This window comes from Eupeodes corollae, chromosome 2 (genome assembly GCF_945859685.1).
Source record: "Eupeodes corollae chromosome 2, idEupCoro1.1, whole genome shotgun sequence".
NCBI lineage: Eukaryota > Metazoa > Arthropoda > Insecta > Diptera > Syrphidae > Eupeodes > Eupeodes corollae.
This window is the reverse complement of record NC_079148.1, coordinates 82,336,017-82,480,195: the sequence shown is the minus strand read 5'-3', so window position 1 is coordinate 82,480,195 and position 144,179 is coordinate 82,336,017. Positions and strand designations below refer to the sequence as shown.

At 35.9% G+C, this 144,179-nt stretch overlaps 1 protein-coding gene and 4 long non-coding RNA genes across 5 annotated transcripts; 1 reads left to right on the top strand and 4 right to left on the bottom strand.

The window, feature by feature from the left end:
• Positions 1 to 15,994: 15,994 nt before the first annotated feature.
• Positions 15,995 to 16,812, bottom strand: LOC129947324 (uncharacterized). The gene is made up of 4 exons (XR_008781702.1): positions 16,670 to 16,812; positions 16,463 to 16,609; positions 16,131 to 16,400; positions 15,995 to 16,070 (listed from the first exon to the last, which is right to left on the bottom strand). It is a non-coding gene; the product is annotated as an uncharacterized LOC129947324 (long non-coding RNA).
• A 471-nt stretch (positions 16,813 to 17,283) lies between these two features.
• Positions 17,284 to 18,191, bottom strand: LOC129948310 (uncharacterized). Its single transcript, XR_008781857.1, has 3 exons — positions 18,078 to 18,191; positions 17,861 to 18,022; positions 17,284 to 17,790 (listed from the first exon to the last, which is right to left on the bottom strand). It is a non-coding gene; the product is annotated as an uncharacterized LOC129948310 (long non-coding RNA).
• Positions 18,192 to 28,492: 10,301 nt separating this feature from the next.
• LOC129948309 (uncharacterized) lies at positions 28,493 to 31,833 on the bottom strand. Its single transcript, XR_008781856.1, has 3 exons — positions 31,345 to 31,833; positions 31,123 to 31,274; positions 28,493 to 28,888 (listed from the first exon to the last, which is right to left on the bottom strand). It is a non-coding gene; the product is annotated as an uncharacterized LOC129948309 (long non-coding RNA).
• A 3,398-nt stretch (positions 31,834 to 35,231) lies between these two features.
• On the bottom strand, positions 35,232 to 36,968 carry LOC129947803 (uncharacterized). The gene is made up of 3 exons (XR_008781766.1): positions 35,499 to 36,968; positions 35,367 to 35,443; positions 35,232 to 35,313 (listed from the first exon to the last, which is right to left on the bottom strand). It is a non-coding gene; the product is annotated as an uncharacterized LOC129947803 (long non-coding RNA).
• A 3,614-nt stretch (positions 36,969 to 40,582) lies between these two features.
• LOC129948186 (uncharacterized) lies at positions 40,583 to 96,736 on the top strand. The gene is made up of 4 exons (XM_056059065.1): positions 40,583 to 41,593; positions 93,030 to 93,308; positions 93,368 to 93,533; positions 93,591 to 96,736. Exons 1-4 carry the CDS (start codon positions 41,200 to 41,202, stop codon positions 95,695 to 95,697), a joined length of 2,946 nt encoding a protein of 981 aa, XP_055915040.1. The 5' UTR covers positions 40,583 to 41,199; the 3' UTR covers positions 95,698 to 96,736.
• Positions 96,737 to 144,179: the final 47,443 nt, after the last annotated feature.

Sequence of the window (144,179 nt, the reverse complement as noted above, 5' to 3'; positions counted from 1 at the left end):
TAAATAATTCTTAAATATTGGATTTAAATACCAATTCTGTAACTGACAAAATTTAATTTTTGAATTCAAATCTGTAACTTATATTAAATACCAATTCTGTAACTGACAAAATTTAATTTTTGAATTCAAATCTGTAACTTATATTATACCAATCGCCATCTTTTTTGATATTTATAAATTCGCCTTAAAAGTTTAACTGAAAATGTAACGTAATCTCTCTTTCGAAATTACATACATTTTTGTATGAATACTTTCTAACGAAATAAAATCTTTTGGACTATTATACAACCCTTAGGGGAAATCGCTGGTTTTTTTCTTTAACAGATCTCGTCGTTTATTTTCGCTCGCTTTGATGGTCTTTGTTCGAAAGCCATTCAAAGTCCTCGTTGTTTTTTTCGCTACCGTTGATAATTCGATCAACGCATCAACCAGGATCTACCTATCCTTTCGATAAAGGGTTTAATAGAGATCTCCGGGTTGACGGTCAAGTCTTTTGATCGTTCAATTTGTATGCAAAGAATTCGAATCGATGATAACTAACACCCTGTAACAAAAACCACAAGTACCTGAAAATGGTTAATAAACACGGATATTTTAAGTATATATGTATTTATTATATTCATTGCATGCTTTATGTTCTAAATGTTACTTAATGTTAAATATTCTTATTTATTTATGTATTTATTTATTAATATCTTAACTTATTTAATTAAACATCTGTGATAAAATGGTTTAACCATCCCATCTGTGATATTTGTACTTACTTTATTAATTTTACTAAGACTAATAGCTTTAAAAATTTTCTTTTTCTGTGATAAAATGGTTTAACCATTCCATCTGTGATACTTTTACTTACTTTATTAATCCTACTAAGACTGATAGCATTATTTTTTTATCTGTGATATTTATATGTATTTTCTTATAATATAGCTTAAGTTATTTATCTTTTAAAACTTAAAATACTTAGTTTACTAATTTTATTAACTTAGTTACTTCCACAATGATTAAAAACTACAATCGGTGATATTTACAAAATCCTTAATTTTATTAATTTATTTATTTTTTCATTTACTTATATAGTTATTAATTTATTAATATATACCTTTTAATTCGTATCTATAACCTAACCATTTAAAATAAAGGTGTAATTATTAGGTACTCCCAATTACATATAGTAAGTTTCTTTGTATACACTCCTGTGCTCCTGTGCATCACAGGAGCACTTCGCACAACACCAACCGCAGCACTGGAAGTGCTTTTAAACCTAACACCACTTGACATCTTCTCTAAAAAGGTGGCTGCCAACTCATGTGTAAGGCTTAGAGCCACCTCTCAATGGACCAGTAACAATACTGGACATACAACCATTCTAGACAATTTCAGATCTATCCCAGATCGCTTAGACTATACCACCCCAAAAATGGTATTTGGTAAAAGATTCCATGTGTCCATCCCTTCAAGATCCTCCTGGGAAGAAGAGGGACCCCTGGAAGACGATGCGGTACACTTCTACACTGACGGTTCAAAGACCGATCACGGAGTTGGAAGTGGTATCTTTTCAGAACAACTGAATCTCAGTCTATCCTATAGACTTCCCAATCAATGTAGTGTATTCCAGGCAGAAGTAATGGCGATTAAAGAAGCACTATCCTGGCTCAAAGAAAACGTTATATCTTGTAAGGATATACGAATCTTCTCGGACAGCCAAGCCGCTCTTAAATCTCTCGCGTCTGTCTCCACAAACTCTCGAACAGTCCACGATTGTCAATCATCTCTGAAGGAGATGACGGAACAGTTTAACATTCACCTCATTTGGGTGCCGGGCCACAGAGACATTCCGGGAAATTGCAAAGCCGATGAGCTCGCCAAAAACGGAACACTTCTGCCTTATGTTAGACAAAAACATAACATAGGAACACCACTTGCTACATGCAAATATCTTCTCAAGCAATATGCTTTAGAAACAACAAATACTAGATGGTCACAAAGTACCACCTGCCTTGCAACCAAGCAAATATGGCCAAGTATTGACTTAAAACGGTCAAAAGGCTTGATATCACTAAGCAGACAAAGTATAAGCTCTACAATTGGAGTAATAACGGGACACTGCCTCATAGGTAGACATGCTCTGAGGCTAGGGGTCTACACAAATGACTTTTGTAATAGCTGCATGGGCGAGGAGGAAGAGGAAACAGTCCAACACCTTCTATGTACTGAAATGAGAGGCAATAGGTAGATTAATAAGGAAGGGATTGAGGATAGGATAGGAGCGTGGAGTATTCAATGACCTGCCCATAAGGGTAGGCCAGAACTAGGATGGGATAAGGGGTATGGGAGTTTTGATAGAATGTCCACTACGAAGGCGATGGCATGCTCGCGATGCTCGGCTAAGCTCGCCGGATGAGGGGGGGATCTTACCTTCGTAGATGGACCTCACCTCTTTCCAAAACTAAAATTTCATGCCAATACTAAAACAACTTAAACGATCCCAAGACAAGACGATTACAATTCCACATAACTCTAAAGAAACAAAAACATATACCGACTTACACACTACAACCAAAACACGACTTCCAAACTAGCACTACAAGTAAAGAACACCAAACACAAGACAACCTACACACCGCCACCAGACACAGAACTATCGACTCACTACGACCGACACACCATCACCAGACACACCATCACCAAACAACACTACATTCACGCTCGACCTGACACACTATCACCGAATAACACGACATTCACGCCGGACCTGACACACCTCGGGAACGCTGCGGCTGTTGTTGCAGCATGGCCGTACCCACCCAACCTGGAGTTCGACTGGCCTTTACTTTCGAACTCCCCTTTTACTGTGAAGCTGAAGTTTAAGTCCACTAGTCCATGTTTCCTTCGCTAATGACTTTCATCCTGCCTTACCGCACCTCCCTGAAAATTTCAATCAGCACCTCATCTTGAGGTTCCAATTACACAAATAGTAAACGAAAGAAAAACGCAACGAGATTTTCGATTTTTCAACGGGATTTACATTTAGGTTTTAATTCATTTAATTTAGTTTTACATAAAAAAATCTATTTGAAAACATAACGATTCATTACAAAAAAATAGAGACAAGGAATAGAAAACCAGTTACATTAAAAGAAAATTTAAATTTGAAATAAAATAAAAAAAAAGTATCCTTTTAATTTATGTACCCAGCGTGCACTTATACTCCGATAAAAACAGGGTCTTTCTCCGTATGGAGGAGACCTAAGTCCCCGGGATCTCCCCAGAAATTTACTTCGTTTCCCTTTGTTCGGAATCGCTGGTTTTCTTCCGCTTATACCCTACCTATCAAGAGCTCTCTATAGGTAGCTAAAGGGATGCAAAAATTTGCCTCTAACTCAACAGGGAGGGGATTAGGGAACCTACGCCGCCCCGACGAACTCAGCCCGAATTTGAATTAAATTAAAAAAAATGCAAACAAAAAAAACACTTCCGACACATAAACTCAAGGACTTACAATAAAATATAAATACAAAAAATATAATTAAGAACGGAATTATAAGAGAAATTAAAAAGGATCTGTATTAACGTTATGCGGATGAATTTTAGATATAAATTATATGTACATATATACAGATAGACATATATGTATGTAAATATCTGTATAGGCATACGGTGCCTTGTACAGTATTTTCCTGCGGTTTTGGGTAGGTATACTAAATATGTTGGGAGGTTTAAACGATGTTTTATCCTGAGTCATTTAAATACATGAGGTGAGATTGATTTTTGTTTTATCTTGCACGGATATAAAATTACTTACAGATCCGGGAACGTCGACGGATCATCCCTCTATCGAGTATTTCCAGCCTCGCGACACCTTTTTATATTGAGTGGGTCTTCGTGACGTATGTATGAGTTGCTCATACGCCCGCAGCTGCGGCGGCCGCCAAAAAAATCAATCTCACTACAAAAGGTATTTGTATTTTCACCACTCATCCTAATAAAGTATTTAAAAAAAAATATAACTCACCCTTATTCCTTTTATTTAAGATTTATTTCTTTGTATCCTAGTTTTTCTTCTTTATCTTCCTTTTTTTTTTCCTCTTTTATCGAGTCCCACTTTTTTTTATATGTATGTCCTATAAACTACACAAAAATTTTAATTACAAAATTTATAAATCACAAAACACTTTTCCTTTCTTACACTTGCAAGATGCTTTCTTCGCGGTTGCAGAACTAACAATGACTTGACTCGACTAGTGGTCTTTTAGCGGTTCAGCTATAACCTAATCGCTTATTTTCATTGCCTACCGCAAGGTTTAACGAACTACCTCTTTCGTATTTTGTATACCTGAACCCTTGCTTTTAAGCTCAATCCTACTCCTATATAGTCCTATAAGCTTCCTTTCCCACCAGCCTATCTCTGAACCCTTTTTCCATTACTACTTTCCCTTGTCATTCCCATTTCGCCGAAACTTTAATTTAAATAAAGACATTCTCTATATGTTGTCGTCCTTCTCAAAATCCAAACAAATATATCGGTCGCGCTGCTAAACCTCGTCATCCTTTTCTACATTATCTATTATTCTTTTCTTTATTTGAGAGCACTTTCTCTTTCTAACTTACTCTCTAATTCAGTCGGTCGGTAGTCTGTTTCGTCATTTCATTTCATCGAAGTTGAAAGTCGTGCGCGCATGGAAAAATAAAACAATTTAAAAATGGACACAAAAACAAACAATGGACCTAAAACAGATAACAACAAAATTTTATTTAGGATTACAAATGCCTAAGGTAAGTCTTTACTTTTTCATATTCTGACCAGGGCACTAGACTGGAGTTTTACTTCGTCCATTTTCCTGTTCAGCCTTGTAAATATTTTGTTTTCAATTGTCTAATGTTATTCAATTTTCCTTGCAGGAATTGTGACTCCACCTAGGACAAATCTGGCTCATCGGTGGCGACAAATCTGGCTCATCGGTGGCGACAAATCTGGCTCATCGGTGGCCACAACAAAACTCCGGCATCAGAGGTGCTGATAAATTCCTAAGGATGACGGTGAGGGCCGACGACTGATCGTTTAGCATGCAGTTGTGAAAAAAAACCCATGCCAATCCCCAATACGAGCATCATTTCATTTAGTGAACAACTCGCAATGCTTAAGCCGGTCGGTGCAAATCCGATTTGTCCACCGTTTCTAGTGGGGAAGAACCCACAACGCATAATCCGGGCGATATGGATTGATTCCTCCAAGTGGGTTTGAAGTGGGGAAGAACTCACGCCTATACAGCCGGGCAATACAAGGCCAAATCTCGTCATTTGGAGAGGTTCGGTAGTACAATTACCATTGGTTAGAGTGAGTTCCATTCAAAATAATTTATTTTAAGTGCATGATATATAATCGGTAGCTAGTCTTTTTTTTTTATGTGTGTATCTACCTACCTTACGGATACGCGAAGTCACTTTATAAAAAAACAATAGTGTACATATGTACATACGAAACTACTAAGCTAGTTAAACTGTGGAGACATTTTCAAAAAAAAATTATATATGAATGTATATTGTTTTTGTGTACTATCTAGTATTGCTATCGGTAGTCCTCGGTCGAGCATGAAACTTGTCTTTATTAAAGAGATTGTTTTCTTACCGACGACCGACGTCCTGGTTGGGTTGTCATACCAATCCAACGACACTCGTGTCCTAGTATAAGGATTCCAATGATTTCAGGCACAGTCTCTGGATTATAAAAATTCTTTTGCTCAGTTTGATTAGAGTGCTAAAGTTATTGCACTAGTTGTCGATGTACTAACTTAAGCTATAATTAACATATCACAGATTGGAATTACTTATATCTAGGTTATCACAGTTGTCGAGTCAGTCGGGATGTTTTTTTTTTTTTTTCGTTTACTCGAAATGAAAATATCACAGAACTTAACGAATTACGAGGGCATTCAATACAATCTCTTTTTACGTTTTCATGCTTTGTACCTACTTTATATCACAGATTTTTTTATTGTTGTCATGTCTTGTCCACAACTCTATATCACAGGTATTGTTCTATCATATCACAGGTGTTCGTTCGTCTATCATGTGTAGGTTTTAAAAGGTTGGTCATGAGAATTTTTGTTTGTTTCGTTTCAATCGTCCGTAATTTGAATCTTTAATTTTATATTTTGTGTCCTAAAAGAAAGACTCAACGGTTATCTATTTTTTGAGATCTTTCGCATGAAAGATTCCAATCTTTTTCCCAACTAGGTTCTCTAGCTCGTACATGCTTTTACCTACGCGTTTGACAATTCGACATTTAACATATTTAGGACAAAGTTTAGACGATAAAAGTTTCGAGGAGTCACTAAGTATGAAGTTTCGTTTGAAAACCTCTTGACCTGGCAAATATCGGACATTTCGGGACCTGGTATTGTACGGTTTCTTACCCTTTTCGTTAGCGGTTGTTATATTTTCTTTTAGTTTAGCACGTATTAGGTGCAATCGCTCTTGCCGCGGTAAGGTCGCCAACTCGCCATCCTCAAGGACGTTTAACTTTTGTGCCAGTGCATATCCGCTCGCGTGTGTCATCATATTTGTTCCAAAAAGAGCAAAGTATGGTGAGACACCGATGGCTGAATGCACTGAACTCCTTAAGGCACATGCGATGTCGCTCAAGTGGCTATCCCAATCGCGCTGATCTTCTTTCAGATAGGAACGTATGGCGGCTAATAACGTACGGTTGACTCTCTCGGAAGCGTTAGATTGTGGCGAGTAGTTTGCTGTTTTGAAATGACGTATTCCATATTTTTCCAAAAAACTTTGAAATTCCTTTGACACAAACTGTTTTCCATTATCGGAATGTAAAATTTGTGGAACGCCATATGCATTAAATATGTCGTTTCGCAAGTAAGTTATTATGTTACTTGACGTTGCGGAACGAAGCGGCTTTAGGAATACGTATTTAGACATATGATCTAGTACAACAAAAACATACACATTTCCTGCTTTTGACCTAGGGTATGGACCAATAAAATCAACATATAACTTCTGAAACGGACGGTCAGTGACATAACAATTATCAATAGGCGGACGTTGGACTTGACTTGAACACTTTGACTTTTTACACGTTTCACAATTTCTTACAAATTGTCGAATTTGTACTGTCATGTTAGGCCAGTAGAAATACTGTCGTACACGGTACAATGTTTTAGCCATTCCACCATGAGCGGCTTGCGGTGGGTTATGTGCATTAGCTATCAAGTTTTCGGTTAAGGTTGACGGTACCCATAACCGCCAAGAGTTCTCTACTAATAGATTTGCGCTATTAATAGGGAAGGTTCGTTTGTATACAAATGAATCTACTATTTTAACGTCGGGTAATTCTTTTTCATGCTCTCCTACGGTATCTATGAGGTTTTTGTACTCCTCTGATTTAAATTCGTCGGATTCTAAATCTATCCAGGGAATTATTTCGCCCATGTCCAAGCTATCCAAGTGTGCTCGAGAAAGAGTGTCTGGCACGACATTCAGCGATCCTTTTCGGTGTTCTATGTCGAAGGTATATGATTGCAACTCTAAAGACCATCTGGCCAATCTACCACTGAGATCTTTCATGGTCATTAACCATTTTAAGCTAGAGTGATCAGTTATGATGGTGAAATCCATACCTTTAACATAAGGTCTGAACTTTTTCACTGCCATCACCGCGGCCATACATTCCTTCTCGGTCACACTATAGTTTCGCTGGCATGAGTTAAGTTTCTGGGAAAAATAAGAAATAGGACTTTCTTCATCAGCCTCTCCCTTCTGAAACAGAACGGCACCGATTCCGGAATCGGAAGCATCACACTGAACATAAAACCGTTTCGAAAAATCTGGGTGTGTCAGCACCGGAGCTGTCGTAAGAGCTCTCTTCAAATTTTCGAACGCGACTTTAGCTTCATCCGTCATGGCAAACTTCGCGTTCTTTTTCTTGAGAGTATCTGTCAAGGGAGCTGTTAAGTTTGAAAAGTCTTTAATAAAACGCCTATACCATCCGGCCAAACCAAGTAACCTCCTCACCTGCCTAGCGTTTTTCGGTACAGGAAAGTCAACCACGGCCTCTATTTTTGCGGGGTCTGTTTTTAATTTTCCACCACCAACAATGAAACCCAAGTACTTCAGTTCTTTGAAACAAAACTTGGACTTCTTGACATTGATAGTGAGATTATCCTTTTTGAGACATTCGGCAACTTCTCTTAACAGCTCAACATGTGTATCAAAGTCTGGGGCAATAATTAGTAGATCATCTAAATAGACAAACACGCGATCTCTAAGTCTGGACGGAATAACTTTATCCATCAGACGGCATAATCTTTGGGCTGCATTACACAACCCGAAAGGCATCACCGTAAACTGGTACAGGGGTCTCCCCGGTACCGCAAACGCTGTTTTCTCTCTGCTATCTTTCTCCAGTGGTATCTGCCAGAATGCTTCTTTGAGATCTACACTACTGATGTAGTAAGTATCTGGAAGACGACTAATCAGACCTTCGATACTGGGAAGAGGATTGGCGTCCTTTTTGCTCACCGAGTTGACCTTACGGGAATCCAGGCAACACCGGTATTTTACGGTACCATTTGGACCTGGTTTCTTTATAAGAACAACTGGTGAACACCATGGACTCTCACTCTCCTCAATAACTCCAATCTTAAGCATCCTGTCGATCTCCTGGTACAACACGGCTTGGACCACTGGAGAAACAGGATAGTGCCTCTGTTTAATCGGTACCGCATCCCCGGTATCAATAACGTGCTCCATGAGCGCCGTCTTCCCGAGACCGTGCCGATCGTAATCTAAAAATGTTTGCTTTACCGTTTCCAAAACCGATCGCTGTTCCAATGAAAGTTCATGAGCATTCATCAAATCAGCGTCTTGTTCTAGAACCGAAACAGAACTTAAAATGTTCGGCGCTATCTGGAATGCCTTCCAAAAGTCTACCCCTAAATACAGTTCTTGGTCTAGATTGGGGACTAAATATAACGTTACCATATGTTCAATATTTCTATACTGTATTAAAACATTGATTTTTCCTATTATCTTCTGGTTTTGACCATCAGCTGTTTTAACACCTGAATGGTACGGTTGGTGTTGTATTTCCAAATCTTTTATAAATTTAAGGCAATTTTTCCCTAAGATACTTATACTGGCCCCGCTATCTAACAGTCCGTTAATCTCTTGACTACCTATTTTTACCTTCGCGTAAGGCCTAGGGTCAGTTTGAGTATCTATGACAGTAGAAGCGATTTTATGCCGAATTTGTTTTCTTAATTCATATCTCGCTCTCGCTTTCTTAACCCTAATCCATATCTCGTTAACTCTTCCTTGAAATATCTTATCTCTTGTCTCGTAGTATTCTTTTAATCTTACGTGTAATGGTTTTATTTCTTTCTTGTTCTCTAAACTATTTTTTATTACACCTTCTTTATTATTTTCTCTAGTTAATATTTTCATCCTTCTCTCATCGATACCGGATTTGGAATCGTTACTATCTATGAGTTTGTCTGGGGTTTTTGAGTCGAACGCGACTCCCCCGGAGTTGTCGCGTTCCGATTTCGGTTTTCCAGATTACAACGAGGACATTTGGGAGTGATAACACCATCCAGCCCACACCGGTAACAAAAAATGTTTCTTTTATTGGACGGACAATCCACGAATGAATGACCTTGGATCCGGCAGTTCCAACACTCTCCGGACCTGCCTTCACCTTGGCTTATTGATGTTTTCGGCCTTGCTCCCGAATGCTGAAAAGCATCTACATGCTCACTTACCGACGTAGCCACTTCAGGATTCGTAACAACATCTAATTCATTTGCTACGAAACGATGTGGGACTCGATTCGGCTTTGGACCTTCTCGGTCCTTTTTCGGGAAAGCGTATTCCGCCTCCTTACAAGCCATCCTCAGTTGGTCCATTGAGAAAATCGTTTGAGGATATACCAACGGCTCCAATCGTTCGTTAAGGTTTCTTTTAATCATTCGTACGAGTTGATTTTCTGGTATTTGAACTTTTAATTGAGACCGTAAACGAGTTATCGCCGCGAAATAGTCGTCGCTTGACTCCCAGTTACCTTGCTTACGATCCCTTATTTCACCAGTTATCTCTATATCCGATTTGGAACTCTCAAACTGGCGTATTAAAGCATCACGTAGCATCGGCCAATCTGGTTGTCCATTTGAGCGAAGATACCACCAGTACCATTCACTCGCGGCTCCCGAGAGTAAGAGATGGAAGTCTCTCAGGATCTCAGCCCATGCACACCTATACTTGTCTTGCAACATCTCGACTCTAAACACAAATTCTTCCACTCTTGGGTCAGCGGACTTCCCGTCAAATTGTAGTTTCCACTTGTCCAACCGGATGGGCGTTTTCATAACCGGTGGTGGATATACCGGAGGAGGGTTAGAGGAGGGAGGCTGAGGGTATCTCGGAGTGAAACCATTTTGTTCCTGATATGGGTTTGGATGAAACATCCCGTTTGCCTCAAATCCGATAACAGGAGCTTGGTGCGCATTCCGATCCCTCGTAGTCGTAGTGTACGACAACCTCGCATACTGATCAGCATTATAATTATTATGCTGAGCGTTAAACTGACGCGGTTGTCCACCAGATTCCCTTTCTAAAGGCTGAGACCTTTCCCCTCCGGTCGGAGGAACCGATTGAGTTGGGTTCGCTTCCTTCAAAAGTTCTAAAAATTGGTTCCTTATCTCATCTTTTAAGGATTCGGCCAGTTGCCTACTTAGAGTTTTGTTGTAAGCCTCACATGCATTACCTACAGCCTGATTTATCGCTGCCCTAACTTCCTCGGTGATTCCGGAGTTGATGGCTACTTGAGCCCCAGAAAGCATGATTGTTCGATCTGGCCCCGCTATCGGACGACCTCGCTCTGCCGTTGACCCAATTTGAGGGCTCCGGAGATAATCCACCAGGAGGAGTTAAATTGCTATATGAAGGTGCAGATAAGGTATCGATCACACTTCTCACCTCACCTGAATCCTCCAAACCTACCAAACCTTCCTGAATTTGATTTGTAGCTTCGGTTAGCAATAAACCTGATGACCGACGTTGTATTCCTTCAGTATGATGGTCTTTATTCCTGCCGATTTTATCCATCAGTCCTACTCCACTAGGTTTAGCTGAAGGTACCTCTTTATCCGGAGAGTTTTCCAACCGAGGACCAGACTTGTCCTTTGGAGAATGCTGAACTCGAGACATCTCGGATGGAACTAGTAAGATCTTTTCACGTAATGCGCGGGTAAGTCTTTGATTTGGTAGTAAGTTCTGTACTTTCGTTATTTTCTTTTCTAATTCTTCTTCTTCTTGTCTTTTCATAGGTCTTGCTCAACAAAAACAAATTACATCTATACTATAAACGCTATACAACAAACCTTAACCTAAGATACACTTATTCCTATACTCTATAAAGAAAAAAAATTACCCAAGACTATAATTGTGTACAATAAACTGAATTTGCTATAACTATTCTATAAAAAATAAAATTCTAAGCTAAATTATTCAAAAAAAAAGGAAAAATATACTTATGTAAATCCCTTAAAATCTACAACCCTATTCTAATACTCTAAGCCTAACTAATCTAAATAAACCTTACAAATATCTATAAACTAAAAGTGATACTTAACCTACTACTTATTTATATATATCCTTTTCAAAATTACTATTACCTAAATCTTAGAAAAAAAACTACGCCTATGTATTTTTTTGTTTTGGGTTTTTTTTTTGTATATATATATATATTTTTTTTTGATTTTTTTTGTATGTATTTTACTATATTATCTAAACCTAAAATATCGTTCTTAAGAGCTTTTTAAAATTAAACTGACTAACTTAAAAAACTTATTGCTAAAAACGTAAATAAAATTGAAATTGGACAAAAAAAAAATATATTTATGTATGTATCGAATTTAGACTGAAAGAAAATTTGTAAACACTAGAAACTTTAACCTATGGTAATTAAAAAAAAACTCGACAACACATTTATAACTATATGACACCTAGAATGTTGAAAACTCTTATGACTAAACGAAAGATTTTGACAATTTGGTAATACGTACTAATTATTTTTTTTGTTACTTCTAATTTTCCTTCCTTTTTTTTTTTATTTAAAATTTGGTCATAAAACACTTCGGAGGTGTTTCAGTCGGATTCTTCAGTTACTTTTCTTTGTTTCGTACATGGGACACTAACGAACCTCGCTTCACTTAACAATCTTACTTTATATTCCCGAGGTATATCCAACATACAACATACACTCACTCAAGCCGCTCAATCACTTCATGAACATACATTACACATTATTTAATTATAAAAATACTGTTTTATTTTTGGCTTTTTGGTGTTCTTATCTCCTCGTCGCAATTGGGTGGGCTTTCTATAAAGCTATCCCATCCAAGACTTACGATTCGACTAGAACCTTACCAAAACTTCATCTTCAAAATCGATTCTGGAATTGCAGTCGCGATTCATTCGGTACGAAAAAACCCTTCCGAATGAAGACATACTGAAGTTCCTTAATCGAGAGCAAAAACCACTTTTCTTACCAGTTCCGACTGTCCTCTCGTACCAATCTCCAACGCATCGTCGCAAGTATGCAAGCATTCTTAAAGCTATCTTGCATACGACATACGCTGCATTTGAAAACTGATTCAAAAAACACAGTCGGATACTGCACAAGACATGTTGCATAATCTTTAAACAAATTATATGTACCGTTTTCGTTCCAACTCTTAGTCTTTGCATCGCAAATAAACGAGTTTTCTTACGAGCTATCTCGTTTAGGACTTATGCTCCCACTAAGATCTGGTCCAAAAATTGCTAAACAAGTTAAATAAAAAAAAACATTCTATCACATTCATACACACAAATACGTTACAAACACGTTACAAACGTTGCAAATACGTTAGGCGCCATTTGAAATGAGAGGCAATAGGTAGATTAATAAGGAAGGGATTGAGGATAGGATAGGAGCGTGGAGGATTCAATGACCTGCCCATAAGGGTAGGCCAGAACTAGGATGGGATAAGGGGTATGGGAGTTTTGATAGAATGTCCACTACGAAGGCGATGGCATGCTCGCGATGCTCAACTAAGCTCGCCGGATGAGGGGGGGATCTTACCTTCGTAGATGGACCTCACCTCTTTCCAAAACTAAAATTTCATGCCAATACTAAAACAACTTAAACGATCCCAAGACAAGACGATTACAATTCCACATAACTCTAAAGAAACAAAAACATATACCGACTTACACACTACAACCAAAACACGACTTCCAAACTAGCACTACAAGTAAAGAACACCAAACACAAGACAACCTACACACCGCCACCAGACACAGAACTATCGACTCACTACGACCGACACACCATCACCAGACACACCATCACCAAACAACACTACATTCACGCTCGACCTGACACACTATCACCGAATAACACGACATTCACGCCGGACCTGACACACCTCGGGAACGCTGCGGCTGTTGTTGCAGCATGGCCGTACCCACCCAACCTGGAGTTCGACTGGCCTTTACTTTCGAACTCCCCTTTTACTGTGAAGCTGAAGTTTAAGTCCACTAGTCCATGTTTCCTTCGCTAAAGACTTTCATCCTGCCTTACCGCACCTCCCTGAAAATTTCAATCAGCACCTCATCTTGAGGTTCCAATTACACAAATAGTAAACGAAAGAAAAACGCAACGAGATTTTCGATTTTTCAACGGGATTTACATTTAGGTTTTAATTCATTTAATTTAGTTTTACATAAAAAAATCTATTTGAAAACATAACGATTCATTACAAAAAAATAGAGACAAGGAATAGAAAACCAGTTACATTAAAAGAAAATTTAAATTTGAAATAAAATAAAAAAAAAGTATCGTGCACTTATACTCCGATAAAAACAGGGTCTTTCTCCGTATGGAGGAGACCTAAGTCCCCGGGATCTCCCCAGAAATTTACTTCGTTTCCCTTTGTTCGGAATCGCTGGTTTTCTTTCGCATATACCCTACCTATCAAGAGCTCTCTATAGGTAGCTAAAGGGATGCAAAAATTTGCCTCTAACTCAACAGGGAGGGGATTAGGGAACCTACGCCGCCCCGACGAACTCAGCCCGAATTTGAATTAAATTAAAAAAAATGCAAACAAAAAAAACACTTCCGACACATAAACTCAAGGACTTACAATAAAATATAAATACAAAAAATATAATTAAGAACGGAATTATAAGAGAAATTAAAAAGGATCTGTATTAACGTTATGCGGATGAATTTTAGATATAAATTATATGTACATATATACAGATAGACATATATGTATGTAAATATCTGTATAGGCATACGGTGCCTTGTACAGTATTTTCCTGCGGTTTTGGGTAGGTATACTAAATATGTTGGGAGGTTTAAACGATGTTTTATCCTGAGTCATTTAAATACATGAGGTGAGATTGATTTTTGTTTTATCTTGCACGGATATAAAATTACTTACAGATCCGGGAACGTCGACGGATCATCCCTCTATCGAGTATTTCCAGCCTCGCGACACCTTTTTATATTGAGTGGGTCTTCGTGACGTATGTATGAGTTGCTCATACGCCCGCAGCTGCGGCGGCCGCCAAAAAAATCAATCTCACTACAAAAGGTATTTGTATTTTCACCACTCATCCTAATAAAGTATTTAAAAAAAAATATAACTCACCCTTATTCCTTTTATTTAAGATTTATTTCTTTGTATCCTAGTTTTTATCCTTTATCTTCCTTTTTTTTTTCCTCTTTTATCGAGTCCCACTTTTTTTTATATGTATGTCCTATAACCACTTAACTACACAAAAATTTTAATTACAAAATTTATAAATCACAAAACACTTTTCCTTTCTTACACTTGCAAGATGCTTTCTTCGCGGTTGCAGAACTAACAATGACTTGACTCGACTAGTGGTCTTTAAGCGGTTCAGCTATAACCTAACCGCTTATTTTCATTGCCTACCGCAAGGTTTAACGAACTACCTCTTTCGTATTTTGTATACCTGAACCCTTGCTTTTAAGCTCAATCCTACTCCTATATAGTCCTATAAGCTTCCTTTCCCACCAGCCTATCTCTGAACCCTTTTTCCATTACTACTTTCCCTTGTCATTCCCATTTCGCCGAAACTTTAATTTAAATAAAGACATTCTCTATATGTTGTCGTCCTTCTCAAAATCCAAACAAATATATCGGTCGCGCTGCTAAACCTCGTCATCCTTTTCTACATTATCTATTATTCTTTTCTTTATTTGAGAGCACTTTCTCTTTCTAACTTACTCTCTAATTCAGTCGGTCGGTAGTCTGTTTCGTCATTTCATTTCATCGAAGTTGAAAGTCGTGCGCGCATGGAAAAATAAAACAATTTAAAAATGGACACCAAAACAAACAATGGACCTAAAACAGATAACAACAAAATTTTATTTAGGATTACAAATGCCTAAGGTAAGTTTTTACTTTTTCATATTCTGACCAGGGCACTAGACTGGAGTTTTACTTCGTCCATTTTCCTGTTCAGCCTTGTAAATATTTTGTTTTCAATTGTCTAATGTTATTCAATTTTCCTTGCAGGAATGGTGACTCCACCTAGGACAAATCTGGCTCATCGGTGGCGACAAATCTGGCTCATCGGTGGCCACAACAGTACATGTCCAGCACTCTCCATTAGAAGGAATAACTTTCTCGGTAATCAATTCTTCGATAATGCCAGTGAACTGGTAACGATTGACACAAAACGTCTCTCTAACTTTATTAAAAGTACGAAATTGTTTGTTTAAGTTCATTACTCTCCCATAAATAAACTCATTAGTGGTATCACAATGGACCCTTGAGGTCTACGTGTGTCAATGATATCTAGACAGCCACTCTAACCTAACCTAACCTATGGTCAACAGATGATATCCTAGCTCGGTTTTTGCTCGCCAATCTCTGGCGGACACCTCCGATGCACATCTCTAAAAGTGGTCACTCCTGGCATCCCACACTTCGATACCCATGTCACTCCAACAGGTGGGGGTTTGGGCAAAAATCCTGAAAAATTAATGCTAATTTTTAAATGTGTAGTTAGCTATGTATATACGTGTTAATTACCTGTGTCTAGCTGATTAAATAATGTGAATAATTAAAAGTAAATCGCTTCTCATATTGAAACGTTGAGGTAGGACGGCAACCAACGCTGATTATTGTTGGGTTCATTGACCTTCCTAATGAACAAGTGTGAAGAAAGCAATAGGAGTAAAAACAAAATGGAAGCCGACTTAGTTTAAGGTGAAACCCTTACTTTGACCGAACTGTAGGACAATATTTTTCCCGGCATGAATCTTGGCTTTTTCCCCACAGTTTTCAACGCCCTCTAGTTATCTAGAAAAGGAAAAAAAAAACAAATAAAAAAAGTTACTATTGAAAAAAAAATGAAAACTCACTCATCCCTTGTACCTCCCGTCCCTTGTCTTCATCCAAATCCATTTCAAAGGCATTCAGAATTTTTGTTTTTGTTATTTATTGAGAATATATCTCAATAAAAAGCAAATTTTGTTGTGGACGCCTGGTCAGGAACCATATCTGTAATCCTAAATAGGAATGAAAATAAAAGATTAATCAAAATAAGAGAAACTAAATTTCCTATTTACCCAAATATAGTTGTATGTTATGTTGTTTGTTTTGCAATTCCGAGTGACAGTTGTCAATTACCTCGTTGTTGGTCTCCATGGAAATTCTCAATACCGCAGTGGAGAGAAATTCCATGGGAAAGCAATGAGTTCGTTCCGGAGGAGAGTTTTGTGTATTGTCGTTTAACTTGGTTGAATTGTTAGGTTGCACTTGAATGAAACTTTGTTTTATGTCCGTGTTTAGTTTTCAGTACGGTCTGTTGATACATGTCATTGCGGTGAGTAGGTGATTTTTCTTTATAGGTTTTGGTAATTATTTGTATGGATTTTTGTAGTGTTTTCGTCCTGTGTTGTTTTCTTTGTTGTTTATTCCACTCGCAATTTTGGAACGCACCCTTGGTTCTTGGGACGCTGATACCTACGTGGTTTCCCACTATTTGAGTGTGAGGATGTTGGTTGGGCTATACACTGTGTGGATAGGTTAATCGGATGATGTGTTCCTGTTAGAGATAGAATACATCATCCGAATATTTGTTTTGCCGGTGTGGGTGAGATGATAATTTCAGCACTCCCTCATTTGAACAGGTACCACACAGTGGAGTAGAGTAGAATGATATAAATTCAAACACAAGAAACAGTTGGACCAGCAAACTTATATTTCTGATAAAGTTAGTTTTTTAATTAATTGGTTTTAAACACAAATATAAGAATTAATTCCTTATAGGAAAAAAAAGGTGTTTAAGTAAGTGAAAACTAAGTGGAATTTCAATTGGTGCCAACTATTCGGGATAAAACCAAGCAAATAACAAGAACAGGTGGTGAGTCTGTTAAATTATCGAAGTATAGGGATTTACTCAGTGGTATTTTTTTAATAGCTTGATTCCCGGCGGCCCGAATTAAATTATGGAAATTAAATAAAATTTGAAAATTGAAAGAAAAAAAACTAAAGAACAAACAATTTTAATTTAAGAGAATTTAAAAATTGACATTAAAGGAAATTAAAAAAAAAATAAAAATCGAAATTGAACTTAAAATTGAAAACTGAAAAAAAAACTAAAGAAGACAAATTTGAAATTAAAAGAGATTTAAAAAACTTGAAAGAAAAGGAATGTTCCGGATGCCTGGTGAACTGCCTCCCATACCTAGAAAAAACAAAAATTATTATTAGGTTTTAAGATCCGATAAAACTAATTGTGATTTTCAAAAACTCACCCATCTCAGCATCCCTTGTACCTCTCGTTCCTTGTCCTCGTCCGAATTCCTTTCCATTTCCCAGTCATCCGGAATCTTTGTTTTTTGCTATTTATTGAGAGTATATCTCAATAAACAGCAAATTTTATTGTGGACGCCTTTTCAGGAACCGCATCCTCAATCCTAAAATAATAAAAAAAAATTAGTTAAATAATAACCAAATAAATTTCTTAGTTACCCAAATGTAGTTCAATGTTGTTTATGTTTTGTAAGTGATGCAGCTGTCACTTGCCTCTTTGTTGGTCTCCATGGAAACTCTCCATAACTCAGTGGAGAGAAATTCCATGGGAAAGCAATGAGTGCGTTCCGGAGGAGATCTGGGTTTGGTGTATTGTCGTTTAAGTTGGTTGAATTGTTAAGTTGCATGAGAATGAAACTTTGTTTTATGTCCGTGTTTAGTTTTCAGTACTGACGGTTAATGCATGTAATTGCGGTGGTAAGGTGATTTGTATTTATACGTTTTGTTATTACTTTGTCATTATGTGTATGGATTTTTTTTGTGTTCTGGTTTCATGTAGTTCTGTGTTACAGGTCTCTCCAATTTCGACCGTGAAACACGCCTTTGGTTCTTGGGACACTGATACCCCTATTCCGTTGGAAGTGATTTCCCACTATTTGAGTGTGATAATGTTGGTAGAGGTATACACTGTGTGTATAGGTGGATCGGATGATGTGTTCCTGTTAGAGGTACAATACATCATCCGAATCCGAAAAAATAGTTGTATTAAGAAAGCGTTAAGAAAATAGGATTTCGGGTAAAATTAATTTTTTTAATGTTAAATGTTTGATATAAAAAGGAAAATATTTTAATCTAATTCTTTATAGAAAAAAAAGGTGACTGCAAAAATTAAATAAAAAAAAATGTAAAGTGAAGATCGAGTACTGGGCAAAATCTAAAACGTCGAAAAACGATCAAATAAATTAAAAACAGGAAAAGGTGGTGAGTGTCTTAAAATGTTTTAAATCTAGGAAGTTATTTATTGTTTCTTTTTTTTTTTGTATGCCAGTTTAATTCTCGGCGGCCCGAATTAATTCGGAGAACGGGGCCGCCGCCCAAAAAATAAAAAAAAGGAACAACAAAATTGAAGAAAATTTAAAATTTGAAAAAGGCCAATAAATTAAAGATTACAAGAAGGTAAATTTTAAAAGGAACAGGAAGAACTACTTGAATTTAAATAAAAGTTAAAAAATTATAAATTCCGCGAAGTGGAAAAGAAAACGGTCACCCATAATACCTTAATCTTATCCGTTCTGCAAAGAATTCGAATCGATGATAACTAACACCCTGTAACAAAAACCACAAGTACCTGAAAATGGTTAATAAACACGGATATTTTAAGTATATATGTATTTATTATATTCATTGCATGCTTTATGTTCTAAATGTTACTTAGTGTTAAATATTCTTATTTATTTATTAATATCTTAACTTATTTAATTAAACATCTGTGATAAAATGGTTTAACCATCCCATCTGTGATATTTGTACTTACTTTATTAATTTTACTAAGACTAATAGCTTTAAAAATTTTCTTTTTCTGTGATAAAATGGTTTAACCATTCCATCTGTGATACTTTTACTTACTTTATTAATCCTACTAAGACTGATAGCATTATTTTTTTATCTGTGATATTTATATGTATTTTCTTATAATATAGCTTAAGTTATTTATCTTTTAAAACTTAAAATACTTAGTTTACTAATTTTATTAACTTAGTTACTTCCACAATGATTAAAAACTACAATCGGTGATATTTACAAAATCCTTAATTTTATTAATTTATTTATTTTTTCATTTACTTATATAGTTATTAATTTATTAATATATACCTTTTAATTCGTATCTATAACCTAACCATTTAAAATAAAGGTATACAAAAAAATCGATTACCATTAAATGGTGTATGGTGACTTAAACGTAGGAAGTAGTAGCGTTGGCTGATAGAGATGGGGGGCATAAATAATAAGATTGATTGGTTTCATACAAGGATTCCTGAAAAACAAAATACTGGAAAAATTATTAGGTACTCCCAATTACATATAGTTAGTTTCTTTGTATACACTTTATGGTCAACAGATGATATCCTAGCTCGGTTTTTGCTCGCCAATCTCTGGCGGACACCTCCGATGCACATCTCTAAAAGTGGTCACTCCTGGCATCCCACACTTCGATACCCATGTCACTCCAGCAGGTGGGGGTTTGGGCAAAAATCCTGAAAAATTAATGCTAATTTTTAAATGTGTAGTTAGCTATGTATATACGTGTTAATTACCTGTGTCTAGCTGATTAAATAATGTGAATAATTAAAAGTAAATCGCTTCTCGTATTGAAACGTTGAGGTAGGACGGCAACCAACGCTGATTATTGTTGGGTTCATTGACCTTCCTAATGAACAAGTGTGAAGAAAGCAATAGGAATAAAAACAAAATGGAAGCCGACTTAGTTTAAGGTGAAACCCTTACTTTGACCGAACTGTAGGACAATATTTTTCCCGGCATGAATCTTGGCTTTTTCCCCACAGTTTTCAACGCCCTCTAGTTATCTAGAAAAGGAAAAAAAAAAAAACAAAAAAAAAAAGTTACTATTGAAAAAAAAATGAAAACTCACTCATCCCTTGTACCTCCCGTCCCTTGTCTTCATCCAAATCCATTTCAAAGGCATTCATTCTCATGCAACTTAACAATTCAAAATTGGAAAAAAATAGTTGTATTAAGAAAGCGTTAAGAAAATAGGATTTCGGGTAAAATTAATTTTTTAATGTTAAATGTTTGATATAAAAAGGAAAATATTTTAATCTAATTCTTTATAGAAAAAAAAGGTGACTGCAAAAATTAAATAAAAAAAATGTAATGTGAAGATCGAGTACTGGGCAAAATCTAAAACGTCGAAAAACGATCAAATAAATCAAAAACAGGAAAAGGTGGTGAGTGTCTTAAAATTTTTTAAATCTAGGAAGTTATTTATTGTTTCTTTTTTTTTTGTATGCCAGTTTAATTCTCGGCGGCCCGAATTAATTCGGAGAACGGGGCCGCCGCCCAAAAAATAAAAAAAAGGAACAACAAAATTGAAGAAAATTTAAAATTTGAAAAAGGCCAATAAATTAAAGATTACAAGAAGGTAAATTTTAAAAGGAACAGGAAGAACTACTTGAATTTAAATAAAAGTTAAAAAATTATAAATTCCGCGAAGTGGAAAAGAAAACGGTCACCCATAATACCTTAATCTTATCCGTTCTGGTACCTTACCTTACTTACCGTCTTGAAAAATTTGTGTTTGTGATTGTCCTATATTTAAGATTTTTTTTTGAAATTTTTAAATTAATAAGTTAATTAATTGATTAATTTTGCATAATCGGAAGTTGTTTTTTTTGCTTATTTCTATGATAATATTTTTCTTTATATTTGATTGTGAGGTGCGAAAAAAAAGGTTGGTGTAAGATTCGTGTTCGGTCCCGTGATTTTTTGTAGTGTCCTAATAGATACCTCCACAGAGCTCTTTAGGGGTAGGGATCTAGGGCTCCGTCGATTGCGTTCAAGATTAACAAAAAAAAAATACCGAAAAGGGTACGCAAAGTGGAAATATAGATGTAGGACTTCCAACCTGGCTTTTTTGTTACCATTTTCATTTTTGTTCTTTTTCTTGTTTTGATGTTAATTTTTTTGTTAATTTATTTTGTTTATAAATTTTAATATAATTTCGTAACGGATATGAATTGGTATGATTACTCTGTCATTTAAATAAAAACTAAACTTTTGACAGAAACGCCAGCAATAGTAAAAAAAGTTTTTTTATGTTTCGCCCAAGCGAAACAATGAGAGCTTGAGTTTTTCTTTTCAGGGGTGCCAGGGTAGCAGAGTGAGCGTAACACAACGATGACCTGAAACCGAACGTCGATGAACAATGCTGGGGGTATCCAACACTGACCGCGGATACCTAAAGGTAGGGTGGGTAATGGCCTCACTGCACAACATCCGCAGTGCCCTGATGTGCCAATAGTCCGTCCGTTTATGTTTCCTTCCTTTTCCTCATTCCTTGGCCTGATTTATGTTTTTGTCTGCAGGCGATGTTGAGTTTTGGGGGGCAAGCTCCCCCCCCCGTCCGACGAGCTGACGCCGTGCACCGCAAGCAGGACGCGTCCCAGGGAGCTCAACAATCCCACCTTACCTATTCCAAATCTTCCTATTCCACTTCACTCACCTACACACCTCCTCTTGCCGGGCAACAAAATGGCGCCCAACGTCTTAGGCAATGTCTATGCCAACGTCTTAGGCAATGTCTAAGCCAACGTTTTAGGTAATGTCTAAGCCAACGACATAGGCATTCGTCTCGGATTTTTGTAGCATTCTTTTCTGTTTTTTTTTTTATGTTGTTATAGTTCACAACCACACTTACTGATTTTTTTTAACTTTTGTAAGTCTTTACAGGGAAGGTCACAGACGGACTCGTGTAAATTGCGACGATTTGTTGAAAATTTTCAGTGACTACGGTTGATGTGTGTTAGGTGTTGTTCTGGCCTTGCAGAGATCTCTTCAGAGTTCAGTATGTCTTCATCTAGGAAGTGCCTGACATGCTAGGTTTGAATTGCGACTGGCTCTAGGAAGTTGAAGTAAGTTTCAGTTACCACCTTTGTTTCGTATTCCTTTTTCCTCATCCTTCTTATTTTTTTTTATACTTTACTATATGATTTTCGTATGGTTATTTTTTCCAACGCCATGTTTTCAACGAAAGCCCTAGAGGCGGACTTGAATTGCGGGTATGGGAAAATAACTTTGTAATGTAATTTGTTGAACTGTTCCCTATCCTTTAATTTCACCACCCAGAGGGAAGTTTAAATTAGTCCGTCTGAAGTCTCAAAACACTAGTAAATGGTTACAAAAAAGTCGTTCCAACTCTTCAGGTCAAAACATCGTTGAATTAACTACCTGAAGCACCCCGTATGCTTATGATACAAAACCTACAACAAATACATACGCCTTAAGAAAAATTGATTAAAGAATTTGCAAAATTATAACCTTTTAGGAAATATTAAAATTTATGTACATACAAATAAATACAAACACACACAAAACTGAAAATAATACAAATATATAAAACATTTCTTAAGTTTAAGTTCAAAAAATAATATACATAATTTTTTTTGAACTTCGATATCTGTTTTCGATTTTCACTTTTTTTTTCGTTCTTTCTTTTCTTTGAGGATTTTCTTGAAATAGTTTAAGTTTTTTTTGATAAAAGAAATTTTAAGCCTCATTTTAGAAGAACTTAATTTGGTTCTAATTGAAATTTAACTTTTTTGTTAAAAAAAAAGGAATTTAAAATTTTCAGTTTCGGAACTAGGAATTAAGTAACTATTCGAAATTATTTCAAAGTTAAGATTTTCCTGTTAAGTGAAAAAGTTTGGTTTTCGGTTTAGTATTTTTTTGTTTATTTATTTAGTTAATGTTTACAATTGTTTTCTTAATTTTCTAATTCAAGTATTTTTGATAAAATAAAATTCTGATATTAGAGATTTTAGAAATAATTTCTTAATCATTTTTGGTAAAATTTAGGTTTTTTTATGAAAAAATTACTTTAAGTTTTCCAAAAAAAAATAATATAATTTAGAAATTTGTTTTTCTTGTGATAGTTTTTTTTTACACATTCCTTTGGAATTATAAATTGTTGTTTTTTTTGAAAATTTAATAGGTTTAGTTTAATAGTTTTTGAAAACAATTCTATAATTAATCACAATTTTTTTTTGATTTTCCATTTTTTTTGAAAAAACATTTAAATTTTTTTTTAAATTCGTAAATTTAAGTTTTCGATTACGTTCAAAAACAAAAATCTTTAATCCTTATTAATATATTAATTTTAATTTTCGTTCCTTGTTATTTATATTTGTTTTTTTCGTTTATTTAAACATTTTCGTTATTTAGTAATTTATTTATTTATTCAGTTTTTTTGTTAGTTACATTTTTTGTTTTTCATTTACATACATTTTTTTTTGTTTACAAGTTCCATATTTTTGTTTTAAAATTTTGGTGAAAGGTTACAGTTCGATTAATTAATTCATATTCTTTTTATTACAATATTTTTTTTGTTCATTAGTTTACTGTAAGATATTAGTTTTTGAAAAAAAAAGGTTTTCAAGAAAAAAAAATTAAATTAGTTCAAAACTCACCACTCTTGTAAAGTTTATTTTAAAACTTCCGTCTGCTTATCCGTTATTTTGTCGATATAAGTGATTATAATTTTTAAAAATGGCACACGAAAATAAAAAGAGAAAGATGATCGTATCCAGCGAATGAGTAGAGATGCTGAAATAGAAGAGGAGAGAATGACAAGAAATACAAACACAGGTGCTAGGCGTCGAGTCGTACACTCACCACCTCCAACTGATAGACAAACCCGATCCGCATCTCGAAATATAACCAATTCTAACGGTGTAGTCACAACTGTCACACTCCCATAGCACTAAATGCAAATTGTACTAATCCAAACGCTAAAAACACAAACGATGCGAATGTCAGTTATAACACCAGTTCCATCTCAACCCCGCCTTATAGTGATCTTAGTGAGGCAGGGGTCGACGACACTGTTAGGAAAGTCTGTCCAGGTCCAGAATTTGATGATAGGATATGGGTAACCATATCAACCAGGGATCTAGAGGTGTACTCGATAGTCTGATTCGATCATGGCCTAAAACAAAAGAAAAGTAAGTTATTTCTGAGAATATAACAAAATTTATACAGTCTGAAATTACCCGAAGTATGTCTAGATGTCAGGATGCGTTAAAACATAAGGTTGAGAAAATATCAACGAAAGTATCCAGAATCAACTTAGCGGTTTTCTGAAAAAGTTAACACTGGCGATACCAGTTCCACCAGTCAGTATTCTGACACATAGTCAACCACCTGTCGCAACAGTGCAGCCACCAATACCAAATCCAGTTCAGGTAGGTTCATCACCAATAGCTAGTTATAACCCTGGTCCTGCAAGGCCACCACCTGTGTATACGAATCCTTTAGCTAATCCAGGTAGAAGTACGTTCGTACCAGTAGGGCATCGAGATACAGTTTTGGGAGTTCTCAAACTCCATACACACCTTTTCCTTATCCACCTCCAGTTATAAGTCCGTACATGACTTCTGGGTATCGCGCTCCAACAAGGGTAGATAAATGGTGTATAGGGAAGTTCGACGGTCTGTCCAACCACCTGACAGTCGAAGAATTCGTGTTAAGAGTAGAGAAACAGCAGAAGCAATATGCATCTCCGTGGAAGGAGGTACTGAGAGACTTGCACCAACTGCTCTCAGGTCCGGCATACGATTGGTTCTGGCAGTATCAGGTAGATAAAGATTTAGACTGGCCAACATTAAAAGAAGCTTTGCTTAGCCGATATCAGAACCCGATGACTGAACTAGAAATTGTAAGAAATATAGTAGAACGTAAACAATATTACTACGAAAATAGTGAGGAATTCTTCATAGCAATTAATAAAATGAGGTACCAGTTGCGCAAGCCAATTCCCGAGCTCAACATGGTTAAAATTATAAAACGGAACCTCAATGAAAAAGTGAGAAATTTAGTGTATCCTCAAGATATCTTTTCCTTTGATCAACTGAGGTACGTCTGCAAGGAAGCAGAATCTGCTTTCCGAAGAGAGATCGGGAACAACCGAAACCATCTAGTAATCTAGGTTTGGGGTGAACGAGCTGGAGTATGAACAAGAGTACCAGTCTTCGGAGGAACAACTACCAGCTTACCAGTTGGGTCACGCACGATCCAAAAATCCTCCTCGGAAACAAGTCGATGCTTCAACTCTTGAGTGTTGGAACTGCAAGGAGCGGGGCCATACGTAATTCAACTGCCCCTCTGAAAGACGCATTGTTCATTGCTACAACTGTGGTCTAGAAGGGTACTATACAACCAACTGTACGCGATGCCACTTGGAAAACCGAGCGAGGGACGCGAAAGCTCCGGGGGAATCGCGTGCAATCCCAAAACAATACCCCCAATAGGTATAGAAAACCATAACAAAAATAAAAAATCTGAAAAAGAGATACTATTAGATATGTTTCCATGTGAAAGGGAGACAAAAACAAATTTAGATAATAAGATTATACAAATGTTTTCAAAAATAAAGCCGTTACGTTACATTTTCGTATAAGTGAGTATAATAAAGCAAGAGATCGTATTTTTAATAGCAAAGGGTATACTCCGCCGGGAAATATTTTAAAAGCAAGAGTCCGATATAAAGCCCGAAAAGAGACTGAATCTAAAATTTTGTCGACTGTTTTAAATATAGAGTCAGATCCTAGACCGTATGCAAAAATCAAATTAAAGTCGAAAGAATTTTTAGGTTTGCTAGACAGCGGAGCCAGTGTTAGCATACTTGGCAAAAATTTTATACAACTGGTCAAGGAGCTCGGCTGTCGGGTGACGCCATATGAGTCCGGAGTCAAAACAGCCGACGGTAAAAGTCAGTCCATTGTGGGGAAAGTACAGCTTAACGTACAGTATAAGGAGAGAGAAGAGAAACTAACTTTCTTTCTAGTGCCTAGTTTGGTCCAGAAAGTCTACCTCGGCGTAGATTTCTGGAAAGCGTTTCAGTTAGCCCCGAACATCATAGGTAGTCTTTCGATGGATGAACCATTCGATCCTAATGCACATCAGTTGAGTTCTAAGCAGCAAGCCAGACTAGATGCAATAAAGGATCAATTTTTATGTTTTGAACGCGACGGTCTTAAAAAGACGACGTTAATAGAGCACATCATTGATACAGGGGATGCTCTCCCTGTGAAACATCGTCACTACCCTGTATTTCCAGCGATACAAGCCATACTATACGAAGAATTGGATCGGATGTTGAGTCTCGGCGTTATTGAGGTGAGTGATAGTCCGTGGTGTTCGCCAGTAGTTCTCTTGCGGAAACCAGGCAAAAATCGACTTTGCCTCGATTCTCGTAAGGTGAACGCACTGACGAAAAAGAACGCTAATCCTCTTCCTCATATCGAGGGACTCACCAGCCGACTTCCGGATGCCATCTACATGAGTAGTATAGATTTGAAAGAAGCATTTTGGCAATTACCGCTGGAGAAGCAGAGTAGAGAAAAGAATGCCTTTGCGGTACCAGGAAGACCCTTGTACCAATTCACTGTGATGCCGTTTGGGCTGTGTAATGCTGCTCAAAGATTGAGCCAGTTGATGGACAAGGTGATTCCTGCACGACTTAGGGAGCGTGTCTTTGTGTACCTTGATGATTTGCTTATCATGGCGCCGGATTTTGAGACCCATCTCTCATTGTTAAGTGAAGTAGCCGAATGTTTGCGCAAGGCTAATCTCACCATCAACATGAAGAAATCAAAGTTTTGCTTCAAGGAGTTAAAATATTTGGGCTTCATTGTTGGTGGTGGGAAATTCAAAACCGATCCAGCTAAGGTAGAAGTAATAAAAGATTCTCCGATCCCAAAAACTATCAGACAAGTTCGGAGGTTACTGGGCATGGCAGGGTGGACTCGAAAATTCATAAAAGACTTCTCCACCCTGACCGCCCCTCTGACTGACTTAACTAAAAAGAAGAACGCGAAGTTTAAGATGACGGAAGAAGCGTGGAAAGCTTTCGAAGATTTGAAGGAAGCGTTGATCTCCGCTCCGGTTCTTTCACGCCCTGATTTTTCTGAAAGATTTTTTATCCAGTGCGATGCTTCAGGGTATAGGGGCGGTATTGTCTCAAGTAGATGATGAGGGAGAAGAATACAAAATCGCTTATTTCTCGCAGAAATTTAATAAAAGTCAGAGAAATTACAGTGTCACTGAGAAGGAGTGCATGGCCTCAGTGATGGCTGTGAAGAAATTCAGGCCGTATGTCGAAGGCATGGATTTCACTGTCATAACTGATCACTCCAGCCTTCAATGGCTGATGAGTATGAAAGACTTAAGTGGGAGACTTGCTAGGTGGAGTTTGTCGTTACAGGCCTATGTCTTCGACATCCAGCACCGTAAAGGTAGCCAACACATAGTACCGGATACTCTTTCTCGGGTACATGTAGATTCTCTGGCTCTTGATGATGTTGCCCCGTTGATCGACTTGGAATCAGTAGAATTAAAATCCGAAGAATATCTAGATCTTATAGAAGAAATATATAATCGCCCCCGCCGAACTTCCCGACTTAAAAATTGAAGGTAAATACGTTTATAAGAAAGCTTTCAAGAAGTTAGGTGAAGAAGAGATGCTAGAGCATTCTTGGCTTCTTTGGGTTCCGTCAGGTCTGACAGAAGAAATTATAAGTAGGGCACATGATCCCCCTAAGGCTGCCCATGGGGGAATAGCCAAAACGTTAGATAGGATTCGACAATATTTTTACTGGCCTAATATGACTTTGCATGTTCGCGTATATGTTTCTAACTGTAGTGTGTGTAAGCAATGTAAAGCGTCAAATCAAGAAACCCGTCCCCCTATCGTAACGTCCTATATATATATACCAAATATGGAAAAAGACATTTTAAAGCAGCTTTTTATTCACCGCAATCGAATGCGTCCGAAAGGGTTAACCGCTCGTTGTTAGCTGCTATCCGATCATACCTTAAAAACGATAAAAAAAAAAATGGGATACGCACCTTAGCGATATTGCGTGTGCGTTAAGGAGTACAGTTCATAGTGCTACAGGTGTATCCCCATATTATGCCTTATTTGGTACTAATATGATGATGCACGGTAGTAGTTATGAACTGGCGAAAAAGTTGAACGCAATGGACGACAACGAGTTGTTGATTCTTCTCCGACAAAGCCGATTGCAATGCATTCGAAATCAAATCCGTGAAAATTTTTAAAAGCAAATAAGAAGTCGGCGAACTAAGAACACCCGATATGTGCCCGGACAGGAAGTATATAGAAGAATTTTATTTTGAGCGATTCTTCAAAATTTTTTTCCGCCAAGCTGTCTTCAAAATATGTTAAGTGTCGAATTGTTAAACAAATAGGGAGTCATATGTATGAACTCGAAAACCTAAACGGAAAGAAAGTGAGCATATTTCATGCAAAAGACTTAAAACAATAAGTCTATGTCAAACTTATGCTAAACTGATTTAAAAATCCAATAAAAATATGTCTATCTTAACAGAAATCCTTTTTCGAAGAATTGGTCTCTGAGTCTCCATACTACTGTTTTGTTTATTTGTTTTATTTATACACTGACTGACAAAATTTATCGTACGATATGCTAAGTTCTTATAGCATCTCTGCATTTAAAAAAAATGAATTTGTTATAGTGTCTTCATAAGACTTTTTCAATGACATAAAATTAACGTTATATTTTTTCTCTCTCCATATTTTACTACTCAAGTTATAAATAAAAAGAGTAAAATGTGGTCCAGTCAAAGAGACAAAAATCATCGTACGATAATTATTCCCGTTAGTTTATATGCTTTTTTATGTTACAATCAGTGCGAAAATTACATCATTCGTTAGTCAGTACTTGTCGAGTTACAATCCATACTTGAAAAGGGATAATGTCAGCTTCTAGACAAAGAAAAGAAACAACTGAAAATTTTCGCCAAGTGGTTGTAAATTTGCATACCAAAGAAGGTAAATCATTGGCAGAAATTGGACGCATCGTTGAAAAACCCAAATCTACAATACAACACATCATCGAAACGTACAAAAAAACCAAAAGTGTCAAATACTCGCGAAGGACAGGTCGCCCACGCAAACTTAACGAGAGGGAAGACAGGCTGATCATTAATACTATCCGGAAAAACCCAAAAACTAACTGTCCCACCATTCAAGAAGTAGTCTCGGAGAGATGTAGCACAAGCGTCTGCGCGCGAACAATTGGAAGAACTCTGAACAGATACTGTTATTTTGCTAGAATTCCAAGAAAAAAGCTTTTAATAAGTGAACCAAACAAAGAAAAACGTATAAACTTTGCCACTTTACGCCAAGACGAAGATTTAGAGTTCTGGAAAAAAGTGTTGTTCACTGATGAGAGCAAATTTAATATTTTTGGTCACGACGGTCCTTCAAAAGTTTGGCGAAAAAATGGCACCGCAATAGAGGCTCAACATCTCCGAAAAACTGTGAAACACGGTGGAGGACACGTTATGGTGTGGGGCAGTATGGCTTGGTCAGGAGTAGGAAAACTGGTGTTTATCGATGGAAACATGGACCAGCACATGTATCTGGACATACTTAAAGAAAACTTGCAACCTTCAGTCGAAGTTTTGAAACTGGGTCCCAGCTGGATTTTTCAACAGGATAATGATCCTAAACACACCGCACGAAAAGTAAAGGATTGGATGTTGTATTATGCTCCCAGACAATTATATTCTCCACCACAGAGCCCAGACTTGAACCCGATTGAGCATTTGTGGGATTATCTGGAAAAGCAATTGAAAAAACATTCGATAACGTCAAAACATGCTTTAAAGCAAGCTCTTCAAATAGAATGGGATCGTATACCTGTTGAGTACACCCGCAAGCTTGTCTTTTCTATGCCGCGTCGACTAGAAGCTGTCTTACGGTCGAATGGAGGCCCTACAAAATATTAAATCCTCGTTTTATTTCAAATGCAGCAGTGCAAAATAATTCGTACGATGAATTTTGTCGTTTTGTTAAATCACATTATTTTTGTTTTTGCAATTGTTTAAAAAAATAAAACAATTATTTTTGTATTTTAATATCTAAACATTTTTTTTCTACATGTTGTTTCCTAAATTAAAGTCATTACTTTTGCAGACCGACTTTACATGATAAAAACTAGTTTTTAAGTGTCGTACGATGAATTGTGTCGGTCTGTGTATTTGTTATATTTTTCACATAGTACCTGACGTTTTTTATTAACACCCTATACCTGAACAGTTTATATTAATAAACGATTTTTATTTTATTTGACTTACTGGAAATTTTATTAGTTGCATGCTAAAAATCAGTTTTACTTAGGTTACTTAATGTTATTAATTGAAATTTTGTTATATGTTTTGATTAAAATTTAAATTAGATACTTTGGTACGTAACTGTGATAAAAACTCTTAAGCATCTGTGATTTTATAAATTGGATACATTTTAAAGACTGATAGTTTAGCTAATTATATTTTTTATAATCTGTGATATTTACTTTAATCTAGTTTAATTGAAGTTTAGTTAATTATATTTTTCATAATCTGTGATATTTAAAATTTTTTTACTATTTTTTTGACTTTTTAGTCAAATTAAAGAGGGAATGCTAAATGTGCAACTACATACCTGTTAGTTTTCCATCCTCCTTAAGATGGGCATCTGCATGTTTTATATACCAGACGACTGACTACACTCTGTGCATTTTTACTCCTTATTGGGAATGTATCCCAATAAGTAGCAAATTTTGTTGCGGACGCCTGGTGAACTGCCTCCCATACCTAGAAAAAACAAAAATTATTATTAGGTTTTAAGATCCGATAAAACTAATTGTGATTTTCAAAAACTCACCCATCTCAGCATCCCTTGTACCTCCCGTTCCTTGTCCTCATCCGAATTCCTTTCCATTTCCCAGGCATCCAGAATCTTTGGTTTTTGCTATTTATTGAGAGTATATCTCAATAAACAGCAAATTTTGTTGTGGACGCCTTTTCAGGAACCGCATCCTCAATCCTAAAATAATAAAAAAAAAAATTAGTTAAATAATAACCAAATAAATTTGTATGTTTTGTAGGTGATGCAGCTGTCACTTGCTTCATTGTTGGTCTCCATGGAAACTCTCCATAACTCAGTGGAGAGAAATTCCATGGGAAAGCAATGAGTGCGTTCCGGAGGAGATCTGGGTTTGGTGTATTGTCGTTTAAGTTGGTTGAATTGTTTAGTTGCATGAGAATGAAACTTTGTTTTATGTCCGTGTTTAGTTTTCAGTACTGACGGTTAATGCATGTAATTGCGGTGGTAAGGTGATTTGTATTCATACGTTTTGTTATTACTTTGTCTTGGTTCTTGGGACACTGATACCCCTATTCCAATGGAAGTGATCTCCCACTATTTGAGTGTGATAATGTTGGTAGAGATATACACTGTGTGTATAGGTGAATCGGATGATGTGTTCCTGTTAGAGGTACAATACATCATCCGAATACCTTTTTTTTGTCTGTATTGGTTTGATGGTAATTTCAGCTCACCTTCATTTGGCCGGTTACCACATAGTAGGGTGGAGGTGTGTAATGAATTTGAATTCAAATTGGAAAAAATAGTTGTATTAAGAAAGCGTTAAGAAAATAGGATTTCGGGTAAAATTAATTTTTTTTAATGTTAAATGTTTGATATAAAAAGGAAAATATTTTAATTTAATTCTTTATGGAAAAAAAATGTGACTGCAAAAATTAAATAAAAAAAATGTAAAGTGAAGATCGAGTACTGGGCAAAATCTAAAAAGCCGAAAAACGATCAAATAAATTAAACAGGAAATGGTGGTGAGTGTCTTAAAATGTTTTAAATCTAGGAAGTTATTTATTGTTTCTTTTTTTTTTGCATGCCAGTTTAATTCTCGGCGGCCCGAATTAATTCGCGGAGAGCGGGGCCGCCGCCCAAAAAATAAAAAAAAGGAACAACAAAATTGAAGAAAATTTAAAATTTGAAAAAGGCCAATAAATTAAAGATTACAAGAAGGTAAATTTTATAAGGAAAAGGAAGAACTACTTAAAGTGGAAAAGAAAACGGTCACCCATAATACCTTAATCTTATCCGTTCTGGTACCTTACCTTACTTACCGCCTTGAAAAATTTAAGATTTTTTTTGAAATTTTTAAATTAATAAGTTAATTAATTGATTAATTTTGCATAATCGGAAGTTGTTTTTTTTGCTTATTTCTATGATAATATTTTTCTTTATATTTAATTTTGAGGTGCGAAAAAAAAGGTTGGTGTAAGATTCGTGTTCGGTCCCGCGATTTTTTGTAGTGTCCTAATAGATACCTCCACAGAGCTCTTTAGGGGTAGGGATCTAGGGCTCCGTCGATTGCCTTCAAGACTAACAAAAAAAATACCGAAAAGGGTACTTCTACGCAAAGTGGAAATATAGATGTAGGACTTCCAACCTGGCTTTTTTTGTTACCATTTTCATTTTTGTTCCTTTTCTTTTTGATTAAAAAAAGATTTATAAACAAAATAAATTAACAATTATGTTTATAAATCTTTTTTTTGTTATAATTTCGTAACGGATATGAATTGGTATGATTACTCTGTCATTTAAATAAAAACTAAACTTCCGACAGAAACGCCGGCAATAGTAAAAAACGTTTTGTTATGTTTCGCCCAAGCGAAACAATGAGAGCTTGAGTTTTTCTTTTCAGGGGTGCCAGGGTAGCGGAGTGAGCGTGATACAACGATAACCTGAAACCGAACGTCGATGAACAATGTTGGGGGTATCCAACACTGGCCGCGGATACCTAAAGGTAGGGTGGGTAATGGCCTCACTGCACAACAACCGCAGTGCCATGATGTGCCAATAGTCCGTCTGTTTATGTTTCCTTCCTTTTCCTCATTCCTTGGCCTGATTTATGTTTTTGTCTGCAGGCGATGTTGAGTTTTGGGGGGGCAAGTTCCCCCCCCCATCGTACGAGCTGACGCCGTGCACCACAAGCAGGCCACGTTCCCCGGAGCTCAACAATCCCACCTAACCTATTCCAAATCTTCCTATCTCTTTTTCCTACCTCATCCTCATCTTACCCTTCCACTTCACCGAACTCCACACCTCCTCTTGCCTCGCAACAGGAAATTTAAAAATAAACAAAATTGAAGGAAAAAAATCAATTTAAAACTTAAATAAAAATAAAAAGGAGTTAGGAATAAAGAAAATTTGACCGGAAATAGCTACCTACAACCGATACGAACATCCACATATTATATGTATATATCACCATACATACCCTGTGTATCTTTTTGTGTTTGTGATTGTCCTATATTTAAGTTTGTTTTTTTTTTTTAATTTAACAAATTAATTCGTTCATTAATTCATCGGCGTAGAAATTGTTTTTTGTTTATTTCCATAACCTTTTTTTCTTAATGATTGATTGTGAGGTGCGAAAAGAAACGGTTGGTGTAAGTTTCGTGTCCGGTCCCGTTAGTTTTTTGTTGTATAGGGTCGTAAAAGAAACCTCCTGAGAGCTCTTTAGGGGTAGGGAATGAGGGCTTTTTTTTGTTAAGTTATTTTGTTAATACATGTTTTTTTGATATAAATTTGTTACGAATCTTAATTACTATGATTACTCTGTCATTTAAATGAGAACTAAACTTCTGACAGAAACGCCGGCAATAGAAAAAAAAGTTTTTTATGTTTCGCCCTAACAAAACAATGAGAGCTTGAGTTTCTTTTCAGGGGTGCCAGGGGTAGCAGAGTGTACGTGAAACAACGATGACCTGAAACCGAACGTCGACCAACAATTTTGGGGGTATCAAAACTGGCTGCGGATACCTAAAGGTAGGGCGGGTAATGGCCTCACTGCACAACATCCGCAGTGGCCTAATGTGCCTATTGTTCGTTTTGTTGGTCCGTTCATGTTTCCGCACCTTTCCTTATTCCTTGGCCCGATTTATGTTTCAGCTTGCAGGCGAGTGTGAGTTTCGGGGGCAAGATCTCCTCCCGTCCGACGAGCTGATGCCGTACAACACAAGGAGGCCGCGTTCCCCGGAGCTCAACAATCCCACCTAAACTTTTCCAAATCTTCCTATCTCTTTTTCCTACCTCATCCTTATCCTACCCTTCCACTTTATCCACTTCGACACCTCCTCTTGCCGCGCAACAAGAGCTAACAAATGGAGCGTCTAACTAATGCTGTTGACCAAATAAAGTCGCAAAGGAATACATACCAACGTGATGAACCAAAACATAAGAAGAGTAAGGTTTACAAATATTTTAGTTTTCAATTTTGTTGTGTTGAACATATCCATCAATTGAATCAAGATAAAATCTTTTTAATAAATAATAATTGACCTGAGCAGATCAAATCTGGAAAAAACAAACAGATTTTGTTTTTCTTTGGAAAAAATGCATTCAATATTTTTTATTTACTCAAAAACTAAGATACATTTCAAAAACTATAATCTATAAATAATGGCATTACATTTTAAAAACAAAAATTGTACTAAATAACGTCAAATTTTGAAAATTTACAACTTCATTTAAAAATTAGCTACACTAATTTTAAAATAGTACAGACACACTGAAAAGAGATTATTTGGATTCGATTTTTTTATAACTTATCTTTTACCAATAATTTCGGATTCCCGTCATTTAGGAGACACTAATATATTGTGCCAACAAGTGCGGCAGCTATCGCCGCTGAGATGAAAGCAGCTGTCACCGATCATGATACAGCAGTAATTGAGTACTGGACCTTTATGTCCACAATCCACACAAATTGTTTAGAAATATAGTCTTATGATTCCAACAAAAACTATTATACAGCGTCTGTTGCTAAGAAAATTGACATTACTTTGTTAAGAGAAATGTTATATAAAAAAACTTACCTGTAAATCAGCGCTTTGTCTGCTTTATCTTCCAGATTTCTTGAGGGAAGTTGGCACCATTTAAAATAAAACACAGACTATAAAATAATTCGATAATTATTGTTACACCTGCATCACTGCAATTTGACTTACTTTTTCTTAATTGAGGTGTACTTGTACTCTCTTGATTATAAGGGTTTTCTATAAAAAATAACATATGACAAAAAACCTACTCTTAACATTCGAAACATATTGTTTTGTTTTAAAAAATTCTCTTTTTTCAACACTCTTATGTATTCAACTATAACGAATTTGAATCGAAATTGAGAGTGTTTCAGGTACCGGTCGTGACACTAGATATTATATTTCCTCTATTGTTTTCAATTTGATTTTTTGTGGTCATACTGGTTTAAAGTTTTTATATTTTTATTTACCTTAGCTATACAAGTGAAAGTTGTGTTTATTTTGAGCTCCTTAATTTAAAAGTTTTTTTTTTTCTAAATTAATATAATAAATAATTAAAAAGAAACCATCGCAAACGTGTTAAAATAGCTATCTAAAATTTCAAACATCACAAAAAAAAAGAACACTAGATGAGTCTTAAACAATCTGCCATTAATATGCAAAGAACACCGGTAAAAGACAATGACAACTATATGGAACAACAAAGTAAATGAAAACTAATTGATCTGTCTCCGGAGGATCGCCACAAAAATGCATCATCTTCGAACTAGGGAGTAGCTGTAGGAAATATGTCTGTTTTAGATCTTGAACATATCATTCAAAGAGCTATGTCTCCATATTGGATGAAAAACTGAAGGATCTACCTAAGAAAGCAGATATAGAGGTAAGTGCTAGGCTTCATTTGCTGCAAGAAAACAACCAAGAACTTAAGGTGCAGTTGAAGACAGTTGAAAACCGATGTAATGCTTTGGAACGGCAAGTTGAATTCTTGGAGATTAAAGCTAATGAACAAAATATTATGATTCAAATGCCGACGGTAGAAGGAGAAAATGCTACAGGGCAAGCTAGAAGCCTTTGTATGGTTCTGCTGCAATCATCAGATATAGGCACAATATCATCAGTGCGTGCACTTCGTTCAAACAACAACCAAAGAACCAACTTATTTATGAAGCTATCAAAAAGGGAGGATGATGGGCGTATTTTAACAGGATCTCTAAGCTAAAAGACACTTGAATTTCCATACTTCTAGACTACCCAGCTGCATCTAGAGCAAGAAGGAGGCGATTGCAAGAGTTGAAATCCGATATACATATTAAAAACAAATCCCTAAAAACAGCAATTTGTTGTTTAATTTTGTTCGTAAATGAAAAATAGTTTTATTTTGACAGCAATTTGAATTTACAATGCGACTGCGAATGTGGATTGTCATTATTGCAGCAGCTGATTGATGACAGTACGGCAAATAGCGTTCCTGGTTGTATCCAAAATTCAGTGGTGACTAATATGAACACGTTACGTTACGTTACCCCACCGCCTCAACAAATCATTTAATTGGAATGCGGTCTGCCCCCAAACTGTTGTTAAGAATATAAGTTGTTTATATAAAAAAGAATTTAAAATTTTATCCTAAAATGTCTCAGGATTAAGCAATAAATCTATTTTTACTAATTTTAATGATTTTATATGTATATTTGATATTATTTTCCTATACGAAACATTTATCACCGAGTTAAATATTGATATGTACGAAAATAAATTTAACAACTACGAACTTAGGACAATACCAGCAACCAGAACTCACACAAGAGGAAGAGCAAGTTGAGGACATATCTTTGGATTTAAGAGAGATCTTTACATTTATGACTGCAAAATCGAATCTTACCATTCCTTGTTATACATAACTATGAAAATTGATAAGAAAATTGTACGTTTTCTACCAAACTACTTGAACTGCAACAATTGGGATATCGATTTCGGGAACCTACAAGAATTCATGACATGTGGAGGTGATAGTTCAAATGTACTACTTATAGGCAATATCAATGCAAGAGTGGGTGATGACGAAGGTGCTGTTAACAATCTAGCTAGAATCTAGAGAAACTCAAAGGATAATGTTAGAAACGCCAATGGTTATAAGCTAATCGAACTCTGTAACTCTTTTGATTTAAAACTGCTAAAACGAACTAGCCGAGGTGATCAAAATAGAGAATTCACGTTTGTTGGAGGGCAAGGTTCTTCCGTCATTGACTATTGTTTTATAGGATGCGAGTGGAATAATCATGTTGTCGATTTCGAGGTATTGAGCGAGCTATTTTCAGACCACATGCCGATTGTGATTTCCTTCAACCATTCGGAGGTAGCTAATGTCACAACCACAAACATGGAACTCCTCACAAAGATAGTTTGGCATAATAGCAAAGAACACTCCTATAAAGCGAATTTAGATGAGACCCTACAAAATCATGAAGTTGCGAATTTCAACGATCTAGAGGAAATAATTAAGCAAGCAAATCCATGCAGCAGAACGCATAGCATTCAAGGAGCGCTGGTTTGACGAAAGCTTTAAAAAAGCAAGAGATGTGTCCTATGCCTGGTTAAAACTATTCCGTAAAGGCAGTACCAGGTTTGCTAAGGAATCGTATTTAAAAGCTAATCAGAGATTTAAAAACCTATTTAAAGAAAAAAAGAAACAGTTTTTCGAATCTGAGGCGCTTAAACTCACTCTCGCTATAAACTCTTCAGAATTTTGGACCTTAGCTCGCAATTTCAGGGGGCTTCAGATCGGGCTACTCTACTATTGATCACATTTTCGTGTTCAAAAGTATTGCTGACTCATACCTTGCAAGAAGTAAAAAGCTTTATGTCATCTTCGTAGATTTTAGAGCAGCGTTCGAAACGTTCGACCGGGATGGCCTGATGTACAAGCTGTACGGGCTTGGAATGTCCTTAAAATTTGGTCAACTCATTCAAAATATCTATCGAGATACGAAATCGTCACTTTGGAATGGTGCTAATAGATCAGAGTGGTTTGCAACCAAAACAGGAGTCATACAAGGCTGTCCCCTTAGCCCCGATCTATTTGCACTTTTTATAAACGACTTGGTCTATTGTCTACCTGGTGCCATAGAATTTGCGGGACTGCAAAAGTCCTCCTTTTTGCAGATGATGTAGTGATGATGACAAACTCACCTGGAACTCTACAGTTAATGTTAAATAAGCTCCAAGAATTCTGTAAGTTGTGGAATCTTTTGGTTAATCCGGATAAGTCCTAAGTTATGGTTAATCGAAAGGGAGGAGGCAGAACTAGCGCAAACCAGAAATGGTTTAACGAAGGGTATGCTGTTGAGGTTGTAAAAGAATACAAATATCTTGGTGTACTATTCACACAAAATATGAAAATGGATAAGCATTTAAAAGATAAATTATCTAATGCGAAAACTGATATAAACGCTAATTGGAAAAATTGCTTCAACAACAAATTCATGAGGCACAGTAGTAAATATCGGGTCTTTGAAACTGTAGCGGAATCAATCATCTTTTATGCTGCACAGGTATGGGGAGGTTCAGAATATGAATCGGTTGAAAAACTTTTAAGGTACTACCTGAAACGAGCATTTCATCTCCCCCAACGCACCAGGTGCAAGGTGTAATGGTCATCTTCTGATGAGCCCAACCATTGCACTGGGGCGAAACGCATATTTGAACACTATGCTGGTTCATTTTTATTTTTATTTTCATTTCATGATTTTAAAAATAAAAATATTATTTTCATGATTTTAAATCATTATTATTAAAAATAATTGGTGTTCAAGAACAAACAATTCGACTGTTAACAGTCAAATAAAAAGTACCTTAGCAAGCAAATAAAAACAGCTACAATTTGTCTGATGTAAAGACTTGTAGCAACCATATAATTCACAGTAGCTCTATGTAGCTCATATTATATGGAATCTCGATTTATTAGAGAAAATATGCGTCAAGACAAGGTGTAATGGTCATCTTCTGATGAGCCCAACCATTGCACCGGGGCGAAACGCATATTTGAACACTATGCTGGTTCATTTTTATTTTTATTTTCATTTCATGATTTTAAAAATAAAAATATTATTTTCATGATTTTAAATCATTATTATTAAAAATATATATAATCGCTTGGATTATATTTTCAACGAAAACAACTTCTTCAAAAGTGAAAATAATACAAGCACAATTTCAATGATGTTCCGATTACGAGGCGAATTGCTGCAACTCAATTACATACCACATAGAAGTGAATTACCGATTTTATGTGATTTATGCAACCGACGCACGAGAACGTGAAGACATCATTCATTTCTTGGGAATGTGTCCAGTTTTGCGTGAAATAAGAAGAAACTTATTTGGAAATAATACCTTAACCGAAGAATATTGTATTTTCTTATTAAATCAAATGAATGTTGATTTATTATATGATTTCCTAAAAACTGCTCTTAGATATAGGAACAGAATTAAAAACGGTGATTTTTGAAAGTAGAACTTACCTACAGTTAAAAAAAAAAAATATATATATGCAAACGGAATCTTAATCCTTAATTAAAATAAAGACTGGACTATTAAATTAAAAATGTAATTTTATCAAACACATATATAGAGTTTATATTGTATTGTCAATCTGGCAGACGGCAAATGCCATGCTCAAACGATTTTATGTATCTTAAATATTGTATTCAATTTCTTAAAAGAAAAAAAATATAAACCAATAAAAAAAAAACAAAAATCTATGTAATAACATTTTGTAGCATTAAAATATAAGCAACTTTTCACTTGAAAAATTGAAGGATTTTCTTAAAATATGTGCAAAGAAATAACAGCTGCAAAAATCAGATTTGTTTAAATCTTGGGTTATTAAGTGTAAAACATGAATTGATACGTCTGTTACTTTTGTTCATTTCAAGTAATAATTAACTAGTTGCATTGGGCATTGTGTTCGCAAAAAACTGATGAAACTAATAAATTATTTAGTATGTTTTCCTTCAATTCTATTAATTTTTATACACTTTTACAACTTTTATTTTGATTGAAATAAATAATCTTTACATATCACTAGATATTTTGTTCAAAAACATTCTAATAAATGTTATGATAAAGGTTATGATTGTTTTGTTTTCGAACGCTTCCCTTAACCTTTCAAAACGAGTTTTGGCACCCATTTTACGCACACTTTCCCACATTTATTCATCAGTAGCCTGTAGGCAAACAAGATGTCGGTTGGAGATTCTCATCTCGATAAATTGAGTATTTTTGGATCGAATCATAATTCATAAAATATCTACATAATTCTCTATTCAGTTTAGCAAGATACAAAAGTATTTAATTTCAGCGATGCGAATCTTTCATTAATTCATTTACTTAACTACAATTTGTTTTCCCGTGGTAGTTATAGCGTTGTAGTTACACCGAATACATTTTGTATCGAATTGCCATCATCATAGCAATTCTTTTGTGTTAATTATTTTTGAATTTATTAAAAAAGTGGATATACATGTGTGACAAATCATCGCAACCAGTTTGAATGTATAGAAAATTTCTATTTTCTTGGAGATGTGTGGAAAGCAAATGAAATATTTGTAAGATTATTACTCAACGACTCAAACTTTTAACCATGAGTCGGACAGAATTGAAAGCAGCACTGAGTTCAACTGTATATTTATTTTATTTCTGTGTTTAATAGTTTTATGTGTGGGTAAAGACAATTTGTGTGTTAATATATATGGTCATGTTTTTAAATTCACTTAATTATAAAGTTTTGTTGTGCTAACATTGTCTTCAATAATTTAAACAATTGTGGAATCTCGCCACCTCGATACGATAGCACACGGGTGAAAATCTTGCACTATATTTGTATTTAACCATGCAAATGCATCAAGAAGATTCCGGATTGAAGAAAAATGGTTGTCTAATGCCACCAACGGCAGCGGTATCACCACCATTGACCTCCATAGCGTCTTCATCTATTGGCGTACATTTAAGAGTGACTGGTCATTGTAGCCAAGGTGGACGAAAGTACATGGAAGATTTTTTCTCCGTGGCCTATCATGAATCTAAAAATACCAAGGATTTGGAGTATGCTTTTGTTGGCATTTATGATGGACATGGTGGAAGTGAAGCGGCTGCATTCGCAAAGGAACACTTGATGATGGAAATTATAAACCAAAAATTATTTTGGTCTGATAGCGATGAAGATGTATTGAGTGCTATACGCGAAGGTTATAAAGCTACACACTATGCTATGTGGAGAGAACAAGGTGTGTGAAACCATTTTTTGTTTATTTTTTCTAATTATGTAGATACTAAAAGTTTGTTTGCCTCATCACCCACTTGTTATTTATATGTTATAAATTAATTGGAGCGACTTTCCATTACCGCAGGTAGGGGTCTCAATAGAACATGTTTTATATATTAAGGCGAAAAAACAATTTTAAGTCATAGAAAAAAATATTTTCTTTTTCGGACATAACCCTACTTTTTTGTATTACATTTTTTGAGCCTAAAACAAGAGCCGCGAGTCGAAATTCGTGCTGCGGTAATGGAAAGTTGAGCCATGTAATGTAATTAATTACAGCAAGCGTTTTTGTCTAATTTTTTTTTTATAAAAATTGGAAAAGGTTAAATATGGATTAACTATATTTCCCTTCTATTTATTTGAAGTTGAAGTGAGTCACAGAACAACATAACTGAAATTTTTCTACATACCATCCAGAATCTCTCAAACAGTATTATGACCAGCGAATACAATATTTTTGTTTGATTTCATTGATCAGTCGCTCAACTTTCCATTACGGCAGCAGGAATTTCGATTGGCGTTTTTTTTTATTTAATGGATATGTGCAAATAATTAATAATTTTAAATCCTATAGTAATCACAAGCAGGGGCTTCATACATACATAGCTAGCAGTTAGTAAACCGTACTAATATATAAATAAATTGGGTGGCGCAACAGTCCGTTGTGAACCAGGGCCTAGTGCCTTTCAACTCGCAACCATTCCTGTGTGCGAGTACTGTTGTCAGGAATGGAAGGGACCTACAATTTTAGGTCGAATCCGAACGGCTAATTTGAGAAAGCACTTTTTCATGACAAGAATTACTCTTGAAGGAATTGTCAATTCCACGCAAGAGGCAATACCCGCGAAAATTAATTTTTTAAATTAAGGTGTCACAAACAGGGATTGAACCCAAGACCCCTTGCATGACAGTCCAACGGACTAACCATCATGCCTTGGGTACTACTAGTAAGCCGTACTATCAATTTAAAAAAAAAAAAACTTGTTATAAGCTCAAAAAACGTAATACAAAAAAAGTAGTGTGTATGGAAAAGTAGTTTCCTCGCCTATTTACCGCGTTTACAAGAAGAATTGAATCCGAATTGAATCAGGATTTAGCTCCGTATAGACCTGGATCGGATCGAAATAGGATTACTCGATCCAATCCCACTGAAAGAGGTGAATCGAATCGAAAATTTGTTTGTAAACGTGAATCGGGGAATCGAGTTATTGGTGTGTGAGGTTTTGCTTGTGTGCGTGCGATAATTTGTTTCTCTCTTGTTTGTTTTAAGCAAAAGGACACCATTTAAATGGAGTATTTTTGGTTCTAAGCTGAATTTAATTTGGCGCTCGTTTTTGTGTTTAGAGCATTGTTCTAAAATTTTAAGTTTATTTAAAAGTACACAAATAAAACCGAAATGTCATTTCGATTCCATTTGAATTCGATTCCTCGATTCAGTGCCACCATATACCTGGATCGAAATCTCAATTCGATTCGATTCCTCGTCTTGTAACCAGGGTAATAGAGACCCCTACCTAATTGTAAAAAAAATTATAAAAAATAATGCTGCATTAATGGAAATTATCTAATTAGAATCATTTGCAACAAATATCGATTAACTGAAAGTTGGCTCTTATTCAAGAATTTGGAATTTCTACATTTGAGACACTTTTACATTTGTAAAGTACTAAAAAGAATTTTTTCAAGCAGTTAGTAAGCCGTACTATCAGAGAGAAAAAACTAATCGAGAGAGCCAAATTTCCTCGTCTCCGTCCCTTTGAAACCTCTTACTCTCATTTTTTATAGCGTGTTGAATTCGTATCGGTGTATACATGTTTTCACCTCGAAGAGCAGAGAGAATCGAGACATTTGATATTTCTTTCTCTCTCTGGTTTTCACAAATTAATTCTAGCAAACAATTTTCGTTTGTCAATAAATTACGGTAAACGTTAAAACGGTAGATTGTGGTGAATTTCTTTTTCTTTTCTCTTTCTTTGAGTTACAGATAGATGGCATTAACAATAAAAACCAGAAAAGATGTGTTCTGGGGTGGAATCGGCTAAGGTGATTTTTGATTGTCACCTTTGTGATCATAAAAAGTGATCAAACTAATTTTTGCGTCTGTGTAAGGTGATCACCAAATTTTGTTTAGAATTTGGTATCACTTTAAAAGAAATTCACTGACGTGTGTTACAATTTCAGTGGTTGTATTCAAAAACCGATCGGAAGCTATCCGGATACTATATATTATATATATATATATTCTATTGAAATACATATGCTCATTTTCCGAAGGGCGGAGAATCATAATACGACTCCCATCAATGCAGCCGATTACTAGGAAACAAATAATAAAATAAAAAACAAGTAATAAAATTAGTTTATTTTTACTAAGAAACAAAATCCTACCTACAGGAATTTGATATTTTTCGTAAAAGAACATTTTTGTTGCCTTTGAAGCCGATTGATTAAATTTGATTGTAAGTGGGCACAATTTCCTCTCCATTTGTTTTACGGTCAAAGAAATAACCTCACAAACAGTACTTTGGCTCATTGGAGCTGACCAGCCAGCGCCAACTTGCCTTTGGTAACCACCAACGCCAAGAAAATTTAAAGTCACGGCTAATCGAAGATTAGGGGGAATGTGTGTTGACCGCATTCCAGCTGACAAATCCAGAAGCGGTAGGATATGTAAAAATGTTTTCTTATTCAATCGAAAGTTTTTTAGGAATCTATTTAATTTAGAATATTAATTATAAATAAAAAAAAAAACTTATAATAAATAGGTATTTATATGTGAACAAATATATAGCACATATGCGTACTTACTTTGGACTTGAAATATCAAGAATATTTATTTTATTGCGGAGGTTAATCCTCAAGAGCCGGACATTTCCATTATGATTAATGTTTTCATTTTCAGCATTTTTAGAAGGTAAAATCAAGAGCACAAACACATTTATATTGTCTTAAAATTTCAGCAACTAAAAATAAAAATCAATTTCCAATGAAAGTGACAACTAAAGAGTTGTCACCAGAAAAAGTCACCAAATCGTGATTGTCACCGGTGACTATCACCTTACACAGACCGAATTTGTTGATTGTGACTGTCACCTATTACAAATCACCTTACCCGATTCCACCCCAGAAAGAGTGTATAACAAGGTTAAGGTTTTTTAGACTAGACTTTATTTGTTATGAACATGTACATGTTTTTTTATAAATGTATGTTATGTTTATTTTAATAGTAATACCTTAACAATAACTTAACTGCTGTTTTATCAAAAATATACTGCATTGAATTATTTTACATCGAATTAATTATAATAGGTGGAATTAATAAAGGTCTACAGTTTACCGGGAATATTTATATAAAATATCCGTATCTTCTGTAATTGCGGTATCAATCGATATTTTCTGGAACTTAGTGTTAACGTAACATTTATTTGTCATGAATTAGTCTTTCAGCTGTTTTATACACCAAAAAAATTAATTATGAAATTTGGCTGCGATAATAATTACTTGAACACAGCATTTTCTATGTTTATAGTTATTCAGGTTTAGCCCTTAACTTATATTTGCATTTATTTATGAATAACCTAAAAAGTTTAGCAAACATCTATGAATAACCCACAATGCACTTTCAAAAAAACTGTAGTTAGAACTTTCCCTCACAGATTTTTCCTTGTCGCTATATAACTGAAAGATAAGATATAAATAAATAGTAGAACTGGAAAACTTATAAAAATGATCCATAAGACTTAAATTTTGGTTGAAGAACAAATTTGTATATTCTCTTCACAAAACGACAGACCTAGCGAGAATACAAATAGTTTTACTTTTGTACAAAAGTACTTTTCGGCTTTTTTTTTTTTTTTTTTTTTTTTTTTTTTTTAGTTTTTTTGTTTTTTATTCATTCATATAAATTAATTAAAGCTAGATACAATTATACAAATTAAATTAAATTGAATGAAGTAAAAAATAGTAATCATTCTTTAACTTATTAAGTTAGTGTTGAATGACACGTTTCAATAAATAATTTCAATAAAGGTCTGATGTGGGGTGACAATCTGTACAAAGTAAATTCGTTATTATAATTATAATAAAACAACACAATATTTTAATCATTATACAATTATTTAATTTAAGATACAAAAGTAGAATTAAAAGATAAAAATGAAGAAGAAAGATAAAAATGAAGAAAAAATCAAAAAACGTAGGAAGAAATAGAAAAAAATTAACTTAACAATTTCAAAAGGTAAATTAATTATTGTTATTTTGTGCTGATAATTAATTTGGGATTCTTAAAATGGATTCAATATGCTCAGTTTCAACAGTGAATAGCCAGTCCTTGACTTTTTTCAAAAAAGAACTCAACCGGGTAGTGTTTCTGATAAAAACAGGCAGTTTATTGAAAAATTTAGGTGCTGTAGCAATGTAAAAAAGTGAAAAATGTGTTCTACGAGTGAAAGGTTCATTCATAAGGTGCAAGCTGTTTGTGCGTAGATCATAAATTTCTGAGTTTCTACTGGGGATGTTGCCACTTTGTTTAAAAAATTCTTTGAGTACTTTAAAAACATAGAGATGTCTCATTGGTAGTATTTGCAATTCCTTGAATAGGGGCCAACTTGAAGCTAATCGATTTTTGTTAGAAATAATCCTTATCAAGTGTTTTTGTGCAATCAATAGAGGTCTAAAATTATTAGCATAGCACCCACCCCAACTGGTTATACCATATTGAAGTTTTGACTGTGCAAGACCGTTATAAATACATTTTAATACTTTTTTTGAGCAAAATGGTTTTATAAGATACATTTTCCGAGAAACCAACATCAAATGCGATTTTAAAGTGCGAGTATGTTCCTTCCAGTTCAAATTTGAATCAATTAAAACCCCTAAATATTTAAAATGCAATACTGATTCGATTTTAAAACAACTATTGGAGCATTGAAATCTAGGATTAAAGTTGCTCCTACCACACTTGTGAATAGGTAGACAAAATTTTTTGCAGTTATGGGCATGAAAGTATAGGTTGTAATCAGGAAGCCTATTTCCAGATACTTTGAAGGTCACCAGTTTTGTTTTTTCGCTGATGATAAGCTTATGAGCAGTAAACCATGTCCTTAGTGTTTCTAGATCTTCTTCAATTTTTGTTATACAATCAAATAACGTGCTAAATTGATAAGTAAAGGCTATATCATCTGCAAAAGCAGTAGATGATCCATTAAGTTTTAACTCGAATATTGAGTTTATATAAATTAGGAAAAATAACGGACCAAGGACAGATCCTTGTGGAACACCATTTTTTAAATAACGCGAATCGCTATAAGTCCCATTTACAACAACTTTTTGTTCCCTTTCTATCAAATAGGATTGAAGCCATTCAAAAGTTTTTCCTCTAAAACCTGCACTGTAAAGTTTATCGAGAAGAATGCTGTGTTCAACCATGTCAAATGCTTTTGTCATGTCAACAAAAAGTGCAATGGTGGACTTATTTGCATTAAGGCTGCCATATAATTCACTACATAATCGTAGAATAGCATCTTCTGTAGACATGTTTTGTCTAAAACCAAATTGGTTTTTACTAAAAAAGTTATTTTTATCCAAAAACGACATGATTCGCACCTTCATAAGTTTTTCGAAAACTTTGGAGATAGTTGGAAGCAAAGATATCGGTCTATAGTTTGATATATTATTTTTTTTACCTTTTTTAAACAGCGGAATAACTTCGGCTCTTTTTAAATTTTTAGGAAAACAACCGCTTTCAACACTTGCATTAAATAAGTACATCAAAACATCCACAACATAAAATGCAATTTTTTTAAGAAGAGTACTAGAAATTCCATCAGAAGTACTTGAATTTTTGTTTTTAAGCGATAGAATAACTTTTAATATTTCTTGTGATGTTATAGAATTATAGACAAAACTATTACATTGTATACCAGGCATTAAAATTGAACTCATCGAGCAATCACAACTACAGTAAGAACCAACTCTAGGCTTAATTTTATCAGATATTTCAGTGAAGTATTCATTAATTTGATTAGAAATTGAACTTGGATCAGTAAAGGAAACACCATCAACTTCTAAATTTTTTATTTCAATTGGTTGCCTTTCTTTACCTAAAATGTTATCAACAACTCTCCATTCCTCTCTGACATTTCCTCTAGCTTTTAAAAACGCATCCGTATAGAAATTATTTCGAGCTACCTCAATATGTTTCTTAACAGTTTTACAGAGAGAAATATAGTGTTTTCTAAGATTTTCATTAAGCGGATGTTTTTTACATTTTTTACTAAAAGCATTCTTCCTATTTATGAGTTTGAGGAGCCCTTTATTCATCCAAGGCTTTAAATGCTTTAATCTTGAACTTTTGGTTGACGAAGATGTACAAGATTTGATATGCTTTTCTAAGATTGAAAAGAATACATCAAAAGCTTCAGAAGGGTCACTTTCTAAAAACACTGGATCCCAGAATTCATATTTTAAGCACTCATTTAGTAAAAAGTAATCAATATAATTAATGGTTTTTTTGAGATTTTTTTGACGTGGCGTTAAGTCCGAATTCAAAAAATTAGTCATCGCTATCATTCTGTGGTCTGTTATCATTAGATCATACACTTTTCCATTTGAAGATTTCTTGTAATTTTTAAACCTAGCAAATATGTGGTCTATACAAGTACTAGAGGAGTCTGTCACACGAGTTGCTTCGTTTATGTAACTTTTAAGACCATTAGCTGCCATAAGTAGTAAATAATTTTCAGAATCTTTATCCGTTTCATTTAAAATGTCAATATTTATGTCACCTAATAAGATTAAGTTCTTGGCCTTAGTTATACTCAAGACATTGCTCAATTCGTCAATGAAAATACTTTTACAAAAACTATGCAGCCTATATATACAATACATGACATAGCTATCATTTTTATAACAAAATGATAACTTCAATACATCCGCACTTGTAATTTCAACTTTTGAGCTTTCACAAAAAATATCATCTCTTACATAAACAGCTATACCACCTGAGGCATATACTTCATTGCAATTAGCAAACATTGAATAACCTTGAATATTATATAAACTTAATTCATTTTCGTAGATCCAAATCTCACTCAAAACAATAACAACAGGTAAGCTATTAAACGTTTCAATATGCGCTAAAAAAGATGAAAAATTTTTTCTTAAACTACGAATATTTTGATGTAAACAAAAACAATTATCAACAAAATTAGATGCAATGACTGGATAAACACATATTTCAGGGACTGAAGGAGGGACAGAAATAGAACTATTAATATTCATATTTTATCAAAATCAGCAGCACAAAATATTCTTACTGGTTTGTCACCCTCACTCCTACGCATATAAACTCTCCCATTCTTAGTCCAAACATATTTAAATCCCATCTCAGTTTTCAGTGATAATGCCTTGTTAAGCAATTGGCGAGTCTCATATGTTAAGCAATCGTTCACAAAAATATTTTCTGTTTTTCTTTTCGCATCAAACAGATTAGTTGTAAGCTGATCTCTTCTTTCTCTTTTTGTTTTCATGATCTTTTCCTTCATCAGTTGTGAAACCAATTTTACACGAAGAATGTTGGTGTTGGTGCTCTTTACATTTTTGTTAGTAGCATTAGCATTAGAAGATGGTTTTGTTGTTATTTTTTTCATATAACATTGATCGATGTCTGCTTTGTTTATGTTTACGTTTAAACCATCGCACAAGACTTTGAGAGCGATATCAACGTTCGTTAAGGTGTTGTTGTTATTTGGAACGTTATAAATTTCAATGCAGTTCGCAAGAAGCTGTTGCTCTAGGTTGTTGACCTTTTCTTCAAATGCAAGTATTTTTTTATCACTTTCAATGTTTTTGGCGACAAGTGCATCGATTTGTGTCTTGTGATATTGTTTCATCAAGACAACTTCAGAATAAATCATTTCTAAGGTCACAGCTTTTATTTCTTCTTCAGGCAATGGTGTGGTGATGAACTCGGTATTGGCGGGGGTTGCGGTGTTGGCGGTGTTGGCGGGGTTGGCGGTCTTGGTGATATTGGCGGTGATGGCGGTGTTGGCGGTGTTGGGGGGGTTGGCGGTGTTGGTGGTGTTGGCGGGGTTGGCGGTGTTGGTGGTGTTAGTAGTGGTGCTGGTAGCAGTAGCTGTGGTAGTAAAGGTTGATGATGAACCAGATTGTTGTGTTGAAGCAGAATTTGCAATAACAGTGGACGACAAGGTGGAAGGTGGAGAGTGCTGAGTACATGGGAGAGGTGACTCACATGACATAGAAGCTCGACGCTGTTTGCAGCAGGAAGGGCACCTATATGCTATTTACATATGTAGTTAAGCCTTTAAAAACAGCACATTAGCTAAGTGGAAAGCATAGCTTATCGCCAATTCACAAATCTTATGCGATGAAAATTGGCAACAGAAGTTCACGGTTTTTTATGTAGTCTCTACTTAAATCACTTAAATTAAAGAGATGAGTATATAAAAATGTTTTCAATGTTTCTGCGTTGATTTATTTTAATGATCCATGTTTACATTCTTTAACTCTCGGTGTCAATGTTCCAGCAACTCTCGCAGCCAAAACTAAATCCATGAACTCTGAAAATCAAACTAAATCTGAATTTTTTTTTGCATTTTTCAACGGTCTGAGCAAAAAATTAAACGCATAAACGCAGCTAATAATAAAACAAATAATAGTTGCAGTGCTTTCAGAGTTTTATGTTTCTAGGTCCTAATTCTCATTGCACCGTTGCACCACCTAATTTATTTTACTTACTTAATAATTAAAACTGGCTTCAAATAACTAACTAATATTTCTCTAAATGCGTAATTTACAATTGTTTCTAAATCTTCATTGTTCTGGTACCTAACAATAGTAATTAATTTCACTTCATATTCGAATGATATTACTCCCAAAGTAACACAATGAGAATACCAAAAAATTGTTCATCCACAATTTTGAATTTTCTTTGAACACGTCTGAACAGCATGGCATCCGCCATTTTTCGAAGGTGGACGCCATTTTTTTTTAATGTAAGGAGTATGCACATCTTCTTGCATAAGTATTCGTTCCCCACATTTTTTTATATGGAGTTAATACATGTGTAAGTTTATGTGCAAATCGCAGCTTGTAGGCAAAAAGAGAGCAACCGTCGAAGTTGGTTCTCTCGTTTAGTTTTTTTCTCTCTGGAACTATCAATTCAAAAAAACCTTTTTTTAGGCTCAAAAAACAATACAAAAAAAGTATCGTTAAAATATATGTAAAAGGTGTTTCCTCGGCTTTATATTTAAAACGTGTTCTATTGAGACCTCTAACTAAATGTAAAAAAAATTAGAAAAAAATCGTGCTGCATTAATGGAAATTATCTAATTAGAATCATTTGCACCAAATATCGATTAACTGAAAGTTGGCCCTTATTCAAGGATTTGGAATTTCTACATTTGAGACACCTCTACATTTGTAAAGTACTAAAAAGAATTTTTCAAGCAAAGTCGTAACATTCCAAGTAGGAACTCGCATATAAGAACTACTCAAAATTTAAACTCTTTAAAAGTTAAAGACTGTATAACGAATTTATTGGTATTTTACTGGGAATTTATTTGTTATTAATAATAATAGAAACGTTAGATAATGAGTTTCTTTGCGTTGGATGGTAAGAATGTCTCCCTCATTTTTAATTTCACATTTAGGATTGTTGAGTATATCTTTTCCAATCAGAACATTTCATTTCATTTATTTATTGTACAATTATACTCTGTAAGATACAATATCTTATAAGCTAGAGCAAATCTCAGTATCATAATACTATTTTTACAAAAATCGTGCTTTGAATTCAAAAGGTGGAAATATTATGTATGCATTAAACAGATTAACAAAACAAAATCAATTTTGTAGGTATAAGTTATAAAAAAAAAGAAAGTAATATATGTACATATGTACATTCGGAATTATATAAAAATTTAAATTTACAATTCATCATCATAACGATCACCATCATCATCATCATCATCAACATCATCTGCATCATTGAATAAGAACAGAGCTAGAAGAAAAGTTCTCTTAGCATTTTTTCAAAATGGTCGGACTGCTTATAATTTTAACAGAGCGAGGGAGGGAGTTCCACAAACGAATAGAATGCACATAGAACTGGCGCTCAGATACAAGGAATGAGTAACGTACTGGGATAAGGTCGCATGATTTTTCAGAGCGCGTAAAGTGTATTTTATTATAGGTATAAGTATTCAGGTTGATGTGATTGTATGATATTGTGATACATGGTTAAAGTTCTTACTTTAAAGAGATTATCGAGTGAAATGCCATAGATTGACTTAGAGTTTTCGCTTGTGTTCGAAGTCACAATTACTAAACACCTCACAACAGAAAAGCATAATTGGTACTAATAAAGTTTTGGCCAATATTAATCGCGTTTTCAAAGGCGTTATGTGATGAGACGCCCAGAGCAGTCGAAGACCTCCATATACCTTACCTAGGGTTAGATTAATATGAGTGTTCCAACTTAGTGTTTTACTAAATGTAAGCCCGAGATTTTTGGCAGAGTCGACGAACTCGATAGCACAGTTGTTTAAATATATCTCTGGAAAATATGAAGTATCCGTTATAGTTCTAGAGATGACTAAGCATTTAGTTTTTTTCGGATTTAAACAAAGATCGTTTTTGCGGGACCACATAACAATTGTATTCAAATCCTCGTTGTCTTCATGCACACCATTCTCAAACATGCCTAGTTGAAAACTGTTTTATAATTGAACGTCCTCTGCATACATGTGCACAGAAGAGTTCAGTGGACATGACGGAAGATCATTGATATACATCGAGAAAAGTCAAGGGCCCACAATAGAACCCAGAGGGACACCTCTCTGCAGAGGAAGGAAATTAGACATAACATTGTTAGCAAAAACCGTCTGAGATCTTCCGGTTAAGTAGGAGAGAATAAGCTTAACAGATGCAAAAGAGAAATGAAATTGAACTTTAAGTTTTTCACAAAGTATAAAATGGTTTACGGTATCAAATGCCATTAGTACAGCTGTGCTTAGGGCGAAAGCCTGATTGATTGATACACATCAAATTTATTACTTGTGAGAAAAATTCTTATTTGGTTATTTAACAGTTTATCCAAAACCTTCGAAAGAAAGGGTTACATAGCTATAGGTCGATTATCATCTCCGTCATGATTTTTGGGAATTGGTATTAAGTTCACCTGCTTCCAAATAGAAGGGAAAGTACTAGTCATGAATATATTATTAAAAATATAGGTTATGAATTTGACTATATACGGAAGAATGGCTTTAAGAAAAACCGGATGGATTCCATCAGTTCCAATAGAGTTAGATTTAACACCATCATTAACAGGCAAGAAGCAAAAATTAGTCAAAGATGAACCATCATTTATCATATCTGTCAACTCATAAGTTCGGGTTTCAACACCTGACGAGTTCAAGGTAACAAATTTATTATTAAACTCGTTACAATAGATATAAATATTCTTATTTCTTATTTGTTTGCCTACACCTATTTCCTTCAAATTCTTCCACAGTTTGTCTTTTGCTAAAGAAGCATTAAGTTTTGGAGCATAAAACTGTTGCTTTGCATATTACTCTATTTCTTAAAATTTTGTATTCATTATGCAATGCTTCAAGCCGAAAGATTTTCCATCGCTTATATGCAAAATTTCGTTCCCTTATTTGATCCTTAATATAGTTGCTAAACCACGGCTGGTCTTTCTTACTAGCTTGCTTAGTAACAAGTAGAACATGGAGGTTGAAGAGATAATCAATATTATTTTGAAGAAATAGCACTTGGTCATCAACAGAAGCCATACTATATATTTGGTACCACTCAATATGATTCAAATCAGTTTCTAGTTGCCGCCTGTTAAAATTTTTAAAATCTCTTTAGCAGTAAGTTAAAGAAGAAACCATAGGTGAACATTCAAATGTAAGGTAAATTAAATCATGATTAGAGGTCGTAAAGAAGAACCTTCTCAGTGTGGCTTACAAAAAACATATCAAGTAAAGTACTACCGTGTCTGGTGAAATGAGTTGGATTAGCCATATTTATAGGAAATAAATTCAATGGGCCCATTCTATCTACAATTTCCGAGCTCGCTCCTTAGCACATCATGGTTGAATTCTCCCGCAACAATTATGAACGGAGACACAAAATTTAACTCGTCTAATATTGAAAACAACGGTGTTAGTTCAATATTTCGATTTGGACGATATACCGATCCCAGCAATACTTTATTGTTATTACACTTAATCTCAATGAATAAGTATTCGACTTCACTACCTGGTAAAGACTTGCGAATTATTTTGCAGTTTATACCTCTGCGTGTAAAGATTGCGACACCCTCGCCTCTACGACAACTTCTATCACAGCGAAACACATTAAACCCATTCATGTTACAAAATCTACCATAAGAGAACCAAGTTTCACAAACACACACTATATCAATATTTGAATTCTCAAACAAATAACGAAATTCATCTATCTTAGGATTTAAACTTTAGGCATTTAAATGGCACACCTTCAAACCATCATACTGCTCCCCCAAAACTCGTATCATTGAGCGCGTAGATCCATGTTCACACCCGAAATAGGACTCCCAATTACGATTATCAAAACTATAATCAGCCATTATTATAAATAATAAAGCGATAAGGACCAAAAATAGTCCAACGCAAAATAAAAAGGATAAAAAGTTGCATGACCACTTTAGCAAGATTTTTGAAGAATAAAGAGACGGCGATGATGACAATGAGATAGATGAATTTATATTTATCTAAATTAATATTCATTAGTGATTATAATAATAATAAAAACAAAACTTTAATAAATGAAGTTATAAGAAGCAATGAGATAGATGAATTTATATATGTTCATATATCTAAATTAGTATTCATTAGTGATTATAATAAAAATAAAAAGAAAACTTTAATAAAAGAAGTTATAAGAAGCAAATTAAAGTTATAGCTATCTAAAAGAAAATTGAAAATAATCAAAAAGAAAGAAAAAAAACAAAGCAAAACAAAAAAAATATTAAAACGTTGTTGTTCTTCTATCGTTGTTTGGCTTATCAGATGTTCCAGTTGTTGTTGTCATAGGAGATGCAGTAGCAATAACATTCAATGCATCGATGTTGTCTACTATAAGAGCTTCATCATTGCGGTACTTTTTAACGTACACAAAACCTCTCATAGTAAATGCCGAAAACAGATGTCCATCATTTTTCATCTTTATTGCATTCTGTAGTAGTAATCGGTTCCTCATTGTGAGACATTCATGCACAAACACCTGTTTATCGGAAGAAAGTCCAAAATCGCGAAGACAATAGTGTTTTTTTTTTAAACAGATCGGTAGTTAGATATCGATTTAAGCTCTTGTCGCGTGGTGATTGAGATTTGATTGAGTGTCGAATTTTTTGTTTTCAGTCGAAAAATATCCCGAATAATTATTGGCTTCATTCCTATCGTATTACACATGTGATTAACTGTAGCTTTAAGATCTTCGTTTTGCATTAAAGGCAAACCATGGATAAGAGCGTCACTCTGTGTTTGTTTATAAAGTTGAAGTTCTTCATTACGATCAATGCGTGCGGTTATTTGTTTAAGTGCGTCATCGTGTTTTTTAGTTCCTCCTTAAGTGCTCTGTTTTCTTCTCTAATGACATCAATTTCATAGAGCTTTGTTTCTATTGATCTAATGCGATTAGTGACGTCATCAATAGAGTTTTTTTGTGCAGAGACGTTGGTTACAATTTTTGCTGTTAGTCTTCTCTCAAAGTCATCCATTTTTGACGAAAGTAGTTTTATGATGTAATCATTTTGTTTGATAAGAGTTTCGTCGTTATGTGACAGTGTTGTTTAGAGAAGAGAAGTTTGACGTGCGTTTCGATGTTAAGTGTAAGGTTTTTGCCTGTTTGGGATCAGGAGAGGTGGGCTGCAGCTGATCAGGTGAAGATGATGGTACTTCTCTATTACGTTTACCAGACATTAGCATACAAAATGCAAGATGGTGTGAGATGATGTTCTTGTATGATGTTTTACCTTGAGTGCCGAAAGCTACTACTTGAGAGGTGCGTACCTTGTAATGAAATGCAGGTATGTGTTGGATTTTTGTTTATGTACATTTATATGTGAAATTTCTTTAGTGGAGAAATACCTTGGTACGTTAAATAAAAACGTTTGAACTTAAAAAAAGTGTTGCCACGAAATCATGCACACGTCCACTCAGCAGCACATACTAACTATTTTTTGAACATAGTCGGAGAGAAATTTATCTGCAACAATTACAGCACAAATACGAAAGGAAGCGCTATCAATTTGCACCCCACATGATACATTGTTTGATTTCATTGATCAGTCGCTCAACTTGCCATTACGGCAGCAGGAATTTCGACACGCGTTTTTTTTATTTAATGGATATGTGCAAATAATTAATCATTTTAGAGCGAGGAAACATTTATTTCCATTTAAAATTAATTTTAAAAGTTCACTTTTTACATACCTACAATACACACAAAAATAGTTGATTTCATTTCTTCGCTGTTTTTTGTTCAGTGTTGCTATACTTGATATTTAAAACATCATGTTCTATTGACACCCCTACCTAACTGTAAAAAAAATAAAAAAAAAATCGTGCTGCGTTAATATAAAATCGCCCCAAATTGTTGCTTTAACGATATTATTCATTAATTTTCATACCATACAAGAGTTTTGAAATTTCGAGCAGTTTCAGGGCTCCGTATTCGGCCCCTTGCTTTTTCTGGTTTATATTAACTCTCACATTAGGTTGCAGTTGAATGGCCTTGCTACGGCTTTTGCGGATGATAGGTATATCGTTTACCTACCAGTCAAAATTGTAACATTCAAATTGAAGAAGATATCGAAATTATAAGAACTTGGTTCTCGGTTCATAAGTTGATCCTTAATGAAAAAACTAAAATAATGTCATTCAAAACTTCTAGTCATCAGCTTTGTAATTACAATATTATATTTCATGGGTCGAATTCTAGACAATTCACCTTTCCCTTACATAGTTTTGGCAGCTGGGGTGGTTCATATGCTAGTACCATAAGACCTTTGTTGATTGCTCAAAAACATCTAATTAAAATCATTTGCAACAAATATCGATTAACTGAAAGTTGGCCCTTATTCAAGGATTTGGAATTTCTACATTTGATACACCTTTACATTTGTAAAGTACTAAAAAGATTTTTTCAAGCAAAGTGGTAACATTCCAAGTAGGAACTCGAAGTTATATAATCTAAGCAGCGTTAAACTTTTTAATGGGAAAGTTTACTTCTGAGGCTACAGTTTCAGAAACGATAGAACGTTCACTTTCTGAGTCTAGCAACGCTGTGTGTTTATAACCATTAATTTTCACTGGTTTGTAGTAACCATCGGTCAATGAGATGACATTGATTCTAGTTGATTTTCTTTCTTTTCTGGGATTGTTGGTCGCGGTTTGTAGTCGGTGTTTGCTTGCCATCGTCTTTTGCTCGTCTGCGTACATTGCCAATTAAGTGTCCGAGTTGATTACAATTGAAACAGCATACTTCGTATCTTTTATTAGGGGTGTGAGTTGAATACATTGGTGTCATAACATGGCTTGAAATTTGTTTTGACCGGGAACTTTTCCTTATGTTTTCATACATCTTGATTTTGTCAACAAGATCTGGAATATCTTTGAAGCTGCTTGCTGCAAGATTTGCACTCATCTCGCGATCGTTTAATCCAGTTAGAATATACCTATTGTAGGTATTATAGATTTGTCTGTGAGGTTTATTCTTTTACCCTGCATATTTACTTCGAAACAATAATTTTCGATATTTTCATCTGGACTTCGAATTCTTTTAATAAGTTCTTGTTGAATCTCTAGCTCATTATAACGATTTGGGAAATTAAGTTTAACCCACTTGCCAATTACTTACTTACTTACCTTAGGTGGCGCTACAGTCCTGTGTGAACTAGGGCCTCACCCCACAAACTTCTCCATCTAGCTCGGTCCCTAGCTAGATGTCCAGTTTCGCGCTCCAAGTTGGGTGAGGTCACCTTCCACTTGTGCGCGCCACCTGATCCGCGGTCTTCCTCTACTGCGCTGTCCTGTGGGTGCGGATTCTAAGACTTTCCGGGCCGGAGCATTGGTTTCCTTGCGCTCTACGTGACCCAGCCATCTTAGTCGTTGGAGTTTTACCCTTCTGGCTAAGTCTACGTCGCTGTACAGCCCGTACAGCTCGTCGTTCCATTTTCTCCTCCACTCCCCTTCGATGAATACGGGACCAAAGATCACACGAAGAACTTTTCTCTCGAAGCGACCCAAGGTGCTTTCATCCGTTTTTGTCATGGTCCATGCTTCTGCACCTTATAGCAGGACGGGGATGATAAGGGTCTTATATAGCAACACTTTGGTCCCTCGAGAGAGGAATTTAACACTCAATTGCTTTCTTAGTCCAAAGAAATAGCGGTTAGCAAGAGTTATTTTGCGTTTGATCTCAGCGCTGGTGTTGTTTCCTGCGTTTACAGCGGAGCCTAGGTAGACGAAGTCTTTGACTACCTCAAAGTTACGTCTGCCTCAATACTCACAAAAGCCCCATTGACATCACGCTGAGTTCTTCCGATTATGTCAATGTCATCAGCATATGCCAGTAATTGGACAGACTTTTGAAAGATAGTGCCTCAAGTGTTGACGTGTGAGCTCTGCACTATTCTTTCAAGCACGTTGTTAAAAAAATCGCATGAAAGCGCATCACCTTGTCTAAAACCTTTTTTGACATCGAAAGGTTCTGTTAAGTTGTTTCCAACCTTTATGGAGCAGCGTGAATTCTCCATGGTCATCCTGCACAAACGGACGAGATTGGCAGGGATGCCAAAACTAGACATGGCTCTTTACAGCTCGTCCCTGTAGATGCTGTCATATGCGGCCTTGAAATCGATGAAAAGATGGTGGGTGTCGATTTGGTGTTCTTGAGTTTTTCGTCGCCGTTATACAGTCTGCATAAGTGGTCCTTCCATATCCTCAGCATTGACTGCGGTTCCACTATGATGTTTCCACTTTCGTCTTTGCAGCCTTCAGTTCTAGGTTTATGAACCTGTGAATTTCGTTTCACCTGTTCATTAAACTTTCGAACCTCATTCCTGCTTTTATACCTCTCAACATCTTCGACCGCACGCTTCTCATGCCCTCTCTTTTTCCTTCTAAAAAGTCGGCGTTCCTCTCGCCTCTTCTGCTCATAGAGCTCACGAGCAGCTCTCGTCCTTTTATGCAGCGCCGCTTTGCGTGCCTGTTGTTTGGCTGCATTTGCCAGCCGACATTCCTCATCAAACCAGGGGTTCCTTGTTGGTGGCTGTTTGAAACCCAGCACATCAGAGGCGGCTTCTCTGATTGCATCTTGGCACTGTTGCCACTGGTTTTCGATACATTGTGTTGGCGGCAGAGATCTTCGAGAGAGGTTACTTGTAACTCGGTCGGAAAAGGATTTGACAATCTCTGGCGATTGTAGCCGTTCGACGTTGTACCTTCTCCCAGCACCTCTCTGTTTTGCCTTGGGTCTGGAAATCCGAAATGCTACCTTGGCTACAACGAGGTAGTGGTCCGATTCGATGTTATCTCCTCGGAAAGTTCATACATCCATATTGCTGGAAGCGTGTCTGGCGTTGATCGCAATATGGTCAATCTGGTTAACGGTAGATTGATCTGGAGAAGTCCAAGTTCCTTAGTGGATATTGAGGTGTGGAAAACGCGTACTGGCTACCATGACGTTTCGCCCCGCAGCAAAATCTATAACCTGAATCCATTGTCGGAAGTGTTGTCGTGCAGGCTGTTCTTCCCGATTATTCCACTAAAGATGTCTTCCCTTCCTAGCTTGGCATTAAAATCGCCCAGGACTATTTTAATATCGTAGCTAGGGCACTGCTCATATGTCTAGGAGCTCGAAAAACATATCTTTGGTGTTGTCGTCTTTCTCTTCTGTGGGGGCGTGCGCGCATATCACGCTAATGTTGCCGAATTTAGCCTTGATGCGTATGGTCATGAGGCGCTCATTGATGCACCTATAGTTCAAGACTTCTTGCCTAAGTCTGGCTCCAATGACGAAGCCGCATCCAAATAAGCGCTGTTGGTTTTCGTGGTAGCAGTCACCATAGTAAATATCGCAGTTTTTCATCCTCTTTTTGCCCGGCCCATCCCATCGTATTTCCTGGATGGCGGTGATATCTGCTTTATATCGTTCTAGGGCCTCCGCTAATTCCTCGGCCGCACGTGGTCTGTTAAGGGACATAACATTCCACGTGCATATCCGAAGTTCGTTGTCCTTTATTCGTTTGTGTTGGTTGTCAACAGTAAATCCGTCCGTATTCGAGGCTTATTGGTGCTTCGCAACTATGAAAGCTTTTACGTGGCCAGGAAGTCACCCCGACGCACAACCCCCAACCTGGAGGGCCAGATGGGGAGCCGGATAAAACCGCTCCTTACAGGCCTGGGCTCCGAATAAGTCGAAGAAGCCCTATAAGGTGTTCACTAAGTAGTTCAACCTTACTGGAACTGTAGACGCCACCGTTGATTCCATCTCGGGAATTCCTCCGCTGCCGTCTGGATAAGGAGAGGTGCCCACTTGCCAATCGCTCCCACGATATTGTCGACTTTTGTATCCCACCAGAACTTTGCGGGTCCGACTAATTTGGATGCAGCAGGCATCAAAAGGGGTTTTTCTTCCCATTCGTATACTTTTCTTAAATTTTCATCGAGAGTAACCCATCCTTCAGCTGACATTGATGTTATGTCGCTGGGTGAAAACGATGGAATTGTATCTGCAATTTTTCGAATGCTGCACTGGATTTTATGTGAACGCGCCTCGGATGCAGGTACGCTAGATTTCGAAAACAACATTAATTTTTCTCGCAGTAATCAATCCTGCGCCAAGAATTGTCGCTCTTTGGCAATGATGTCCTTTTCACGACAAATTATTTCCCATTCTCTGGCAAGAAGCGCATCATCATCTATGAAACGGTCAGAAGAGTATTCTGTTGATGCAGTTTCCTGAGAAATATTTGTTGTTTTTGGTTGCGCGTTATCGTACTCGAGTATACGTCGAAGCAATTGTCACTTTGTACCATTATCTTTTAGTTCTTTGATCGATTTATTATTCATTGTTAGCATACTTTTTTAATATTTATAAATTATGTTCTTCTTTCAAAGACCTGTAAACAGAAGAAAACTGGGTACATACATAAATAGAACGATACTTTTATTTAACTACAACAAGTATGTTCAAAGAACTCTACGCATTCAAAGTAATACAAAACTTCATTAGACGCTTGCTCAATCAACCTAGAACATTCTGTTACTTTTTTCATGTTCCATTACAAAGCAAAATATTTTTTTTTCAAAGGCTTTTCTAGAACAAGCATCTCAGTAGACATTTCATTCGATTGAAAACAATTTTTTTTTTAAATGAACAATTTTCATTTCCAAAGAAGTTTCAGAAACAAATGTCCAATCAGACATTTTGTTTCAGAGCATAAAACTTTTTTTTCTCGTTTCTTTTTTTTTGCTAGTAAATATATCGCTCTTCCTCTATCGCTCAATGAAAAGAGAGGTTTTATGAACTAAAGCATCCTAGCTCCAATGAGTCCAATGAGGCAACAACAACAACGTGAACGACGTTATAAGACATACCAAGTCAAAATTTGAGCCCAAAATACGACCAACCAATTTTATTATAAATAACTATCATAATAAGCGATGGAATACGACACGTATGAACAATGAACATGCGTCCAATAAACAAATTATTCGCATTATGTCTGAAATCGACTGAGGAGGAATCATATAACCAAAATATAATTGTTTCTTACTTTTTCTTTTAATTAATTTAAACTTCTTACAAACCGTAAGTCTTCAACTTACCAAACAATGGTTCAGATGATCCCACTTCTGATTTATAACGAATTTATTGGTATTTTACTGGGAATTTATTTGTTATTAATAATAATAGAAACATTAATAAAGAATTTAAATGAACAGAAGGATTTTCTTCGGAAGGGCTCTACATAAGAAGTGTCCCATTCCAATTACGAACACTTCCTTATTCACTTGGGGAACGGATGAAATTGGAATTGGCTTGAAGCGGGGATGTTATAACTGGCTTTTCACAATTGACTTAAATTGTATTGATAATTATTGTTTTAGAAACTTTGATGTATGAAAACTGAGTATTTACCTTTTATTATTATTACTTATTAAAAATAAAATAAATTTACACTATAATATAAGCAATTAACAGCACTAGCTACCAGAGACTTTAGGCTGGAAATTAGAGATCTATTTAGAATAAATGTTTTAGGGTAGATAATAACAATGCATGGGGCTGTCAAATGCTCGACGACCTGCGATTGGGGTAACCAATCCGTGACAGCCACGTGCATATGGATGTACAAAGTTTAATTCAGGTAATAAAGTCTAGATTGAATATGTAATAGTTTATAAAAAATTTTAATGTTTTCGATTGTAGTAGTTGCCAGAAGGTCAATTAAATTCGCTTTGTATCATTCAACACTACCTTCAAAGCTAAAGGATGATAACTTTTATTTATTGTAAACATTCTATTAACTAGTTGTAAAATGAAAATTAATACATAAAATTTATTTTTAATTTCTGTTTGGGAAAACCTTCTCGATGTCTTGTGTTTTTGTTTCAGTACAGTGAAACAAATTGGTAGGAAATGTGATGTATCCAAACGATGAGTCGGCAGATATTTTGCCATTACCATTACGGAAATCTTGCATGTTGGTATTCCATTTATTTGCATGTCCAAAGGCAAGTTGAGTGCTAATTGAGTTTTGACCTTCTGCAATATGTAACAAAGCAAGTGTGATCGGTACGTTGCCAAATAATGATATAAAAAAAAACGTTTTCCAAGTCACAACGGGAGCGTTTCTAATTTTGAGCTCAATGTTAAACATTTTTTCTTATCGAATTGTTTTTAAGAACTTTTTTCCTGACAATAAAAAGCAAAACAAAAACCAAGAATTGGCGAAATTCTTCCAGCCGTTCATGCGACCAAAGAAAATAGGGATTTATTTTTACATGTATATATAGATTTGTATTATTATATGTAATTGCATTACTATAATTTTGAATATTATTATTATTGTTATCATTATTATTATTATTATAATTATTATTATAATTATTATTATAATTATTATTTTAATTATTATTATAATTATTATTATTATTATTATTATTATTATTATTATTATTATTATTATTATTATTATTATTATTATTATTATTATTATTATTATTATTATTATTATTATTATTATTATTATTATTATTATTATTATTATTATTATTATTATTATTATTATTATTATTATTATTATTATTATTATTATTATTATTATTATTATTATTATTATTATTATTAGTATTATTATTATTATTATTATTATTATTATTATTATTATTATTATTATTGTTATTATTATTATTATTATTATTATTATTATTATTATTATTATTATTATTATTATTATTATTATTATTAATTATTATTATTATTATTGAGTTAAGCGTTTGCACTATCTCTACATCTCGTAGGATACGATTCACCTGCCTATAAGGCTAGGCTCTGATGAGCATGCGGGCATAAGGCCAAACATTTCATCGTTGTTCATTGTTGTTCTTCATCTTAGATTGAGGAATTCCCTAACAATCCTGCAGCTATCTAGTATGACAGCTTTTTGCATGTCATATATTAACTTTTTTGGAATGTCTAGATTTTTAAGAGCGGTAATTGTAGATTCAGGCACCAATCCAGTGGTAGAAAGAATGACGGGTATAGTTGTCACAGTTGTCTACTTGTCTGCTCTCCATAGATCTTTCAACTCATTACCCAGGGCCACGTACTTTTGAATCTTCGTAATGTAGGTTAAATCCATATTGTTGTTTTTTACAACTGCAAAGTCAACAAATATTATTTTCTTTTGTCGTTTACTGTGGATGACAATATCAGGTCTGTTATATTGGATGCTGGTGTCAGTCAGGACCGTCCTATCCCAGTACACGATATAATCTCTGCTTTCTGTAACCGAATCAGGAGTGTACTTAAAATACGGGGTGTAGTTTGGAGATCTTGTCATTAGTTCATATTTTTTGAGAAGCTCCTGATGAACAATTTTACCCATGTTATCATGCCTCCGTTTGTATGAGTTGCTAGCTAGGTTGGCACAGCCAGCAAGAATATGCTGTATTGTTTCATGTACAGCTCCACAACGTCGGCAGTTATCTGTTTGGATGGTTAGATCGTTCACGATATATTTCAGGTAGTTTCTTGTTGGTATGACTTGGTCTTGGATGGCTATCATGAATCCTTCTGTTTCTGGATATAACTTTCCAAATCGAAGCCAGGAATTCGTCATTTCTTTGTTGACATTTGCGTTCAAAGATGTTCGTAGAATTTGTTCCAAACGGCTTTCGAATGATGAAGCTATGCTGGTTTTGATGTTAGCATGTTTAATCATTTTTGACTGTTCCATACCGAGGTATTTGTAGACATCATCTTCTTCCATTGATTCATAGTCATCCATATATATAAGATGAGTAAGTCTTTCCTTATGAATATTATTTCTTACTTCAAAACCGTGCTTACTCTTATTTAAAAGAGAAGATAAAGGATTCAGAGCAAGACAGAACCATAATGGACTTAGACTATCTCCTTGGAAGATACCTCTTGTGATTTTTATACTGCAAGATGTTATTGTCCCTATGCGAAGCTTTGTAGACCAATTCGACATTACTGTCTTGCAGAATCGTATAATCTGTGCGTCTGTAGGTTTTTAAGATACGTAATAGCCAGCTATGCGGGACCATATCAAAGGCTTTTTTATAGTCGATGTACGCTGCATATAGATTTCGTTGCTTAGTACATGCTTGGCTAGTGACTACTGCATCTATGGCTAGCTGTTCTTTGCATCCAAGCGAATCTTTCCTGCAACCCTTTTGTTGTACAGCAAGTATATTGTTGTCGTTGCAGTGCCTTGTGATTAATTCGGCAACACAGGATTTAGACAATTTATACAATGTGTTGAGGCACGTTATTGCTCTGAATTTAGCTGGATCTTGAGTATTGTCCTCTTTGGGAATCAAGTACGTTATTCCTTCACATAACTACGTAGGTATTTTTGCAGGATCCTGTATAAAAATATTAATTTCACGTCTGATTATTTCGTGAAGTCCGTCTAAAGCTTTTTGCCAGTAGTTGTGCAGCTCATCTGTGCCTGCTGCTTTCCAGTTATGTAGCCTTTTAAGTACATTTTGAAAAACCTCAGATGTGATGTAGTTGTTTTCCATCGGGGTGATTTCCGTTGTTGATAAATCATTTTCTTGCAATAAGGCTGAAGCTTCGTTGTGTTCGGTGCTTTTAGACCATATTCCACTCCAAAAGTTTTCCAATTCATCTTGTTTTGGAAGGACTTTTAATTCTTTGCACTTTCCTTTACATTTACTGTAGAACTGTCTTTGTGAATTGCTGAATAACTTATTGTCCTCTCTTCTTTGTTTGGATTTCCTGTATCGTCGGATTCGTTTGGCATACACACCAATCTTTTGCTTTAGTTTAGGATTCGGGCTTCTAGTAAAAGATGTTAATATGCCTGCATGTCTTCGAAGTAATTCAACCCTATTCTTAAGTCTCTTCAGTCATGGCGGATCAGAGACTTCGCTTTTTGGAGTTTGTAGTCCTGAGACTGCTGCTATCCTACCTCCGTTTGCCTTGATAATTGCATGTGCACTACAGTAAAGGAAAAGTTCCAACTGTTTGAAGGTTGTAATTTCATCAGTGTATCTTGGGAGGATCAAGTTGTTCATTCAGTTGTTGTTTCGGTAGTTTTGGCCTTAAGGAAGGCTCTATTGATGCATATTTTGTAATTGCAGTTTCCAATTCTCGTAGAAGATATTGTACGTTTTATTTATTTATTTCATCAATTAGAGATCTTAACATCTACAATTAGATTACAAAAAGTCAAGAAATAAATAATCATTTATAACAAAAAAAAAATAGGCCTAATAATACATAACAATAAGTGCTTAAAATAAAAATATTATAAACATGGTTTGACTAATTAATTCGAAAAGAACAAAAGTATATTATTTTTCAAAGTGTATCTGTTTATATGAAAATTAAAATCAATATGATTTGAAATGAGATTAGTTTCTCTAACACAGCGAGTTAAAGGTTCATTACAAGCATAGTTTACCCTATGTTCCTTTTCTCGGAGTAAGCAACGTTCTCTTATTTGACGCGAGGGAGCATACAAATCTATCAACGATAAAAGGAAAGGGCATTTGATATGATGCGACAAAATGTCACTTATAAACATTACTGAAAACATTTTCCTTCTATTTTCAAGTGACTGAGTTCCAAGAAGTTTACATCTAGTCGAGTACGACGGGATTTCGATGTTCCAACCTAATTTATGAATTATAAATCTTGTAAATTTTTTTTGGATCATTTCAATTCTATTTGAATAAATATTGTAGTAAGGATTCCAAATCACACAACAGTATTCTAAGTTTGATCTAACATAGGAGTTAAATAGAGATTTAAGAACAAAAGGATCTTTGAAGTCTTTTGAATTACGTTTAATAAAACCTAGCATTGAATTGGATTTTGCTACAATATATTCTATATGCTTGCTAAAGTTTAGTTTTGAATCAAACACTACACCAAGGTCCTTTTTCTCCAAAACTCTTTCAAGAACAAAGTTATTAACTTTGTAATCAAAAGAAATTTTCGAAAATTTGCGACAAAAGGAAAAAATTTGACATTTATCAACGTTCAAGAATAATTGGTTAGTTGTACACCATTCTGTTAACTTTTTGAGATCATTTTGCAAAAGAATACAATCATTTAAAGAATGTATGCATCTGAAAAACTTTAAATCATCTGCAAATAAAAGTGTACTAGAATTTAAGAAGATATCAGCCAGGTCGTTGATGAAAATTAAAAAAAGTAGGGGACCAAGATGGCTTCCTTGCGGGACACCCGAGGTAACAATAATTGGACTAGAGAGCACTTGATCAATACAAACGAATTGTACACGACCCCTTAGATATGACTCCAACCATTTCAACATATTTGAGTGAAAACCAAATTGTTTCAGTTTTTCAATCAAAATAGTATGACTAACTCTATCAAAAGCCTTCGCAAAATCCGTATAGATAACATCAATTTGGTAGCCTTCTTCAAGTTTATTTAAAACGAAATTGGAAAAGATAGAAAGATTAGTGGTAGTGGATCTTCCTGCAATGAAGCCATGTTGAAAAGGTGAAATATGCTCCTTAAGGAGAAATGTCAACTTTTCACATATAATTTTCTCCAAGAGTTTCGGTATACTTGATAATTTACAAATAGGACGGTAGTTATTTACTTCCTGCTTAGGACCATTTTTATGAATTGGAGAAAGAAATGATTTTTTCCACACTGAAAGAAATTCACCTTTCCCAAGAGAGGCATTGAAAATGAAATAAAGGGGCTCAGATATAGCAAGTGCACATTTCTTCAAAATAATTGGTGGAATTTCATCAGGGCCTGGCTTACAATCGTTATTTAAATTCAAAAGACCTTCTTCGATTTCCGAAATATTAATTTCTAATTGTCCTATGTCAACCTTATAACCATGATTAGATAATTCGGCTATTCTTAATGGATCTGAACTAGATTTCGAATAATTTGATTCGAAGTAATGGGCAAACGAATTACAAATATTTGAAAGATCCGAAAATGTAGAACCCATGTAGTTCATACTGCTAGGAATACCATTTGACATTTTTTTACTATTAATAAATGACCAAAAACATTTTGCATTAGTTTTTATGTTTGATTCAATCGATAAAATGTAATTTTTATATAGAAATTTGTTAAGAACATCGAATTCTCGCGCTACCCGAATGTAAGTATTTTTTAAATCGATATTATTTTCACAAGTGCGTATCCTTTTGTAAGCCTTGTTTTTTTTATTACTTAAGTTACAAAGCCTCTTGTTAAACCAAGGAGGCTTTGTGTTTTTATTAATTTTTACTTTTGGGACATGCATATCAATTGCCGCTTTCAAATTATCAATGAAGAAGTCATAAAAATCAAACAAATTCATAGAATTATAATTTAAGCGCCACGGAATACCCGACAAATAACTCGCAATGTCTGTGTAGTTAGCTTTTGTGTATTTATATTTAAATTTATTACAATTTGTGTTTTTGAAATATTTATAGAATGAACAATGTACATTTAGAGCTAAATGGTGAACAGAGTTAGGAAAAATAGGATAAAGTGATTTATCAACAGATATATTTAATTCTCTATCAACAAAAAACAAGATCAAGAATACGATTTAAATTATTCTTGCAACAATTAAGTTGAATCAAGTCATAACTTGCAAAAGAATCAATTACTTCACATTCAAAATCTGTGTTAACATTAAATGAAAACAGTTGTTGTTCTTCGGGATCAAAAATCCATTCGACATTCGTAAGATTAAAATCTCCAACAATAATTATATGTTCATTATTTTTTAGTTTAGAAAAATAGAAATTACATTATTTACATGCATTTTATACAAATCTAATGAGCTTCTAGGTGGAATATAACTTACAACAACAAATAATACGTATTTATTTTCAAATATGATTTTAACTATAATTTGGTCAATGTCATACGGACAAGAAGAAGCAGAAGAAGGCAAACTCATTTCGATGCATACGTATGTGGAGCAGACAGCAAGTAGCACACCTCCACCTCTTTCCAAACCAGTAGTCTGAGAACAACGATCTTTACGAAAAAGAGCATAGTGATTGTTGTTGCAGATTTCAGCATTAAGATGGTCAATGGCTAACCAAGTTTCGGTGAGTGCAACGAAATCATACTGAATAGACGACAGAGACAAGAACATTTGTTGAATTTTTGTGCGCATTCCTCCGACGTTTTGGTAATAGCCGAATAGCTGATTATAATTACCAGAACAATGATAAGAGTGCGAGGGAGAGCAATTTAGTTTAGGTGTTTTAAATTTTGATTGTCAATTTACATTGAGTGGCGGCTGTTGTAAAGGCTGTTGTGTTGATGGTAGGGCGGGTGGTGGTGGTGATGACGGTGGTGGCGACGACGACGGCAGCAATGTTGACTGTGATAGAGATAATGATGATGACGAAGAAGTTCTCGTAGACTGAGATGAAGGTTTAGTCATTTCATTTTTGTTTTCTCGCGAGATAAATTTTTTTATTTGGACAAAGCATGGCCAGATAGAGGAATTCATGATGATGGAATATTTCGATGCAGGAACACTCAATTTAAATGTTATGAACTTGAGTTTTGAAAAATCAGTTTCTTTTTTAATTAACGGATAGCATTTAAATTGATTTGATGGAATATCAGTTTTTTTTGATAAGTGGCTAATAATATCTTCGGATTTCGTGTCTTTGTTGAATTTAGATAAGTGAAGCCATCTATAATTGGGTATAGCACAGAGAGAGGTTGAAGTGTCAGTGCCAATAATTTTGTTTGTATAACTTGGCTTTGTTGCCTTTTTATTCGAATGCACTGTTTTCCATTCAGAGTTGTTATTATTTAAAACCGGGAACTGAGAGTCAGAATTAGTTGGATTTGGTGGTTCAGAAATAAAATGAGATGGGGCAGATGATACTTTTGATAAGTTTTGAACATTTTCCACTACCATAGGTAGGCTGGGGGCGGATGATGGCAGATCTGCCTTTTCTGAATCGTGATGGTGACTCACGTAGGGGGTAGGGGATTCAGTTTCTTTCACAGTGATTTTAGAATTTATTTTTGCAGTTTTTCGTTTAGGAGAGTTAATGGTAAGAACCGATTTGAGAGCACTTAAATCATTTTTTATCTCACTTACACTTTGGGAGAGCTCATGAAAATTAAGAAAAAAGTTGGAAAGGTTAATGTTCACACAAGAGTTACATTTCCAGAATATATTTGGATTAATTAAAGATTTTAAGTTATCATCCGATAATTGAACACAATTTTTATGAAAATTACGACCGCAGTAAAAACCACACTCGACGGATTCAGAACTTTGGGAACGTTTAATAGGTAGATTGCAATTTGAACAAATCTTAGACATTTTAGGAAATAATCTACAACCGACTCAGAGAGAAGTTAGTCGAAGATGTTGGAACGATTGTCGCAAGGAACGGTCTAACGACGATCGCAATATGGTCAATCTCAGTTGACGGTAGATTGATCTGGAGAACTCCAAGTCCGTTTGTGCATGTTGATGTGTGGGATGCACCTATAGCTCAAGACTTGTTGTCAAAGTCTGGTTTCAATGACAAAGCCGCATTGAAGATGTTATCTGCTTTATAGCAGCCTGGGTCTTCCTCTTATTTTTGGCTGCCCGGGATCTATTAAGTGACCTAACACTTTACGAGCATATCCGAAATTCGTTGTCGTTAAATCGTTTGTGTGGTGCCTCGCAACTAACTTTCCTTTACGTGGTCAGGTAGTAACTCTGCCGCACGACCTTCAACCTGAACGACCAAGTCCTTGATTTAAATCCAAAAGCAAGAGCCGGCATAACCGCTTCCAACAGGCATGGGCTCCGAATATGTCGTATAAGCCCTGTAAGGTGTTCACTAAGTAGTTCAACCTGTTTGGGAATATGTGTGTTTAAAAAAAGCATTAATCCTTATACTTGTATACATAGTTTCAAACATCAAACACTTTAGCTCCAATATAAAGTTCTTAGGTTTTTGTGTTGCATATTAACTTTCCATAAGAAGTTTTTGTAATCGGTCCGATTTGTCGAATTAAAAATGTTGATATTTCTAGACGTTTCCAAGTCCCTTGAACCTAAATCGAAAGATTTAAGAAAAAAGTCTATAAAATCTGAATTAAAATTAGTTTCTGAACTAAGTTTTGCACATAGAATATAGAATCAAAATCTCGATTTCTGGGTGATAAAATTTTGTATCTCAATTCGATTTCAGTTTGTTTTATTTCCACCTCCCCCCATAATTTACCGATTTCAACGCTATTAAGTACGGAAGAATGTACTTTCAATTTTTCATATTTGTTCACATCCTTGTCTTTCGGATGTACAACTTTAACGGCAGCGTATGTTAAACTCATTAAATTCCGATCTCGATAGCATTGTCCAATGGGTAGTGTAGAATTTAATGCTTCAATAACTTAATGCTGTCTCCTGCAGCTAAAGCGTAACCCACCCTTGATTCCACTATCTATGAGTGGCACTTGCATCCAGGAAACTAATCAATTTTCATAACTCGGTATGTGTATAACAGATCACCTCTTCTGGAATCTGGCTGTAATATACAAAGTCTTTATTCTTGAATATAACTCCCATGTTTGGCCAAGCGTTCCTAAAACAAGTTTAAGTATTTTGTACATGATTACGTTCAGTTGAACACCGCCCCAATGTTTGATGAATTTCGTTGCTCTAAACAGTGTTCTGTCGAATTAGCCAGTTGTAGTAATACTATTAGGAATGCACATCAGTTTTACCTTGAGCTTAATTTTGGACGTACTGTTAATTAGAGAGATTATTTTTTAACCGCATATCGAGAATGTGGAATGCTTTACCCAGCTCTGTTCTTCCCAATCTTTTGTATATTCAAAACTTTAAGACCAATGTGCATCAGTATCTCCTATTTTCCTAAAGCTCGCACTATGTTTAAACTTTAGACATATTAAGGGTATTAATAACCCCTTACTTACTTAAGGTGGCGCTACAGTCCTGTGTGAACAGGGGCATCACCCAATAAACTTTTCCATCTAGCTCGGGCCCTAGGTAGATGTCTCCAGTTTCGTGCTATAAGTTGGGTGAGGTCACTTTCCACTTGTGCGCGCCACCTGATCCGCGGTGTTCCTCTACTGCGCTGTCCTGTGGGTGTGGATTCTAAGACTTTCCGGGCCGGAGCATTGGTTTCCATGCGCTCTACGTGACCCAGCCCGTGTTCCTCTCGCCTCTTCTGCTCATGAGCAGCTCTCGTCCTTTGATGCAGCGCCGCTTTGCGTGCTTGTTGTTTGGCTGCATTTGCCTGCCGACATTCTTCATCAAACCAAGGGTTCCTTGTTGGTGGCTCCTTGAAACCCAGCACATCAGAGGCAGCTTCTCTGATTGCATCTTGGCAATGTTGCCACTTGTTTTCGATATGTTGTGTTGGCGGCAGAGAACTTTTAGAGAGGTTGCTTGTAACTCGGTCGGAAAAGGATTTGGCGGTCTCTCGTGATTGTAGCCGTTCGACGTTGTACCTTTCTTCAGCACTTCTCTGCTTTGCCTTGGGTCTGGAAACTCGAAGTGCTACCTTGGCTACAATGAGGTAGTGGTCCGAGTCGATGTTAGCTCCTCGGAAAGTTCGACACCCATGATGCTGGAAGCGTGTCTGGCGTCGATCGCAATATGGTCAATCTGGTTGACGGTAGATTGATCTGGAGAACTCCCAAGTTCCTTTGTGGATGTTAAGGTGTGAAAAACGCGTTATATGACGTTTCGCCCCGCAGCAAAATCTATAACCTGAATCCATTGTCGGAAGTGTTGTCGTGCAGGTTGTTTTTCCTGATTATTCCACCAAAGATGTCTTCCCTTCCTAGCTTAGCATTAAAATTGCTCAGGACAATTTTAATATCGTACCTAGAGCACTGCCCATATGTTTTGTCTAAGAGCTCGAAAAACATATCTTTGGTGTTGTCATCTTTCTCTTCTGTGGGGGCGTGCGAATTTTGTTTTTTAAATCCTCCAGGATTTCATTAAAAAGATTTTAAAATAAAACGCTAGATTAAAATTTTAAACAAGTATTTTATTTATTAATTTGAGCATCGGATCCCTTACCACTGATTTTTCAGCTATACTCTGTCCCACAAAAATTGTCAGTACACGTCTTATGGGAGAGCTTTTTTCTTGCAAATGGTGCCAGTCAGTGGTTTTATTCCCTTTTTACCCACTGAAAAAGAAAATTCAACCACTGACTTACATATAAATTGTTGTTGTAATTACGCTTCGACGAGCGTACATCCCCACAACCTATACCATGCACAGCCAAAGCCACACTGATAAATGATAATGTGTTCACAAACAACCCTCTTCGTATGTATTGAAAATAAGCAGATCGTTATTAGAGTTACCATTTTTCAACGTTAATGCAAATCATGGTGGATTTTTCTTTATATTTTGTTTGGAAGCTTTCAGAATGTGTGCTTTTCTAAAAGCTTTTGAGCTGTTTTTCGGTAGGTGAAGTTTGTTTATTATTTTTCGTAAATTAACTCTTTGTTCCCGGAGATGTCAACTTTTTCAAATATTTGTATAAAAACTTAAAATTTATATAGAATGTGTATAATGAATAATGCATTTAAATAAAAAAAATTAATGTTCACTAAAAATTTAAAAAATTATTATTTCCTACTATATGCAAATTATTACTTACAATGCACCGGAAAAAACCCTAATAATTTTTTTAACCGTTTTAAAAATGATTAGAATTCTTAGAAAACCACATGGTTTCATCGTGAAACCAGTAGGAATATAAAGAAAAAATATAGATTATGTGGTTTAATTGCGAAACCACTAGGAAGCAAAGGGTTGAGTTTAAGTGAAAATTATTTATAATTCATGGTGTAGTTAAAGATGGTGAAAAATAGTGATTTTGTTCAAAATTAATTAATATTTTGTTCAAATTTAAATGACGAAAGTAGCAGCAGTTACTCTTCGTCAGAATAAGGCATTATGCATTATTTTTTTATATTGAATTTCTTGGGGGTATTCTGGTCTAGAGACATGAATTTTAGATAATTTTTGAAGTGCTGTAGAAAAAAGCAAGCAACAATTTTACCACCAATTTTTTTATACATTATTTAATCACATTAGAAGCATACCAAAAAAAATAAAAAAGCAAAAAAAAAAAATCAAAATTCCGTTAGTTATTAGCTGATGGAGTGGTGCGTCTCAAAAAATTTGGTGCGTGACCATACCCACGATTTTAACTCTTCTAGAAATCTGAAATCAAAAACTAAAAAAGATTATGAATCTACAATAAAGTCGCAATGTCTTTAACTACGGAAAAGTTACAAACATTTTTTTTTACAAAATGGCGACTGCCTAAAGAAAAAAAAATGTACCACTTTTTTGAACATTCTTCGACTTGTTAAAAATAGTAAAAATGAAAATTTGGGTATAGCCGTCGTTCCAGACGTAGACAAGTCCCTAAAGAAGACTCTCTTAAAATTTCAAGTAAATCGGTTCGGCAGAGCCTGAAAAATCGTGGGTATCAGATTCAAAAAGACATTTCTGAGAAAAACGCGTTTAAAGTACCCCATTATGTCTTTTGTTCGATTAGTTGCAGCCCAACCGATTTAGATGGCTACCCAGCAAAATACTTATTTCTCCGAGAATAATTAGAATTTGGGAAAATCCTCTCGTAGACATATTCTTTAATAGTTAAACTATGAAAATAGATTTTTTTTATTTCTAGACCAGAATACCCCCTTAAGGTACTTATATTTATTTTATAATATAATGTGATATTTTGTTTGTTATACCGAATTAATTTTATGTTCCTTATGCTTGTGTGTTATCTTTATAATATAGTATTAATTTATATTATGCTAAATAAAAATGAATCTATGTTTACGTTGATTATGTGGATAAAAATAATTATTTGTTCAACATTTCTGAGTATTTTCATTACTTTTTCATAATTGAATTTATGTTACTCTTAGTTTTCACAAAGGGGTTTTTGAATTCGGGATTATGTTCATAATATTGAATTTTTCTTAAACGGAATTTATTTTTAACTTTCAATTTAAAATCAAAAGTTGGTAACCCTATTAATATTTATCAGAGCTTTTTCGAAATTTATAATGAGCACTACGGAAACCCTGTAATATTTGCTCTCTCTCACAGCTTAACGAGATTTCACTTCAGTCAGAGTGAGAGGCAAACGTCCTATCTTCTCTGTACTGACAATTTTTGTTGGACAGAGTATAATGTTCTATGAAAGACTTCAATGTCGGAACTCCCTGTATGACTGTTTGGTTTAGTAAAATGTACTTCTATGTCAAGATCTTAATAATTCTTGGAAAGTTAAATTCATTATCCATAATGAATCTTTTTGATTTAACATTTGTGGCTAATAATTGTAAAATTTGTTCTTTTAAGGTTTCATGAGAAACGTTTGGAACGTATTTAGCTGTAATTAGCTTACTAAATTTGTCAATGGAAGTTAAGTATTTTGTTTTATTAATACAATAAATGTCTATATGAACTATCTCATTAATGTCTTTTAGAGTTTCTGTTAAATGAAATTTTTCTTTAATTGGTCGTCTATCATACTTAGATTGTTTGCAAATATTGCAACTATTGATTACGTCATTTATTAATTCTTTTAATTTCTTGAAATAGATTTTTGGTCTAAGTTCGTTATAATTTTCTTCAATGCCTGCATGACCTGTTTCATTTTCATGATACAATTTTATCTGTTTAATCGCTTCTTCTTCTGTCTCTAAGTCTTTAGCAAAATGTTCGCGTTTATAAAATTTTATTCTTGTTCCAAATTACTCATCAATTTTTGTTGAAGAATATTATATTCACTGTCTGTTAATTCAGTATACATTCCTGTACTAACTTGTTCTATTAACGGTATTACTAAATCATTAAAATTATCTTTATATATGTAATTCATTTATTCCAATATGTATTCTTTTATATTTAGGGCTTTTATTCAATCCATTTCCTGCTTGTAAAATAATTTGTTGCTTAAAAATATTCACTGCACTATCTTTTATTGGAAAATGATCATTCATTTCTTCATGTTGTGAATGTACTGTAGGTCTGACTGAATCCTGTTCTAACATGTGTGATTCTTGCGTGTCTTTAATTTCTCTACCTAAAAAATCTGCTACAGTATTACATGTACCTTTTAAATATTCGATTTGCATATCGTATTCTCCTAATTGGAGAATCCATCTTTGTAATGTGGGTGAAATATCTCTGTCTAAATTTTTTGTTTGTAGCTATTTTAATGGTTGGTGGTCTGTTATAAGATCAAAGAGTCTACCATATAAATACGGTCGTAAATATTTTACTGACCAAACTATATCGAGTAATTATTTTTCTGTTTTACTGTAGTTCCTTTCATATTCATTGAGAGTTCTACTTATAAATGTTATTGGATGTCCTTTCAGTGTTAGCACAATAGAATCAGGATATGGAAGTACTGGCCCTGTTTGATTTTTTAATTCTTGATGTACTTTAATATAATTTATATCGCTTTTATCAATTTTTGTATCTTTCTTTAAATATTTGGTAATGGGTTGTGCAATTTAATAAATTTCCTGTAATATCCTGTTATTCCCAAGAATGATTTAATTTATTTAGCAGTACAAGGAAGTTGTATTTTTTCTATAGCTCTTATTTTATCTATATTGGGTTTCACACCTTTGTCTGTAATTGTATGCACTAAGAACTTTGTTTCTCTTTTAAGAAAATTACATTTATCTACCTGTACTTTAAGGTTATATTTGTTTAAACGTTGAAAAACTAGTAGAAGATTTACCATATGTTCCTGTAATGAAGTACTAAAAATTAATATATCATCAAGATATACTACACAGATTTTATTTATTAAACCTTCTAAAACCTCATTCATCATTCTTTGAAAAGTGGCTGGTGCATTTTTCAGACCAAATGGCGTTCTAAACCATTCATAATGCCCGTATGGAGTTGAAAAAGCTGTTTTTTTTTTTTGCAAGGTCAAGGGTTGAAAAATATTGAGCTCGTCCTAATTTATCTGATATTTCATCGATATTGGGTATAGGATGCTCAAATTCGATTGTTTTTTAATTTAATTTTCTATAATCGACTACCATTCGCCATTTTTGTTCACCTGAATTATCTATTTTCTTTGGGACTACCCAAATAGGTGCATTATAAGGGGAAACACTTTTTCGTAATATACCTTGTTGTAATAAATCATTGACTTGCCGTTCAATTTCTCTTTCGTGGATTTTAGGGTATCTATATATTTTTCTGAATATGGGACTATCATGCTCAGTCCTAATGCTATGCATAGTTTGTGTTTTTGAAGTAAGTTTATCACCTTCTTGATAAAAAACATGTTTATTTTCATCAATAATTTTTTTAATTCCCGTGTTTCTTCATAATTTAAATTCTTATCTATTAATTCGCTCATTTGCGTTGAGTTGCAATATTCTACAGTTTGAATTTCTTCATATTCGTATATACTTTTAATTTCTCTCTTTTCGCTGTCATAATACTCAAAGTATGTTTTTCTGTTATTTATTTCAATATATCCATCTTTTAAATGCAATGTCGCTCCTATAGGTTTTAATAAATTTTGACCTATGATTCCTACAAATTTATTATTTCGTATTCTCATCAACTTCCATGCCATCGAATTCTACCGGTACTTCAGTTATGATCTCAAATTTTATAATATTTTCATGATTAAGCGATTTTATTTTATTTGGAACTTTCATTAAAGTTCTCGGAATTTCTATTAGTTGTGACTCATCAAGTATACTTGTTGTTGAGCCAGTATCTATATGAATATTGAATTTGTTATTATTTATTGTAACTTTTACATCTATAGGTTCTGGCCTTGAATTCCTATTAGTATTATTATAGTTATTATTCCTATACTGTCCTGAATTGAATGATCTTTGATTATTATTATTGAAATTTGCCTGATGGTTATTTCTATTAAATCCGAATCTAAAATTATTTGGATTTGCGTTTCCAAATATTCTATGACTATTTTGTCTTACTTGTTCTGAAGATATTCAATCATGTTGCGGCCTAAAATTGTTATTGAAATTATTTTGTCTAAATAAGTTGTTGGGATGCAAGTTATTTCTAAAAGGATTCCGTTTTAGATTTTGATTAAAATTGTTTTGATTTGATTTTGGTATATTTTGATATACCAATGGGTTAATCATCCTTAATTCTTTTAAATAGAATTTTTGCTGTTCTGCCCAAACTGCATGCTGAACCGGAGCTTGTGCTCTTGCTTGAGCTTAAATTTCGGCTAATTGCGTTTGTTCATTCGCAAGTGAAGCCTGTTGAGCTTAATGTTCTGCGGCGTTCATTTTGTTTATAGTTTCCTCTTGTTTTTAAAAAATTCTTTCCCTTAGTTTCCGCAAGTTTTTCATTCACTGCTTGTCTTTTGCATAGACACTTTGTCATTTTCGTAGACACAATGTTATTGCTTTGTTTACTTATCTCTCTATAAGAATGCGTGTATTAAAAAAATTGTATGAACACTTAAGTATACAATAATTTTGTTTTTCTGGTACGAAATTGTTTTGTCCACTAAAACACTCCAGTATTATTAATTTTCACAAAACACAATTCAATTTCGATCGTTGAATAATGGTTTAGATAATGTACGTTGTATTTTAATCCGCACAAAATTCTACCGGTTAAACAAACTTTTTTATTTTCTTTTCGGTCCGATCATGGAATCTCATCTATTCATCGATTTTCATTTAACTTCTTAGTGAGATCCTACCGACTGCGCCAATTTTGTTTTTTAAATCCTCTGAGATTTTTTTAAAAAGATTTTAAAATAAAACGCTAGATTAAAATTTTAAACAAACATTTTTTTTATTAATTTGAGCATTTGAGCATGGTGGGGGAAATCTTCTGCTATACGTAGGAGTGTCAAGATGGAACTGAACTAACTGTCGGGAAAATCCCTGCTTATTTATACCATTTTGATATTCTTAATTTCTTACAGACTATAAATATGTGTGTATTGGTACACATGCATTATCATCATATTTTATGATGATTCAATTTTATTGTTTTTGATCGTTGACGATTTTTGTTTACATTAGTTTGATTTTAAATTTATGTTTGGATATACTGTATCTGTGGAAGATTCTTTGTTCGATATTCTTTGTTTACATTACTTTTAATATTTTATGTCTATTCACATAAATTATGTTCAACGAAATATGCTTGGTGGGCATTAATATTTAATGGTATTTTTATTAAGCGATATGAATAAGCTTGGTATGGTTTGGTTGTTATGATAAAGAAGCAGTTCTATAACTGAAGTTAAAAGTTTCTTATTGACTTATTTCAAAAAATATATTCGGGACCCACCACTGGTCCCGTTGATTTAAATAAAAACACGGTTCTTTAATCCTTTAGTATAACAATTATTTATTCAAGAGGTCTCACCTCCCAGCAAGCAAAATTAGTTCTAATCAAATATACAATTATAATATTGAAAGAAACCTATTCAATAACTTAAATATGCTGTTAGCAGCATTTTCTCACATAAATGTTCGCATCATATTTCCCGGTGGGAACGCACTCTGAGTTTTGGTGGCGTGTGTGCAACCTAAGCATTTTATATTTCGGGTGAATGCCTGAAGGTGTTAACTGCCGCCGTCTTAAATATCTGCGTCCCGCAGATCGCATTTCATCTGTGGGCAGTGACCTGGACTTCCGCTGATGTCGTTGACTTTTGGGGTAGGTCTGGTGATAGAACTGGTCTTCGGCGAAATGATGAGCGAAGTTCTGGAATGTTTGCTTTCACATAAATCTTTCTCCAGAATATGCAACATATGATCAGAATAATTAGAATTATTAGAATCTCTGTAAATATAGAGGAGTTAAGATTCTTATCTAAGTTTTGAATAAGATGAATATTCTTTGCGCTGAGACGATGCACAAACTCGAGGCTAGCGGATGTTCTTTTACTTGTGACGTTCGAAAGAGCTGGTGGCAATGCTTGAGGCATTGTAGTAGTCCCGCTGCGATATATTTTTTCCTTTATCTGCACCGTGTCGTTAGACATTTGTATGAGGAAAGTACCTTCTAGGGGAATAGAAGAATTTTTATTTAAGACAGTTCCATTAAAATTTGACAGAAAGATTGTGTTTTCCCCAATCAGTTCGATTATTTCGTCAGTATTTGTCTTGTAGTCACAGAGAGCGTCACCGCCCTTGAGTAGTTTTGGTATACATGATTCTTCTGCTAGTTTCTTAAGGTCGTTCTCGTGACATACCGAGTTATTACCAATGTTAAGGCAATGTCTGTACAGTCCATAAGTTTCGTCATGAGTCATTAAGAGTCGTGAAAATTCTAGGTCAACTTGCCTGTTCTCTTTAATAGCCGCGCGGGCAGTTACAAGATGGTAGGTTTTTGTATCGATCTTAGGCAAGGACAATATATAGAGCATAAATGTCCCATTGCAATAAATGGAAGGTTGAGCGTATTCAACAGCTTCCACAACATTTTGATAAGGTAGTGTCTCAAGTTCGTTAATTACAGTGTTTATTTCGTCTGAATCCAAAAGATTGCTATTGACAATGCCGTTTTTCGCCATTTGGCAAGCTCTGATTAATTCATTTACTCCTTCTTTAAGTATGAGGACTTTATTGAGTATGTCTCGTCCAACCTTGTCTGTTTCTCCTTTTTGTATAAAATTGTTATAATTGTCAATCGCTTTGTTAAGTTTGTCTGTGACTTCCTGAGTTTTGTCTAATAGTTTTTCATTTATTAAGTATTGTCGATTATTGTTTTCTTCTATGTTCGTTTGTCGTTCTATAACTTTGTCCCAGTCTGTTGCGTCAGGAGATCCGCCAATCCATTTCCAAGCAGTGCCTATCCAATTTATTGATCTGGTTTTCCTTGTTCTTGCGTTTCTTAGCTCAGAAAGTCGAGTTTTGATTTGACCTAGGTAGTAACCTATGACAGTTTTAGTTTCATCGTTCTTGACGTATTTAGTAGTCAGTTGTTCCGTTTCTCTTAGCAATAAGTCGTACTTGGTTAAGTCAATCATATGTATCAACTTGAAATACCCATTTGTTATCCAGGCGTTACCTTCTTTGATCGTTACCACCGGTGAATTATAAGCGAAAATATGCAGGGTTTGCATTGGAGTGAAAAGAACTACTAATCTGTAATGTAATCAAGCTTATTTATTTAATAAGAGTACAATTTTAGTTTCTTATAACCTATGTTACAATAATATATGTCAATGTAATGAATACATATATAAGTATTTGTACTTTCTTTTTCAGTTTTTGTTATATAATTCATTGTTTTCATTGTTTTCTTTTTCTTTTTTTTTGTTTACTTTGTATAAAATGTTTATTTAATAATTTACTTAAGTGATGTGAGAATAAGGTCTTCATTAACTTTCAGGGTAGTCAATGCGGATCGGAAGGTTCGTATTAATCCGTTTTGGCTGAAAGGTTAAGATACAATCGCCTACTAAGGTACGAGGATCTACACCACCGCAATTACGATTAAGTAATTTTTTATTGAACCGGCCCTTTTTTTCATAAGAGCTTACCCCAAGCATCATCGTAAGAATTACATGTTAGGCTTTTGCCCATTACCTTTTTTTTTTTTTTTTTTTTTTTTTGATCATTTTCTTTCTTTTATTTTAAATTTTTTAAATGTGCTTTATGTATTCTTTTTCCACTCAAGGTGGTTATTGTGACGTTGTTATCTCTGCCAACAATTTCTTTTTTGAACAAGGGTTTATTTTTACTTTGTATACCCTTTGAAGCCACATATACCACATCCCCTTTTTGATATTTTCTTGGAACCACTTTTCTTTTGTTCCTATTTCTGTTTCTAGCATCCATATTCTTCCTAATAATTCCCCTAAGGTCCCTATTGAGTTTGGAACGTATGTTTAAAAGATTCTGGTAATTTATTCTCTGTGATCTATTGAAAAATATGTCAGAAGGTTTTTTATTAGTGACTGAATGTACTGCATTGTTGTATCGATCAACGGCCACATAGATCAGTTCTTTGGTGTCAAGATCCTTATGTTCCTCTCTAAGGCATCTGTAAATTTCTAAAATTGTAGAGTGAACCCGTTCTATTTGACCATTGACCTCGCTTCTATATGATGGTGTTAAGTACAACCTAATTCCAAGATTTTTTAATAAGTTTAAGACGATTGGACTTAAAAACCCTCTTTCATTGTCCGCGACAAGTACAAGAGGGGCTGTAAAAAAATGAACTATTTTAATAATTTTTTCCCGGATACTTATCGCAGACTTATCTTTAATGTGGAAAAATTTGGAATATTTAGAGAACTTATCTACAACTGTAAGAAACTTCTGGTTTTGTATTTCCATTATGTCCATGTGGATAATTTCACATGGATATTTAGGAATCGGTGTTGGTTGTAGTTCTGGGTTATTAGGATGTCTGTCGTATTTGTTGCGATTACAAACATCGCACGAGGCAGCGTATTTTCTTATTAGCGCCATCATCTGGGGAAAGTAGTATTTTTCGAGAATTTGTTCTTTATTCTCTCTTGGGGCTCTGTGGGCCCTACGATGTTCGCTTTCGATAATGCAGAATCTTCTTTCTTCGTTGCCAACATCTTCAACCAATCTTTGTGTGATTCTCAATTTATATTTATCAAAATGTTGCAAGTATACATTCTGCAACAACCAGAGATATTCTTCTGGGATTTTTATACCATTTATCAAGTTAGGATTAAGCTTTTCTCTAAGCGTCTCCGTAAGGTTGGTTGAATTTATTTCCTTTAAAGAAATATAATGGCGATGGAAGCCAGGGTGTGGTTCCTCATAGGAACAGAAGTTGATACCAACCTTAAAAACTAATTGATTCCTAAAGACGTTCAGGGGAGCTTCCACATGCGGTATCAGATCTGAGCTATTTTGTTCAGCACTGTGCATAGTACAAGATTCGCTACTTTCAAGTGATAGCTCACGCATCCCTTCGTCCGCAGTACAAGTCGTTAAGCTGTCTGTCAGTACATTTCGTCCTTCGTTTGCTGTCTCAGTGTCAGTGGAGTTTGCTGTATCTGTCCGGGAAGAGGGAAGGCTTGGTCCTGAGAGATGGTTTATTTCAGTTCTTAACCGCGAAAGAGCATCTGCCACGTTATTTGATTTACCTGGTGTGTAAATCAACTCGTAGTTGTATTCTTCAATTCGAGATTTCCATCGCTTTAATTTCGCGTTATTGTTTCGATTACTCAAAGTATAAGTTAGGGGCTGATGGTCGGTAAAAATTCTGATTTTCTTTGCCCCATACAAATAGTTCCTAAGGTTGTCCAGTGCCCAAACTATGGCAAGGAGTTCCTTTTCATTAGTCGCGTATCCTTCTTCTGTCTTGTTAAGTGAACGTGAAATAAAAGATATTGGTTTATCTTTTCCAGGTTCACCTTGAGAGAGGACAGCTCCAATAGCGTAATCAGATGCGTCAGTCGTCAAGTTAAAAGGCTTGTCAAAATCGGGGAAAGCTAAAACTTCAGCCGAAGTCAATAGTTGTTTTAATATGTTAAACGCTTTTAGTCCCTCTTCTGACATTTGTATTTCGACCTTTTTTGACTGACTCGCCTTTACTTGTGAGAACTCGCCGCGAGTCATATTAGTTAGTGGTTTCGCTACTTTAGCATAGTCTCTAATGAATCGTCTATAGTACGATGTCAAGCCAAGGAAGCTTTTTAACTCTTTAAGAGTGTTTGGAGGAAGAATGGCTTCAATAGCTTTAACCTTAGTAGGATTCGGAAGAATTCCTTCAGGTGTAACTAGAAATCCTAGAAACTCAACATTAGTGCTCATAAAGTGCGTTTTTTCCAGATTAACTTTTAATCCAGCACTCTGTAATTTAGAAAAGACCGTTTCTATATCTGCTAAATGATTTTCTTCAGTTTTGCTGAAAATTATTATGTCGTCTATATACACATAGCAGATTTTTCCTATGAGCTCTTTCAAAACGTCGTCTATCATTCGTTGAAAGATAGCAGGGGCGTTCTTTAGGCCAAAAGGAAGCCTAACGAATTCAAATTTACCGTTCATAGTGGAAAATGCGGTCTTTGCTATGTCTTTTTCTCTCATCGCTATCTGATGGAAGCCGGATGTGAGATCTAGGGTTGTAAAGAATTTGGCCTCTCCAAGGCTTGCTAGGGTACTGTTGATGTCTGGAATAGGGTACGTATCAGAGATGGTTACGGCGTTCAAACGTTTAAAATCTATTACCATCCTGTATTGTTTCTCACCGTTCGGCTTGGGTTTCTTCGGAACAACCCATAAGGGTGAATTGTATGGGCTTTTGGACGGGCGGATGATGTTTTCCTCCAAAAGCTCATTGACCTGTCTTTCAACCTCTTCCCGCATGCAAGCAGGATACGGATAGCTTTTTGTATAAATAGGTTCGTCTGTTGTTGTACGTATTTCAGCTCTTATGTTCGTCTTCACTTGATCGTTCGTAACCGGTCCGAATAAGTAATTAAATTTTTCGCATAAGGATTCTAATTTGGTTTTAGAAGAGGCACTTATCTTTTCATTGGAAATTATTAAGGAGTTCACAAAAACGGAAGGTTTATTTTTTAAAGGAATTTTAATGCCGGATTCTATAGTCAAAATGTTTTTCTTTCTATCGATTATCGCTTTTAATTCCTTGAGGGTGTCATCTCCAATGATACCATCAAACAATTTTAAATTTGGTAATACATAGAAAGTAACAACCGTATCGCAACCAAGGAAAGAAAAGAATTTACCAGAAATTTTAGTTTTAACCAGGATTTTCCCAGCGGGGCTATGAACATAGAATGATTCTTCCAATGGTTGTGAAACCTGTGCCAAATCTGGTTTAATAAAATTTTTGTTTGCCCCAGTGTCAATAAGAAATTGTAAAGTTTTGCCTTCTATTGTACCATACTCTATGTATGGTACGCTGGAAACGAGGCTCCTGACATAAAATTTTCCTCCTGTTCGGGAGGAGAAGATGAGCTAGGTTGATCAGCATCAGATGTTGTGTCGAGAACTGCGTGATAAAGTCTTTGTTGTTTCTTCACATTGTGATCTGATCCCTGGTTCTCACGTTTGAAGGGATATTGTGGTCGATTCATGTAGTTTATATTTCCACTTTGTTCAGACCCAAGTTCCATTTTTACAGGAGGTTTAGGTCCTGTTGGTCTTGGAGGTGGGTTATAGCGATTGTTTTTATAACTTGGACTCCAGGGTGTGATCTTCCGTTGTCCAGATAAATTCGTTGACCTTTGGAATCTGTCTGGAGACCTCCAAGATAAAGGAGATGGTTTTTCTGGTTTGAAGTTGTAGTGCACGGGAGTAGAAATTAAATTCGGCGATTGTACGTGCACCGAATTGTTTCTGAATGTTAAATTTTGCATCTCAATGCAAGAAGAATAAGCTTCAGGAAGGGTTTTGGGCTTTTGAATCATGAGAAGCTTAGATAACTCCCCATTCAACCCACGCACAAATACATCTAGGGCTCTATTCCTATAAGTCTCTATCAGAGCATTAAGAGTCTCAGTTGAATAGGATTCTGCCCTGATTTTGTTTATGATCAGGGAGAATTGATGATTCACAGTTGCGTAGAAATCATCTATTTTAGATGATCCCTGCTTCAACTGGTTCAATTGATGTTCCAGAGTCCTGATGTCTCTTTTGTCTGCGTAATGCAGAGAGAGAACCCTTTTAATATCCGACCACTCATTGTCAAAAATGTTATGTGACACAAGTGCAGAGTCAGCTTTGCCTCTTACTTTTTGTCTTATGTGTTGAAGGATGGCCTTGTACAAAGGCTTATCCCTCACAATCTCATAATCCTTTAAGATAGTTTCGACGTTATGTATCCAAGATACATACGCGACGGGGTTTCCGTCAAAAACCTGGAGTTCTTTTACAGAATCAGGCAGTCTTGCGATCTCCCTTAATTCTGCCTCGCTACTCGGCCCGCGAGGGGGTTCTTGTAGACTAACAGGTCGTAACGAATCTGATGTTAGTCCTGCAGTTTCCACTGACTGCAACCTAGTCTCAATTAATTTCAGGTGCTCATTCAGAACAGAGAACACCTGTCTACCGTCAAATTGCTCCATTTGAACAATGCGAGTTTCAAATCCTCGCATTTGGTCCAATACAGAGTTAACTGCACCGGTAAGCCTTGTCACGGAAGCTTGTAATTCGTCCATTTTATGGGATCAATAGAAATATAAGGAAAGCAACACTTCTAAGTAAGTTCAAGTAAAGAGTTTCCTGGAAAGGATATGTATGTAGGTATGTATGTGTGTAAAAATATACCGATATCAATACGTTTTTTCCTGGCAATCAAAGGGGTATTTAAATCGTGAATCTTTTTTAATTGCAACACAGTGAATGGATATAATTATAATATAATATCAGGGGAATGTGGATACGCAACGTCAGTGCAAATAAGGTATATTTTTTCGTATTTTAAAAATCTTTGGAATATGTTATATGTAACTTGTTTTATAATTTTTAAAATATAATTTTTACTTTTTATAATTCCTTTTTTTTTAAATATTACAATTTGTAATTTTTTCTCATTATATATTTTTTTTTTTTTTTTTAATTTTTTTTTTAATTTAGTAATAAAAGGAAATTAATGTAGATATATATTTTATATATGTTTTGCTTCAATTATTAAAATTCTTACATTAAAATAATCGCCTTGGTTCTGTAGTGCATCGTTCCAAATATAGGTTCCTTCGATTCTTCTTGTTTGCTCCTGTTTTCTCGTTCACACCTTCTTTGTTTAAAAGTCAATTGGTCTTAGTAGTATTTTGTTCTACTTTTTGTCCTTTTCTTCTTTGTTTTATTATGTAAAACTTTTTCACTCTTACACTATATTTTTAGATTTAATTTTTGTTTTACTATTCTTTTTCTTTATGTTATTTTATTCACTTGCTTCATTTAAAAACAATTTTTTATATTTTATTTGTTTTCCCTTTTATTCTTTGTTTTAAACTTTTTCACTTTTACACTTAATTTTTAGATTTAATTTCTGTTTTACTATTCTTTTTCTTTATGTTATTTTTTTTTCACTGGTAATTTTTATTCACTTTTAAGTTAGGACATTTCAGGTCCCTGCTCGGGCGCCAGTTAAAAGTTTCTTATTGACTTATTTCAAAAAATATATTCGGGACCCACCACTGGTCCCGTTGATTTAAATAAAAACACGGTTCTTTAATCCTTTAGTATAACAATTATTTATTCAAGAGGTCTCACCTCCCAGCAAGCAAAATTAGTTCTAATCAAATATACAATTATAATATTGAAAGAAACCTATTCAATAACTTAAATATGCTGTTAGCAGCATTTTCTCACATAAATGTTCGCATCATATTTCCCGGTGGGAACGCACTCTGAGTTTTGGTGGCGTGTGTGCAACCTAAGCATTTTATATTTCGGGTGAATGCCTGAAGGTGTTAACTCTGATATTCTTTGTTTACATTACTTTTAATATTTATTTATTTATTTTATTTATTTACAGTATTAAGTGTAATGTAAAATTACAAATAATATATATTATGAAAGCATTAACAACAAAGCCATCAGCCTTCTTAAGTATACATAATAGGTTATAATACAATATTTTTAGTATCTATTTGAATTATTTTGAATTACTAAATATTTCTTAAATTTTGTTCAATAAATTGGATTTTTTTAGAAATTCTATTATGGTAGCGCAGTTAATTTCGTTGGGTTGTTTTATAATGTCTGTACGGTTGATCCTGTGGTTAGATGTTTGGAAGTTGGGACAAAAGTTTAACAGATGTTCAACTGTCATTTTGTTTGGGTGGTTGCAGAATAGGCAGGAATTGTTGGTTGCGTTTTTGTCAAGTAGGTGTTTATGTGTGAGGTTTGTATGGCTAAGCCTTAGCCTGATGATTGCTCTTGTCTCGTGCCGAGTAAAGGTATCTGGTATGTGAACTGGAATACGGAAAGGATTAATAGAATTCGTATAATAGTTATTAATGATTTTGTAATTGCTTAAATATTTTTCCATTTGCAATTTTTTGATTTTGTTTAAGAAGTCGTATGGATTGACAACATTTGATGAGATTAGTGGTGAATTGGTAGCTAACTTTGCAGCAGTGTCTGCTGCTTCGTTACCTTTGATATTAACATGCCCAGGAATCCAAGCTAGTTTAATTTTATAACTAAATTGGCAAAGTTTATTACGTATTCTGACGATTGGAGTGAGGTTACAGTTGATGTTGCGTACTGCGTTTAGAGATGAGAGGCTGTCAGAGAAAATGCAGAATTTGCCTTTCCTTTTTTCTGCGTATTCTATAGCACCTAATATTGCTGCTGATTCGGCAGTAAAGATGTTGCTAAATTCGTGAAGGCTATTTGTTTGTACAGTATTGTAGTTTGAATCAACTACAGCATATGCAATTTTGTTATTATTAACTGAGCCGTCGGTATAAAGGAATTTATATTGTTGTTTAGATAGGTTGTTGTACATTTCATTAAACAATTGCCTGAAATTGATAGGGTCAAGATTCGTTTTTTTAAAAGCTGCGAGTTGAGTATCAACACTGCTTTCCTTTAATGTCCAAGGGGGAAACACACCTGGTTTTGTTTTTATAAGTCTAAGGGCAATATCCAGATCGCTTGCAATTTGAATTACTCTATAGATAACGTGTTCACATTTGGGTTTGGTTTTACGTTTCATTTAAAGTGAAAGATCTTTTTGTATAGGTGATCCATATGAAATCAGGAATTTCGGTATTAATTTGGCAGTAAGAAGGTCTCTTCGTTCTTCAAGTGAAAGGAATCCAGCTTCGGCTAGAAGATTAGGGATAGGTGTTGTAGGGAAGGCGCCTAGGGCAATTCTGAGTGCTGAATGATATGGAGCTTTGAGTTTACAGAACTGAGTTTTTGGGCAGTTTCCGAAAATAGGGAGCCCGTCATCGATTTTTGCTAAAATGATCGCGCGTACAACGTTCAAAATTGAGCTGGGATGGACCCTGCTTTTTTTGTTACAAAAGTATTTTATTATATTTAAACGTGATATGAGAGCTATATTTAATTGCTCAATATGCGAAGACCAGCGATAAGTTTTGTTAATGGTAAGGCCAAGAATTTATAATGCATTAACGCTGTTTAGCGTGTAGTTACCGAGATCTAACGAGAAGTCTTTACAGCTGGTTTTGCGGCAGATATGGAGTTGGTGGCTTTTTTCCGTTGAGATTTTAGCACCCGATGTCTCGGCCCAATCTGTTATTTTGTCTAGAATTCTAATAAGGGTTTCTTGTGTCAAGTTGGTGTTGGTAACTTTTGTAATGATGATGAGATCATCAGCATAAATGCCATGTTCTAACATTTTCTCGCTGTTGATTATCGTACTGACTGTGTTAAAGGCTGTTATGAACAGTATTACCGATAATGGGGATCCTTGTGGGATTCCATTATCAAGTGCCCAAAGAGTTGAGTACTCATTATTAACCTTGGTGCGGAATTTACGATTTATTAAGAAGTGATTGATGATTCTTATAATTTTTGGACCAAGCTGCCATTCTTTCAATTGTTTAAGTATAGTGTGCGTACCGATTCTTTCAAAGGCTCTTTCAAAGTCTGTGCTTTGTTTATTAGGTTGTTTTGTTCTATGTACCACAAAAGTCTCTTTGCTAATATTTTTTCAAAAACTTTGCTGAGGCAAGGTAGCAAAGATATAGGACGGTAACTATCTAATTTATTGTTATTTTTTTTTGGCTTCAGTATGGGTACTATAGTTGCCGTTTTCCATTGGTTTGGATGTATACCGCATGAAAATATATTGTTGTACAGATTGCAAAGGCGTGATTTGGCTGTTTTCGATAAATGAGAGATCATGGGGTACGATATACGGTCATATGATGGGGTTGAACCTTTTAAGCTTTTTAGTGTGAAGTCGAACTCTGATAAGGTAATGGGTAATTCAATTTTTTTGGCAGTACTGGATGGCGATGGTAGATTTTGAATACTACTTTCTAGGTTATGTTTATTATCTAGGAATCGGGGATGATAATTCGAATCTTTTGAATAATTTGACCAAAACTGGCCAAAAAGTTCCGACATAGTTTTTGAGTCTGAAAGTGGTCCTGTTGTTGTATCAATTACCTTAATAGTTTTACCAGAAAAAGGGCTTGAGATTTGTTTTATGTTGTTCCAAATTTGTTGAGTTGATGTAGATGGGTTGATGTTCTGTGTAAGATTTTCATAAGCTTTGATTTTTGCGTTTTTGCACATAAACTTGAAGCGAGCGCGTAGTTTCTTATAATTTATAAGATTTAAATCGGTGGGAAATCGTTGCAGTGTATGAAAAGCTGTTTGTTTGTTTTTGCGGAGAACTTTCAGTTCATTATTTCACCAGAAGACGTTCTTTTTATTGCTTGGTTTAGACTGAGGAATAGCTATGTTCGCTCCGAAAAGCATTGCTTTATGAAAATTTGCTGCTTCTTTATTGATGTTATTACTGCAAGCTCTGATATGTAGTTGCTGGTCCACTATATTTTGGTATTTGTTCCAATTCGCATATTTAAGTTTAAATTTTGGTGTGAACTTTTAGTTTTCAGCGAGATGTAAGTTGTTAATTTCAGTTATAATTGGGAAATGATCACTGCTATAAGTGTCTTCTAATGTGTACCAATTACAAAAGGATGCAAGATATGAGGTACTTAAGGTTAGGTCGATATGTGTTAGTGTTCCGTGTGTTGATAAATGGGTTGGGGAACCGTCGTTTAGAAGGATAGTATTAGAGTTAACTATAAAGCGTTCTATTTCTTTGCCTCTAGTGTTGTGTTTTGAAGAACCCCAGAGTGGGTTCCACGCATTAAAGTCCCCTAAAATGATTGAATCACCGGGTATATTTATAAATAGATCAGATAACATTTGAGATGTTATATTGTCTTTGTCGTGTAAATACGTGTTTATTATAGTTATCTTTTTTTCGAGTTGTATTTCAGCTGCTACAACTAACAGACTTGTGTTAATGTTAACACAAATGTGTGGGATGTCTTTTCTGATTAACAGAGCAATACCATTTTTTTTAGATGTTATTGTATTATGGTTTTTAAAATATGCATGAAAAGGTTTGGGACATTGCGGGGTAAATCCGAATGCACAGTGAGTTTCCTGTAATGCAATGATGCTTGGAGCTATATTGTTAATGATAAGTTGGAGGTCTGTATAATTATTTTGGTATCCTTGTAAATTCCATTGGAGGATCTTAAGGACCATTATTTGATTTAATGTGTAAAAAAAAACACTCCGTTAAGTCTATTAAACGACTTAAGGAGTGAGGGGAATGTTATTTGTTTAAGTTTTTTTTTGTGTTTTCTTGTGTTTTTAAAGTATTTAGTAGTGTATTCATTTGTTGATTTGGATTGTGAATAGATGTTTGATTGGTTGTGTTTGTTATATTTTTGTTAATGTATTTGTTTATGAGAGTTTCTTTTTCGTTGTGTGCTGATGTAGTGTTTTTATTATTGTTAAATGGTGTGGGTGTTGAGTGGAGAGAAGGTGACGTATTAATTTCGGTAGTGTCCATATTTGAGTCGCTTTGGCTTTTTGTGGATTGGTTTTTGATTTGGAGAGCACGTCTATTTTTTCTTTGTTCAATTATCTCAGAGAGAGATTCTTTCGGTATATTTGCAGTCGACGGTTCGGGGTAAAGGTGGGGATTTTCTATTATGTGTTTATTTGCTTCTTGGTACGTAATTTTTTTTTCAGTTTTTATTTCTAAAATTTTTGTTCTTTTAATGTTTGCGGGGCAGTTCTTGTTGGTAGCAGAGTGTTCATGCTTACAATTGACACATAGAACCTGTTGGCATGGTTCAGGGTCGTGAGAGTTGATGCTACAGATGTCGCAAATTTGCTGTTCTGATCTACAATGTTTTTTTGTGTGCCCATATCTAAAGCATTTTTTACATTGCATTGGTTTGGGAATATACGGCTCTACCTTTGTTTTAAGAAAACCTATTTTGATTTCTGTTGGGAGTTCGTAAAGATTAAAGGAGAGAATGTGTAATGGAGTGTTGGTTACCTTGCCATCAATAAATTTAGTTATCTTTTTGCACTCGGTGACTTGTTGATCAGAGAGGCCCTCTTTTATTTCTTCCTCTGAGAGATTTTTAAGCTCGGGTGAGAAAATCACACCAAGAGAAGTGTTAAGTGAGAGGTGCATTGATACTTCTATTTCGCATAAGTTTGATAGTCGTTGTTTTTTTAGTAAAAGGTTAGCTTGTTGTGTATTTTTTGTAAGCATAAGAATATTACCATCGGCCGTAAATTTGACACTTAGTGGGTCACTGATAAGACCAGATATAGCTTTTGTGACAAGGAAGATATTAAATTCGTTCAATGGTTTTGCCGAATCTTTATTTTTTATCACTAAGAATTTCGGACATTCTTTTTTATTCGTGGTTATTACTTGATGTCTCATATTGGGAAAATCTTTATAATTGCCTAAATTTGGTTTTTTCCTTATTGGGCTAGCTGGATCGGGATCAAGCGAAACCCAGTAGTTTTGGCGGGAAACCCCGCCGGGGTCTTTTGCCATTTCTGGGAGCGCACTTATCAATTAATTTTATAATCTACTTACTGACAGTTAAATTCAGTTAAATAAATTTAATCTGAATTAGAGAATTTTGTATTTTTAGTTATTAATGTGAATAATTAAAAACCGTGAAACTAGTGTGGACTGTACTCAGAGAGAGCTGGTTATACACTGACTTTTAATATTTTATGTCTATCCACATAAATTATGTTCAACGAAATATGCTTGGTTTGCATTTAATATTTAATGGTATTTTGATTAAGCGATATGGAATACGCTTGGTATGGTTTGGTTGTTATGATTGGGAAGCAATTCTATAACTTGCGCGCATATCAGGCTAATGTTGCCGAATTTAGCCTTGTTCGCATATGGTCATGAGGCGCTCATTGATGCATCTATAGCCCAAAACTTCTTGCCTAAGTCTGGCTCCAATGACAAATCCGCATCCAAATAAGCGCTGTTTGTTTTCGTGGTAGCAGTCACCATAGTAAATATAGCAGTTTTTCATACGTGCATATCCGAAATTAGTTGTCCTTAATTCGTTTGCTTAGGTTGTCAACAGTAAATCCGTCCGTATCCGTGGCTTATTGGTGCTTCGCAACTTTGAGGTTTTTCGTGGCCAGGAAGTCACCACGCTCTTTATAGGCCTGGGCTCCAAATAATTCGTAGAAGCCCTATTTGGTATTCACTAAGTAGTTCAACCTTACTGGAACTGTAGACGCCACCGTTGATTCCATCTCGGGAATTCCTCCGCTGCCTTAGTGGAAACACCTCTCCCCCTCTCTCGTTTAATAACCCCTTGAGAGCCCGTTAATCATAAAAAAGCTAATAGCGGTTTCGGTTATATTTTTGCTATATTTAATATATTTAATTTAAATATCAATCTACAAGCCTGAAGTTTGGATAGAAGTATTATTTCACCAAACTCTTGAAATTTGAATTTATTTTTCAAATCGTTCCTATCGGTATCTCAATTCTATTTACAAAATGCTAATTCAATTCTTTGTATTTTATTTATTTGCAGAAAATTGGCCAAAGACACCAACTGGTTTGCCTAGTACAGCTGGAACGACTGCGACAGTAGCATTTATTCGCCATGAAAAAATCTATATTGGTCACGTTGGTGATTCAGGAATTGTACTTGGGTACCAAAATTCAAATGAAAGCTTTTGGCGTGCCAAACAATTAACACTAGACCATAAACCAGAAAACGCTCTTGAAAAAATGCGGATCATGAATTCTGGAGGAAAAGTTGTTGCCAAAAGTGGTGTTCCAAGAGTAGTATGGAATCGTCCTAGCATTGGTTAGACAGTTTTTTTAATATATGTCATCTCATTTTAATTTTCTCATATGTAATTGTAGGTCATAAGGGGCCAGTCCGACGCAGTACACCATTTGATGAGATTCCCTTCTTGGCTGTAGCGAGAAGTCTAGGAGACCTTTGGAGCTATAACTCAGAACTAAATGAGTTCATAGTTAGTCCTGATCCAGATGTTAAAGTAATTAAAGTCAACACCGAGTCTTTTAGGCATGTTTAAAAAAAAGTTTAAATCCAATGTTTTTAAAAATGGTTTTCTTTATACAGGTGTTTAGTTTTTGGTACCGATGGGCTATGGAATGTTGTAACTCCTGAACAAGCAGTAGAAACTGTCCGGGAAAAAGAAATAACGAATAAAAACATCAGAAATGTGCCAGTTGATGGAACCACTCGATATAATCCAAGTAGAAGTCTTGTAGAAAACGCTCTTAAGAAATGGAGCTCAAAAAAAATGCGTGCTGACAATACTTCAGTCGTGACTGTAATCTTTTACCCAACTGAAAATTCATCAACAAAAACAAACTCGCCTTATAATTTGACAAGCTCACATGGATTGCAATATATGCAAATGAATATAGAAGGAAACCCAAGTGAAGATCATTTACAAAACTCTTTTCAACCAAATGCAGATAACAATATGGAACAACAACTTTTAGATACAGATATTCATGATCAAATACATCGCCACTCAGATAATGAAACAATTGCTACGAATACCATTATTCACAAGCAACAGCATTCGTCAAGCCAGAATAGATACAATCAAATCTTTTTTGGTTTCGAAAACATCGCTTCTTGCAATAACTATCATCAAATAAATAGTGGTGATAACGAATACTTGTATTATGATGATCAAGTAAGCAACAACTTCATAAACAGTTTTGTAGAATCTTACAATTCTTTGTTGACGACCAACAAAGAGCGACAGAACACTAACCGTTTTAGTGCTAATAGTGTAACGATTAGTGGTGAGAGCAACGAAATTGATCCATGTAAATACGACAGCTACAACAGTCTTTTTCATACCGGTTTAGCTGGGCATGATAGAGTACATCACCACCTCCCGAATAATGATTTTCAATTAGAACAGCAAATGTACCAAGAGCAATGCATGTCGGCGGAAGAGGGCTATTGTTTAACCAAACTGGAAACTCGTGTTGAACAACAACTTCGAGGAACTATTAATAAACAAACAACCGCAAACTCATTTGAAATTTTTCTCGGTGGACGAACGGACAAGTTAGCAGAAGAAAGTTACAATCAATATAATTACGGATCAAATAATTTCCCAAAAGTCTTCAACTGCAGTGACACTTTGACTTCGCACTTATTGAGCAGCAACAAAGATGATACACGATGTTACAAACCTACCGGATCTGAGAAATCACCATATTTATGGCCGGATAATGTCATTAAAACGACTTCTTTGTATTTCGGGAGATTAAATGATATTGATTTAGAGAAACGCAGTTCCATTGATAAATTTTTCAGTGCCAACAGAATGAATAAGACGGAGATAGAAAAATTAATTAGCGATGGTATTGAAAACCAAAATGCCGATGAAACAATTCAGATTCATGGAATATCATCTAGTCTTGTTGAAATGACTACTCCTTCTTCAGACCCACTATCTTATTGCAAAACTCATATAGCAAAAACTACGTCTGACCAAATTCCTGCCATATCTCATAAAAATTCTGTTGGCTCAACACATTCGATAAAGGGCTCTCTTTCCAAGCTGGCTCTCTATGCAAATGTGCCAAACGAGAACCATCAAACACCTGTTCGTTCGCCTATGCATCAATATCCAAAAACATTTGAAAAGAGAATGCTTCGCAGTATGACTGATTACAGCAAACGAACTCTCCGTTCTCGGAATAATCTTTTCAAAGACTTAAAATCTAAAAATACCCAAAGCACAAATTCTCGAAAGTTAAATGGTGTGCATAATAAATGTATGAAATCAACTTCACCTTCAAACGTGGAGAACTCATCGTCTGTGATCAGTAAAAAATGTTTGACGCCTAGATCAAGAGATATTAAAACAAAGTCTGCAATTTTTTCAGAACCTGATGTTATGTCTGTACCTCAAAATTCCAATGAAATGCATCAACGTAAATCAAAGTTGCGATCGTTCTGTAACACCGTTGCGTCTCCGAATCAATCGCTAACTGCGACAAACAGAAACGATTGTAATTCGTCTACAAAACTTCACCGAAAATATATTGGCTTGAGAAGCAGATTATCTACTATTTCGCATCAACAACCTTCTATTTCATTTGCGAAAAGATATAGTATAAAAAACAGTGGATGGGGATCAGGAAAGACACCCATGCAAACTAGAAACCATGTTCAGAAGCGAATGAGTCGATAAAAACAGTTTCTTAAAAATCTTAGTTTTATCTAGTAATTTTTATTATTAAGAACCATAAAAGAATTATGGCGCTGAATAAAAAATGTTCAGCAATTTTTTTGTAATATTGAGTTGCTGTCTCAAAATGTTTGTTTAAAATGAAACTAAGAATAAGAATCACATCAGTACAAAATAAGATTTAAGAATTTCTGCCCTCCGCTATTTTCAAATAATTAAAAATATCTTATTTTTCAATAAAGAAAATAAAATAGAATGAACATACAGGAAAACTATTTGTTTATGTTATAATGGATGGAGAAACCGCATTAAAAGTGTTGTTTTAATAATTTTAACAAAAAGAATAGTATTCTTAATTTTTACTGTTTTTTTTTTATTAATATTTAAGTATTTATATATAATTATTATGGTGCTTCTTTTTTGCGACTACTGTTTTTTATTGTTTCCATGCTGATTTTTTTTAATTTCAATAATAATTTCAGACTTTTATATTAATATTTTGCACTCGCCTACGTCGCGTCGTTTTATATTTCCCATTTACAATTGACCTAAATTTGTATGATTGATATTTTTTAAGATATTAGTCGTTTATCTTTAAGTTGCTAACTTTACGTTTTTTTCTTTCTTTAGTTCATGTCAATTACTGGATATTAGCAGAAAATAAAAGAAAAGTTATGGACAAACCGTAAAAAACCCTGATCTATAGACATTTAAGATAAATGTTTCATACTTACTTGCATTTATAAATATTATTATCATGGGCTGAATTTTTTAGAAAATTAATTGTTCGACATTTTCGCATAGTGGCAAAAAACCCCAATTATTAAAATCGATGTACATACATACAATATCTATATCTATTTACATGTATGTATTACATACATATATATTATTAATAGATTTATACATAAATGTGCAAATCATCCATATATGTACGTAGTGTTACCTAAAAAGTATTTCTTATTTTCTTGTAAAATCGACGTTCTAAATAAAATGTAAATCCATTAATTAAGAATCAATAAAGTAAGAATAACAGAAAGTATTTTGGTGTCATCGCAGATCTAGTTTAAACACAGGAAATGTGTACATTTATTGTGAGCTCATTTATTTACAAATTAAATAAGTTTGTTGAAAAAAATATAGTAAGGGACAAAACAATAGACCCATTTTTAATGTGCAAAGATTTCCTGAGAAAACTCAAATACTTAAAGCATGATCTGTAAATAATTTACACATTGTTATTCCTTGAACTGCTGCGTCGATAATTATTGTAATTAGTCATCTAAATAAATTCAATTAAGTGAAACAACATTCTGTTGAGAACTACGGCCTATTGACTAACAATTTTCAACCAATTCTGTGTGCGAGTAATGTTATCCATAAGACAAATTTTGAGAAAGCATTTTTCATGTCAAAAATTTCTCTTGGAGGAAAAACACATTTTAGATAATACAGACTGGGATTGAATCCGAGACCTCTGGCATGACAGCCCTACACACCAACCACCACGCCACGGGAACTAGAAAGCTATTGATGTCATCTAGTCAAAAAAAAATGTAATCTTATTGTTATTACTTACTTAAGGTGGCGCTACAGTCCGTGGCGGACCTGGGCCTCAACCAACATGCGTCTCCAGCCAGCTGTCTCCAGTTTCGCATGCCAAGTTGGTTGAGTTTCTCACCCACCTGAGTCGCGTTCTTACTCTTTTGCGCCGTCCCTTGGGATTGGATTTGAAGATCTTCCGGGCTGGAGCGTTGATGTCCATTCGCTCTAAATGACCTAGCCATCTAAGCCGTTGGACTTTAATTTTGTTAACTAGGTCAATGTCGCTTTACAGATGTACAGTTTGTCGTTATATCTTCTCCTCCATTCTACGGGACCAAAAATCACCCGAAGAATTTTTCTGTCGAAGCATCCTAAGACGCTCTCATCTTTCTTTGACAGGGTCCAGGCCTCAGCGCCATAAATCAGAACCGGGATGACGAGTGTCTTATAGATGGTGATTTTAGATGCTCGAGAGATTAATTGCCTTCTAAGTCCAAAGAAACAGCGATTTGCAAGGGTTATTCTTCCCTTGATTTTAGCGCTAGTGTCGTTGTCTGTGTTTATAGCGGTGCCTAGGTAGACAAAGTCCTTAACTACCTCGAAGTTCTAGCTGTCCATGGTGACGTTTTTTCCAAGACTTGATCTTGCCCTCATTGACCACTAAACTCATCTTATTCGCTTCCGTCGAAATGCTCAAAAACGCTCCACTAACATAACGCTTTGATCTTCCAATTATGTCAATATCATCTGCGTATCCGAGTAATTGGATGGACCTTTGGATGATTGTGCCTTTATTGTTGACGGTTGTGTTTTGCACAATTCTTTCCAGAACAATGTTGAAGAATTCGCATGACAGTGCATCGCCTTGTCTTAAACATTTTTTAACATCAACTGAATCGGTGAGATTTTTTCCGTCCTTGATAGAGCAGCGTGCATTCTCCATCGACATTCTGCACAAACGGTTAAGTTTGACAGGGATGCCAAAACTAGACATTGCTCTGTAGAGCTCTTCCCTATAGATGATATCATACGCGGCTTTAATATCGATAAACAGATGGTGGGTATCGATTTGAAGTTCCTGGGTTTTTTCCAAGATCTGCCGTAGTGAGAATATTTGGTCGATAGTGGACTTTCCTGGTCGGAAGCCACACTGATAACGACCAATCAGTTGTTGACGAACGGCTTCAGACGTTCACATAATATGGCAGAGAGGATTTTGTATGCAATGTTAACCTTTCTATACCCGCGTCAAAAAAAATAACGCGATGTCTCTGTAGTTGGCAATTTAGAGGGTTTCCTTTCTTATGTATCAGGCACACTATGCTGAGATTCCACTCATCGGGCATGCTTTCTTCCGACCATATTTTGCAGATGAGTTGGTGCATGCTCCCTACCAAGTCATCGTATGTCGCTTTGAATAGTTCGGCAGCGATGCCGTCAGCCCCAGCAGCTTTGTTTGACTCCAGCTTAGATATACGTATCTTCACTTCGTCGACATAAAGACAGGACACTTCATAGAAAGAAAAAGAAACCAATTTTAGATTGCCTCCACAGCATACATGTTTTGTTCGAAGAGCGATCAATTTTTTGTTGTTATGATTAAAAGTTGCAATGAATGATCGAACCTAACACAGGTCAAAGTAAAAAGAACACAGCGCAGACGCAGATAGAGACATATTCACAGAGTATGTAGGTATCAACTTCACAACAACAAAAAATACACGCAACGAGTTTTGTTTTCTGTAGGTATCTATTACAATTGGATTGAATGATGGTGATGATGTTTGAGTTTGAGGATCGTGTTTTTGTTCTTATTCTCTTTGAATTTCGGGCATTAATTTTCATCATATTCTTCATTTGAATTTTGATTGCTATTTGTTGAGGACGAGCAGGTTAGGTTGGTTGACGATGCGCTCCGCTTTATTTATGTGAGACATTTGAGTTTTATAATGTAACCTCCTATTTTGCCTTGGTTCGGTTGGCTGGAAGTATTCCCTTTGACTAGCTCGGTCGTGGGATCTTGAACCTTATGGAGTTACAAAAAAATTATCCAGCCTGAGTCAAGATGTTGATAGACGCGCGAGTAAATGTCCTCTACCCTCCCTACCTTGGTTGCTACTCTCGACAGAGCAACCCCTTTTTCAGGCTTCTTCTTATCCTTCTATCATCCCAAGTCCTCTCCCTTGGTCCTCACCCTCATCCTAAATATTAAAAAAATAGTCCTGGCACATTGTGCTATTCACTCTCCTGGGCTCAATAAATTTTCAACAACTGATTAATTTTCATGATTAAATTCAATTTTAATTAATCGATATAAATATGATTTTTTTGTTCATTAAAATTAATAATATAATAAATAATTTGAAGTAATTATTTAGCTTAACGTAATTTTGGTAATTAACTTTATGGCTTTAGTTTAAATTTATTGATATTTAAAACTAAAAAAATGTATGATAAGATATGCATGGAAATTATTATGTTTTTATTTTTAAACGAATTGACAATCTTGCGATAAAAAAAAAGAAATTTTAACTCAACGCTATTTGTAACGAAACTCTATTATTTTATTATTTATACTTGTAGGTATTCACTTTACTTAATTTCGTCGGGAAATTTCGAGTTCATACAAAAAAATTTCAAATAAAATATAATATATACATAAATATATGTTAATTATACTCAAACAAACTTACCCTTATTCGTAGAAGTGGCCACTGCTGCTACTAGTTTGGTTTGGAGTCCGCTTTTTTTGGTAAATGTTTTCTCTGTAGTCTTCACCGATTTACTTGAAAATTTGTTTGTAATTACACTCGATAATTTCGCGAGTTATTTCTTTTTGACTGAACTAGATATTTTATGAATGAAAGTTATTAAATTTAGAATTCTTTCCTTTAGTCGCCTTAGCAAAGCGCGTTTCACAAAATTAATTAAAAGCAAACAAAACAAATTTATGGCTTAAAATTAAAGAAAAAAAATTAAAAAATTAAAACAAAAAAAGATAAAGTCTTCGAACCAGGGACTCTTAGATTGAGAGGTACGTGGTACTTCTCCTAGACGATCACGACCACGGAGCCTGTATAATTTGATTTGAGAAATGAGCAGTTTGAAATTCCGTGTTCGATAGGGTATACTTTTAGGCGATTTGGATAATTCCCAATTGCTGAGCGCCTGTACCTTTTCGGTCGGAAAATAGGGATTTTTCTCCGAAATTCCTGGATTAAAGTAACTTAAATCACTTAATTGCACCATATTATAGTTTAAGTGCATAAGATGCATATATATATGTACATATATAATCGGCTTTATGTTCTGAACGTCATATACGTACATATATATGTGTATATATGCAAATTTGCCACAAAAAACTGAATTTTAATCAAACAATGGACAAAATACCTGGATTTATCCTGGGATTCCACAATTTCCTCGTTCCTCGTAAGTGTATAATAAAATATTTGATTCACTCAGATATATAAAAAATATGCTCAATGTTCACAAAGTCAACTTGAAATGACTTTCAAACTTAAGATTTCTACCGGTCTTGACTGCAGGTATCGCAAATGCCCTTGTTGCAGCTTTGAAGGTTTTTCTTGAAAAGAAAGACTTTCCTTTCAAACCTCTTCCTAAACCTATCCATTTAGTATACATATTCATACCAGAGAAGATTCAGCAAACTCATTCGAACCGTTTAATCGTAAGATATCGGAATCGAATATTTGAATCTCATTCTCTCACGCTAACGAAAATCCTTTTCTTCCACTCTCAGACTATACTTTGCAAACGCTTCCCAAAAAAAATCCCAAAAAAAAAACTTGCAACTCGTATAAATCTAAATTTTCCATCATTCTGAAACTCCCCTCCTGTCATTCTGACAGATTAGTTCGTAGAGAAAATTCAAAACAAACATAAATGTCGACATCGTATCGTCGCGTCGTCGACATTTAAATTCATTTTAAATTTTAACTCTTGCGCGCATCTAAACGAGAAAAACACAAAAGGGTGCAATTCGGTTACAGGGTTTTGCTTTTTTCTGATAAAAACGTTGTCAGAAATATGCAAACGAACCCACGTATAAACTTCGGTCAATAGGGAAATCGTGCGGGCGGTAAATTATAATACACCACAAATCGTAGTGTTTAGTTCTAATCGTGAATGCATGCTAAATGTTGCAGTGTTTTAAAGTTAATTTATTTCTGTAAGGTTTGTTCGTCAGAGTTTAGTGTTGTTTCGAGTGTTCGAGTCATTGATGTTGTTTTATTAAAAGTTATATGAAAAATAGTTTTATTAAATTTTAACTGAAAACGGAAAACACAGACAAAAAACAAAAAATGGATGATTGTTGTGTTGTCGGAGGTAATTCTCTTCGTCTTCAATGTTGTTTGTAATGGTCAGTTTATCGCGAAATTTGTTAATAAATAAAAAGTGTTCTCATTTGTCCTATGGTGCGAATATCGTTATATTATGTGTCGGTTCGGGATATTGTTCGTCGAGAAAAAATAATAAAGGCAACCAAATACAAGGATGTTGTTCTGTCGTGTCAAGGTAAATTTAAGTGCACGAGGTGTGACCAACATTTCAGGATCGGGTAAAGCATTAATTTTCCTAAGCAGTGCATATGTTGACCCATGAGTGTCTATATTCTGGCTGAACATAGCGAAGTAGGGCTGACATTTTAGAGAGTCATGAATATCTGAACGCAACGCAAAGGCTACACTGGACAAATGGATGTCCCAGTCGTTCTGTTGCTCCGAAAAATTATATTCATAGCTTGCTAAGTAGACTTCGGTTTACCCTCTCCGAAATGTTGCCCTGCGGTGCATGCACCGCTGTACGCACATGCTTAACCCCGTACTCGTCCCGAAATTCCTTGAAATCCTTGGACACAAACTGACGTCCGTTGTCGGAATGAATTTGTTCAGGGGTCCCGAAAGTGTGGAAAATTTCAGATTCAAGGTATTGAATCACTCGTTTCGAATTCGTTTCGATTCGGTAAAGCCTTAAAAAACATAAATTTGGTGAAATGATCCACAACAATGAAAACGTAAACATTACCGCTTTTGGTACGCGGGTAGGGACCTAAAAAATCTATGTATATTCGTTGCATTGGTCTTTCGGTTTTTGTTTGACTTACTATTAGTGGGCGAAGGGTTTCATTCAGAGCTTTTACCAGCATCGCTGCGATTTCGTCCACTTGGAAGGGGACACCCCCTACTCCCTCAGACGACGCGTCACATTGAATCGTAAAGGGTTTGGAGAAATTTGGTTCAGATAGTACAGGACCCAATGATAGAGCCGTTTAGAGCTGCTCGAAAGCTTCCATTGCTTCAGGCGTTAGTTCAAATTTGGATTTCTTCTGGAGACAATTGGTCAAAGGAGCAGCTAGATCGGCATAATTCCTGATAAACCTTCTATACCACCCCGTTAGACCCAAGAATCTCCTTATTTGCCTAACCGTTGTTGGAACAGGGAAATTAACCATAGCCTCTATCTTATCCGGGTTGGTTTTCAAATTTACTTGACCTACAATAAATCTAAGAAATTTAATTTCCTTCATACAGAATCTACTCTTCACTAGATTGATAGTCAGGTTAGCGCGACGAAGACAACTTCTTTAAGAATGCGCATATGCTCCTCAAAGGTAGAAGTACATATCAATAAGTCGTCTAAATACACAAACACATTATCACGGAGATGACTCGGAATTACTTTGTCCATTACTCGACAAAGAGTTTGACCCGCGTTACTTAGGCCAAATGGCATTACCTTGAATTGGTAGAGAGGCCTACCAGGAACTGCAAAGGCAGTTTTCTCCCTCGAATTCTCATGTAATGGAATTTGCCGGTAAGCGTCTTTAAAATCGATGTTCAAATGGTAGACATGTGCATTCAAGAGGACACAAGCGTCCATAGGTTTTTTCTTAAAACCAACCTCTGTCTATCAACTCCTACTCTCACCTACACGTGGTGAACATCGGGTGCCTAGTACCTCAACTGGAGATTGGGTTCCAACCCCAGTGGAAAGTTGTTGGGGGCAGCAAACGAGAGAGGTGGGGAGAGGTGTTTCCACTAAGGCACCTCTCCTTATCCAGACGGCAGCGGAGGAATTCCCGAGATGGAATCAACGGTGGCGTCTACAGTTCCAGTAAGGTTGAACTACTTAGTGAACACCTTATAGGGCTTCTTCGACTTATTCGGAGCCCATGCCTGTAAGGAGCGGTTTTATCCGGCTCCCCATCCTTGGAGTTATACTTAGGATCTGGCCCTCCAGGTTGGAGGTTGTGCGTCGGGGTGACTTCCTGGCCACGTAAAAGCTTTCAAAGTTGCGAAGCACCAACAAGCCTCGGATACGGACGGATTTACTGTTGACAACCAACGCAAACGAATAAAGGACAACGAACTTCGGATATGCACGTGGAATGTTAGGTCCCTTAACAGACCACGTGCGGCCGAAGAATTAGCGGAGGCCCTAGAACGATATAAAGCAGATATCACCGCCATCCAGGAAATACGATGGGATGGGCCGGGCAAAAAGAGGATGAAAAACTGCGATATTTACTATGGTGACTGCTACCACGAAAACCAACAGCGCTTATTTGGATGCGGATTCGTCATTGAAGCCAGACTTAGGCAAGAAGTCTTGAGCTATAGGTGCATCAATGAGCGCCTCATGACCATACGCATCAAGGCTAAATTCGGCAACATTAGCCTGATATGCGCGCACGCCCCCACAGAAGAGAAAGACGACAACACCAAAGATATGTTCTTCGAGCTCTTAGACAAAACATATGAGCAGTGCCCTAGCTACGATATTAAAATAGTCCTGGGCGATTTTAATGCCAAGCTAGGAAGGGAAGACATCTTTGGTGGAATAATCGGGAAAAACAGCCTGCACGACAACACTTCCGATAATGGATTCAGGCTCATAGATTTTGCTGCGGGGCGAAACGTCATGGTAGCCAGTACGCGTTTTCCACACCTCAACATCCACAAAGGAACTTGGACTTCTCCAGATCAATCTACCGTCAACCAGATTGACCATATTGCGATCGACGCCAGACACGCTTCCAGCATTATGGATGTACGAACTTTCCGAGGAGCTAACATCGACTCGGACCACTACCTCGTTGTAGCCAGGGTAGCACTTCGGATTTCCAGACCCAAGGCAAAACAGGGAGGTGCTGGGAGAAGATACAACGTCGAACGGCTACAATCGCCAGAGATCGCCAAATCCTTTTCCGACCGAGTGACAAGTAACCTCTCTCGAAGTTCTCTGCCGCCAACACAATGTATCGAAAACCAGTGGCAACATTGCCAAGATGCAATCAGAGAAGCCTGCTGTTTCTTTGGACTAAGAAAGCAATTGAGTAGTAATGTCCTCTCTCGAGGGACCAAAGTGTTGTTATATAAGACCCTTATCATCCCCGTCCTGCTATACGGTGCAGAAGCATGGACCATGACAAAAGCGGATGAAAGCACCTTGGGTCGCTTCGAGAGAAAAGTTCTTCGTGTGATCTACGGTCCCGTATGCATCGAAGGGGAGTGGAGGAGAAGATGGAACGACGAACTGTACGGGCTGTACAGCGACGTAGACTTAGCAAGAAGAGTAAAAGTCCAACGACTAAGATGGCTGGGTCACGTAGAGCGCATGGAAACCAATGCTCCGGCCCGGAAAGTCTTCGAATCCGCACCCACAGGACAGCGCAGTAGAGGAAGACCGCGGATCAGGTGGCGCGCACAAGTGGAAGGTGACCTCACCCAACTTGGAGCGCGAAACTGGAGACATCTAGCTAGGGACCGAGCTAGATGGAGAAGTTTGTTGGGTGAGGCCCTAGTTCACACAGGACTGTAGCGCCACCTTAAGTAAGTAAGTAAGTCTTTAAAATCGATCCCCGTGATAAAATGCGTGTTCTTTATACGACTTAGTAAACCTTTGACGTGAGGCAGTGGATACGCATCCTTAATAGTGACTTCGTTAACTTTTCGGAAATCGAAGCAAAGGCGAACTTTTCCTGGTTTTCTGAAAAGTACGACAGGACAGCTCCAAGGAGAGTTGCTGACTTCAATAACCCCTAATTCTAACATCCTGTCTAGCTCTCTTGCCGCACAGGGGACAGATGGTAGTGTCGTGATTTGATCGGGCTAGCGTTTCCCGTGTCAACAATGTGGCACCCGAAGTCTGTTTTTCCTTACCCTAACACCACAAAATTAGGAAATTGCCTTTTAACATTTTCCAATTGAAAGTTTTCTTCCACTGTAAGTTTTATCAATTCGGATTCGCTTTTGAAATTCTCTTCCTTATCATCCGCATTTAAATCTACAGCTAGCTCGCTGACTTGCGGCAACAAATTGAAACTACGCCAAAAGTTCATCCCGACATATAGTCTTTGTGTCAAGGAATTAAATAAAATGTCAGGGTTTTACTTAAGCCGTTATATTTTGTCTCTATTTGACAATGCCCTTCAATATTATGAGACTTACCGTCTGCTGTTCGTACAACATTATTGTATGGTAAGACTTTTACTCCGGTTTTTCGGACCAACTTCCAACAACCCTTTCCTAATACAAAGATAGATGCCCCGCTGTCGAGGAGTCCAAAAACCGACTCGTCATTCAACAGAACATCAGCGTAAAAGCGGCTATCTGTCTCAGATGATATAATAGTTTCGATTATTCCCTTTCGGACCTTTTTTCGTTTTTAAAAGCGATGACGACATTTTTGAATTTGCGAACTGATTGGCTTGTTGTTGGTTGCGAAAATTTTAGCCCTAACCTTTTCATAATTTAGTTTTCGCTCGTGCAGAGACTTTAGCTGATGTGAATCATATGGATGAAAATGATTCACATTGACATTGGGTTTTTCATTTTTTTAAATCTTAATCGGAATTGTATCTTCGTCATTTTTATTAAAGTTACTTGTTTTATGAGGGGTGTTTAATTTTGCGAGTGGTTCGGAGGATTTCTTGAGGAACTAATCTCTCCACTCCTCGCTTCGTCCCTCGAAAAGTTTCCCGTTTGGTGTTTGCCACATTGAATTGTGTTAACACCTTTTGCTCCACATAGGAAACAAAATAAATTTCTGGTGGGCGATGGACAAAAGTGATAGGCGTGGCCTTTTTGATCACAGTTACAACAGATGTAATAGGCTGTGGAAACCGGCTTTCTTGACGAATACACAGCCGCGACTTCATGTATCTCCGATTCTTCATCGAGAGAATCGTTTTCTACCGCAATCTCATTTACGGATCGATGACCGACTGTGCGTTTATTTAAACATTTTTCAGCCTCGCGTGCCTTCTGCCGAAGCTGTTCAAGATTTTTGATTTCAGCTGACAGAAGAATTTCCCCCAATTTTTCTTTGGCGTTGCCCCTGATAATTTCTATAAGCTTTTTGTCATTGAGAGTCCTTCAGACGGTCGTTTAAACCACACATGGAGGCGTAAAAATCATCGAAGGATTCCTTCGCAACCTGCTTTCGACACATTAATCTCATACACATATATATCTATTTCGGATTCCATCCTACCAAACTCTTTCTTTATAGCTTCTTTTATAGCTGAAAGATCCGCGTTAGGATTCATTTTGAAGAAACGCCAAAACCACTTATTAAGCCTACCTTCCAGCAAAATATGGAAGTTGGCGGCAATCTGTTCATCACTATACGCTGATGACGATTGCATCCTGCTTATTTTCAGTAAAAAATCAGAAATATTCTCGGAACCATCGTAAGTGATATACCAACGTTTTAACTTACAAGGGCCTGAGGTAGAACTCTTCGAAATCAGCTTCGTTCTGAGGGTTAAAATTATGAACGTTGTCTTCTGCACTTGAAAGGTTATGATCCTCTCGATGTGCTTGAACCTGTTCGCTTGTGCTTTCTTTATCTCTTATAATGTCTAATAAAGTAACCCTAAAGTGCGCTAAATGCCTAAATTCCTTGCTTGACGAGGGTATCAAGTGCGGTTTATTTTGTGGAAAATCTTTTCATAGAATCTGTACCGGAATTTCTGATGATTTGTTTAAAGAAATTAGCAAAATTAATTCTAATATTTCATTCCATTGTACTGAGTGCGCTAAATTCCCAGTCAAAGAATTATTTACTGGAGTAAATGACTTAGTCTCTGTGGTAGATGTTCTCACGAAAAAAAATGTGCGAATTTGACTCTCTTCAAGTGAAATTGAGTGAACTTTTAAACAGCAAGCCGGCAAAAAACAACAATAACTTTGTTTCTAATGCAAGCGAATCGTGTCTAAACACTTTTAATCAAAACCATGAATCCTCTTTACCCGTACCTTGTGCTATGCCTATTTTAAGAAACAATGCCAGTTTGGTGACAACTCAATTTTCAACTGATATAAACAACAATACTAAGAATGATTTAGTTGAAAATGAAAATTTGAATGTGCTTAATTTGCCTAACAATCGAAGTCGTCGTGCAGTGATCGTCGGTGTTGACAACTTGCCCGATGATATGAACGTTGTATCATCAATAAAATGGTTACATGTATCCAAATTCTCAATATCAACTTCTGAAATAACAATTAAAAAATATGTGTCTAATAAACTGAAAATTCCTTTTGATGAGGTTCAGTGCTATAAACTCATAAAAAAAGATGATAATATAAGCAAACTGAAATTTATAAATTTTAAAGTCGGTATTCCTTCGGCCAAACTAATTGATGCAACCAATGTAAACAATTGGCCTGTTAATGTGTATGTAAAAAACTTTAAATTTTTTCCAAATAACAAAAACTCTCCAACAACAATTTAACATCTACATTACCATTAATTACTCATGCTCAAACTATCAATGCTCTCCACTCGCAAAATAATAACAAAAACTCAGAGATCTGCATGTACTATCAAAATATGAACGGTTTTTCTTCTAAGCTAAGAGAACTTTTTTTTGCTATTGATACCTGCTGGTGTCAGTATGATATTTTTCTATTTACTGAAACTTGGCTATATAAAGGCATATATGATGAAGAGTTTTTTGATACATCTTTGTTCTCCGTTTTTCGTCATGATCGCATTGATGTTAAAAAATCAAGAGGGAGGTTTTTTGATTGCTGCGAAGCGCATTCTTGGAGCTATTGCTGTTGACATTGATGTTGTTGCTGATAATTTACATATTGATCAACTTTGTGTTCGTGTGGATGCTGTTGGCTGTGGTTTCCTGATATTCTTGAGTTATGTTCCACCTAAAAGCTCTTTATTTATATACAAATAACATTTGTCAAATATTGATATGGTTACCTCCATGCCAGAATATATGAATTATAAATTTTGTGTAATTGGTGATTTTAATTGCGTTGATATAATTTGGTCATTACAAAAAAAACAATTGCCTTGTTCCATTTTCTCTTCCATCGGATATTGATGTTTTATTAATTGATTCATTGTTTTCGAATAATCTTATGCAAATAAATAATGTTACTAATTCGCTTGGAAGATTTTTAGATTTAGTATTTATTTTTGAAGATTTACAATCTTCTGTCATGGAGAATTGCCCTTTGCTTTCGAATTCTGTTCACCATAAATCTATTGATATTTGTCTTAAAAACTACAATTATGATAATTTTAGCAAATTCAATAGATCTAAAATGGTTTATAAATTTAATTTTCATAATTTATCTTTGATGAATAATTGTTTTAGTAATATTAATTGGTTAAATGAGTTTCTGGATAAAAATATACATGAAAAGTTCCAATGTTTTAAATTATATTTCGACAATGTTTTAAACGATTGTATACCTATGTATAGCAGAAAAGTTAGCTCTCATCCGGTTTAGTATAATAAACGAATATTAAATTTGAAAAATGCTAAAAACGCAGCGTTTAAAAAATATAAAGAAAAACCTTCCGATGATTCTTATGCAGTTTTTTCTCGTCTCAGGAAAGAGTTTGTTTTTCTTTCAAAATTTCTTTATTGTAATTATATTCATTCTGTTGAAAGTAATCTTAAGCAATCTCCAACATCTTTTTGGAAATTTATAAATACTAAACGAAGTACTACTGGATTTCCAACAATTATGTTTTTGGGTAATAATAAAACTAGTGGTCCGAAAATGATTGTAGATTTTTGGACAGTTTTTTGAAAGTTTTTATAACTCTTCTACATCATCAACAATAAATTATCAATATATTAATGCCTTGCCATCTATTTTTGATTGTTCTAGCATATCATTTGACTTAACCGAGATTGAAGATGCTTAGCATAAACTTAAACCTAAAAAAACTGCAGATATATTAGGATTTTTCCCTATTGTTTTTCGTCATTGTGCAAGTCCTCTTTCTGTTCCGCTATTACATCTATTCAATGAATCTATTTCCAATGGTATTTTCCTGAATGAGTGGAAAGTCTCTATCATTGATCCGATTTTTAAATCTGGATCAAAAAACTTAGCAACGAATTATAGACAAATAACTAAGCTACCTGTTGTTCCAAAGCTTTTAGATAGCCTTGTTCAAGGTAAATTTAAATCTATCATAAAGCAAAATATAAGCAAATATCAACATGGTTTTTGGAAAGGTGGGTCTACTAATTCTAATCTAGTAGAATTCACAAATTTTGTCATTAATACTCTAGACAATCGAGCACAAGTTCATGTGATTTATACAGACTTTGTAAAAGCATTTAGTAGGGTTAATTTAAACATACTCTTAAAAAAACTGCAAGCATATGGCTTCCATGGACCGCTACTTCAATGGCTTTCTTCATATTTACTTGGTCGAAAACAATATGTAAAGATCGGGGACTTTTTCTCAAAAGAGATTAAAGTAACTTCTGGTGTTCCAGAAGGTAGTCATATGGGTCCTTTGTTATTCTTACTTTTTATTAATGATCTTCCAAATGTTCTTAAAAATTCTCATTGCCTTATGTATGCGGATGACATAAAGTTCTTTTCTCGAATTTCTAATTTAATTGATTGTTTTCTTCTTCAAAATGATCTAAATTCATTTGTTGATTGGTGCAAGTCAAATGATCTGTTGTTAAATGTTGACAAGTGTGCTTGTATGGCCTACAATAGAACTTAAATATTATTCCAAACTATTCATTAAATAATTTTCCGTTACAAGTTGTTGAAAAGTTCAAAGACTTGGGCGTTGTATTTGATTTTAAATTGAAATTTAACTTACATATTAATTATATTGTATCCAAAGCACATTCTTTACTTGGATTCATCAAAAGAAACTCATTGGAATTTAAGGACCCTTACACCATTAAATCTTAATACTGCAGTATTGTGCGTCCTGTTCTTGAATATAATTGTGTTGTTTGGAGCTCTACAACTGATTTTAATAAAAAGAGAATTGAAAATGTTCAAAAAAAATTTGTCAGATTTGCTCTTCGAAATATTTTTGAAAACAATATAGAAGGTTTCCATCATTCTTATAATTCGAAATGTCTATTACTTGTAATACAAACTCTTGAGTCGAGAAGAAACATGTATAGTGTCATGTTTATTCGTGATATTTTGACTTCAACCATTGATTGTGAGAGTTTGCTTAATTGCTTGCATCTGTATGCTCCTTCAATTTCCTTAAGAGCCAGACCGGTTTTGTCAATTGATTCCCATCATACGCTGTATGGACAACGTGAACCGATTTCCGCATGTTGTAATTTATTTAATATGTTTTATTCTAGTTTGAATATATCAATGTCCAGAAACTTATTTAAAAGTCGATTGTTCACTTTAATTATTTACATTTTTTTTTTTCCAATTTTTAATTTTATATATAATATGCAATATCATGTATTTATAAACTGAATTGTATTATACATGTACTTAAATTGAAATCTGTTGAATGTAAATTCGTAGATTGGTTACTTAATAAACAAATTTCACTATTCATACTTAACCACGCTAGTCGTGTTCTACAATTAGGTCCTTGCTGCTCTTACTCTTGGCAAAGAAAAATATGTATATACTTTTCCAAAAAAAAAATGTACCACACAAACTTTAAGGAAATAATAGAATCCAGGTAAATCCAAAAGAAAGGTGAGTAAGTAGTAAATATCCCAAAAGAATTTAAACTAAATTCAATTTCAAAATTCTTTGACGATATTGTATTTAAATTCAAACAAATAAAAATAAAAAATTTATGAAATTCTAATTACCAAAACAGGAAAATAAAAATAATTATAAAATGGGCTTGAAAAATTTTAAAAATGATGGTAAAAAAAATATATAAAAACAAACTTTTATCTTAATCCAGAAATTTCTCTTCCAGTACCACTCAATCGAACAAAGAAATCCAATCCCGTGATGCAATTCAAAATCAGATATGTCCAGTTCGACGATCAAAGACTTGACTTTTTGACTTAGGCAAAAAAATTTCAAAATTTTTGTTCAAGATCAAAAAGTATGTAAATAGCAATGTAATGAAAAAAATATATATTGAAATTGAAAAATTATTATGATGAAAAAAAATCTAATTTGTTTTGTTTTCAGATGTTTTATTAGCTTAGGATGAGAATGAGTTTTCTGAAGAAGAATGGATGACAGACCGAACGAAGAAGCCGTTGTGCTGAGAGCCGACGAGCAAACAAATAAAGCATACTACTATTGGAAAGGTTAGGTTAGGTTAGGTTATAGTGGCTGTCTAAGATGGAACGGGCACACTTAGGCCAGTTTAATGGCCCATTGTGATACCACATGAATCTTGAGGCTTCCTCCTAAGCTCAATGGAGTTAGAGTCTCTTACGAAACGTGAGAGGCTGATTATCCCGATATGATTTAGATCGTTTAGATCGTTAAAGAAGAATTCTCCTAGGTAATTCTTGCGTATTCGAGCTAGAGCAGGGCATGTGCAGAGAAGATGAAGAACCGTTTCTTCCTCTTCCTCGTCCATACAGCTTCTGCAAAAGTCATTTGAGAATACGCCTAGTCTCATGGCGTGCTTTCCTATTAGACAGTGTCCGGTTATGACACCTATTATCGAGCTTATATGCGATCTGCTTAGAGAGAGCAAGCACCTTGAACGTTTTAAATCCAGTGTTGGCCAGATGTTTTTTGTGGCTTGACACGTGGTGATGTTGGTCCACCTGGTGCCTGCCCTCCTCACAGCGTCTTGCATTAGTAGCAGTTTACAAGTAGCGATTGGTATACCAGTACTTGCCAAATGTGGTAGGATGGGTTGTACTGTACCGTTCCTGGCGAGTTCATCTGCCTTACAGTTACCTGGAATGTCTCTATGGCCCGGCACCCAGCAAAGGTGAATATTAAACTGTTGCGCCATCTCCATTAGAGATGATCGACAGTTATGGACTGTTATAGAGTTTGTAGAGACTGAGTCCAGAGATTTGATAGCGGCCTGGCTGTCGGAGAAAATACGGATATCAGATGTTGATATCACGTTTTCTTTGAGCCAAGACAAGACTTCTTTAATCGCCAAAAGTTCCGCCTGGAACACGCTACAATGATTGGGAAGGCGGAATGAGAGACTTAATTTCAGTCGTTCAGAGTACACACCACCACCAACCCCTTCTTTGGTCTTTGAGCCATCTGTGTAAAAGTGGATTGACTCATCCTCTAAGAATGTCCTATCCTCCCAAAAAGATCTGGTAGGTATAGAAATCTGGAAATTCCTATCGAATTGTAGTTGGGGGATGGTGTAGTCTGTGTGCTTTGGAATTGATTCTAAGTACCTTAGAATTACGGAGTGGCCAATGTTGTTGTTAGTCCACTGCGACGAAGCATTGAGGCGGATAGCAGAACTTGCAGCTATTTGTTTACTAAATATGTCAAGAGGTGTAAGGTAGAGCAAGGTGTCCAGTGCCGCAGACGGGGTCGTGCGAAGCGATCCGCTTATACATAGGCAAGCTGAACGTTGGACTTTATTTAATTTATCCCGGTTTATACCTTTCTCTAAAGCGGTCCACCATACTGCCACACCGTACGTTAAAATCGGTCTGATTACCGATGTGTATAGCCAATGCGTGATTCTGGGTTGTAAACCCCATTTATTACCAATAGCTTTTTTGCAAGAAAAGAGAGCTACAGTAGCTTTTTTGACTCTTTCCTGTACGTTGCGTTTCCAATTTAGTTTTTTGTCTAAGACAAGACCTAGGTATTTGGCCTCGTCTGAGAATTTTAATTGGATTCCTTTAATGTAAGGAGGGTTGACAAATGGAATTTTGTATCTCCTCGAAAATAAGACCAGATCGGTTTTGTGTGGGTTAACACCCAGTCCACACCGATCAGCCCAGAGTATTAGTCTGTCCAAGGCATTTTGTAAGAGTTCTTTTAGGATATTAAGATGCTTTCCTGAAACTGCTATAGCAACGTCGTCCGCATAGGCTATCACTCTGAAACCCTCCGCATCCAGACTAGTTAGGATTTCATTCACCACTAGGTTCCAGAGGAGAGGGGATAGAACACCACCTTGCGGTGTCCCTCTACTAACGAATAACGAATCGTCTACTAGAAGAGTTCAACAGTTTTGAATTAATTATTCTGCTAGTAAGCATTAAATGAATTAACTTCCGAAGCGAACTCTCTACATTTAGAGATGTCAGTGCAGAAGTGATTGCAGATGTGTCCACGTTGTTAAAGGTACCTTCGATGTCAAGGAAAGCAACCATAGTGAACTCTTTATGATGGAGGGAATATTCGATGGTGCGTACTAAAGTGTGTAACGCTGTTTCCACCGATTTACCTTTACAGTAGGCATGTTGAGACGAAGACAGAAGTCTTGTATCGATACGTGCCCTTAAATGGATATCAATCAATCCTTCCAGGGTCTTAAGAAGGAATGATGATAGACTTATAGGTCATAAATCTTTAGGATTAACTTGGGAGCATTTACCTGCTTTAAGTATAAAGACAACTTTAACTTCTCTCCATGCCGAGGGAACATGGACCAGGTAAAGACAGCTGGTAAAAATTGCCTCAAGGATTGGTGCAATTATATCAGAGGCTTTTTGTAATTCTGCTGGTATTATTCCATCTGGTCCTGCAGCTTTAAATGGTTTGAAGCTGTTGAGAGCCCATTATAACTTATCCTTAGTGATCAGACCTTGTGGATATGTTGTATTTGAACTTGAACGTTGAAAGCTGTTGCAAGTTTCGGTAAGAGAACTACCAGGAAAGTGAGTGTCCAATAGTAGGTTCAGTGATTCATTACTTGAATTAGTCCAGGAGCCGTCTGCATTTTTCAAGCAGCTTGGCATAGCTGGATTAGTTGAAAGAATTTTCCGTAACCTAGAGGCTTCAGAAGTTTCTTCTATCATGCCACAGAAGGATCGCCAAGAAGATCGCTTGGATTTCCTTAGTGCCTTCTTGTAGATTCTTAGGGATTCTTTGTAGGAGTCCCAATGAGAGGCTAGTCTTGCAGCTTTGGCTCGGTTGAAAAGTTTCCTGCATTCTTTCCTGAGCGAGTCAAGCTCTGAGGCCCACCATTGTGGTTTCCTCTTTCCTCTTATGTGTATAAGTGGACAAGAAATTTCTAGCGATCTGTTCATAGCTGAGGTAAGGTCATTGACTTTGTTGTCAAGTTCGTTAGCGTTAGAGGAAGGACTAGATAGTCCAGGTTCTAGTAAACTCTGTAATAAGTTCCTGTATAAAGCCCAGTCAGTTTTCCGATAGTTTCGAAAAGTCAATGGACTCGGGTTATCATCCACATTTATATTGAACTGGATATATCTATGATCAGAGAACGAGTGTTCTTTGGATACTTTCCAGTCCAAGATCATATGGTGTATACTATCTGAGACAAGAGTTATGTCTAAGACTTCTTGTCGAGTTTTAGTTATGAAGGTTGGTTCATTACCAACATTACTTACTAAGAGGTTAGTACCAAGAATATAATCAAAAAGAGACTCACCTCTGTCGTTGATATTCGTACTGCCCCATACAGTATGATGAGCGTTAGCATCGCTCCCAATAATTAGGCGGATCCTTTGCCTTTCCGCTTCAGCGACGACTTTCTCCAGGGTTTTTCCAGGGAGAGGGCCAAGGTGGTCATGCCCAAGATACGCCGATACCAGCCAGAAACTTCCTTTGGTTGTTTCTAGCCTAGCTACGGTGGTATCTTTGTCACTGAAACGATGGAGTAAAAATACATTAATGCTACGTTTCACTAGTATGCAAGATCTAGGTTCACCTTTATCTGTCACACAAAGTGTGTAGTATCCAGGAGTCCTGAGTCCTCGAACAACGGATCCTGCAACCCATGGCTCTTGGATCAGGACAATATCTTCCCCGTTAGTCGCCAGACGGAGAAGAAGTGAGGCCGAGGCCTTTATGGAGTGTTGGAGATTAATCTGTACTAACCGCAGCATTTTGGCTACAATTAGGCAGATCAACCTCCACCACGGTTTTGTTTTGATCCTCTGTGTCTGAGGATGAACCCAAGAGTTCGTCCTCGCTCAGAAGGATCATGTTAAGGTCGCCCTCAGTCTCCATTAAGGATGGACTGTCCACGACTTTTGTAGAGGGTGCATTCGCGATTGGAGAGGACAAGGGTGCATCGTCACCCTCTGTTAGGAGAGAAGACGACGTCCCAGGTTCACCAACCGCTAGTTCACCTTCGGTAGTTTTTGGAGGCCCGCTTTCCGCGTTAACCTCATCTTTTTTATATATTCGAATTTTAATGGTTTCGAAACCATAGTTTATGGAGCCCTCGTTAAGGGCTAGAGGAGCCAAGGATTCTTTATTGAGTACCACAATGGCGCTCCTATAAAGACCCTTCACCTCCTCTAGCTTGGCTATTTTCCAGTTATGCGTCGGAAGGGACGGGTTACACACTTTGACCATCTCGAGAATGTCCTCGATACCAGCAGGTTCAATCGGTATCCAGATACGGGCTCTAGGTCTGCTGGGAATGTCTTCCACAGCGACAACCTCGAGCTTCGCACCTGGCCAAACTTCACCTAACCGGCTGACAGCAAGCTTGTAAAGGTCACAAGATCTCTGGTCGCCACAAACCATGGCCTTGATGCCAACCCCCATCGCTTATGGAAGGAAGTGGTCCTGGAAGCTCTCTCAAAATGCTCAAAAAGCATCCCGAGAGCTTAACCTTGACCAACTGCCAACGATCAGCCGATATTGTGCCATCATCATCGCTCCTGTCAATGACCGCAACCACGACTTTGCCCTTCGCGACGTCACTGAAACTAGATTGTTACCTGATGGGATTGAGGGGGGTGCTCGTGTTATGCACCCGAGGCCGTTTTGGTGTCGGTGCGGCCCCCTCAAGAGATCTTTCTCTTTTGGACGTAGAGTCCTTATTGGATCTAGTTGTACCAATTATGCTTTTGGCCCATTTGACGCTAGCGGTTTGCTGCAATGTCTTTTCAGCCCCCGATGATGCACCAGAGGCCTTCAAGATTCTCGCCGCATGCCGCCTTTGTCTATAAAGACCTTTAGAGATTTTTCCATTTCTGGAAGTGTTCTCAGTAGTAGTGGTAGGGCCATTTTCACAACCCTGCCACTACTGAAATTAGGTATCGCTACCTTTTTATTCTCGTTGCTACCAACAGCAGAGGAGGGTCCATGGTTAGCCACTACTCCCTTCTCTGTGTTGGCCGCAAGAGATACGACAGCAGGCTTTGACTCCAAGCTGCCGCCCGGTCCTGAAGTGATACCGGTCTCACATGTGTTTTTGTTTTTGTTGTTTGTTTTGTACATTTTGGTCCCACGAGACGCGAAGAAAAAAGGTCCATCTGCACAGAGATTCGCATGTACAGATAAGGCTAGTTAATCCGGAGGTCGCCAGGTATCCTATTGGAAAGGACTTAGGTAAAAATATATATTCTCCTCGGGTTTCAGAACTTCGAAAGATGAACCCTTCATCTTTGAAGCTATCTGAGACCTTCGGAGAATTTGATGGGGCTTGCTGAAAGGACCTCCGAAGACGCCTTCCTTAAGATCGACGGGTCTCTTTCAACATTATATTTTGTATTCGTTTGATTCGGACAATCGGGAATCTTTATTGAGGATGACCGAAGACTCGAACCAATCTTACACGAAATTTTATTAATGTTGTTGTTCGAATGCGTTTCCTTGTGGCAGGGCGATACCAGTTTAAAACCTAGTTATCAAGACTCACAACAAAAACTGCAATCGAAGCAAGGAATTAAAATTGACTTTAAAATGCAATAAAAAATTAGAAAAAAAACAAAAATTTGAAGTTATACTGAATGAAATAACTTTGAAATTTGAATGAAAGTTAAAAGTAAACTATTGAGTTAAAATGAATTGGCTCAGAAAAACTAATCAGGTTACAAACCTCCTATTTTGCCTTTGTTCGGTTGGCTGGAAGTGTTCCCTTTGACTAGCTCGGTCGTGGGATCTTGAACCTTATGGAGTTACAAAAAAATTATCCAGCCTGCGCCAGGATGTTGATAGACGCGCGAGTAAATTTCCTCTACCCTCCCTACCTTGGGTGCTACTCTTGCCAGATCAACCCCTTTTTCAGGCTTCTTCTTACCCTTCTATCATCCCAAGTCCTCTCCCTTGTTCCTCACCCTCATCCTGTATATTAAAAAAATAGTCCTGGCACATTGTGCTATTCACTCTCCTGGGCTCAATAAATTTTCAACAACTGATTAATTTTCATGATTAAATTCAATTTTAATTAATCGATATAAATATGATTTTTTTGTTCATTAAAATTAATAATATAATAAATAATTTGAAGTAATTATTTAGTTTAACGTATTCTATTTTGGTAATTAACTTTATGGCTTTAGTTTAAATTTATTGATATTTAAAACTAAAAAAAATGTATGATAAGATATGCATGGAAATTATTTTGTTTTTATTTTTAAACGAATTGACAATCTTGCGATAAAAAAAAAGAAATTTTAACTCAACGCTATTTGTAACGAAACTCTATTATTTTATTATTTATACTTGTAGGTATTCACTTTACTTAATTCCGTCGGGAAATTTCGAGTTCATACAAAAAAACTTCAAATAAAATATAATATATGTTAATTATTTATTATGTTAATTATACTCAAACAAACTTACCATTATTCGTAGAAGTGGCCACTGCTGCTACTAGTTTGGTTTGGAGTCCGCTTTTTTTGGTAAATGTTTTCTCTGTAGTCTTCACCGATTTACTTGAAAATTTGTTTGTAATTACACTCGATAATTTCGCGAGTTATTTCTTTTTGACTGAACTAGATATTTTATGAATGAAAGTTATTAAATTTAGAATTCTTTCCTTTAGTCGCCTTAGCAAAGCGCGTTTCACAAGAATTTAATTAAAAGCAAACAAAACAAATTTATGGCTTAAAATTAAAGAAAAAAAAATTAAAAAATTAAAACAAAAGAAGATAAAGTCTTCGAACCAGGGACTCTTAGAATGAGAGGTACGTGGTACGTCTCCTAGACGATCACGACCACGGAGATTGTATAATTTGATTTGAGAAATGAGCACATTGAAATTCCGTGTTCGATAGGGTATACTTTTAGGCGTTTTGGATAATTCTCAATTGCTGAGCGCCTGTGCCTTTTCGGTCGGAAAATAGGGATTTTTCTCCGAAATTCCTGGATTAAAGTAACTTAAATCACTTAGTACCCGTGGCATGATGGTTAGTGCGGTGGACGGCTAATTTGAGAAAGCACTTTTTCATGACAAGAATTACTCTTGAAGGATTTGTCAATTCCTCGCAAGAGGCAGTACCCGCGAAAATTATTTTTTTAAATTAAGCTGGCACAGGCAGGGATTGAACCCAAGACCCCTTGCATGACAGTCCAACGCACTTTTTTTTTTTTTTTAAGTTCATTTTTATTAATTCATTCTTAAACCTATCTTAAAGCTAGACAAAAATTCATAAAACTAGCCTAATTATCCATAACTTACAACTAACTTAATGGTCCCATACGGACACTCTAAGTTAAACTATAACTAAGATCTATTTTACTTCATTTTAATTTTATTTATTTTGTATTTATTAGAAAATTATGAGAAAAAACTAATATTAAGGTCCTTTTTTATTTTTACTTAAAAAACTACTTAAAATTAGGTCCTTAAATAAAACTTAAAGCTAACTTAAACTACCTATTCTACCTTAAAACTAGAACAACCACAGCAGCAAATCTAACGTGTTTTGTTTTTATATTTTACTGTCTTTTTGTATGTTTTTTTTTTCTTTGATTTTTTTTTTGTTTTTTTTTTTTCTTTGATTTTTTTTTGTTTTTAATTTTTTTTTTTTTTTGTTTTTTTTTTTTTTATTTTTTAATTTTTTAAAATTTTTTTTTGTGCCACCATGCCTATTCTACTTAAAACTAAACCCTAAACTATAAAACAAGTATGTAAGCCGGCCAAGGCTTAAACCCCATCCCGACTACCCAATATCAAGTGCCGATTGAAGCCACCAAAACTGGTTCTCCTGCTTCACCCTATCAGTTCGGTCCCGTTCGGACACAGCCCTACTGAACCGAAGGAGCTCCGCTCCGCCTAGTGCCATGACGTCCCGACTGTACGGGAGTCGCCTATCCACGGTTCTTCGTCTGACGTGGTAGATTAACGGAACTGCCAATCTATCCTGTATCAGACCGCATTTGTCTAAAAAGAGGAATGCCTCTGGTGGAATGAACCCGCTCAAGCGTGCACTCTAAAAATACTCGTCGTTCATATAAAACGCCCCGAAAATTAAATTGTTGGTCGAAGACATAGCTCTTGCAATGTGACCTCGAACGAGTTTTATCACGAAATTGTCAATTCTGTTGATTCGAGCCCCGTTGTATAGGACCTCGTTGGAATAGTAATGCACATAAGAAGATTCGGCTGTTCGATATAAGCCGGTACAGCGTCGTAAACACTGCCGCTCGAACACCCGGAACTTCTCCATCTGGGAAGGGGCAACGTTGAACCACACAGGACAACCATACACGATCATTGGCCGTATGAGGGCCATGTAGCAAATTACCTTCACTCTGGGGTCAAGTCGATTGCTAAAAAACAGCCGTTTCGTCAGAGCGAAGGCTCCTCTGGCCCTGGTCAGAGCAGCATTTATATGTCTGTCGAAATATAAATACTGATCTAACCAGATACCGAGGTACTTCACTACACTTTTGCTCGCCAATGGCTGCCCGTGAAGATCAACGATGACTATCTTGCGCCAATTCTTACACGTATCCCTCGTGGCCCTAGCCAACGGAGTCCGGAACAGAATTGTCTCTGACTTCTGGACGTTTATTTTCAGTTTCCAGTCGTCGCAATATCGCTGAATCTTGTCGAAATCACGCTGCAAAAGAATTCTAATAACCTCAACCTTTCGGGCCGTTCTGTACGCAATTAGATCGTCGGCGTACGCAATTGCCTTTGTAAGACTACCTATCAGATCGCTGGTGTAAATGCTGAAGAGAATCGGCGAATTCACCGCTCCCTGTTGAAGACCATTTTTAATTGAGAATGTTGTGGTAGAAGTTACATTGCCACTTTTGACAACAAACTTTCTACCGTTAAGCATATCATAAAGTATATACAACAATGGCTTGCTAATGCCAAGCCTGCTCAGTTTTAGGTAAAGACCCTCTAACCATACGGTGTCAAAGGCCTTTTCCAAATCAACCAGGACAGCACCTGTGCATTGTTGTTTTGATTTATTCCATTGGATATCAGAAACGAGTTTAGACGCAGCATGAATTGTGTCATGACCCGCCTTGAACCCGAACTGTTTATCCGGAATAATTTTGTTGTCCGCAGCCCACTTAGTCAGAGCCCTATTAATGATCTTTTCGAATACTTTGCTGATGCTCGGAAGAAGACTTATCGACCGAAGACTTGACGGGTTGGAGTTGTCCTTTCCCTTTTTCGGGAGAGGATGAACCACAGCGGTCTTCCAATGCACTGGATAATATGCATTATTCAGTGCATTGTTGAAGAGTGTGGTGTAAATGTCAATTGCTTCCGTCGGTAAATGTCTTAGCACAACGTTGGATATACCATCGATACCTGCTGACTTTTTGTTTTTTATTGATTTGAAGATGAGCTGAAGCTCAACCTTCGTCACTAACAAGGGACTTGGTCCCGTTTGCTCGGCGATTATGGCATTTGCCAAGGAATCGTCATTGAACCGCATGAAACCGCGGTTCTCAGATCGCCAATGTGTCATATCATTACGGAGGTAAAAGTGATTAAGTAGGGCTCTGTTTTCCAGGTCGTGGTTGGGGCGAATGCTTACATTCACCTTGTACACTTGCTGGAAGGCAGCTCCCACCGCCTCCAATTTTTCCTTCGGATCTTCAATTATGTAAAAGTCATCGTCAAAGATGGCTTCCTCTGGATCTATTTGCGCAGTCATGAGTACGTCTCTGTTCTCTTCAGTTCTTTGGAGTTTAAGACACGGAAGGTCATTATCGTTTTTCTTCCTGAATATCTTGTTGATTTTGGGGAACATACTAGGGTCACTCGAATTAACTGACCGGATCTTGCAGTCCCAGTACTTGTTAATTGATAACCTGTAGTTCTCCTTAATCAACAGATTGACATTTTTTATTGACGATTTCAGTGTCCTAACCTCCAAGTCGCGTGGGTCTGTAAGTCGTCTGTACAAGTTTTTGAGTCTTGTCAGTAAGCCACTCTTGTGCCTACGTAGTGCGTCAATTGTCGCGTTTCTGTAAGCGTCCATTTGGTCCCGTTCTTTGTACTTTGGGATTGTCCGTTCCATCGTTCGTTTTATTGTTTCGTCCATCTGTTGTAAGTGTTGGTCGATTTCTGTATTTGTCAGGTTTCTGTTGTTTGGTGGGGCTATGTCACTCGAACGAAGTTCTCTCGCTAGGGCATTGGTGAAACGAGGCCACCGCATCTTACTGTAATTGTAAGAATGCGTTGGAACGTATTCCTCCAACTCCACGCGTTCGTTCGGAATCTGCATTACAGCAGTCAGTCCGCAGTGATCACTGTCGTACTCGACTGTCTGTAAGCAGTTTCGAGGGGTATTACCCACTTTGTATGTTACTGTCAGTCTAGTGTCGTACAGCAAAAGATCCAGAAAGGAGCCGCTTCTTGGATACGATGGCTTTTCGGTAGCCAGCAGGTCGACGCCATATTCAACGCTGTAAAGATTCATCAAATTAAAAAGATGATTACCTCTCGGATTACTATGTTGATTTCCCCAATCTTCATGTTTTGCGTTCAAATCACCGGCCAAGATGAAATAGTTTTCTTCCAAGCTCAGTTTCAGTTCCCTAAAAAGAATCTCGAGTTCTGAAGCAAAGTAAGTAACCTGCGGAGCTCCAGCCGCATAAGCCGCAATCATATACATCCGCTTCCTTTGAGTGAGAGAGATGCATACAACGCAAACTTCTAGCGTCTTGAGCTTTCGCAATTCATTGTTGTATATGACTTTATAATTAATGCCTTTTCGTATAAAGAGAGCGACACCACCCCCTTGAGTGGAGTCGGGCCGGTCTCTTCTTACGATATTGTAATTTTTATGAGTCAATTTGTGTTTGTGGTTTAGCTTAGTTTCGCTAGCCATAAACACATCGGGACTGTAGTCTGTCAACAATTGGAACATATTGGCTCTTCGTTCAATCCTAATCAGTGAATTTACATTCACAGCTAGGACTTTAAGGCGCGTCTCCGGCAGCGCGCCCATTATGATCTAAATTGCGCCAGGCCAAGCAACAAAGAGTAGACATGATCTACCCTTTTGCCTTGCTCCTTTATCTGACTTTGCAGTCCTGTTAGTTGACCTTGAATGCTCAACAACAAGGCTACAATGTCAGGCTGCACCTCTGGTGCCTTAGGCACAGGGGCCTTTGGGGCAACCGTTGGTGGAGCCTGTCTCGTGTTCCCATTCCCTGACACCATTTGGGCGTAGGAAAATTTGGGATCTACGAATTTTTGTGTTAGAGCCTGTCGACTAACTGTTCGACTTTTTTCGGCTTTTTGACTGGCCTGTTTCTGTTTCATTTGTTGGACCTTAGGGCAACCTCTATAGTTAGCCGGGTGCCCTTGGTTTCCACAAAGGACACACTTGAGCAGGGTCAAATCCTCAACCCGCTCATTCCCCAGCTTGCACTCTCCTTCTTTGTGGGTTTCTCCGCACCTCACACAACGCAACTGCATATTGCAGTTGGCATTGGCATGGCCAAACCTCTGGCACTTCGTACATTGTAGAATGTCGTCGTGCCTTTTTAATGTCTCCCAGCGTACAGCTTGATTGTCGAGAGTTGTGATTCTCTCGACACTATTCAAACTGCTTTGGGGCGATAATGTTACGAGGAACATTGGCAGCCTATAACCCCCTCGTCTTGACTTCACCGTAGTGAAAAGCTTGACCCCGATAAAATCGAGATCGTCACTGGCTTTTTGGCGGAGCTCAGCTAAGAGCTCCTCCGGTTCCGTGCAGGAACTTATGCCCTTCAGAAGGACCGTCTTAAACTTTTCACATTTTGGCGTGTAGCTGAAGAACTCAGCTGTGGCCTCTTTTAACAATTCTTTCACAAGCTTGTATTCGGCCAGTGAGAAGCACTGGACCGAATAATTCTTTTCTTTTTCGCTTAAGAGTTTAATTAAAAATTTGCCCTTAGTGGCCGACTTACATACCTGTTTTATGTCGTCCAGGTCAACTTTATGAGTTCTTATCGGTGGTATTTTTTCTTTCTTGGGCTGTGGTTGTTTCTGTTGTTGCTGCTGCTGTTTCTGCTGCTGTTGCTGCTGCTGCTGCTGCTGCTGCTGCTGTTGTTTCTGCTGCTGCTGTTTCTGCTGCTGCTGTTTCTGCTGCTGTTGTTGCTGCTCCAATGCTTTAGTTGAGGTCGATGGGCCCTCAACATTTGGGCCTGTCACTGCTGATGGCGGTTTTTTCTTTTGCTCCGCTCCTGTGTTTTTGGTAGCGGGCTTGGTTTGTGGTTGGTTTTGCTGCTGTGGTTGTTGTTGCTGTTGTTTTTGCTGCAGTTGTTTTTGCTGCAGTTGTTTTTGTTGCCGTTGAGCTGCCTCTTGTTGTCGGCGCGCCTCTTGTTTTAATTTTAACTGGCTGAGGAGGGGCTCCATTTCCTCCTTGAGCTTTCTGAGGTTTTCCTCGAATTGGCTTATTTGTGCTTGTTTGGCTTGCAGGGCCTTTACAAGCGTTGTCTCCTCTTGGAGGTCCGCCTCTACCTCCAAAGCCTTCGTTGTCGGCGGGACTGGCTCTGGCTCCGATATGATTAAATGTATATTCGGAGACCTGAAGAGCCCCTCTCCACCTTCGGAAACATACTCTGTTTTCTCAGACTCGGCGTAGTCTGAGAACTCACTTTCGGTGGTAATTCCTCCTTTACCACCCTCCATTTCTTTTCTCATATCCCGCCGCTTAGCGGAGTTGGCCCTCTCCACTTTATTTGGGCTATGCTTCTTGATCTTCCTTTTTTTGTTGGTTGTTGCCTTTATCCATTGGTCAGATGCCTGACCTGATGTTATTGCGGTTGCTTGCGGTACCGCTGCTGGCACCACCGCAACATCGCCCGATGTGTTGGCAGAGGTATCTTTCGATACCCCTGCTTTCCTCTCCTTCTCCATCAGCTTTTCTTCCCAATCAATGAAGTCCACAATTTCTCGATTGTGGAAAAAAGCAAGAATATTTTTCGTGCACTCCGCACGGGATTCGAACCCACGACCTCTGGATCCGTCTTCGGACGCCACCTCAACTCGGCTACCGATTAATTAATAAAGGTTGTGGCTTACTGCCTTCTTAAATGAAAAACCTTACAAATGCACTTTTTTGAAATTATCTACTTTCCACTTTTAACCACTTGTTAACTCTTTGAAAGTCAAAGAACGACTGAGTCCAACGCACTAACCATCATGCCACGGGTACTACATTTGATTCACTCAGATATATAAAAAATATGCTCAATGTTCACAAAGTCAACTTGAAATGACTTTCAAACTTAAGATTTCTACCGGTCTTGACTGCAGGTATCGCAAATGCCCTTGTTGCAGCTTTGAAGGTTTTTCTTGAAAAGAAAGACTTTCCTTTTAAACCTCTTCCTAAACCTATCCATTTAGTATATTCATACCAGAGAAGATTCGGCAAACCTAACCTTCCTAAACTTATCCATTTAGTATATTCATACCAGAGAAGATTCGGCAAACTCATTCGAACCGTTTAATCGTGAGATATCGGAATCGAATATTTGAATCTCATTCTCTCACGCTAACGAGAATCCTTTTCTCCCGCTCTCAGACTATACTTTGCAAATGCTTCCCAAAAAAAATCCCAAAAAAAAACTTGTAACTCGTATAACTCTAAATTTCCCATCATTCTGAAACTCCCCTCCTGTCATTCTGACAGCTTAGTTCGTAGAGAAAATTCAAAACAAACATAAATGTCGACATTTAAATTCATTTTAAATTTTAACACTTTCGCGCATCTAAACAAGAAAAACACAAAAGGGTGTAATTCGGTTACAATAATATGATTACAGGAAAAGATATTTGAAATTTTCGTCTTCTTATTCTTAATTTGATTGTGGAGTAGGGTGGTTGATAGGTTATTTCGTATTTGTGTGAGCTATTTAGGTTTTGTTTTCATTTATATATACCTATATAGCATTACTTCATTTCAAAATGTCACTACGAAAAAAAATTGGGGTGTGCGATGTATTGTCATTTCTTGCCAAAAATTAAGGCGTGACAATCCCCATCTACAGTTTTTAGGTTTCCGAATGAGGACTCGGATGTTTTTGAAGTTTGGATGAATGCATGTTCGTTAGAACATAATCCAAGAGCAAAACATGCTTATATATGTTCAAACCATTTCACCCCAAATGATATCGGCAAACAAAAAACTTAAAAAAAGGCTATACCTTCAATATTCAAAAATGATTCATTAGTCGACAGTGAAGATTTTGACCATATACATTTTCGTTTTAAAGGTAAATCTTACCAAAGCAAAAAGCAAATTCCAAAAGAATTGCTACTTGAAGAGTTAGATGACATGGAACCTTCTTCATACTCGAAGTTTCGAGCTGATATAGAAGATCCGAAATGGAAAAATTGTTTAAAAGCAGACAAAATAAGACCTATTAGGTAACAGGCTTTTTGCAAATTTTGAGAGCGGTTTTACAATTGTCAAGTGAATTGTTAGAAGACCATCCAGACAAAAAATATTTTTTAACTTATAAAATAAATCAAGATCAAATTGAAAATTGCTTTTCATTGGTAAGAAGTAGTTGTGGTTTTGATCCAAATCCATATGTTTTTAATTTTAACAATATTATTGCGAAAATAATGTCCCATACATTTTCATCCCTGAGCACTTATGCATCAAATTGCGAACAAGACACTGAGGAATTTTTGTCAGAAGATGTATTTTCCCAATCAAATCTTGATAATAGTTATCAAAATGATAGAGAAAATCCAAATTTGCCTGGAGAAGTCATAGAAGAAGTTGAAGATGAAGATGTTGACCTTCCAGATTTTAATATTATAGAGGAGGATATTTTGATAGAGGACCTTTCTCTAAGGTATTTCATGGGGCCGCAATTTTGAAGATGACTAAAAAAATATCTTGCAAACTATGCAAAACTGATATAAAAAGATGTGGGGAATCTATTAAAATGAAAAAGTCTTCTGAAACATTTTTGTTCCCCAAAAATTTCTCAAAAACATCAGGTTTCGGTAGCATAATTGTTCCAACTGATCTTTTCTTTGAAGTCTCTAAGGTTCATGCACAAGTTTTAAAAAAAAAGACATCAGCAGCACTCCACATATAAAAAAATTAAATCCACAATTACAGAAAAGTGTATTCTAGAAACTAATATGATTCCAAAGTTTTCTTTTTGGTTTTCCAGCGAAAACCTTTGCGTTTCTCACTACATTGTAATTCTAGATAATGTGATTCTTATTATAAAAAGTTTTGTGTTTGGGAGAGTGCAAAGCCTACAACGTCTAAAAAGCGATACTTACTTACTTGCGATATACAGTGTTGTGTTCATAAATATGGCAGTGCTCTCCAAATAAAACCAAAAGACCTTCAATATCAACGTTATAGTAAATTTCATTAAACTTCCAATAATAAACTAAAATATTTAATTCATAATAACAGAAAATAAGTATTATCGATTTTTAGCCTTTAACTTTGTCCTAGTAAAAACGTTTTTAAAATATATGGCTGTTCATAAAAATAGCAGTGCATGACAAGGTAGTTAGGTAGGAATGGCGATCTCAAGGCAACCTAGCCTGAGATCCAATTAGCACTGTAGTGCGCCGTTTTGATACCAAAAACTCGTTTGACCTTTGATTGAAAGGGATAGATTAATAGAGAAGCTTCATAGCGATTATGTTAGAGCCATTTTGTCGTATTGAGAAAAAAGATTAGGTCTCTAATCTTTGTCTCAGATAGCTCATCAAGTTCTTGAAAGAATGCATTTAAAAAGCATTTCATTCTGGTGTTTGCCAAACCAGGACATTTGCAGAGGAAATGGATTATGGTTTCACTTTCTCTTTGGTCATTACAGCTACGGCAAAAGGTGCTGTAAGAGATACCAAACTTCTCTGCATAAACTCCTATAGGGCAATGTCCGGTACAAACCGCAACAATCCTGGCTATGTCTTGCCTTGGCCTGCATAGAAGATCGTTTGTACGGGTTTTGTTATAGGTGGGCCATATCTTCCTAGATATAATTCAGTTGGGTAAATTTGATTCAGTTTGGTAGATAGAAAAGATTTTACCATTCATAGCACCAAACCATTCATAGCACCAAGAGGAATGTTAACCATTTCCGCAAGTGAACTGTGAAGGGCCGATCCTTGGCTGGCTAGCTCGTAAGCCCGTTCAGTTCCCACGATACCACTATGGCCCGGAACCCAGATCAGGGTGACACCGAGGTTAATATTCAGGCTCGCAAGCTCATCGCAACATTGCTGGCCAATTTAGATGAGGATATGTCCGAGTTTATGGCTTTGACAGCTGCCTGACTGTCTGTAAAGATAGCCACATTTCAGTTTTGGTTTGGGTTTTGTTTAAGTATCTTACATGCCTCCCTTATTGCCAGCAGTTCAACCTGAAAAAACGCTAGCAAAGTCAGGAAGCCTAAAGGATTTGGCTACATTTAGGGACTCTGAAAAGATCCCAGAACCAACTCCGCACTCCATCTTTGAGCCGTCAGTAAAGATGGTTTTGTCGAAACCTATCGACACGATATCATCCTCCCAATCTGCTCTCAATGGGAAAATAACCTTAAAACCCTTACTAAGGTTCAAAGTAGGAGTGCAGTAGTCAGTTTCTACCGAGATAATATCTGAAGGAATCAATTTCGTAGTGTTGATGTGACCATAAGGTTTTGACAACCAGCTATTTAATTCCTTCAGCCTTATAGCGCTGCAGGAAACTATGTATTTAATAAAAAGGTCGATTGGTAGAAGATCCAAAATAACGTTTAAGGCGTCCGTTGGGCAAGTACGCATGGCCCCTGTGGTGCCCACGCAAGCTGTTCTCTGAACCTTCTTTAGCTTATTAATATTATATGCTTTGCTAAGAGCAGGCCACCAAACAATCGAACCATATGTTTAGATTGGGCGTACTACGGCTGTGTACGTCCAGAAAATCATCTTGGACTGAAATCCCCACTTTTTGCCAAAAGATTTGCTGCAGGCGTAGAAGGCAACACAGGCCTTCTTAACCCGTACTTCAATATTTAGTTTCCAGTTTAGTTTAGGGTCGAGTATAACTCCCAAATATTTTGCACTAGAAGACAATAATAGGATTTGACCGTTGAGTCGAGGTAGCGTGAAGGGCGGTACTTTAGTTTTGGTGGTAAAGAGCAACAGTTCAGTTTTACTTTGGTTAACTCCTAGTCCACAACTCGTGGCCCAGTTGGTAACTTTCTTCAAAGCTAACTCCGTGATTTCACTAATCACAGAGGTGTACTTTCCTGACACCAATAGCACCAAATCATCCGCATAGGCTACCGCCTTCACTCCTCATCTCTCTAATTTAACGAGAATTGTATCCATGACCAGAAACCATAAAAGAGGCGAAAGAACACCACCCTGAGGTTTTTCCCTACTCACGTGTTTTGTTGCGATTGTATTGCCTAGAGAGGCTTGAATCTTCCTACCACTGAGCATGGAAATAATCCATTCTCGAATGAAGTCTTCTACAACGAACTTAACGAGCGATTCTTCTATGGATTCTGTAAGGACGTTGTTAAAAGCACCTTCTATGTCTAGGAAGGTGGCAAGAGTAAATTCTTTATAATGGATTGTTTGTTCTACAGTACGCACTACCTCATTTAGGGCAGTCTCCGTAGATTTGCCCTTAAGATAAGCATGCTGAGAGCTTTCAAAAGGTCGTCCAGGATTTCTCTAAAATGGTAATCAAGAATGCGCTCCAAGGTTTTAAGCACAAAAGATGTTAAGCTTATTGGTCTGAAATCCTTCCCGGATTCGTGACCTTGCCTACCCACTTTCGGGATAAAAACTACTTTGACCTGTCTCCACGACATGGGCACATGCTTGAGGAGGAGACATCCTTTGAAAATTTGTTCCAGCCATGGGGCTGCCACATCATGCAACTTTTGAAGCATAACTGGCAGTATGCCATCCATGCCTGGGGATTTATGTAGAGAAAAATTATTGATGGCCCACAAAATATTTTCTCTGGTTATAACGGAATTGACTTGCTCCACATGAGCTACGTTTAGCTCTGTGGTTTCAAGCAATTCGGGGTTATCACTCTCGCAACCCGGAAAGTGCGTCTTCATCAGTAGCTCAAACGATTTGGCTGGATAGGTTGTCCAGGTTCCATCAGGCTTTTTTAGAAATGAAAGATTACAATGTTAATTCGATAAAACTTTGCTGAGCTTTGCGGAGTCCTTTATGTCTTCAATTGATTGACAGTATTCTCTCCAGCCTTGTCTCTTGGCTGATGACAGGGCTTGCTTGTAATTTTTAAGAGAGTCTTTATACGGTTGGTAAAACTTACGTTTGTGGCAGATATTGAAAATTGTCCTCGTCATTTTCCTAAGGCTGGACAGTTCTTCATTCCACCGGCTATATTTAATTGGGCAAGAGACTCTAAAAGCTTTACTTATAGAAGTTTCAAAGGTTTTCATCTTTGATTCAAGGTCTCCTATCGATTCAGTGAGATTCGGTAAGTTGCTTCGTTTGGAATTTCTGTAAGGTATTTCTGTAAGGCGGAGGGTTTATCGACTTGAACTTAATTTGAAAAAGAATCCACTTGTGATCCGAAAACGAATTCAAAGGGGAAACTCTCCAATTCTCCACTAATAAATTACGGTTGTTTACTAAAGTAACATCAAGCACATACTCCCATCCATTATAATTTTCCGAGCTCGGAAAGACGAAAGCGGGAGTATTGCCTCTGTTACAAATGGTCATATTATTTTCAATAATAAAATCAAAAAGTGACTCATCTCGTTCATTGATCACAGAACTTCACCAAAGGTTTTGCCGAGCATTTGCGTCGCCTCCGATCAGAAGGTTTGCCTTTTTGATGTTAGCTTCGGTTATAATTGGGCGAGTAAAAAGAGGCCAACAGCAAACCCTGTGTATTCTTGTCTTCAAATCTGACAACTGTCAGATCGCGAGTGCTAAAATTTGGACATAAAAACCTTTTAACTGTTTCTTAGCTAAAATACAAGTTCTGGGATTACCTTGGTCTTGATCTGCGGTTTTATAAAAGAGGTCGTATTGGTTGTCTTGGAGGCCTCGCACCTTGAGGCTGTTTATCCATGGTTCTTGGATAACGCCAATGTCGAAGTTTTCCTCCCTAAGGAAAACTCTCAGATTATCTAAAGCGCACTTAGAGTGCTTCAGATTAATCTGGATGACCTTCAGCGCGTTTTTTAATTATTTGTAGCTGCAGAGCTGGGGCCCTGCAACTCGCTGGGGATCTTGACTCCGCTTATAACATCTTCAACCTCGACGTTTTCATCAGCTTTGTCGGTGTCTGTTCCCTGACTCTTCAGGATTTTAATTTTGGCATTCCTTATGCCAAAACTGAGTTTGTATTCGGCCTTTTTGAGAGCCCCTAGACTCTCCTCGCTAATCCTCAGAAGGTATGAGACGCTGGTCTTCTGCGGTTCTTCTGCTTTAAACTAAAGCCCAATCGTGCATGGGAACCAGCGGATTTTGCCTCGTGAGACCGCGGATCAGGTCCTGTCCACTTGTCTTTATGCTCATGAGCGGCAACCAAATGCGAGCCTTCGGTTGTCTAGGGATGTCCTTAGCTGGGATAAGCTTGAGCTTCAAGCCCTCCCAGTCATTGCTTACCTTAGCAATGCTTTCACTAAGGAAATCCCTAGAAAACCTGTCCGCACACTTAATTACCTTATGCCCCCTGAGCATCTCGCCAGAGTCAAAACTAGGGTAGGGGCCCTCACTGTTTGTTATAGTGTATGAAAACACCATCTCATAGAGCTTGCCCTCGATAGAGTTCCACACGTTCAACAGACCTTTGCTGTTTGTGGAGTGCTCATCCACAACTGCTACGTGGAGGTCATCCCTGACAACCTCACTAAGAGTACGAAGTTGCGCTGCTCCAGAAGATGGTGCTTTCACTGGCTTTGTCCGGTCGTCAAGCTTGCTCTTTTTCTGAGACGTGCAGATCTCTACCTGAGATCTGTTTTGCTTAACGGAACTTTCTCGGCTGGCCAGAATATTGTTGTATTCATCAACAACCTTATGGTACTTTATTTTATCTTGGGCGTCCCTCTCATGCATCACTCCGGTCTCTTCATTTTTGGCAATCTTGGCAAGAATATGAGAGGCCGTTTTGAAGCGGTTCCTGAGAAGAGCGCCTTCTGATTGTTTTTTGGTTCCTCGAGTTGCACTGCTACTCGAGGGTTTCGGTTTTGTATACTGTTTAGAAAGTATAGGAGTGCTTTGAATAGCACTGCCTATACTTTCTGTGGTTTTGGGTTGCTCACAAGTGCTGGAACTACCAGCGCTAAATGACCTCCCCTTCAAAGTCTCCTGGCTGGAGGCCAAGAGTTCATCCTCCAAGTCTGTGGAGGGTTCTACGTTCGTTCTGTCTATTTCGTCCATTTTGTTGAAGTTAATTGTATTTTGGTCCCACGAGTAGGTCGGAAAAAAGAAGACAGCCCCGGCTGAGCCGATATACCGGGGTAAGGCAGAAGATAAGACGGACCCTGCAAAGGCATCCGAATGAGCTCGTTAGCGACTGGTTTGCCCCAGAGCCTTTCATTCTTCGGCACGGATTATGAAAGACGCTTACACCACCACTGAAATTAGGGACCCCGTATCTATGGTCAAATTGCATTGCTTAAGCTTGCTACTGTTAAGGAGTAGGAAACTTCACCTGACCTTAGCTGATCTCCAACTTGACAACGCGCAAGACAACTGTGGTGATCATTAACGCCCGGCACCCACTGGGAGGGTTTGAAACGAGGATTTTTGCATGACAAAGTACTGGATATATTTTGTATGAAGTAAGGAAAACTGTAATAAGTTATATGAAAGTATACAAATAAAGTTAGCTTACAATTAGTACTTTGTTGCATAACCATTGCTTTTTATGAATGCTTCGCATCTACGTGGCATCGAGTCCACTAAAACCTGACAACTCTCGATTGGTATTGCGTTTCACGAACCAAGCACTGCTTCCCACAATTCTTTCGAATTCTTGGGTTTTGATTTATGAACGACGTTCTTAACATCCCCCCACAAATTTTCGATGGGGTTAAGGTCGGAAATTGAGTGGGCCACTTCATAACGGATAACTTCTTCCCGCAAACCATGATTTTGCATTTTTTACCGTATGCTTTGGGTCATAGTCTCGTTGGTATACCTAAACCAACGGCATTTCCTCTTCAGCATAGGGTAACATAACCTCCTCATATACTTGGTTGCATATACCCTCTATGTCTAACGGCCGTTAGATGCAAGTAACAGGTTAAGTTTTTTTTGTAAGAATTTCCGTTATTTAAATAATTGACAATCAAATAAAAAGTGACCAGCACTGCTATTTTTATGAACACAACTGTATGTACGTAGTATAGGGTAAGTTTAGGATTCGTGCAAAAAAATAAAATTCAATTCAATTCAATTTATTTTGCATTCATTTCACTTATATCTAATTAACAAATATAAAATTATAAATTAAATGATGGAAACAGAATACACTAAGATCAATCTATAACTATAAAGTTAGTGTTGATTGATCTAACATATAATTTTTAACTGAAAATAACTGACATGGGGTACTATCAGCTTTTCATTTTTTTTGTTTTAAGTTTTATTCAGTAATGAAAAATAAATTATTACCTATATTATTATAATTTAGTATTTTGTAGGAACTGAGAAGAATCTTTGTTGTGTGTGTATTTATATGTATATGTATCTTATTAGGTTCTAGGAAGTAACTCTAAACAGTAACTCAACAGCATTAAGGTCAATAGTAAAAAGCCATGATCTGACGTTTTTAAGAAATAAGTTAAAATTACTTTTAAGTTAAGGACGCTTATTGAACAGTTTGGCGGAGGTAGTTAGATAGAAGTTTGTAAAAAGTGATCTAAGTGCAAATGGAACATTGAAAGTGCTAAATTATTTACTCGTAAGTTAAATACGAACGAATTGCCGCTTTGTATAAAGAATTCTCTCAAAACTTTGAAAACATAAAGATGTCTAAGAAGCAGGATGCGCAGATCAAAAAAAAGAAGCCAGAGTGTGAATCGATTTCAACTGCATATGATTCGTACGATATGTTTTTGAGCAACCAAGAGGGCCTCAAAAGTGTTCATGTAAACGCCTCCCCAATTAACTATACCGTATTGCAGTTTTGAGTAAACAAGTCCGTAATAAATCATTGACAAAACACTACGTGAACAGTTAGGTTTTAAAAGATACATCTTTCAAGTTACTAAAGTCAAGTAGGTTCTTACTGTTTCAATATGACACTTCCAGTTCAGTTTTTTGTTGATGTGTACCCCTAAATATTTAAATGAATCAACAGAATTAATTTTAAAACAGGTTCTCGATTAGAACCATTGAAACTATCTCTTCCACAAGTATGTAGCGGTAAACTAATTTTTTTACAATCGTATGAATGATAGGCATCATTTTAGTTTTTTCACTCATTATTAGTTTGTGAGCTGCAAACCAGATTCTGAGCATTTGAAGGTCCTCAATCATTCTAACTATACATTCGAAAGGTGTTTCTTCCGCATAAGTGAACGCGATATCATCAGCAAAAGCTATTTGATTGGCTCCCTGAAATTACGCCATAGGAAATAACGCCAAAAACTTTCTTGGAAAAAAAGCCCAAACAATTTCGGCGTAAAAAAATAGGAAAAAGCGCCCAAAAAAAAGGGAAAATACGCCAAAAAGTGTGGAAATTACGCCAAACTTTTGGAAAAAGAGCCAAAATACTAAAATGGAAAAAACGCCAAAAAAATAAGAACTTTTTGGTGTTATTTCCAAATTAGTATTGGAAATTAAGCCTTTAAAGAATGAGCAGAGCTTTTTCTGGCTTAATTTCCAAAATTAATTTGGAATTAAAGCCCAAAAAGTCTATAAAAGAATCTGAACGTACGACGTAACATGGAGCGGCGCGGTGCAACCGGCGTGGCGCGTATAGGTATTAAATGTAAACCTGAAGGACATCTGCCACATTTTCCCGACAACACGGACATTGGTCAACGAAGTTCTTTGCTTTTACACACAATATATCACTTTTTACTTTCATTTTAGCACCACAATTGTTAATATAACAAATGTAAAGAACATCTTTTTTATACACACATTTTTTTGTGTATTTGTTTTTGCTCTGTTACGTACAAAAGTTTGCTATTTTTTTGTTTACCACTTATAATTTCATAATCAAAACTTTCCATTTTGTCCATCGCTTTATCAAAATGGTCTTCTACTAACGGTAGGGAAACAACAAACTATCAATCACTACTGATCACGTTAAAAAATTTAACAAAATATGCTCTTCAAAATTCGTGAAAAACATGTAAAATACTGTTATTTGGCGTTATATAATTTTGTATACCATATGAATACATTCGACAAACATGTACTTTTTTGTTTTTGATTTGGAAGAACGAACGGTTAATTTTCTGGCTTTTTTTCCCTATTCGATTAGGAAAAAAAGTCAAAAAGTTTGTTTTGTGGCGTTTTTTGCTTTAAGATTTGTAAAAAAACTAAAAAGTTTATTTTTGGTCGTTTTTTCCTTGTTTGTTTGGAAAAAAGTCCAAAAGCAAATTTTTGGCCTTTTTCCAAACAAAAATTGTTTGGCCTTTTTCATTATTCTAAAAGGAAAAAACGCCAAGAAATTTTCGGAAAAAATAGCCAACAAATCCGGAATTAACACCAAACTCTTTAGGTTCTTTTTCCTAGGAAAAAAAGCCAAAAAATTGTATGGAGAATTTTTGGCGTTTTTTCCATTTTATTTTTTTGGCGTGATTTCCTATGGAGTAATTTCAGGGATCCATTTGATTACCGTTAAACCTTTGTTGATATAGGGAGTTCATATAAATAAGAAATAATAATGACCCAAGAACAGATCCCTATGGAACTCCATTCTTTATAACAACCGATGTACTAAAAACTCTGTTTAAAAACTCTCATAAGTGGAACCCCGCATTATAAAATTTGACTAATAGCAAATCATGGTCAACCATGTCGAACGCTTTGGTCATATCAATAAAAAGTGCCATATTTGATTGATTTTGTTCAACAGCATTTTATAAGTTACAGCATACTTTTAGAATAGCATCTTCAGTGGATTTACCGGATCTAAATCCAAACTGAAAAATGAAAGCATTCGCACTTTTATTAATTTTTCAAAAAGCTTTGAAAATGTAGGAAGTAATGAGATTGGTCTGTAGTCACTAATATTACCTTTTTTAAATAGTGGAATTACTTCAGAACATTTTAACAACTTCGGAAATATACCACTCTCAACGCTAATATTAAAAATAAAACTCAAAATATCAACAATTTCCCATGCAATTCTTTTTAAAAATTTTCCAGAAATGCCATCTCTCGTGCAAGAATTTGTATTTTTCAGGCGACTTATCATTTTAAAAACCTCTGTGGGCGTGAAAGCTTGGAAACAGAAGTTATTTCCTTGCATTCTATCTTCTTTTAAGTTTGATAAAATATTACAATTGCAACTGTTGTTAACTGACTATATGTTGTGGATGCTTACTACATTTTACTACATTTTTTTTATAAGTTTTTTTCTTCTTATCTATTAATTTTAATAAATGAGGTGTCATCCAGACTGTCAACATTTTTTTGTGTGAAGGACCTTTTATGTGTTTATCTAAAATTGAGATAAATAAATAAAAAGCTTTATAAGGATCACATTCAAAGTAAATTTCTTCCCAAAATTCATACCTTAACTTTTCCCGAAGTCTACAAAAGCCCATCCGAACTTTTTTTTTCTTGTTATACGGATTAGATTATCCGAGCTATGTGTGTACATATATAAAGCACAAAAATGGTGGTCCGTTATTTTGTAATCGGATACATAACATTTAAAAGCAGATTTATTATTTTTATGTAAACGCACATACAAGTTAACACGACACATTCCCATTCTAATTCCCATTCACATTCCCATCCAATTTCCGCTACTAACAAAACAAACACCCACCTTTGCCAAATCAGCATTTATGAAAATCATATTTTATTTTAACTTTCCAATTTCCTAGAAATTCAAACATTTAGATTATTCAACATTTTATTAATTCATCTGTTTGTTAATTTTGCATTCTAAAATAAATAAACTCACTCTTTGTTAGTCAACCGAATCAATTGTGTTTTTTTTAAATCGAGTTATTACAACTTCGATAACTTACATATGGTCAATACAAGAAGCACTAGTATCTATGATACGGGTAGGTTCATTTATAACACTTTTCAGACCAAATGACGCCATTAAGAGTAAATAATTCTGCATATTTATCACATTTATCCAGAAGATCAATATTAATATCTTCTGGTACTATAAGGTTTTTATTTTTTTTACTTTAAGTATGTTTTTAAGTTCATCGAGGAAAATATTTATAGTTATAAATTGCAATCGGTAAATGCAAATTAAAGTAAACCAATTATTATTTAAGAATAAATGTATACCTACTTAAAATATCTGCACTCGTAGATTCAATTTTGTTGCAATCACACAGAAGATCAGTTTTCGTAAAAACTACTAAACCGCCGGCAGAATATGATACATTACAATTGCCATACAAGGTGTAACCATTTATATTACAATTACTCATTCTCATACATCCAAACTTCACATACAATTATAACTAGTGGCAATTTCACCAATGATTCAATGTGCACTAAAAAATCATAAAAATTTTTCCTAAGGCTACGAATATTCTGATAAACACAAAAAGATTCTCCTAAAATAATTTCATTCATATATCATTATCATAATCGAAAAGATATTCATTTACATTATTAAATTCATCTTCATTAGGGCATAAAGGATTGTTTACTTGGCTGTTTACAATGTTAATTGCACTTATAGTTTATTTAAGTGAGAAGTACAAGTTATTTTTATAAAATTATCACCCTCTTTTTTCCTCATGTAAACAAAAGCATTTCTTACCCATAAGAATTTGTATTTCTTCAAATCTTTGATTGCTGCTGCTGGCTTCAATAATTGGCGCGAGCCATATGTCAGGCTTTCGTTGATAAACATCTTCTCTTCTGGTCCAGCGGTGATCATTGATGTTTTAAGCTGCACTTTTTTTTTGTAACTCGCTCTCATTACATCTTCTTTTACGATGCGTGATGCAAATTGTATATGCAAAACATTTTTCGTTGCATTGCCATCAGCTGGTTGTTTGGCCAGCTCAATTTTTTTTACATAGCATTGGTCTAAGTCTCTCTCTGTGACAATTACCTTCAAGCCATCACAAAGAATTTCAAGTGCGAGATCGGTGTTTTTCATTGTTGGAATGGTGTTAGGAACTTTAAATACATCAATGCTGTTGGCTAGTAGCTGTTGTTCTAGGTAGTTGATCTTTCTCTCAAGTGAAATGATTTTTTGCTCATATTCTATATTTTTTGCAGTAAGAGCATCAATTTGTGTTTTTAAAATCTGTTGAATCACTAGAATATCTGCATGAATTTTTGGAATGTATATCTGAGTTTTGCACTATAGATATTGATGTTGGGCTGCTAGTAGTGGTGGTGGCAGTGATTTTCTTCAGACTTGGTATATAGTGTTGTTTGACTACTATGCCCAGGTGTTTTTTATTTTTTAGGACCAAAAATAACGGTACCTGCCATACAATTTTTTTCCTAAAAACGAAAATGACGTTTTCCTCAAAAAAGGGTCCAAGGATTTTGTGAAAAAATTCCAATTAATTCAATAAAGAAATGCTACTTTTTAATTATGTTTTTTTTTCCATAAACTAAAAACTTTGGATACCTACATACACTCTACAGTACAACCCTGTTTTTTGATATTTTTTTTTGAAACGTTAATACTTTGAAAACGACTTGGCCAATATTTTCAAAACAAGGTGTAAGATACTTTTTTATTATTTTGTAGAAAATTTGAAAAAATCATGTTTCTTAATTCAAAAACAACGGTAAATACCGTTAAAATAAAAAACTTATTTTTCTCGAAGAATTTTTATACAAAAAAGTATTTTTAAGTTCTTGTTAATACTTTTATAAAAAAAAATATCAATAAGAGTTACTAACGGTACCTGTGACTGAACTAATTTTTTGGTTTTCAACTCGTCAACGGCTTAACTGCTTTCAACCAAAATTCTTATGTGGGTTCCCCTAATATCATTCAAACAATTTTGCATATAAAAATGTTAAAAAAAAATTAGTTTTGGATTTTTAAAAAATATTGAATTTTTTTGTGAAAATTCAATTTCTTGGAAAGGGGCCAATGAATATTTTTTTGTATTGTGTAACGTTAGTTAGACCCTATGCTACGATACGCGAATATTATATTCCCCAAATCCCAAAGTAGGCACAGGAATCCTCTAAAGGTTCCAAAAGGACGTAGGTCGGGTTGTCCTGGTAGAGAAGTGCGGCAGGCATGCTGGTCTAAGCGCGACACTAGCTCGACGGAGTCGTGGGATCCTGCACTGCTACCGGACTCGTTACAAATTACATGCCTTGACTGTTTTCCTTTAATAACCTCATACATACTTGCATTGCCTTCGAACCTGTTTATACCACACACACTATCTATTTCATAGTCTGAAACGCTCAGTTGGAAACTTTGGTGACGTGTGTTTCAATCGTGAACCCCCCCTCAGTTATGTTACATAGGTATAACACGACCATCCATGGCTAACGTCTCGCGAATTCTATGACACTAGCCCCTAATTTAAAGAGGTGCAAATCTTTACGATTTACACATTATCCACAGTACGTACCTCTTCATTGTTTTCCCCCCTTACGCTCGAACAGAAGAACCTAATTCGGCATATTTACGTTATAATCTTCAAAGCAAATTATTATAGTCAAACACCGACATTTTAAAATTCACTTTAGGTTTTATTTTATAACTATTTGTTTTATAAATTAGGCTTATATATACATTCATTTCAATCTCTTAACTCTCTCTGTGATCTTCTGTGATAGCAAAATAATAGTTTTTATTGTTAGGTTTTAAACTTTAGTTTTCTCTACTATGTGTATATTCATTTTTATATAAATTATGTTTACATATAATTTTTTTCTTTTTATTCTTTTCTTATTTTCTCTTGATATGTGATATTAGCTTTAAGTTTTAAACTTTTAATTGTAATGTCTGTTTTTAAATTTTGTATTGTATTTTCTTTCTACACGAATTGTTTGCCTTTTGGTCTACATTCTAATACACCTGTGGTTTTAAATTCACAACCTTTTTTTCCGCGCTTAAATAAAAAAAAATCGGATTAAATGTTGTTGCACTTGCACGACTCTCTTCAATTTTCTTTGATTTCTAAGTTCTAACCTATTACTTTTTTTCTTCTCTTTTTATTTATTTCTCGCGAGTTTAACGTTTTAATTACACTCTCTTAATTTGTTCATATGAAAAACTTATAGGAACTCTAAATGAAATCTCAATTGAAAGGCGATTCATTTCTCCACCCCAAATCAACTTGTTATCTTAAGTTTAAGATACTGAATTTCGTTTTATATTAATAATAATGACTTACCGGGTGTTTCTTTTATTACTTGCAATTATTATATGTTGGCTCGTTCTCCGACGATGTTGTGCACAACATACGTGGGATGACAGCTCTTACTTTCTTTCACTACTAAACACTTTAATTAAGAAAAATAAAATCTTAAACAAAAGAACAAATTGCTTTGGGATTGAAGTTTGTATACTTAGCTTTTTTTGTGTTTGTTTTCCCTTTTCCCTTCTTCACCCTGACCACCTAACCCTACTTATACTTTCATTCAGAGAGTCCTAAGATAACCGATCACGGAGGGAGTTTACAGAACTTTCGTATGAAAAAGAAGTACAGTCTGTTCAGGTTGAGGGTAGTTACAGCTGGTGATGAACATTTTATTGTTTTTGGGGTTTCTCTTTCAATTGATTGGATCTGGACATGATCTAATTAGACTCCAAATCTGATTGCGACTATGTGCTGGGATTTACTGATGCTGGCACTGACAGGTAATTCAAGTTGATGTTTCGGCGGTGATTGAAGTGGGTAAGTGGCTGCGTTGGCCACCGATCATTCGAGTGTATGCAATTGAGGAGTCCGAAACAAATGCTTAAGAGGTAGGTACTGTAGAGAATACAGACTTCTCTGAACCAATTGCTCTTCGGTTCAGCGAGAGCTTTTCCCCGCAAATTATATTGTTCTTTGCGGGATAAAATAAAATTTCTTGTAATCGCACTGTAACACGTCTGCTCACCGCCCTAGCCAAAATCGAAAAAATCGATGGCTACTTCCCTTTTTTCACTTAACGAAAGAAAAGAAGTTCTGCGAAAGCCGCTCGACTTTCGAATGAATTGTTCGAACAATTGACAGGGTGTTATTGTATTCAGGTGTGTGTGGAATTCCACACCTAAGTTTTATTGTATTAATTGTTATTTGAATCAGGGTCGCTACAATTGTATGTAAAATTGTATTTTATTAAATACTAAAAGTTGGCATACCAAATTTTATTTTTGAATATGTGAAAAAAATATTTTATGCATACAAAATTAATTTTTAAGAAAACCGCTCCAACAATTTTTGATTTTTTTTTTCACACACATCAGATGGCTTACTTAATTCTTAGCTCTAAGTTTTTAGCCATTTAAATAACTTAATCAATTTATCTAATTTAATTACTTTTTTTTTTAATAATGTGATAATATTTTGGAACAATCTAATATGTACTTGCGCATCATCAAATTCTAGCTGCGTTAAAGATGTTAGCCACTGAAAAAAAACTCTGCGTGTGTTTTTTGTTGTTGTGAAGTTGATGCCTACATCACTCTGTGGATATGTCTGTATCTGCGTCTGCGCTGTGTTCTTTTTATTTTGACCTTTGTGAGGTTCGATCATTCATTGCAACTTGCAACTTTTGATCATAACAACAAACAATTTATCGCTCTTCAATATTATTTTTTTGTTTCTATGAAGTGTCCTGTCTTTATTATTAGTTAGTCTATGGTATTATCGTTTCCTGCAGCGCTATAAGGCTGAAGGAATTAAATAGCTGGTTGTCAAAACCTTACGGTCACAGCAACAATACGAAATTAATTCCTTCAGATATTATCTCGGTAGACACTGACTACTGCTCTCCTACTTTAAACCTTAGTAAGGGTTTTAAGGTTACTTTCCCATTGAGAGCAGATTGGGAGGATGATATCGTGTCGATAGGTTTCGACACAACCATCTTTACTGACGGCTCAAAGATGGAGTGCGTAGTTGGTTCAGGGATCTTTTCTGAGTCCCTAAATGTAGCCAAATCCTTTAGGCCTCCTGACTTTGCTAGCGTTTTCCAGGTTGAACTGCTGGCAATAAGGGAGGCATGTAAGATACTTAAACAAAACCCAAACCAAAACCGAAATGTGGCTATCTTTACAGACAGTCAGGCAGCTGTCAAAGCCATTAACTCGGCCATATCCTCATCTGAATTGGTCCAGCAATGTCACGATGATGGGTTCCGGTGGTATCGTGAGAAATGAACGGGCTGACGAGCTAGCCAGCCAAGGATCGGCCTTTCATAGCTCACTTGCTGAAATGGTTAACATTCCTCTTGTTGCTATGATGAGTAAAATCTTTTCTATCTACCAAACTGAATCAAACCGAAGGTGGAGCAATTTACCCAACTGCATTATATCTAAAAAGATATGGCCCACCTATAAGAAAACCCGTACAAACGATCTTCTATGCAGGCCAAGGCAAGACATAGCCAGGATTGTTGCGGTTTGTACCGGGCATTGGCCTATAGGAGTTCATGCAGAGAAGTTGGGTATCTCTTACAACACCTTTTGCCGTAGTTGTAGTGACCAAAGAGAAAGTGAAACCATGAGCCATTTCCTCTGCAAATGTCCTGCTTTGGCAAACACCAGAATGAAATGCTTTGGAAAAGTATTCTTTCAAGAACTCGATGGACTATCTGAGACAAAGATTAGAGACCTAATCTTTTTTCTCAATGCGACAAAATGGCTCTAACATAATCCTATGAAGCTTCTCTATCAATTTATCCCTTTCAATCAAAGGTCAAACGATTTTTTGGTATCAAAACGGCGCACGACAGCGCTAATTGGATCTCAGGCTAGGTTGCCTTGAGATCGCCATTTCTACCTACCTATGGTATTATCTTGCACCACTAATACCAAAAGTTTGAAAACTATTTCTTTAAATATTAGTTTATATTGTGAGTAAAGTCTGTTTGCATTTTCTGGAACTCTTTGGCAACCAGGATTCCAAAAGTTACATAAAAAAAATAATGAAATCAAATATTTTCAAATTTCAAAAATTAAAACAAAAAATGTTTCTGTTGGTTAGCTATTATGTCTTAACGCAAAAATTTGCTGTAGGTTATATATCTACTGACACCCCAGTTGTCCATTCTGGACTTCGAAGCTAGAGTCCAGAATTAATCCTCCTTTCAAACGTAACAAAAAAGTCGTAAACAGCTATTTTTTTTCAAACTGCAAAATAAAACAAGTTTAATCATAATTGGAAACCACGATATTACCGCCATTAATTGCCTATCTTTAACTCGCACCTATTGTCCAGAGTCAATCAGTGTTTAAAATGTAACACAAACAAAATATTTTCAAATTAAAAAATAAATAAACACACAAGTTGCGCATTTTGAACCCCACTCCTAGTGCCCTGAGCTAGTCCGCATTCCGAAAGTTAAAAAAATCATGGAAGTTGTAAACGATTGGAATTGTGATATTTCTCGACGTTTCAAGGCCCCATGTGCGTGCGTACGTACGTTCGAAAAGCCAAGAACCAGAAGAGATATCTATTTCAAATAATTGTTTTTGTACAGGTATACTGGTTTGAATCAACATGGCCCTAAGGAATGAGAATACCAGTAACACCTTTGCTCAAACCGAAGAGAGCTTACTTCAGTCGTTGGGAAGGATTAGGTGATGGTTTTGGGTGTGATTTGATTTTCGTCTAGAACATCAAAAATTCTTCAGGATGCTCCAAAATGACTCATCCATATCTATAATGATAGATCTTGATTAGGAGTATCTTTTTCTAGTACAAGTCAAGTATCTATTTTGAACCCTTGATTGATTTTGGGGGTTGGGAAGGATCAGGTGATGGTTTTGGGTGTGATTTGATTTTCGTCTAGAACATCAAAAATCCTTCAGGATGCTCCAAAATGACTCATCTATATCTATAATGATAGATCTTGATTAGGAGTATCTTTTTCTAGTACAAGTCAAGTATCTATTTTGAACCCTTGATCGATTTTGGGGGTTGGGAAGGATCAGGTGATGGTTTTGGGTGTGATTTGATTTTCGTCTAGAACATCAAAAATCCTTCAGGATGCTCCAAAATGACTCATCTATATCTATAATGATAGATCTTGATTAGGAGTATCTTTTTCTAGTA

Excerpts from the sequence above, each read along its gene's own strand:
- LOC129948186 (XM_056059065.1), top strand. The coding sequence starts at position 41,200 with ATGCAAATGCATCAAGAAGATTCCGGATTGAAGAAAAATGGTTGTCTA. Across the intron at positions 41,594-93,029 it reads TGCTATGTGGAGAGAACAAG|AAAATTGGCCAAAGACACCA; the intron begins GTGTGTGAAACC and ends ATTTATTTGCAG. Across the intron at positions 93,309-93,367 it reads ATGGAATCGTCCTAGCATTG|GTCATAAGGGGCCAGTCCGA; the intron begins GTTAGACAGTTT and ends ATGTAATTGTAG.